This window comes from Notechis scutatus, chromosome 1, assembly GCF_049901735.1.
Source record: "Notechis scutatus isolate UNSWTSFEM ecotype Mainland chromosome 1, rNotScu1.2, whole genome shotgun sequence".
Lineage (NCBI taxonomy): Eukaryota > Metazoa > Chordata > Lepidosauria > Squamata > Elapidae > Notechis > Notechis scutatus.
Window position 1 is genome coordinate 242143046 of NC_142009.1, and position 144179 is coordinate 242287224.

At 38.1% G+C, this 144179-nt stretch overlaps 5 protein-coding genes across 14 annotated transcripts in view; 4 read left to right on the plus strand and 1 right to left on the minus strand.

The window, feature by feature from the left end:
• Window positions 1-258: 258 nt before the first annotated feature.
• GTF2H1 (general transcription factor IIH subunit 1) lies at window positions 259-25162 on the minus strand. 4 transcript variants are annotated; one of them, XM_087951119.1, is made up of 15 exons: window positions 24726-25162; window positions 19691-19849; window positions 18146-18338; window positions 16994-17156; window positions 15408-15501; window positions 14091-14240; window positions 12826-12905; window positions 10564-10694; window positions 8191-8278; window positions 8007-8095; window positions 6493-6610; window positions 5786-5876; window positions 2311-2426; window positions 1271-1363; window positions 259-679 (listed from the first exon to the last, which is right to left on the minus strand). In XM_087951119.1, exons 2-15 carry the CDS (start codon window positions 19842-19844, stop codon window positions 593-595), a joined length of 1647 nt encoding a protein of 548 aa, XP_087807245.1. In that variant the 5' UTR covers window positions 19845-19849; window positions 24726-25162; the 3' UTR covers window positions 259-592. The 4 variants fall into 4 exon arrangements, with proteins under 4 accessions (XP_087807245.1, XP_087807230.1, XP_087807235.1 ...); XM_087951104.1 differs by having other exon boundaries at window positions 24929-25115; XM_087951109.1 differs by having other exon boundaries at window positions 24400-24735.
• A 72-nt stretch (window positions 25163-25234) lies between these two features.
• HPS5 (HPS5 biogenesis of lysosomal organelles complex 2 subunit 2) lies at window positions 25235-63244 on the plus strand. The gene is made up of 23 exons (XM_087951092.1): window positions 25235-25542; window positions 27543-27687; window positions 29526-29636; window positions 30773-30837; window positions 31529-31721; window positions 32426-32559; window positions 34346-34561; window positions 35533-35604; window positions 36740-36828; window positions 38527-38705; window positions 39844-40002; window positions 40522-40681; window positions 42590-42713; window positions 48150-48299; window positions 48924-48995; window positions 50276-50916; window positions 52678-52798; window positions 53064-53219; window positions 53614-53733; window positions 54690-54803; window positions 59098-59204; window positions 60371-60647; window positions 62169-63244. Exons 2-23 carry the CDS (start codon window positions 27589-27591, stop codon window positions 62245-62247), a joined length of 3438 nt encoding a protein of 1145 aa, XP_087807218.1. The 5' UTR covers window positions 25235-25542; window positions 27543-27588; the 3' UTR covers window positions 62248-63244.
• Window positions 63245-77018: 13774 nt separating this feature from the next.
• Window positions 77019-96288, plus strand: SAAL1 (serum amyloid A like 1). Of its 6 annotated transcripts, none has more exons than XM_087951163.1 (13): window positions 77019-77144; window positions 79240-79404; window positions 80957-81052; window positions 81992-82075; window positions 83532-83611; window positions 85627-85686; window positions 87051-87166; window positions 88541-88724; window positions 89033-89115; window positions 89213-89401; window positions 90910-91106; window positions 92484-92576; window positions 95649-96288. In XM_087951163.1, the coding sequence occupies exons 2-13, from the start codon at window positions 79279-79281 to the stop codon at window positions 95739-95741; spliced, it is 1401 nt and encodes a 466-aa protein (XP_087807289.1). In that variant the 5' UTR covers window positions 77019-77144; window positions 79240-79278; the 3' UTR covers window positions 95742-96288. The 6 variants fall into 6 exon arrangements, with proteins under 6 accessions (XP_087807289.1, XP_087807268.1, XP_087807281.1 ...); XM_087951142.1 differs by having other exon boundaries at window positions 77134-77459; XM_087951155.1 differs by lacking the exon at window positions 77019-77144 and adding an exon at window positions 77252-77334.
• A 25265-nt stretch (window positions 96289-121553) lies between these two features.
• On the plus strand, window positions 121554-140197 carry TPH1 (tryptophan hydroxylase 1). The gene is made up of 11 exons (XM_026668145.2): window positions 121554-122962; window positions 128230-128367; window positions 129616-129793; window positions 130425-130525; window positions 131421-131488; window positions 132335-132531; window positions 134313-134448; window positions 134967-135093; window positions 137442-137537; window positions 138643-138776; window positions 139653-140197. Exons 1-11 carry the CDS (start codon window positions 122849-122851, stop codon window positions 139813-139815), a joined length of 1452 nt encoding a protein of 483 aa, XP_026523930.2. The 5' UTR covers window positions 121554-122848; the 3' UTR covers window positions 139816-140197.
• Window positions 140198-140348: 151 nt separating this feature from the next.
• SERGEF (secretion regulating guanine nucleotide exchange factor) overlaps window positions 140349-144179 on the plus strand; it is a 76510-nt gene continuing 72679 nt past the window's right edge. For both annotated transcript variants that reach the window (XM_026668315.2, XM_087951234.1), the window contains exon 1: window positions 140349-142227. In XM_026668315.2, coding sequence (XP_026524100.1) covers window positions 142159-142227 — 69 coding nt within the window. In that variant the 5' untranslated portion in view covers window positions 140349-142158. The remainder of the gene's footprint in view (window positions 142228-144179) is intronic.

Genomic DNA, 144179 nt, shown 5'->3' on the forward strand with positions numbered 1-144179 from the left:
ACTGCCTGCAAGTATGTCTCCTTCAAATATTAAGTATTTCTGTGCATTGACTGATTTTATAAGGAAACCATGACAAAAACTTGTCCTCTTGCATCTAGGTTCCTTAAGAACTTGAAATAGTTTATCTGCGTAAAAATTTAAACTTATCTCTAGAAGTACAAACAGAAACCAATAAAATGCTAGGAGACAGCATTAACAGAAATATTAAGTTCTACCCTGTGCCATACATTTAAAAAAATTAAATGAACAACCTTGGAGTTTATTAATACACATCTGTTAAAGTTTTTATTTCTGAAAGCAGCTCTTATGAAAATCAAAAGCAGTTCCTGAGTAACTGCAGTAAACAGTGTCTTTGTGTGTGTATGTGTGTGTGTGTGTTTGCCACTTTGCTTTTCTGATTTGGTTCCTTTAAACTCCTTTGTTTTCAAGTTTAACCTCTGTTCTTCCCAAAAGGTGCAAGCTCAGTCAGCATCATTTTAAAGAGTCCTTATGATGCTGACATCCCCTGCAATTTCTGTAAGATCTACACAGTTAGTAGTTGTGGTTCCTACAGCTATTGCAAATTTGTCCCCTGTTGGAAACACTGTGGTCTTCACGTTTTTTTCAACATACGTCGGGACTGCCATGTATGGAATTTATTGTAGGCTGTTTGGAGCATCTCTTCTATGTGATTTACCAACTGAAAAAAAAAATAGAAACTTTATTGCAAAAAGAAATGCTACTACTACAAAACAATGTGCCACAATGAATAAACAACATTAAAAAATATATAAAGGTAGAATGGAAGACTTTTTCCCACCAACTTATGATCTTACTATTTTAGTCATTTTAAGGTCAGATATTTTCACTGCCTAACAATTGCATATAAGGTGAAGATACTTCTTAAACTAGTAGGAAAGGGAACCATATTTATTTTCAACTTATATCAAACAACTCTCTCTTGAGAGACAACGGATAGATCAAAATCGCCCCCAGAGAATCTGCAGAAAACTACCCAATAAGTGGATACCAATTCGCTAAATTTAAGGATTTTACAAATGAAAGATAATTATTATATCAAATTATAATAATTATAGAAACGTTCCTATGACTCTGTAGAGATTATTCACTCCAGAAACATTTATTCAATTTTAAAAGCTTCCAAACCTATAAAGTCTAATTTAACTATTTTATTTTCTAATAACCAGTAAGATTGGCTGACTTATTTATGAACAAAGCAATTTACAAACTTATACATTTTAAGGAGGATAAAAGAATGGCCTTTTCTTACATTTGTGCTTAAATACTGCTTTCGAATTTTTTCTTGGAATGGGCAGAGTTTTGTAACTTGAAATCTTTCCAAATTACTCTGCATTTTTACAACCTGAAAGGAAATAGAAAATATTAACCATATGGTCTCTTTGGCTTAATCATACAATTCCTTCAAAAATAATATCTATGAATTGAACAGATACATAATATCTATAATATCTATGAATTGAACAGATACAAAAATAATATCTATGAATTGAACAGATACTTTAGTTAACTACCAAACAAAAACGGTGTTGTTCTATATACAGAATAAAAATGTCATGGTCTGAAAATTCCAGGTTGGTGAGTTGTGGTTCAGCCAAGTCAAAGCCTAGAAATCTTGGTGGTTCCATGTTTGGGGTGAGCGAAATCTGGAGAGGTCTTATATGGGGAATAGGGGAAGGCTGCTTCACCCTGTTCCCTTCTCTCTTTCCTGAATGGTCTAAGTACGCAATGCTACTTGAGCTTCCTGTTCTTCCCTTCCCATGTCTGCTTCCCCACCTTGTATGCTCAGTCAGCTTCCTCAACCTGTTTCCACACATTCTGCTTTCTCTAACATCCCTTCAATTGCTGTCTCTTTCAGTGATCTTTTTTTTCTTCTGCTCACCCTAGGACACCACTGCCTGCTTCAGGTCCATGTTGGGATGAAACATAACCCATGCATGTAATGTTTTGCCATACCTAATATTGCATTTGGCCTACATTGTATACACAGTCCAGGCTTTGTGCCCAATTAAGATATAGTAACTTCTATAACATATTGTATTCCAATTTCAAAATCTTTGCAATGTAAGCAGCGATAATAATAGCAACTAGAAAATGTGACCAAAAAGCTAAAAAATCAGTATTAAATTTATCCCAATACAAAGTTTCTCTTCAGCGCAAATAGTCATACATATCAATGTCCATGTACCCTGTAATTTTTTAAAAATATAATCATTATAAGGAGCATGTTTACTTTTAATTAATTGCTCCCGCTATGAAACACTAATTAATCTTAATGGAGATTCTTCTTACTTTTTCTTCCAGGAATGGTGTATTAACAGGAAAACAGGACCAGAAGTGTCGTAATAACTCTCCCACTGCAACATATAAGTGCTTCAGTTCAGACTGGACATCATTTGGCAACATCTCTATAATTAACATAAAGAAAGAAAGTACATAATCATAAAAGGTTTTTCATACGTAGTAACAAGATTTCAACAATTTTAGCTCTTAGGCCAACAGTGCCATTTACCATATATACTCGAGTATAAGTCGACCCAAATATAAGCCGAGGCAACCAATTTTACCACAAAAAAACTGGGAAAACTTATTGACTCGAGTATAAGCCGAGGGTGGGAAATGCAGCAGCTACTGGTAAATTTCAAAAATAAAAATAGATACCAATCAAAACTTTCACTAGGACAGTTGAGAATAAGTTTGATGTTCACAATTTCCTCTTTGAAAGAGACCAGTAAATAGGGAACAAGAAGATGAAGAAAAAGAAGTGTGTTTTTTCACACTTTTCACACTGCAGTGAACAAAAATGGTATCGTAGGAACAGGCTTATTCTCAGTCCAAAGGTTTTTTTGTGATTTCTTCCCTGATTTAAGGGAAATTTGGGAAACGATATCACTATCATGAAAGGTTTAATTGATTCACTAACCCAAAAGAAGATGATGATGACAGTGGGAGGCAGGAGTCACTCTCTCCCTTGCAAGAAAAAAGCAAGAGCCGTTCTTATGATCTCTCTCTCTCTCTCTCCCCGTAATACAGTCAAGCCCTTTCCAGCACGCGCGATCTGCCGCCGCAGCTTTGTACCTTGCAAATGCAAAATCCCGGGGTTTTTGCATTTGCAAGGTGCAAAGCGACGTGGGCGGATCGCGCATGCTGGAAAGGGCTTCACTGTATCTACGGGAGAGAGAGAGATCATAAGAACGGCTCTTGCTTTTTTTCGTGCAAGGGAGAGTGACCCCTGCCTCCCACTGTCATCAACATCTTCTTCTTTTGGGTTAGTGAATCAATTAATTTGGGAAATGATCTCACTATCATGAAAGTCAGTGTTCTCTGCCCGTGGGGCGTTTGGAAGGAAACGCCCCGCGGCATATCCACGAGCGTGTAAGGGGAATCAGAAATCCCCGCGTTCAATGCCTAGCACGCAGCTGTGAGCAAATACTGGGAAAACCTGATTGATCAGAAGGAAGGAGGCAAAAGAAGGAGGGGTGGTGGTGGACGGAGGTCCCACTGGTATTTGTGAAACACTTGGTCGGCAGCGCTTAAAGTCAACGTCCTGGCTCCCACCCACCCACCCACCCAAAGCCACGAAGTCCCCCCAATTGCGCAGCCCAGAATCGCCCTCCCCTCGGGGCAGCAACGACACCCAGTGTTTCCCGAGACAAGAAGCTCTGCCGTGCAATGAAAGCACCCTGGCTCTAGGCTCGCGGGCTCAGAAAACAACGCGAGCCGAGGTTGCTTCGGCTCCGCTCAGCTTGTTTCCTCAGCCCCAGCTGCTTTCAGTCCGCTCCGGAGGAGGAGGAAGAAACGAAGCTGAGCGGAGCCGAAGCAAGCTCGGCTCGCGTTGTTTTCTGAGCCTAGAGCTCAGAAAACAACGCGAGCCGCCGCCACCACCTCCCCCCTCCTCCGGAGCGGACTGAAAGCAGCTGGGGCTGAGGAAACGAAGCTGAGCGGAGCTGAAGCGACCTCGGCTCGCGTTGTTTTCTGAGCCTAGAGCTCAGAAAACAACGCGAGCCGCCGCCACCACCTCCTCCCCCTCCTCCCGAGCGGACTGAAAGTAGCTGGGGCTGAGGAACGAAGCTGAGCGGAGCCGAAGCGACCTCGGCTCGCGTTGTTTTCTGAGCCTAGAGCTCAGAAAACAACGCGAGCCGCCGCCACCACCTCCCCCCCCTCCTCCGGAGCGGACTGAAAGCAGCTGGGGCTGAGGAAACGAAGCTGAGCGGAGCCGAAGCGACCTCGGCTCGCGTTGTTTTCTGAGCCTAGAGCTCAGAAAACAACGCGAGCCGCCGCCACCACCTCCTCCCCCTCCTCCCGAGCGGACTGAAAGCAGCTGGGGCTGAGGAAACGAAGCTGAGCGGAGCCGAAGCGACCTCGGCTCGCGTTGTTTTCTGAGCCCGCGAGCCTAGAGCCAGGGCGCTTTCATTGCACAGCGGAGCTTCTTGTCTCGGGAAACAACGGGCGTCCTTGCTGCCCCCTGAGGGGAGGGCGATTCTGGGCTGCGCGATTGGGGGACTTCGTGGCTTTGAGTGGGTGGGTGGGTGCGAGGACGGAGTCCGTGAAGTGGGGCTTGCCTGCCCTTGCTGGCTGCCTCTGCTTCCTTAGGGGCGGGGAAGGGGGCTCATCTGGACCAAGGGTGAGTCTCCCCCTCAGTTTCCCCTGAAGGATCTTCCGTCGCTTTTGCCTTCTCCCTACATCTTCCCTCTGTTAAAATCCCCCCACACACACACTTATTTTTGGGCGGATAGATTTCGTGTCTGAGCATTCTCACATGGCGGTGGGTCTTTCCCCCCCCCTAAAAACAGTTAAAAAAAGAAAAAATATATCCTCATGCAAGAACTTTTCTGCTTCTGATTACCCCCATGCTTAAAAGTTGCAAAGGAAACACGGAAGCAGGGAAGCGGCTGCCCAGCTCCGGAGCTCCACATCATTTTTTTTCCAGAGTGGAATCTGACTCGAGTATAAGCCGAGGGGGGGGGGGGTTCAGCACAAAAAATGGGCTGAAAAACTCGGCTTATACTCGAGTATATACGGTAAGATCTTTGTTCCATAGACACTGAGATTCTTTCAGGTTACAAAAGCTTTTGATTCAAGCAAATGGTTTCCAATGGACGAAAGGGAAAGAAGGTGACCACCAGTTACTCTCAAATCTACTCTGTGGGATACATAGCAAGAATTGCAAGACAAAGAAAGGACTGGGCAAAACCCCCCACCAACCCCATCACCTAGAGGGGACCTTTCCGTGAGCAGAAAAAAAATTGTTGGATTTAAGTCCATATTGTGAACATCTTGATTGGTTATATGCCATATGAAGAGAAACTAGTCATGAAGTGGCTCTGAAATCATTTTGGGTATGCTGAAGTAAGTATGGAAGATTATGTGATAAGGAATGCTTGAAAATTTGAATTTGCTCTTAGTGCTGCAGATGAGAAACTGGAGGGATAACAAATTGTTTTAAATTCTGTCAACACTTAGACTAATGTTAGACTGTATAACGATGCATTTTAATTCTTATTTTACTCTTTCCAACCCAAGAAAATGTTTAAAGATACCACTTTAACAAATTTGGTATTCTGTTCATCACTCTGAGAGTGGAGCTACTTTTAAGAAGTTGGAAACACATTTCAGAAGTCCAGTTATGCATATTTTCCCAACCTTGCTTGAAGAGGCTGATTTATCAACTGCACTGACATGACCATCCAAGTTGATTTTGCAAACTGATTCTACAGGGTACACAGAGAGGAAGGGAGCCAAATAAGCCAAAACATCAAGTTCTTACGATTTATGGCTTGCTGTGTTCCACCCTGCATAAGTGCTCCTCCAGGTGACAGGGCTGTGATAGTACTACTGGCAGCACCACTTGAGAGAACCTGGAAGGATAATTTTTCCCCCAGTTAGTTTTGTAGTACAGCAAAACCAAAAAGGTTGACAATGGAGCTTGAATCATAAGGACTTAGCTGTAATCGCTATTATACCACTAAAGTGACAGCATTTTTTGTACCTATATATGCTAGAGTTAGAATACCTCATCTCTTAATTATTGCCAAGTTATTTTTCAATATAATCAATTAAAACATAAGGCACAGCTAAAATCCATCAAATTAAAGGCAAAAAATAATCAGTCTGATATCAGAACCTAGCCTGGTGCCTTAACCACTAGACCAAGCTGGCTTTCTGTAGTGAAACTTAGACTGTTATCAATAAAATATGTGCACTAATGGTGAGTAAATAAATAAGTAAAAATAGGTTATACATGTAACTACAGAAATCTCAACAGTAACAGTTCCTCTAGTTTGCAAGCCAAGTATACCATGCTTGTTGAAAATAATTCTGAAACTATTCCATTCCCTCCAGTCATGTATATAAATAAGCAGCTTCAAAGCAATACCCTATCTGCCAAAGAATAGGCCATTGAAGAATACCCTAAGGATGCTAGATACTCCATTTTGAGTACTTTTCTTTTAAAAGCAGGAACATTTATCCTACCTGAGTTAATTTGGGTACATAGCCTTCCATTTCTTCTCTAATACTACAGAAAGAATTAATAATATCATGGCTCGTTGCATATTGCTGTGACTGAATTGGTGTTGGACCATGGTAATACCTGTTGAATAGAAAATATTTTATAATTAACATTCTGGAAATATGAAAGTAATTTTCAGTTTTTTCAGTTTATTTTTTAAAACTTTAGTACCCTAAAAATGGGACAGATGATTCAGAAAACTATGGATATATTAGTTCATGATTGCCTGGCTCACAGAGGGTCGATTCATTGTTGACTGGTTCCTAGTGCTTTAGCATTGAGAAATAGTTTACTTCTGCAGGGTTTCTGTATACAGTACTGATAGATTCCACCTCTCAAGCCAATTTATGGGGAAAAATGGAAGCCTCTTCAATCTTCCTCTCTCTCATACCCTGCATGATGGTAGTTTCTTGAAAATGTGATGCAGGTCATTTGTGTCTCAACTCAGACAGGGTAGCAAAACTGCACTGATAATGATGAAACATCTATCATAAATCCCCTAATGGGCTGCTTAGAACTTGGATTTTCACCTGTCTTCACTAAATTGGTAGAGAAAATTATCTCCTTAAATTCATCTTTATACAGACAATGTAGTACAGGTAGTCCTCAACTTACAAGACTCCATTTAGTGATTGTTCGAAATTTACAATGGCACTGAAAAGAAGTGACTCATAATTGTTTTTCACACTCATGACTGTTGCAGCATCTTCATGGTCATATGATAAAAATTCAGATGCTTGGGAACTGACTCATATTTATGACAGTTGCAGTGTCTCAGGGTCGTGTGATCACCTTTTACGACCTTCTGACAATCAAACTCAATGGGGAAGCAACCGTGTTAACAACCATGTTACTAACTTAACAACTTAATAATTCACTTAATAACTGTGGCAAGAAAGATCGTAAAATGAGGGCAACCAAGAGATTGTGAGTTCTAATACCACTTTAACCTGGCTCAAAATTATGGAAACCTTTTCTGAAGGATCATTGCAATCGATAATAGTATGCTGTATTTAATTTCCATTCTTCTTCTGATACACAAATAGATAAATACACATAAGAAATTGGCTCCTCCACTGCAAGGTATCAAAGGTTATATAAAACTTTTATCATGAAAATTACTCAGATGTCAATCCTGTTTTTAGTGGGATATACTGCCCATTTTTATATAGGCAAGAAGATTTTTTACATATTTCTTTTTTCTTATGTGTTTCCTCCACTGCAAGCTATCAAAGGTTATATCAATTTTCACAAACAATATTTAGTGTAACATTATCATGACTCTTTTACATCCTATTTTGTTTGTTAAATTATAAATGTAAATACATGATCTTATTATTTTAAGGGTAGCAATTATAAGATAAAAATATGGTTTTCTTGTCACTGTTTCCTTTGAGATGCTCAAGACACCAATAAACACAACAAATTTTGCAAATAATATTTTATTAAAAATAACATAACAATGAACACAACATACCTATCTGATTTTTTTAGATTTAGTGCAATAGTTTTAATGCTGTTGTTGTGTTCTAAATCTTCATATTCAATAGATTCTTGCAGCTTTGCCTACAAAAGACGACATAATCAGGGCTCTGTAAAACCTAGCACAAGAAACAAGATTTGCATTATTAAAATAGGATAAATCTTTATAATATTCGTACCTTTTTTACTGGTGGCAGGAAGATATCTGAATCCCTCGAGTTTCCATCCATACTGCTGGTCTCATTATAGTGATCATTTTGTGCTTCTCTGAAAACAAAGAATTTACAATTGCTTTGTCTCTAAATACGTGAGACATGTTTAAGTAAACCTGCACAATGAATGAATAAAACCCATTCATTTCTGCATGAAGGCAGAAAAAAGCCTCTAAATGTATAATGGGAAAGTCTGGGTAAATGAAGAATTTCTTTTGCTCTAGTACTTTTTAAGCTTCATAGAATGCCATTCCAGAATATTCACTGACCCTGGGAAGAAGGGAGTGTGTCTGAAATGCCTCTATGCACATGCAAAACTGAACTATAACCCACTTAAAATGTTTTATATCCACAGGAGGAGATGGAAAATTAAAGCAGAAGAAAAATGTGTGGAAAGAACAAGAGCTATAAATTATCCTCCAACATTTACTCTAAAATTAACTCCGTAGCTCTCTTGGCCAAACATTGTGTTTCCTTTAAAGCAGGGGTCCTCAACCACCGGGCCGCGGACCGGTACCGGGTCGTGGAGCACTCTGTACCGGGCCACAAAGAATTTTTTTTTTAAAAAAATGGCAGCTTTCTTCGCCTTTGGTGAATGCTGCTGGGATCGGGGATCAAGGACACAAATGAAAGAAGGGGAGGGAGGAAGCAACCGAAGCCTGTCCTGCTCTCTGGCTCAGCGGCTTCGGTTTCCTCCCGCCTCGTTCCTCTCTCAGTCGCTCTCTGCTGCTCCACCAGCCCAGGAAGAAACTGCTTCAAAGAAGCCGGGGGTGGTGGTGGTGGTGGCTTTTCCTGTCGCCGCAGCTCCTCCGAGCGCCCGGTCACCCCCACCCAGCCCGCCGCGCCGTTCAATTCAGTGCCCGTTCTGCCTGCCTGCCTGCCTGCCTTCGTTAATGGTTGATTCGGAACAGCTTCGGCTGAGTAAAAGAGGCGAATAGTTATTATTCTCAGCCGAAGCTGCTCCCAAACAACCAGAAACTAAGGCAGGCAGGCAGGCAGAACGGAGCACTGGGTTGAACCGCGCGCGGGCGGGCGGGGTGGGGGTGAAACGGGCGCTTCGGAGGAGCTGCGGCGACAGGAAAAGCCACCCCCCCCGGCTTCTTTGAAGCAGTTTCTTCCTGGGCTGGTGGAGCAGCGAGAGAGCGACTGAGAGAGGAACGAGGCGGGAGGAAACCGAAGCCTCCCCCCCCCCGGTCCTTGAAAAAGTGTTTCTGCTTGAAACCGGTCCCTGGTACAAAAAAGGTTGGGGACCACTGCTTTAAAGAACATAACACACTTCACAGAGTTTTAATCAGTTTTGTATAATGCTTTAAAGAGTTACATTTCAAAGATCAAACAAAAATGATTTCCACTCTCGGATTCATATTTTAGCCAAAGTCATCGTTCAACTTATGCATAAGCATCTGTCTTATACATACTTAATTTGTACTTACATGCGTGCTACATTTCTGTCCCTAGCAAAATGTCAAATGAAAATACCAAGAAATCCAGAGCTAAACAATACTTGTCTGACAGCATGTGACATAGTTATCTTAGATATGATTAAGCAGATTTAGATCTACTTGGTGCCTGGATCAGCAAATGATTGGTCTGATTCGAATTAGACAAAGCAAAGAAAGACGGGGTTATGAATGCAATACTCTTTGTTTATAGTCTGTAAGTCATCAGGAATCATTTGATTGCAATGGGGTAAAATTGTTATATTTTCTGAGATATTTCCTATGTGATAGAATTGATATATGGAGGAATATTTATTAGAGAAAAATGATGCAGTTACACAAACCTCACACTGCAAATTGAAATGCTAAAGTTGAGCAATAGTTTTACTTTTATGATTTTCTGAATACTTTCCTAGGTTTAAAAAGTTTAAGCTTAGATAAAATCATTTTAATTAAAATATTATTTTAGTTATATTAGCAACATTGTAATAATCATATGGCAGGTTTTGAAAAAGGATGTCTTAGATGCTTATTCAATAAAAATAATTTTGCCAGTATATATACATGACTAAATACTAGGATTTTTTTTCCTCATTCCTTTCCTAGCACAGGATTCATCCTTTTGTTTGTGCTTTCAAATTTGCTCTGGAGAGTGTCCCTAATCTTCCATATTTGAGGGGTGTATATTTGAGAGGTGTTTGAAGAAGAGTCAATCAACAGAGATTTTCAAATGATAATGTAAGGTGTGAGCTGTTTTCCCCCAATTATATCATAATAAGTATGCCACAGCTTAAAACTACATTATTTGGTCATTGCTGCAGAGGATTCATGACAGTACAAAGGCAGAAAATTTCCAGCCTCCAAATTCTCATATCTAGATGTGTTCTGTGTTGAGACTTACGGTTTTCTGAGCCCAGCTGCAAGGACCATGGCACTATGATGATTAAAGCGCTTTATAATAGCTGCGTTGCTACTTTCCTTTATTGATTTTGTAGAGTTGGATGTGGATGGTGCCAAGGACACACCGTAACCCTGCCACGATGAAATAAGCAAACCCCAAAAGACATGTTGATTCATGATGGATGAAACAAATTAAAATATGGGCTGTACCCAAGTATACTTGGCAGTTTTCATAGGAATTCATTTTTTCTGCCTTCGAACAAAAATCAAGTTGAAACAATTTAAGTCTAACAATGTGAGCAGCACTATGTAAAAGGATGATTATGAAAACAAATCCAGTTGAAGGTTCCTATCCACACCTTTTCTATTTATTTGCAATTAAGCCGTTTTCTTAAGTGATATGTTATTATTATTATTCAAAATTGCTCAGTGGGAAATGTTTTTCTGAAGCTATCAAACTACTTTTAAACTAGCAAGATTAATTTAGATTTTGCAATAAAGTTAATGAGAAATGGGAAGATCAGTTCTTATAAAAATGAAATTTAAACCAATTTTGGTTTCACTTACAACTATGTATAACATTTTCTTTAGATCAGCAGTATGTTATAAATTTACCTAATCAGGGCCTTCTAACAACCAGTATCTTTTAAAGATCCATGCCTGAATAAGATGATGCACATTCAGATCAAAATCTAGCATATGTTGGAAAAGCCCAGAGAATTTCACTGCAAATTCTCCAATAAGCAACTGAGGCAATATCACCATCGAATGTAAATATAATTTGCATTTATTTTTGAGGATCCAAATAGATAAGGAAGGCTATCATTATGAAAGAAGAAGAAGGAGAAGCACCCAGCCGCCATCCCTGCCTGGCACCGGGCAGAGCATGAAGAGCTTCACCTGGGGCGCCCAGTGCAGCTGACAGGCAGGCCCTCCTGCCCGGCGGCAGAGCTCTCACCAAGGCAGCGAGCACCTCCCCGCTGGACCCTCCGCTCATCCCGCCAGGGCCGCGCCAGAGCCGTGCGGGCTGGGCAGAGCCGGGAAAGCAAGCCACGGGTGCGCGCCCGCCTGCCAAGCAAAAGAGCCGGGTCGACCTGAGCTTGGCTTCCTTCCCAAGTCCCTCCAGCGCGAACCCGAAGGGGCCACTGAGAGAGGCCGCCCGAGGCAGTGATAGCGGCCACCCATCCATGGACAGGAATGCAAAGTGACGGCCTGCACCGTGTCCTCCTCCGAGCTGAGCCCTGCCGAGTCAGCGCCTCTGCCTGATGCCCGTTCCGTTGCAGCGTTTGGAGCTGCCGGCGCATTTGGAGATGCACGGGGACAGGCTGGGTAAGGGGTTGAAAGGACGGGTGGCTCGGGCTCTCTCTGACGGCCAGGGAACCAGCGCTGCCATCACCTCGCCTCCCTGTCCGTGAACGGGTGGGCGCTATCACTGCCTCGGCAGCCTCTCCCGGTGGCCCCTTCGGGTTTGCGCTGGAGGGACTTGGGAAGGAAGCCAAGCTCAGGTCGGCCTGGCTCTTTTGCTTGGCAGGCGGGCGCGCACTCGCGGCTCGCTTTCCTGGCTCTGGCCAGCCCATACGGCTCTGGCGCGGCCCTGGCGGGATGAGCGGAGGGTCCAGCAGGGAGGCGCTCGCTGCCTTGGTAAGAGCTCTGCTGCCGGGAAGGAGGGCCCACCTGTCAGCTGCGCTGGGCACCCCAGGCGAAGCTCTTCATGCTCTGCCCGGCGCCAGGCAGGGGTGGTGGCTGGGCACTTCTCCCGAGGTGGACCGATCCTGCGATGTGGCCCCAGGAGATTCGCCTCCCCACATGGGGTTGGGCTGCCCTCTAGGGCAGGGGAGGCTTTGTTGTAGTAGGGCGTCGTTTTTAAAATAACTGGCTTTACCTTCGAAGGCAAAGGGAAGGCGGCGACAGGAGCGTCTGAAGCTGAGTGTCTCCGCCGGGCTCCGGTTGCAGGGAGGAGCCCTTGCTGGCCACACATGGCTGCGCCAAACGCCGCGGCATTGCTCTAAACGCCGTGGCAGCAAGGGAGAAGGGAAAGCAACGGTGGCGGAAGGTCTCCCGATACAAAGTGCCCCATCAACGCCGAGGTCAACATCCAAGCTGTCGCTGCCCACCCACCCAAGGTTGCAAGGGGGGAGAATTAAGTCACCCCCGAAAAGACGGCCTAGCCATTTTTTCGGGGGTCAAAAAAAAATAAGGCCCGGCCTTATTTTGTGAGAAACACGGTAGAATTTATTTATATTTTCAAATCTCTTCTACTTACTTCATCCAATGATTTATCTTCCAAGGCAGTTAAATCTAATAAAGGATTTTTCACTCCTTGACAGACCATTGCTTTTAACCCTACAAAAGAATGAACCAAATTTAAGTTGGGTCAAATATGTAAGGATAAACTATTCCAAAGCCTTAAGAACCACAGGACATTACCTTATTCCAACATATATTTTTCACCATCTAGCTTAATAATAGTTAGGAAATGGTTCTGTCATAGTATTAGTATTCATGGAATGCTATTATTCATGGAATACTATTTCATAATGACTGATTATATTATACTGTAGTTAACATTAAATACTGAAGAGAATCCACTGGTGGTTTACTGTGTGATGGAAATGGTTCTGTTCATGGCAACACCAGTGATTTTTCCTCACGCCTGCATCCCAGCTCTCACATGAAACAATCAACTGCGAATAACCAAGAATAGAAGATTCTAATATTCTCCACCCAGATCTGTGAGAGAGTGGAAGCAGCAATATGCTATTCTCACCATGACAGACTATAGTCCATCATACATGCAAACTGGACCAGAGTCTTTTGTAGAGAAGTCTAGTAATTAGTGCATTAGGTTAGAAACCAAGAGATTGTGAGTTCTAATGCCACCTTAACCATAACAGCTATCTGGGTTACTTTGGGCCAATCGCTCTCTTTGATTCCAACCTACCTCTCAGGGTTATTGTGGGAAAATAAGAGCAATAAGGGGCATTAGGTATGTTTGCCATTTTGAGTTATTTATGAAATAAAGAAGATGGGGAATAAATATATACTTGCATACATTTTAGAGTTTCTCTCCTTTTAGACTAATTTGTAAGTCGGCCAAGTTTACTTTATTACACATAACACAGTTAAGACACTCCAAAATGACTTTATATTCCTGACTGATCCATTGTTTTCCTACAGATTAGCACTTTCTGACTCAAAATTATTGAAACCTTTTCTGAAGGAGGTTGCAATGATTATTGTATGCTGTCCTTAATTTCCATTCTTATGACACACAAATAGATAAACACACATAAGACAAAAGAAATATCCTTGCCTATATAAAAATGGGCAGGGAATCCCACTAAAAACAGGATTTACATCTGAGTAATTTTCATTATAACACCAAACTCCTGATGACTTCATAGGACTTACTCACTTTCTTCCAAAGAAGCTATGCATAAGTATTTCTAAAGTCTCATACTACATATAGTTTAGTTCTTTTAAAATTAATACAGTTGGCTATAAATAGCACAATGCTCGTATACATACCCTTTTCATCCATTTTGGCACATTCTGCAAAAAGGTCCTTTGATCCTGCATTCAATCTATCTCTATGGAAATAGTGAGACTGGAAGAAACGTGTCCAGAATTCTTTTTCTGTCATATTGTGTGGAACGTTTTCTGCATATTTAAGTTTTACTATAATAAACATAAAAAATAAGATAATAGTTATCATATAATCACAAACTCATTATCAATTTAAGATATTGAATTTCAGATGAATAAGTACATCGAATAAAAGAGCATTCAGCATGCAATAAAAAGGATTTTAGATTGTTCCCTGACACAATTATGGTACTTTATCCCACATAAAGACACTGAGTATTTCAGCACTGAAAATCAAGAGTCTTCAGTTTAAGGGGTAGACAGGTTCTTTTTTTCTAACATTTACTACTACCCTCTGCTCAAAATGCAGAATGACATCATCATCCCTGTACATCATACCAGCAACATTCATTATCTTACACATCTACAGTGCCTGTTGAGCATATGGCTTGGGTAGGTTGCTTCTTGGCCTGATCATTCCAGGATCTTTCCCAATGAGGTTGTCTGTGATATGGTGGGAGTTTATCAAACATGGCAAAAAAATCCCACAACAGGCAAGCAATGAATAAACTGTGTTGCCAGGAAGTCTCTATCCAGGATAGAGAATTTCCACTACTGAACCCTTCTTCCAAACTTCAACCGTTTGTGGTGCTTCTACATTCTGCCTAATAATGGTGTGGCAATACAACTCAAAAAGACTCCATCTATGTCTTTGAAAGCATTGACCAGGAAGCCCCACAACGAAACAGAATAAAATTACTCTGGATTAATTGTTGGTCTCCATTTCCATATACACCTGCACACTTGCCAAATGAATGATTCAGCTGATATAAAAGATCAAGTGGGAGGTATTTCCTTGTAAAAAGATCATATTACTCATTAGGTATGCATCGATCTGTATTTCAAGTGGGGAAAGCGAGCTTAAGACTAGACAGCTTTTAAAGGATTTGTTGATAAAGGCAGAGAGGGCATACTCATACTTTCAATTAATTTTCTCTCTTTGAATTCACATCTCTATACAGCCTCGTTTTTATTATGGGAATTTTAAAGTATTATTAAGCATACCTTTAGCACAAATTTACATGGTATAGTAGTTTAGAGGGATCCATATATATCCTAGTGATATAAAGAACATGGCATAATTGGCATATTTAATTGAAGGGATAATACTTTCAAATAACATTTAAAGTTCAGAAGAAAAGTGGAGTATATGTGTAACAGGAATATTACAAATGTGTATATTACATTATATAAGTTTACCTGCTGGATAAGTCCGAAATATTGATTCAATGATATCTGAAGTCAAATTATACCTTAGTCCATTGCATCCATCTGTTTGAGGTCTAACATCAGCCTACAACATAAAAATATCTTCAAAATGGTTGCCCAAACCTTTTTTTTAGTTTTCGAATATTTTAACAAAAAAGGAGAAAATACAAGAAAAAAATAAAGTGAGATTTATAAAAAAACCCAGTTCAACCCAATTTTTAAATGAGCACAAAGAATCATATTGTCCAGTCTTTCCATCGCATTACTGAAGGGTAAATTCAAAAGTTAACAATACATATATTTTGTCAAGCCACATTTTGATACTGATACACAATTGTCTTTCCAAGAATATGTATATATATTTTTTAACATTCTAACCACTAAGACCCAAAGTTCTTTACAAACAAAGTATGTATGTTTGGAATATGGTTTAATAATACATTAACACAATTAAGTCTTAACTTTTTTCCTTAAAACCTGGCTCGCCATATTAAGAATGTTCAATCAATATAGAGAAACTATAAGACCTGACTGAATCATGCAGATAAATATGCTTCCAAATCTACTGGATCAACAGCATAGGAACACAAACAACCGTTTTTTAAATATCTGTTAAGAGTCTAATCAACTCCAATAAATATATTTGTTTGAGGTGAATGAGTGAGACTCTCTTGTTGCTACCTTAAGGAGCCTTGGTTTGTCTACTGCCTTCATCTTGCTCTACAGACTTTTTTTGTCAGATGGTTTTGGAAGGTGTGACATTGTATGGCAGTTGCTTGGATGGTTTTTAATTATCTATCCCATCCCTTTCTGCTGTTGCTTCCTACTTCCTACTTAGTGGGGATGACTGAGACTCTGCTTCTATTTACTTCAATTGTTGATCAAGTGGAATTGTTAGTATACAGGTTATCCTTGAGCTATAACCAAAATTGGATCTGGAATTTTGGTTGTTAATCGATGTGGTTGTTAAGCAAGTCACCATGTGACTTGATGATATTAAAATTATTTCTACTATGGCCACTAAGCAAATCAAAGTTTTCCCAATTGATTTTGCTTGTCAGAAGATGGTTTGGGAAAGTTGCAAATCATAATCACATGACCACAAGATGCTGCAACCTTTGTAAATGTGAACTGGTTCCTAAGCTCACAAATTACAATCACATGACCACAGGATGGTAGTAGGGCAACAACTGTAACTTTGAGGAAGTATTGTCAGTTTTTCATCACTTTTGTTATTTCAAACCATCATTAAATGGTTATAAATCAAGGACTATCTGCATTACCATTTAAAAACTGTATACGATATTCAACATGCTAGGGGGTTCCAATTAAAAAAAAAGAATTCGCATTTTTAAGTAAAACATTCATTCAGCAGGTATTATGCTAGATATATTCTTCCTGTAAACTCCCAGAGGTTTTCAAGTATTACTAACAAGGTGATCTAAGATGGAAATCCCATTTTCAACTCATACTTACCAAAAGGTACAAGTTGAATTAAAAATAAAATCAATGATTGAAGAGATATAGGAATCTGCATTTCTCCTATTAAAAAAACCAAACAAATCAAATGAACATACCAGAAAAGCAGCAGAAATGCCAACATCTTGCTTGTTAGGTGCTGCAGAATTATCCGAAGCATTCAGATTTAAACGGTTGGCCCAGAATTCCTCAGCACTAATCACCTGACTTACAACAAGGTCTTTATAAAGCTGAAACAAAACAGGGTCTTCTTGCAACATTCTGTGAAGAAGATATTTAAATCTTATTGTTAAGCTTATTAGGCATTAAGTAGTAGAGTTTATCAAAGAAAGAATCAAATGGTCATACCTAATGTACATTAAGAAAGCTTCTGTTGTACAATGAGATTTTCCAGGCCTTTCATTTACTTTGTACACCTGAGCACTGTTCTTCTCATACTAAGATGACTGAAGCAAAAGGGACAATAAAAACTTGGGGCAACTAACTTTAACTGTCAGCTCTGATATATATACAATGTAGATGGAAAAAATGAAGACTTCCATCCAAGTCTCTAAAAATAAAAGCATTTTACATTACTCAGGTTTCCTATACATGTAGAAAAATCCTAAAGATACCAGCTAAGAAAGAAATGAATGGAAGAATCAAAACAAGTAATAGGATTATATAAGCCATCCTAGGTCCAAAAATATGTCTTGATTAGGAAGTCATTAAGTTACAGATAAAAGGATAAGAAACAAGCACATATTTCAAGGAAGTATCATATGGTATCTAAATAAATTCATAATTTTCCCATATAAGAAGTATTTTTGTGCAATTCTACAAAAATACGTTGCAATAAATTTAAGGGTGTTTGCTACTCTACTTTATTATATTGCTACCAACCAACCAGAAAGTTTATTTTATCAATTCTTCAGAATGATAAATTCAGGAAAAATAGTTTGAGCCATAGAAAAAATGGACCTCAGTGTAGTATTGATGCCCTCATACGCACTATAATATTTTATTTTGCAAACTCATTCAGGTTTACAACTGATTGTACGACTTTCAGGTTTTTACTAAGATAGTGGAAAAATACATTCTATCTTTAACAAAAGACGATATAAATACTTCCAATAGCAAAAAATGTAGATACATTGAAAAAAATTAGGGTTGTATTTTAGCTGGCACAGCAGCTCCAACCAGTCTTTATTACTATTGCTTAATATTAACAGATTACCCCAAATAGTTTATTTTTAATTGAAGGCTCTTACCGGTTTTTTTCCTCTAGTTCCTTATTGGCTTTCCTCTTGAACTTTGGTAGCAGCTGTTGAAGAAGATCTTTAACTGCATCACGTTCTTTTACTGCTGTACTTTCATTAGAAAAATGGAAGTTAGTTGTGTCTCCTGCATGCAATACCAACTGAAGCTGAATCTTAGCTTTTCCTTCAGGACTGATTTTCTGACCTATATTAAAAAGAACACGTATTATGTAACATCAAATAGTTTATTAATCTGCCTTAAAGAAACCGCCTTACAAATTGCTCCCATTTTTACTGTAAAATTAGTTTTTATGAAAACAGCACTTAATTTCCTGAATGTCATCCTAAACACTTATTAAACTACAACATAAATCATATTACGTATTTCAATTAATATAACCCATAATCAAGCCTGGCCAACTCTTCTATGAAACCGCTACTCTTTAAAGAGCAGCATATCAATCCTTGTTTTTAATGCACATACACATTAGGCTTATATATTACTAAGTTACAGCCTTTCTCTAGAATATACAGCATTTTCCTAACCAGAGGTGAGCAGCTTAGAGGTCGCATAAGTCCCAAATTTCTATATATTTATTTGATTTTGATCCCACTCTTATTTTTTTGCAGTCATTAGAGCTCCTAGAAAATGGCATTGCTTCTGGAATAAGCAAGCCATACATAAATTGAACAATGGCACCATTCACTGATGTGTCATTATAACGCCATTGCTCGATCCACTGAGGCTCAACTATTTTGAAATGGTAACTTTCAGAAGTGCAGCTCGCAGTCTTTCTTCTAGAGCCCTAATGACTGAGTTTTTTAGTTAGTCATCCAGTTACAAATCAAAAAGGCATTTTTTTTTTGCTATAGAAGAATGATAAACAGCAATGAAAAAAAAAAAATAGAATTTAACTTTAAAAAACAGTAACCATGAATAGTACATGTCACTGACATAACAAAAAATTATAGCAAAAATAACCAATGTAATGAACAATGTACGCGGAATGGTATTTTTTTTACAAAGGATGTCCTGGAGAATGAAACGTCAACAAAATTATATACATTTTAATTTAGTGCTACATATTAATAAAATGAAAAGTAAGCATGAAAAGGAGTCTGTTCTGTTCTTATTTAGAAAAAGCAAGTGTATATTCATCTCTTCCTGAATTTCTTAAAATACTATTGGGGTTGACAAAATACAAATGGGGTTGGCTTTGTTTTATGGCAATGTATGATGCAGAAAGCTTGTTATGTATACCAGGAATCCCCAACCCCCAGGCTGGGGACCACTACCGGCTGTGGTCTGTTTGGAACTGGGCTTGCACTCACAAAGTTCCATTCTGTGCCATTCTCATAGAACCATCCCACTTCCCCCCCGTACTGAGCCACCAAGTCAGAAAAGTTGGAGACCATTGATGTATACCATCTTGAGCCGTAGAAAGACAGAATATAAATCTTACTAAATAAAAACAAACTTGCTCCCCAATTAATGTAACTGAAAATCTCAATATTTAGAAAATAAAGACAAAGAAACCCCCAGATGTTTTCACTTACATTTTATATCTGCATACATATGGCTGATAGTGAACCGGTCTTTGCCCTCAGGTGCCCAAGCTATTCTTTCAGCCATGAGATAAAGAGCACCGTCCTGTTTCTTTTGACGCACTTTCTTCACTATTAATAACACTTCTTCAGATGATGTTGTCATGATGACTATAAGATATTGAATTAAAATAATCTTGTTATTTGATTTTCATAGCTAAGTATTCAAATATATACTGTGAATTTATACTACTGGTTGCTATTAGTGCATATCATTAAAAAATTAAGAGTACAGTAAATATTCCCTCATTTCCATAATTGGAAACATTACAAACAGGCATGATATTCCGCTCTGAAAAAAAATCGGGGCCGGCCAAAGAGACCCCCCGCCACGCGCCCGGGAGCGCCCGCTGCTTTCCCTCGCCAGGGCTGGGCGGCGTGTTGCACGGAGGCTGGTCTGTGGCTGGCCCAGCTCCCTTTTCCTGCCGCTCAGCGGCCTCCGCCGCACCGCCCGGGCTCCGCTCAGGTATCCGGCTGGGGCTGTCAGGAGTTGCTACCGCCGGCGCAGCTCACGCGGCTCCAGTCCCGCATTGCCTCGGGAAGGAAAGGCAAAACCAGGAGCCGCTGCTGCCGTTGCAAAGCGCCACCGCGGCTCTTCCTTTTTGCCTTTCCCTTCCTGAGGCAACGTGGGACTGGAGCCGCGCAGAGCCGTGCCAGCAACTCCTGACTCGGGGCCTCCGAGGGGAGGGGAAGGAGGAGATGAAGTGGTGGGGGAAAGGAGGGGCGATTCCCAAAAAATCGAATTCGATTTTAATTGGAAGAATATCATGCCTGATTACAAATCACACTAAGTTATAAGGAGGTTTGTTTGCTTTTGGCTTAAGAAGCCATGACTTTGTATTAGGTGTAAATCTAGCTACCAATGTCAGAAACCACTAACAGTGATATTTTATATTTAATTTGATTTGCATGACTTTGTAAATATTTGGATTATACAGGATCTCATAAGAATGTTTAAAGTACCACAGCATAATTTATTGAGCTTTTCTATTGGATATATACAATTATTACAGGAGTTCCAATCTTCTCTTAATTTTAGATATTACTCTGACACATTGTATTGTTAGAGGATTTAAGAGAACAGATACTGCATCTGTTGTGATGAAACTGCAGATGTCAAGTACCACATTTGCATAAATGCTGAAAATATTACATTTAGAATAAAGATCTAAAGGCATAGATTCCCCTACTTTCCCCCACATCATCATATATATATGTTTTAAAGAAACCACAATTTTTTTATGATAGTAAATGCTTCCATTCATAGAAGAGATAATAGTCTCTTTCCACGTGCGGTTGATTCTCAAAATCTGTTCTCAAAAGTGTATTTCAGAGCAGAACACAATGGGGGCACATGGAGATAGTAGTCGCAAGAACAGCATGAAATATGTATGCATCTGGGTATTATTAATTTAACATATTGGACTACATCCAACAATACATGGGTCACTAAGACAATGGGAGATTATCATTAGATTTAAACCAAAGCAATGTGCTTTTAGTACCTAACTTTTTAAATACATCAAAATACACACATTCAAAAAATATTATGACCTATAATTAAGACAAAGAAAGTCTAACATGTAATTGATTCATAAATAAACATAGTCTTAAACATAACATAGGCCCAAACATTTCTAAATATTTCAAAAAATAATTTTTTGCTACCAGGTAGATTGTTCCAAAACCTTTATCTGACAAATGTAAAACCTAGAAGTGAGATTATATGAATACATATTTATGTAAGAAATGCAATTCTCCTTTCCCACTATAACTCCTACTCAAAATATTCCACACAAGGCCATCAACTATGTGGAGCACACTGGAAGCTGAACAAAAATTAGGAAAGCCAAATCTATTGAATGTTACAATTGGCTTGTACGTATATTTGGCCGTATTTAACAGTTGTAAAAGGAGAAGAAAACATAGAGCTAATTGTTCCTTCCCCTTTATCTTTCCAGGATTCTCAAAACAAAAACAAAAAAAGCACATACACACACACACTAAACCTCACCACCTGGCTGTTGTGGGAGGGAGAGTGCACAAAATTGGGTGGCACACTGTGTATCAGGGGTGTCAAACTTGCATCCCAGATGGATCACATGCTGGGCCCGCCCAGTTTAGCAAAGGGGAAAAAGTCCCAATATGTCACATGATGCCGCAAGTTTGACACCCCTGCTTTATATGAACTTCAATGGATATATTCAGCTTAATTTCATTAGCTTTATCATTCCCCATTTGAAAAACAGACCAGCAACTTTCTCATTTGAACCTGACCATTATATGCAAAGAACTAGATTGCTAATTACAGATTAAAATCTGTCTGTACAAACTGAGTTGAAGAGAATTTATAAAGCTGTTTCTGAAACTGGTACTTTCATGTTAAGTTCTAATCACTATTGTATACACAATGAAATCTACCCATGTCCATTATAGCCTGCAAACTACATGAAGAACAGTTGGTTTTAGGAAAGGTATCAAATTAATTCCACTTACTTGCAGGAAACTACTTTTTAGTGTGGAACAAGGACATAATTTTTTACTATGAGTTCCCTCAAATTCTGCTAAGTAATTCTGAACATTTTGAAGTTGTAGAACAATCTTCTTCAATCTTTTTTGAAGTTCAACTTTAGGTTCCACAAAAAGTTATTGGGGATTCTACAAGAAACTGTGATCAAAGCAACAAAAATCATAGCTTTGAGTACTTCATGCCTCATTTATTCTATTTCACAGCTATTCAATATTGGGGCACAGAAGCCTACACTATTATATAGAATGATGAGAATTTTTTATATGCCATTCTCAAGTGCCAGCCTGCCACTGTGCTATTGATATGAACACTGTAAATCCTGTGTAGGCCAGAAATGAATTTTAGTGTGATGTTTCACTTTTTTTGCTACTTTTATTTGGTATCTAAAAATTTAAGGATTTGTGCAAAGAAAAAAGATAGAAAACGGCTACTCTAAAGGGAGATATAGATATATAATACATTTTGTGCAGATTTTCTCAAAGGAGACCCCAATACCAGAAAAATACATGCTCTTGCTGTCATTGTCATGTGAGAAACTCTTCATGCATAGACAGTCCAAACAATTTATGCTTACCTTCTGAAACAATCATATATATCCATGTTGTTTTAAATGTATTTATACAAGACTATTTTTAAGTGGGAATATTCATACAAGGCATTCTTCCAGTACTCATTTACAACAGCATATGCTGTCTCTGAGTCAGAATAGTGGAAGTAGAATTTTGTATGCCACTAAAATATGCAGAGTTGTATTTTCTTTCTGATACCAGATGAAGAAACATTTATCCAAAGAAGGGGCTAATGCAGGAGTAATGTTTCAAACATCTTTATAATTGCTTTTACTTTCTATATTGTTTTATTGTATCTTGTATAATTTGTATCAAATGTTTCACTGTTTGAATTTTACTATAATTTGCTTTGAGATTTTAAATGAGAAGAGGCATTTAAATGGAAGTGGCATTTAAAGATAGATTTAAGTAAATGAATAGTACATAACTTCTAATTGTAATAATATATTCATTTTTGGATCTATATTAACTACACAACCACAAAATTTGCAAAGATGAATTAATGCAATATATTTTATTTCATAGCAATTTATCAGGGAGCAAAAATTACTGCAGATATTTTCTGCTATAAGTAAATGATTTACAAATTCTTGAGAAAAAAATTGATGTTCTATCATCTCCATAATATATCCAAGAAAATTCCTTCCCAGTCCAGTAAAAGCACACATCCTATTTACTTTGTAGCATTTTTCTTCTCCAGTAATCCTTTACTCAAACTTTACAGCTAAACAGACTCCTCATACACTAAACAAAATCTGGAGATCCTTAACTGCTCTGAATTAAACAATCCTGTAACACAGCAGCCAAACATATTTTTAAACCAAGTATAGATAGAATTGTCATTTTAAAAGAATGTATTACTAGCAAGGAGAGTCAGTGCTCTAAGTTCATAAAGTGTATTAGTTAATCACAGTTTATAAAGCAATAGTTATAAAATGCATTGTTATAAACAGTCTTAGCGTGATTATGTTTCTGTTTACATTTTTCTCCATGGTGCAAACCCTATTATCTAATTCGAGATCCATTTTAAGTCAGCGGGAAAAAAAAACAAAAAACCCCACTCCTATTTCTTACAATCGCGCCAGCAAAATTACTAAGCAAATTCTTTCCTTGCTCTTACCGAAGCAATTCCGGACAACAAAGACTTGATTATACCTCTTCCTCAAGGATCAGATAAAGAAAGAGAATCCAGGACAAAAAAAAAAAAAGGAATAAACTTGTATTTCATGAAGACCTCATTTCCCATTAAAGGGGAGGAAAATAAATGTACTCCACTTAGAAACATTCGGCGAGGTAATGAAAATGAAAATATTTTTCGTTAAGAGCAGGGTGAATTTGACAAACACGCTCCCTCCTACATTAACCGCATCGCCACCTGCCTGTAACGTTCACAGTGCCCGATCACGCAAAAGAAGAACCAGGAAGGAAGAGTAACTCTAACATGAAAGGCCAACTTACTTCACTCCCTCGCCCCCCCCCCCCCCCTCCTTAACCTTCAATGCTGGGAGAAAGCGAGGTGGGCCCCAAACCAGGAACCGTTCAAAGAAGTCCTATCAACCTACCGTTAGGGCGACAATAACCGTGTTTGCGGTCTCGCCCCCCACCCGCCCGGCTCTTCCTTTTCGGCTCGCCTCACCGACCCCCTCCCCAAGCTTCAAAAAAAAAAGGAAAAAAAGGGAGTCTAAGCCTTCACGCCGTTCCCTTCACGGCTTGTTGGAAAAGTCAGCGGCCGCCGCCGCCGCCACCGCCTCCTCCTCCACCACCACCACCACCGGGGCCATGGGGCGGCCAGGAGCACGGCGAAGGAGCACGTGACCGGAAGCCGCCCCGCTCACGCACGACAGGAAGGGCACATCACGTGAGGGGCCGGCGCCGCCATGATACTCACCCTGTCACGTGACAGCACCTGTCGCTCCCCAGGCCTCTTTTCTGGTCACGTAACGGTCTCTTCGCATCTCCGCCGCCATGACAGCCTTCCGGAAAAAAAACAAAAAACAAAACACACACACACACACAAACACAAAAAAAACCACGGGTTGGGACGGGTGACCATAGAGTTAACGCCGCGGTCGCTCCCGCCTCATTCCTTACGAGCCTTTTTGTGGGGGGAGGGCGAGGGCGGCGAGTCCCGTAAAATGGATGCCTTTCCTTGCTTTTCTTCCCAAACCTCTTCCTCCTCCGGGTACATCGGATGGGTCCGTTCTCGGTTGCCGGCGCCTCACTGAGTGGGGGAGGGGGATCCTGCCCGAGCCAGGGTTCGAAGAGGGGGGGAAGGAAAGCAGCGAGGGGAGGGGCAAACGTGCGGCGATCACGTGACGCGAGAAGGGGGGGGCGCCGCGAAATGACGCGGTTCAAGGCGAGGGGCGTGGTTTGGAGGAGGAGGAGGCTCTTGGGCGGGAGGAAAGAGAGAGAGAGAAAAAAGAGAGGAGAGAGAGAGCTCGTGCTGTCACGCGCCGGGGTTTCTCTCGAGAGGCGGGGCTGTGGAGCGGCCAGTTGCTGCGGCTGCCTCTGTGCGAGCTTCAGCGGTTGTCCCGTAAGGCTCCGTGTTGCGGAATGCCTGGTCTTTTTCTATAGCGAAGAGCGTTTTAAAAGGAAACGACGCCTTGGTCTTAAGTTGTGACGAATCCTTTTTTGAAAACCGGACTGTCCCTTTCAAAAGCTCTTCGGCTCGGACTCGGTGCAAATCTGTAGACTGTCACAGACAGGTATTAGGGGTGGGGTAAGGGTTGAGATGCGTGTAGCTGAAGCCGTTTCTCGCTCACTTGCTGTTTTCTTTTGTATTAATCTTTTCGGGGGAGGAAAGACCGATTGGGACCTCCTAAGCCCCGCTTTTAAGGATACCGTAGCAATCAGAGTTGGAAGGGACCTTGTAGGTCATCTAGTCCAACCCCCCGCCCAAGCGGGAGACCCCTACACCATTTCTGACAAATGGCAGTCCAATTAATGGCTTTTAATTTTCCCCCATTCTACGTCTTTCGTTTTGCTCTCTTGATTTTGCACGAAAGGAGGTGTTGGGAAACAACAGAGCCGCGTCTTCGATTCACAAGGGATTGTCAGGTCTACGTCTCTCTCTGCACGAATATATCGGAGAGTTATCTCGGGCTGCCCAGGCTAAGAAAGCGCCCACCACCACCAATCTCCTCCCAGGAAGGGAAGAGTTACTTAAATTACAGGGGCGTCGTTATATATTCTTAAAGCCACTATTTACTCAGCTGTGCTTTTAGATAATTTTCGGTTAAAAAAAAAAAAATGACAGTGCGGGTTTCTGATATTCTTGTGTGAATTGTGTTTGATTCGTCTAATGATAAAACTTCGCAAGGTTAAATGATCATCTGTTCCGGAACCACACAGGTGGAGAAAGAAAGACTGGGGAAGTGGAGTGAGGTGTAACTTTGTTTCACACAATGGAATGGAAGAAAAAAAAATGAATGCATAGAAAAAGCATTCTCAAGGTATATTAGCCATGATGAAGACAGATTGCAGATTAAGATGAGAGTTTTAATCACATGTTGAAACCATGGCTGGTAATATTTATCTCAACCCTGACTCTGGTCGTTTCTCTGAAAATGCTGGAGTGATTTAACTTGTACTTTCAGTTCCTGAATACAGAATGATAGAGCAATAGCAAAGCCACTCCTCTGTAGTTCCTAAGTCATTCTGCACCTCCTAAATTTTCTCCCTGCTCCTCCATTCAAACAAGTGCCAAGAGAAGAGTTAATTGTGTCCCCTGATTAGGTTGCCCTATGACTGAAGGGCTTTATATAAAAACTAAACAGTTGGGAAAGATTCAAACACTATGAAAAAATGTTGGTACATTGGAAACAGACTGAGCAGGAGAGACTGTTGGGTGCCTCAAGTGCAAGTCTCTTGTATGCATTTTTTCTAAACCAAACGTAGGGATTTATATGAATACCAGATGTCCTTGACTTACTATCACAATTGAGCCCAACATTTCTGTTGCTAAGCAAAGCAGTTAAGTGACTTTTTATGATCCTTTTTGTCATAGTGAATAATTACAGTTAAGTGAATCTTGCTGTAGTTAAGCGAATGTGGCTTCCCCCATTGATTTTGGCTTGTCAGAAGCCAGCTGGGAAGGTTACAAATAGTGATCATTATGACTTCAGGACAGTGCCACTATTATAAATACTGTATGTCAGCTACCAAGCACCCAGATGACTGTGATCAGATGACTCTGGAGATGCTGCGGTGGTTCTAAGTGTGAAAACTAGTCATAAGTCACTTTTTTCAGTGCCATTGTAACTTTAAACAGTCACAAAATGAACATCTGTAAGTTGACTACCTGTAGTCTCTCTCTCCATATAATTTGCTAACAAGTAAAAATGATATACTTGACTCAGAGAATAAAATACAACTCCCCAATGGAACAAGGAAAATAGGCTTTCAAGAGGCAACTGGTCTTGCCATAATCTGACAAGTTTATATCCTCTTCCTGAAGAAGTTGGTTAGTTCTGGATTAGGACAATGTACAAGTTTAACAGCTTGTTTTAAAAATAGGTTTTATCTTAACTCACTACATTACAGTAAATTATTGTGGTTTATGGAGCAAAATATAGGTTAGCACAGATGAACTAGGTTAAAATAGCTGCTATCTGGATGTTGGGCATTTTATACCTTGAGTATCAACATTGTAAGTTTAGGAAGCCAAATTAACAATATGAAATCATACTTCATGTTTCCCTTACAGAAGGAATAGAAGAATGAAGCAATAACATTTGTAAGAGGCAATTGTCATGGCAGCGATACCTGAATCTTACAGCCATGTGTTGGCAGAGTTTGAATGTCTTAGTCCCCTGCTTTCTGCTCTCAGGCTGGATTCCAGTCGTCTGAAGGTGTGTTTGAGTCACAACTATTTTTCTGCTTTTTCTCCCTTTTTGATTGTATCTTGACAACCCATATATTAATAGTATATAATACATTATAAAGCAACATTTATAGTTGCTTGTCACTTGTAGGTAATCATGGTAGTTGGTGTGCAACTGAAACAGTTTTGGACAAATAAAAGTAAAAAGCAAATTATAAAAATAAAAGATAACACCGGAATTAAAGAATTTAATTGCAGACTGCCTGAGGAACTGAAAGGGTAATATTTTGCTGAGATATAACATCTGTAGTTTAGCCAGATTAAATTTTGTTTCCTGTTCCATTTTTCAGCTATGTACTTGAGTAATAGCCAGCCAAAATATTTTGAATGCTAGTTTCACTTTTTATTAGGAATACCAAAACATCAAAATGCCTGTTCATGTTAGCTCTTCACTTTTCAGCTAGAGCTATCAGCAAAGAATTATTTGGCAATTCTTGTAAATCTGCTGTAATTTTGTAAGTTAAATTCTGGCTACATTATAAATAATTCTCCACAGTTTTTCCCCAGTGCATCTTGGATTCAGAAATTTGATAAACATCAAAATTGGTTACAGATAGTCCTCAACTTATGACCAAAATAGACTGTTGAGTCCCCAATGTGTAAGCCTTTTGTATGTAGCTATTCTAAACTAGTCCTTGATTTACGACCACAATTGAGTCCAAAATTACCATTCCATTGCTAAGCAGGGCAGTTTTTAAATAAATTTTACCCCATTTTATGACTGCTTTTGCCACAGTTGTTAAATGAATCACTGCAATTGTTAAGCGAATCATGCACTCGTTAAGTGAATCTGACTTCTCTCATTGATTGCTTGTTATAAGCTGGTTGGGAAGGTTACAAATGGTGACCACACGACCCTGGGACAGTGCAACTGTCATAAATACATGCCAGTTGCCAAGCACCCAAATTTTGATCTTGAGATAATGGGGATGCTGCAACAGTCATATGTAAAAATGACCCTGTCACCTTTTTCAGTTCCATTGTGACTTTAAACGATTACTAAACAAATGGTGTAAGCCAAGAACTACCTGTACTTAGGACAATTTCAGTCAATTGTCTCTGAGCCTTGTTTGTTTTAACAGTGCATGTTCAACAAACCTGTTTAATGTTTGGAAGATACAGTAGCTTATTTCATGTAAGATCTTTTGTCTGTAGTAGATTTACAACCACAAACACTGTCTTTATTAATCTAAAAATGAAAGCAGAAGTATCTGAAATTCTGCAGGCAGTGAAGAGGCATGCGCAATACAAGTTCTTTACTAAGGGTTATTCTTTAACATTAAAACATAGTAAGTTGGTGTTTGTGAACCGGACTAGTATACCCTCTTTTTGATCAAGGGCAGCATATAGTCATTGTGGTATGTATCAGGATACACCTGGTGAGATGCAAAAGGAAGGAAATGTCTCAAAGTAATGTGGCTCTCTGCCCAGAGGGAAATAATTTCGTCTTCAAACTCTCCATTTTTCATGTTGGTTACCTCCGTACCCTAGCTCTTCTACTTTACCCAGTCTATTACAGTGTTTTTAAATGTTAACTGATAAAAAAAAATGTCAGATCCGTGAAGGGGAATTGGAGCTACATAAAAAGCCTCAAGAAGCCACTAGTTTATGGGCAATGTGTTTTGTGCTAAACAGCTGCTGAGAAGACTTGTGGGTTCTAGAATTCAAAATTAACATGGTAGAACTAGCAAACATCAAATCTTTCCTGCCTGTTTCTTGGAAGTGAAAATATGATTAATTACCATATATGAATCAGACACAAAGTGAGGCCTTTTAATAACAACTTTCCTTTTTCCCCCCCTTAAGTGTACATGTATAGGAATTTCTCGAAAATGGTTAGCACTGGGGAGTTCAGGTGGAGGCCTGAATCTCATCCAGAAAGATTGTTGGAAACAGAGGCTTTTCCTTACTCATAAGGTAAGACTGAATTAAACTTGCAGCAACCTTAGTGTAAGAATGTATTGTAATGGGCAGGAACTGGAAAGGATGATGCAGAAAAATAACAATGAAAGAAAACAAAATTAATTTTAAAGGTCAAATCCAGTAGTTGTTGCTTAATGACTTGTTGCTTAACAACTGTTCCTATTATGATGAAACACCCCCTCCCCCAAATTTATTTTATTTATTTGATTTGTCAATCACTTACAAGGTACAGGTATAAGAATAAACATAGTTTTGAATACATGAGATGGATACTTACAAGAAAAATAAAAAGAAACAATAGAACAGGGACGGTGGGCACGATTGGTGCGCTTACGCACGCCTATGATTATTACCTGTGATTACCTATGATTGGTCAGGAATGAAGAAGTGCGCAGACGGTTCAACGTCGTGCCCATCCCCACGGGTCATGAGGCAGTCCCGGCTACGATGGTTCGGCCATGTGAGTCGTGCCAAGGAAGAATCCATCATCAAATCTGTGATGAAGGTGATTGTCGGAGGAGCGAGACCGCGTGGTAGACCTAAGCAACGCTGGATGGACACGATCAAGGCTGATCTAGAGATCGCGAAGGCAGACCCGACATACGTGGCAGACAGAGAGGCGTGGAAGCAGTACTCAAGGACATTAGCGGACCTCGCCAGAGCGCGAGACAAACGCTGAAGAAAAAGAAGAAGAAGAAGACCTATGATTGGACTTGAAGTTATAACTGCTGCACCCCTCTCCCCCAATCACATTTCATGTGCTTGGTAACCAGCTCCCATTTACCATACTGCATATTTGGTTGCAGTTTATCATGGTCGTGTGACCACTATTTATGTTGTTTTTGCTAGTTTTCAGCAAAAAAAAAAAAAAGTCCATTTGGGGGAATGGATTTGCTACCAGTATTACTTCTTCATTGATACTCTATTTGTATAGCTCATGTCTGAGTTTTTTGAGGATTAAGAGGTTGAAAAAATCCATTTAAACTTTTAGACCTTAGAGTACAAATAAGTAATACCAGCTATTACGATTGGAGTAGATAATTTAAGAAATGTATGTGATGTGGTGGGGGTGTCAGACATTGTAGAAACAGTATGCTACCTGGGATAAGTCTGATTTTATCTCTTTGTAGGAAGGTGCCATTTCCTGTGTTGCCTTTTGTTTACATGATGAGGATTATGTTGCTGTGGCTACCAGGTAATGAAATATTAATTGAATGAGTTATGTACTGTTCATCATGACATTTTGGCAAGGGAAGATTTATTTCAGTGATGCAGGCAAGATGTTCATATATGTGTTAAGAAAAATGAAAGTGAAATGAATGTTAAAATTAGAGGTGTCCACTCTTTTTTCCAGGCTGCTCATCCATTTAACTAATAGCCTTTTCACTTAATAGTATATTTAGAACTTCAGATGCTCCACTGTCCTACCACTCATTTGTGTGCATGGGATGAAGAATAAATATGTACACCATCAGCTTGTCTTGATATTCAAAAACATTGAATGCTGTGATCAGGTCTGACTTGTGAAATATCACAGGTGGAATATTATGACAAATAAGGGGAAAGAGATGAAATACTTAAATTCAAGTGTCAAACCATGATTTGTCAGCACAAGGTTAATATTATTTGTCCTTCAAAGTATTCTATCTGTAAATAACATTTTGTTTGTTTAGTGGGATCCATTGGAGGAGAATTGCTAAGAGAAGAGGCATACAGCCTTTTTTTTTGCAAGGGCTAACTTTCAGCTGGCAGTGGAAGGGTTTGAAATGACTTCATTTTACAATTAACATTTGACCTCAATTGTGTCTTTTAATATTTATTGAATATAATGAATGTAATATAATGAATAAATGGTAGCTTAAAAATAATAAACTTTATTTTTACAGTCAAGGCCTTGTTGTTGTATGGGAATTAAATCAAGAGCGTCGTGGGAAGCCAGAGAGGATTTATATCTCTTCTGAGCACAAAGGCAGAAAAGTAACAGCTCTTTGTTGGGATACTAATGCACTCCGTGTTTTTGTTGGTGATCATGTGGGGAAAGTGTCTGTGATCAAGATTAATTCCTCCAAACAAGGAAAGGTATATTTTCTTACTGAATTTGGAACATAAGAGCTAAGCATTAGTAAGTCTTAACAAACATTAGCAAATCTTAACAATCAGGATTTCTGATCTCCAAGATACCAATGTCTTTAAAGAAAGCACATTGCAAGGTTAATAGGTTAATTTTTTTGACGGATCTCCCCTTTATTCTCAGTTTCAAACCCAGGTCTGATGATAACTGCCAGGGTGAAATAGATTGCTTCCATGATGAGCAAAGGAGGTCATTTGTGAATTGGGATATAATGGGAAACTCTGGTTTATGGTAGACTTTTTGGTTCAAATTCATTGGAGCTAAATTTGACAGTTTGGATTAAAAACACACACATAAAAATACATTTTGGGTTATTGTGGCATTCTTGTGGAGGATCTGTTTGTATTCTGAATTGTTTAAGAAGATAATGTCAAATGATGACATCAATCAATCAAGTGCAAAGAAGCACTGCATACTCTTGCACTGCATACTCTTTTTCCCCAGTTCATATTCATTAGATATTAATGACATGCAGTTCCAGATATTTGAAGTGTAACATGAAATGTATCTAAAAAGATTAATTATATGTAAGTTTTCTTTTGCTTTTGTTTTCTTGAACAATTTAAGTAATTTAATTTTGAAACTCCTGTTCTCTATGAATGGATTTCTCAGGCATGAAAAATATGAGTGCATTTTCATTTTTTTCCTACAGGCTGCTACTGCATTTGTGATGTTTCCCATTCATATTATAACCACGGTTGATTCTCGTGTGGTTCAGCTTGATTATCTGGATGGCAGATTGCTTATCTCTTCTCTTACACGCTCTTACTTATGTGACACAGAGAGGTAATTAAAATATTATTGATTACTGTCTGAAAATTTGATGCCATACAGGTAATCTGCAAGGCAGCTTTGAAAATAATATCTTGAACTTAGAAATAAGGGCATATATTTTTGTCACACATCTGAACGTAACATGAAATTACATGCGTTAGATCAAAGATCTCAAACTCAAATTGTCATGAGTTCTAGACGAGGACTAGTTAATTAGCATGAAAGCTACAACATGAAAGTCTTGCATACATTGAGGTAATAGTTATAACTGTATTGAAAATAAGGAATATCATAACGATATAAAACATAAATATTTTAAATTGCAGAATAGAGCTGAAACATATTGTTTACTGTGATTACTTAGTTGGCAGCAATCTAGTTAATTAAAAATGAACTAGAACACATATATAAATCTTCTTTTACTTTTCTTCTTGTTGAGCAGAGATCTTTCTTTATTCCCTCTCTCTTTGTTAGGGAGAATCCTCCCTCCCTCCACTGAGAGTTTTTGCTTGCTTGTTTTCCTGCTTCCTGCTCACATTCTCAGTTTGGGTGGCTAGATTCACAATTGGTTTATAATTTCCTAGAGAATTTAAAAACAATAGTGCAAAAATAAAATGGTTTCAAAATTAGATAGATAAATATAATTTCAATTAGTGGGCTACCCCTTTTGTTTCTAGCCATCTCTGGTGAGGATAATTGTTTTAATATAAGAACCTTTCCTTCATTAGATTAGTTAGCAGCTTTCAATTAATACTTGCAAAACTCTACAAAGAGGGAGCTGCAAGTAGTCCTTGACTTACAACTGTACATTTAGTGACCATTTGAAGTTACAGAGGCATTGAGAAAAGTGACTTATGACCATTTTTCACACTGCGCAACTGTTGCAGCACCTCCAAAATTTGGACGTTTAGTGACTGGCATTTATTTATGACAGTTACAGTGTCCTGGGGCCACTGATCACCTTTTGCGATCTTCTGACAAGCAAAGCAGTGATTCACTTAACAACTGTGGCAAGAGACATCATAAAAATGGGGCAAAACCACTTTCTTGTTTAGAAAAAGAAATTTAGGGCTCGATTGTGGTTGTAAATTGAGAATTAGCTTTTTTACTTTAAAAGCATAGTTGAAATTGAAAATTTGCTCTTTATAATATTCCCAAAATACTATCTATTTTAGATAGTAAATTTTATAGCCTTCTGATTTGTTTATGTTCAGTTGTAATCTTCAGAGTGTCAAAGCTTGTACATTTTATAACCCTGAAGTATGCTGATTCAATATGTTACTAACTTTATTTCCAAGGGTTTCAGATAATTTACGAGGCTTTTTATTTCTTTTACTCTGGCCTCACTCTGTGCAATCCAAGATAAAATTTCATAAACAATTTGCTTTACAGATTGTGCTCCAAAAGAGAGTAAATATAATAAAATTTGCGTAAGCTCTGGCTGCCTCATCCTTGACATTCCCCAGAAGTCAAGCCAAGATAGCACAGGCAAGTTCTGATATTGTTCCTGCAAGCCAAGATAGCACAGGCAAGTTCTGATATTGTTCCTGCAAGTTCTTCAATTTTCAGGAGTGCCTTTTGGTACTATAGCAAAATGAAGGTTAGGGAAGGAGACAGCCCTATTAACCTAAAGGACTTTCATTTTCTGCTGTTGGGTATAATTCCTTGAATTTTATAAGATAAAAAATAATCTACTATATATACATCTTAAAAATATGTGAATGCCTTCAAATCTTTGGGGATTTTTAATAGTGTTCAGTAAATTTTCTTCTACATTCTCTTGTTTTTGGTTAAATAGGGAAAAATTTTGGAAGATTGGAAATAAGGAAAGAGATGGTGAATATGGAGCTTGTTTTTTTCCTGTTGGAAAGAGTGGGGCAAATCAACAATCATTGATATATTGTGCACGACCTGGTTCACGGATATGGGAAGTGAACTTTGAAGGGGAAGTGCTGAGTACACATCAGTTCAAACAGTTGTTGTCATCACCACCTCTTCCTGTTATTACTATCAGGTATTGATTCTAATGCAACCATGGGATGTGAAGGCTTGAAATCTAGGGGGTGTGCCAGGTTTGTTTAATACTTGGAGAGGATTTCGTCAGCGTTCCAACATGTAAGTTAAAGTGAAGCTGAAACAAAAATCTAAAGTGATCAGTACAAATTCTGTCTGACTTTGATATAGTCATTCCAGTGACATATATACAAGATCATGAAGATTGTGTAGAGGTGCCTTTAAAGTGATGCCACTTTGAATTACTTCTGAAATTTATCTGCTGATTCACATAGGAAGAGATCCACAACAAGTACCTTTTCAGACCAATACATTTCATTAAAAGGCAGAAGCTTTGGTGAGTATGGCTCACATCAACCATCTGGTGAAGTGAGGTGTAGCTTACAGAAGCTTACACCTTTTAATAAAATGTGTTTGAAAAAACTGCTGTACTCCTCTTCCTTCCTTGTGGTATCTGTCCAGAGAATCATTTAAGAAAAGTGGTATGAATAGGCAGGCAAAGATACCCTGTCTGAGCTAATTTTAGTGATATATCTTTTTATACACAAATTATTATATAGAAAATCCTGACAATATCCAATTGTAGAAACATTGCCAGAAATAGATTTATGTTGGGTTGACATAGTGCCAAACTTTCAGATATTTGTCTGAAACTGTCTACAAAGTATTACTTGTAATATTTTTACGGGTAACATTTGTACATAATATTCTTTCTATTGTTATAGACAAATACTTTAAAATAGGAAAAGTATGTTTAGGTGTTTGGGCACATTCTAAAAAATAAGGTAAAGTTTGGAGTAACGTAAATGAATAGGTTCAAGAAAAGAATTTAAAATAAAGTTATTCAAAACTATAAGCAGTACCGAATCTTCAGCTTGTTGTGATTTAACAAATTAATTCTGAAGCATGAAATAAAACTGATGCAATTAGTAGAACTAAACCCTAATATACATAAATGTGTTTTTTTTAAAGGGAGGATCCAGAGTATAATGTTTCTGCATGCTCTCCTCAGTCTTTGGCATTCCCCAAGCTGCTTTATTTAAGGTAAATGTAAAGCAACATTTTTATTTTTATAAATTGAGATTTCTTAAATTTTTATTTGATTTATCTCTTTTGCATATGTAAGAATTGTATTTATATGTCATTCATCTCCAAATAAATTTTGTATTATCCCCAAAACAATACTGTGATGTTAAAAGGTAGTGACATTTCACATATTGGTTTAATCCAGGGGTGTCAAACTCACATCACGGCAGCATTATGTGATGTATTGGGACTTCTCCCCGCTTTGCTAAACCGGGTGTGGGTGTGGGCAGCAGATGATGCATCCGGCCCATGGGCTGGGAGTTTGATAGCCCTGGTTTAATCTATGGTTTTCCTCCAGTGTTTATCAAATAAAGGAAAATTGGCTGGGTTTGCAAACATGCAAGCTGTTAAATCATGGCTTATTTATTGGCTCTTGTAATCCTGTATTTACAAAACATAATAAATAAATCCTTGTACACAGCCAAAAGCCAAATAAAATAATCTTATGGACTTGCAAGATGTATGAACAGAGATGGTAATTGTTTAAAAGTCATACTGTTTTCTTATCAGAATCAGGATTTAATGGACTAATGTACTGTTCTATTTAAGTGTCACATAATAAAGATTTAGAACTGAGCTGTCATAGGAGCAATTTCTATGAATTTTTATGACGCACAGAAACTTCTGCTCCTTTAAATGCAGTAAAACATTCCTTGCCCTAACAAGTATGATGAGTGCAGTGTTGTTTCTCTGCTGCAATCTTAAACAAGCGGCTTATCACATTATATTTTCATCATCTATGCTTCTTTATGTGGAAACAAGTTTTTATTTATTTTATTTTCTAATTGAGAGAGCCTCATGAGAATGTGACTCTGGGCTGCCTACAACAATTATTTGAGTTCAGTGGGGGGATTTGCAGATTAGAGGGCAGGTGAGAACAAATTTTAGGCTTTTGGATAAGCCAACCTTACTGTTTGAGAAAAAAAGAGTCTCTTTCCCTCTATCTGTTTCTAAGGAAGGGAATGCTTCCCATCATGCAGTGGCAATGTTCCTATTTTGAATAGTCAAAAATTATGAATAGTATCGGTGAACAACAAACACAAAACATTTTGGCCGCGTACATTTTCTTTACAAGCATTCTGTTTCCTTACAGTGAGCACTGTATAATGACGTGGACAGAAAGAGGCATTTATATTTTCATTCCTCAGAATGTCCAAGTTCTCCTCTGGAGTGAAGTGAAAGGTAAATGCAGAGAAAAATGCTTTTATGCACACTTGAAACAATGTCAGTGAAGTTTCACTGTGCCCAAATATCCCCCTACAAAAGTTTTAAGAATTTATCGCATGACAAATCACAATTTAATACAACTCTGTTTGCTGTTGTGACGGGGAAAAGCAACTTTGTGGCCTTTATAGCATTTCTCTCAGTCATGTGTTTGCCATTAAGTCAGTCAGTATGCATTGTCCTGTACCTGACCCATTTTTTTTGTCCCTCCTCCAGATTGCCTAAACATTACAGATAGTTCTTGACTTACGACCACAATCGAGCCCCAAATTTCTGTAGTTAAGTGAGACATTTGTTAAGTGAGTTTTGACCCACTTTACAACCTTTCCTGCCTCAGTTGTTAAGTGAATCACTGCAGTCAATAAATTAGTAACATGATTGTTAAGTCAATCTGGCTTCCCCATTGATTTTGCTTGTCAGAAGATTCCAAAAGGGGATCACATGACCTTGGGACACGGTCATAAGTATGAACAACGGCTGTAAGTATCAGCAACCGATCATAAGTATGAAGAGGCTGCCAAGTATCAGAATTTTGATCATGGGACTGCTACAAAGGTTTTAAATGTGAAAAGAGTTGTAAGTCACTGCTTTCAGTGCCATTGCAACTTTGAATGGTCACTAAATGAACTGTTGTAAGTCGAGAACTATCTGTATGTCTTCCTGAACTGCTTTTCTCTTGTGCACTGGAGTCTCTAAAATTTGCTAATTACAGAACACCTTAATTGATTAGAACACTGACTGGCTCCCAGCTGTTTTCTGAAACTGAGACCCTGATCAGTTTCACACCTTTTTCTTTGCCTCCTAAACATTGAGCTACTAGGCAAACAGCCTTAGTAGCACATTCTTTTCTATTTGTGATTTCTCTCTGCTTACTCTCTTTAATCCCTTCCTCTCCAATGAACGTAAATACAAACATCATTTTTTTTCTTGCTAATTATCCCAGGCCAGGAATGAGCATTCCGTAGGGTGAGGTTTGTCCTTTTACCTGGTTTCCTCATGACTCAAATTCTAGGAATCTTCTCCACTGTTTGGGCCCACCCTCCTGCTGTTTGGGTTTGTATCCTTCTGATGCTGTCAAGCAAAGGAAAGCTGAAGTAAAATCATAAGATGGTTACAGTCACATGACTTTTCACTTAGAGGCTCCTTCGCTAAACGGCTGACTTGCCGATCTTAGTTGTTATCGCTAAAGAAGGAGTACTATACCTATATTGTGTCTTGTAAACCTGTATCCTAACAAATGTATGCAGACATATATGGCAGGACTCTGTGATTTGCAGTTCTTATTTGAACAGAGTAATAGTGATTGACTTATTGCTGGTGATCTTCCCTTTCCTTTTGCTTTCTCTTTTATTTATATTTCCTTAAATTATAATTAATTATTGAATTATATAAAGGAAGTCTTCCCTTTAAGAAAAGAAAAAATAATCCAAATTCTGTATTGAATAACTGGAATAATTTAGATATCTCCATAGAAAATTGTCTCTTTCTGACGCAGGACAGATATGCTATCATCTTATCCTTCACATGCCTGTTAACAGAACATTTTAAAGAGAAGAGTAAATTTATTCTTAATTATGATGTATGTGCAGTATTTGAAGCTTTGAACTAAAGTTTTGAACTAAAGTTTTGTCTAAAGTTGTAATATTTTCTTTCTAGACATCTATGATATTGCAATATATAAAAATGAACTCTTCTGCTTACATACCAATGGAAAAGTCTCTCATCTCTCCCTTCTGACAATTGAAAAATGTGTGGAACGATTGCTTAGAAGAAGCTTTTGGACTCTTTCAGCCAAAATGTGCTGTCTTTTCCAGAATTCTATTCTTTTGTGTCGGGTAATAAATGTTTTTATTTAATATTGTTTTTATTCACTGTTTAATATATTCATTTTATTTAAAACAATTCTAATATCTTTTTTTACAATACAAATCTCTTGCTATGCTTTTTAAATTAACTCATCTTAAGGTTTACAACTGGCATGGTGGCTCAGCGATTAAAGACACTGAACTTGTCAGCTGGAAAGCTGCCAGCCCAATTTTGAGACCTGAGTGCTGAGTAATGGTGAGAACTCCCATTACTCACTTCCATTCTTGCCCACCTAGCAGTTTCAAAGCATGCAAATGCAACTAGATAAATAGGTACCACTTTGGTGGAAAGATAACAGCATACCCCCCGACTAAGAAATGCAGGTGAACACCACCCTCTAGAGCCATACATGACAGGCTTGTTTCCCCTGTGTCTCCTTCAGACTCTCTAGGGCAGGAATTTCAAACTGGCGGCCTGCAGGACAGATACGTCATGATCAGGCCACACCCATCCTGGCTCCGCAAAGGCAAAAAACATCATGAAACGTCACGATACGTGATGCAATCGAGTTTGAAACCCATGCTCTAGGGATTGCAAGATCCTTTTGAAATGGGATGGGTATTTCCCAAGCATATAGTGGGTTATTTTTTGTAATACTTAGAATTTTCATCTTCATAAATTAAGATGATTTAAAGTGGCTTGTGTTTGTTCAGTTCATTACTTGATCTTTCTCATTTCAATTTTTAGTAATGCAATTTTATTGTTTCTTTAATATCTTCAGTATCAGATACATATCATTTTAATCCATTTGTTTCCTGTATGTTAACTTCCAGTAAATCTATATTTTATGCTGGACAAGAACTCACTTGTCTCTCTTGTGAGGAGATTGTGAGTCCTAGTGCTACCTTAAGCAATAAACCACATTGGCTCTTGGAATTAAATTGGAATTATTAAACTATAATGTAATAATAAATATACCAGTATTAAATAATTAAGTCATAAGTAATAATTTATTAATAATGATTATATAAAGAATAATCTATAAATTGGAATAATTTATAATTAATGAATGTGTAATATGTTTCCCCAAGCAAATTTAAAACTCTGCTATAATTTTATAAAGCCTTGATGATTTTTTCCTCAGACGTTCATTTTGTGCATTGTTAGGCAAGAAAGCTTCTTCCTGTAGATAAGCTGGAACATTTGAAGTCACAGTTGGATCTGTCAACAGAAACTGATCTCATTACTCAGCTTGAAGAACTGATCTCAAAACTTGAGCCTTTAGATTCTGCATGCAGCAGCAGAAGAAGCAGTATTTCTTCACACGTAAATATCTTCCTATACATTTTTTCATTATATGTGTTACATTGTATGTGTTAGGAAGTTGTCATACAGTATGTATTGCAATTTTTTAAAAATTGAAACTACCATTTGGCTTGTATGTTTTATCCCAAGAGTGTCTTAATTTGACAGAAAATTAGAGCATAGTATGATTTGCAAAAAATCAATATGTATTTTGCCTTTAATAAAAGTTCTCTGGGAAGTCAACAATTTTTCCTTCTGCAAATAACCTTTGCCATAATAACAATAACAATGCACTTACTATATTTACTTGTGATGTAATATATGTGTTTGAGACAGTGCTATAATTTTGGGCTGTAGAAATGAATACTAGCCCCATCTATATATTTCATTTACTTGGAAAGTTAATCATGTAATTTTTCTTGTTAAAATCTATAGGCCTTTAAAGTAAGTTGGCTTTGTTTTATCATAAAATAAATGTTTTGATCTACGTTTAATTCTGTAAGAGGCAATACATAGTTTATATTGTGGTTTTCTTAACAGGAGAGTTTCAACATATTAGATTCTGGAATTTATCGTGTTATTAGTAGAAGAAACAGCCAGTCTGATGAAGATTCTTGTTCCTTACATAGCCAAACATTATCAGAAGATGAAAGGCTGAAAGAATTTCACATACAACAAGAAGAAGAACAGCTTGAACATGGTAATTTAAATGTTTGTTGGGTACTTTTATAAACATGCATTTGGACATGTTTTGATTACTTGGAGAACATGGTTGTTCTAATTCCAATAATTTGGCATTATTTGGGCTGTATATAAATGACATTGAATTGACCTCAAGATAGGATTGCATTGATTTTGAATACTAATTTCATATTAAAACTAAATAAAAATGACAGCATTTTATGCTATTTTCATAAGTGTTCACCCATATGTTTTGTCTCCTTTTCTTACTTAGCTATAAGTAATTCTGAATTTTAATGATCTGTTAGAAGTTAGCTGATTAGCTAATTAAGTGATCAGCTTTGCTCCATTGTACCAAAGTAGAATATGCTTTCTTTCATTTTGGCTTAGTGTGCTATGTGAGTCTAGCCATTGTGGTTTGTAAATCAGGTATATGTGAATCTGGCCATTATGGCTTATGAAAACATCATGGTTTAAAAATTAGACATGATAATCTGATACATGGTACGTTACAATATATCAGAGAATCTACATTTGGAACTGCTTCCCTTTCTTATTAATATTCTATTAATAATTCTACTTATTAATAATCTATTGCTTTCATAAACAGGTCTATTATTTATTTCATGTGGTGTAACAGAATATACTATTATTGCGTCTTAAAAGAGCCTTTATTTTTATATTTGTGCTGCTGCTTCTTGCTGGGAAATCCTTGTGAGGTCCAGCAGCCAGAATGTGTAGCCATGACAAAGTTACGTTGCCCAGGGATGTCCCATGAGGAGACTAGTCTGCATTGCACCCCAGTAGGTCTATGCAAGATTCATAAATTGGCAAAGAACTCATTGATTCTGAAGAACCTTGGAATGTAATGTTTTTTTATGGACCATGCTGAATGAGATTAATATACTGTAGAATTGTATACATTGTAGGAAGAGAATTGTGTTACTTTATCATGGCCAAAAGGAATCTAGTAGCATCTTGTTAGTTTAACAAACTTTATTAAGAGATATAAGCTTTCATGAGCTGCAGCACCCAGATATTATATAGTGAATGTCAGTTCACAAAAGCTGTTTTTTTAAATAACATTTGTTGGTCAGCTATCTTCTGCAGTGTTGTATATATTTGAGTTATTTATCATATGGCAATCTTAAGTTGCTGAATAGAGTAAGACCACATTTAATTTATATGTTGTGTTTTATGAGCACTTCATAGTAATGTTGAGAATATGTGGCTGCTTATATAATAAGTCAAGGAATTCTGTAGCTTTCTCATCCAAGTAATAATTAGATTTGACTCTTGACTAATTTTCAAACCAAGATAAGGCCAGATATGTGCTATTACCTTGTAAGCTATTATCTATTATAATTAATGTGAAAACTCACTGATAACCAAGTTGTGCATGTTTCTATATAAAATTATAGAAATTGAATTTATACAAATTCATTTCCTTATAAAAAGGGTAATGGAAATATTTTCTATTTTTGTTTCAGTTAAACCTATTCCTTCTATAATAAAAAAAAGTATTTTAATAATTGGTGTGCAAATGGCATAAATTATAACACGAAGAAATTACATTCCTGACATTTTTCATTGTGAGACTTTTAAAACTGAATGAATTCTAGCAGAAAATCCTATTGATTTTTTCCTATTGTGGTTTGTCATATTCTAATCATACCTTCCTGGGTGAAAGAAGTTTCTCAGATCTCTATATTCTTTGGAGATTCAAAATGAATGACCTGTTTCCATAGTAATTTTAAAAGGTGACAGTTGTGGCTGGGGAATTTTTTAAAAAATCTATTTCAATCTGAAAAAAACTAATGGGGAATGTCACGTAGCCCTTCCTAAACATTATAGGCAAATCACTTGACAAAATTCCTAAATGTTGTTGTTTTATGTTATGACTTTACATTTTAATTTTATTCATTAGACAGCATATCTCATGCTTCTCTGGTGGTGGACAATGTTCGGAATGAGACATTTCTTCCATTCAGTATTCCATTGTCATTCCGTTCCCCATCTCCTCTCGTCTCCCTTCAAGCTGTTAAGGACAGGTAAAATTGTGTGTAAATTAAATTTATCCATTACATCATTTGTTTTTGTTTAATTTAAACATACCATATTAATCCATACCTTTTTTTTTCCAACCTAGCTTTCAACTTTCCCAAAGCTAGTTAACAGAGACTTAAATATTTCTTTTAAAAATGTCACAGTAGTGGAATGAGCAGTGGACTTCTCCAGGATGTATTTTGCTTATGAGTTTCAAGATATCACTAAGTAGTTTAAAAGAGCCGTGATGGCGTGGTGGTTAGAATGCAGCATTGCAGGCTACTTCTGCTGATCATGGCTGCCAGCAGTTTGGCAGTTCGGGCCTCACTGGCTCAAGGTTGACTCAGCCTTCCATTCTTCCGAGTTTGGTAAAATGAGGACCCAGATTGTTGGAGGCAATAGGCTGACTCTGTAAACTGCTTAGAATAGGCTATAAAGCACTGTGAAATGGTATGTAAGTCTATGTGCTATTGCTATTGCTATCTTGTACCTTTGGGAAATATAGGGTTTAGAATCAATAATTGGCCACTTCCTTCATGAGAAGGTGCCTGTACTTTGCATCAGTTTTTCTTTCTTCTGGCTTGGTTGTGACAAATTTCAATGGCTCAACCCTGTCTTGAAACTCCATACAATTTAGCTGGTTTTCTTTGGGGCAACTTGTTTAGTTGGCGACAAGGGGATTTCCCCACTCACACTATGTGCTTGCCTAAGTATAGACTTTCCACAATCACCAACATTGTGATTGCATGCTTCCTACGCATGCATATGCACTCCCTACCCTTCCACGCCACTCCCTTACCTGCACTGTGCCTCACAGCTGATTTTCGGCTGATTTGAGACCTTTTTCGGCCTCCCAGAGGCTTGAGGAAGGCATCTGCAGGCTTTTCAGGATGAAAACTAGCCCCATTTTGTGACTTCCGGTATTTTCGGAAATACAGGAAGTGACAAACAGGGCTAGTTTTTGACTTGCAAGGCCTGCAGAAACCTTCCTCAAGCCTCTGGGAGGCCGAAAAAGGCCTCAAACCTGCTGAAAATCAGTTGTGAGGCATGTGCATGCGCAGTGAGGTAAGTTTGCCTGCAACTCGTGTGCCGGGACAAATGGCTCTGCGTGCCATCTGTGGCACGCGTGCCATAGGTTTGCCATCACAGGATTAGACTGACTCAGGAAGATCTGCCACTCTTGATGGAGGAGGAAGAGCAGAAGGTACTTTATGCCTACCAAAAGCCCACCTGCCATTTTATGAAATTGTAAAGTAACAAAGAGGACCAAAAGCATTAACTCTGAAAACCTTGAAGTGAGATTTGATCAGTGACAACTCCAGATATGTGAACTGCAGATAACAAGGTTGCAAGTAATATGTGTGCCCCTTTTCTTGGGTATAATATTTTTGGCATGGGAAGTAGTCTGTCTCTGTCTTTACCTAGATGGTTCATTTTATGAACAAAATTATTTAACAAGAACGTTTTCTTGAAAATAGAAGTTGTTTTAGAGGTAAAAAACCCTTATTTATGGAATAATAATTTTCTTTTTTACTGATATGTCTCTTAAGATACGCTTTTGTTTCTACTCTTTATTCTCTACTGCTCATCTTTCCTTTTTTACAGTGATTTTACTAAACATTAAAATTAAAAAGATAAAAACTAATACAAACTAAAAGTGCAGAAAACAAAAAAGAAAAGAAAAATATAGTAAAGGAAAAGAAAAATGTATAAAGAAATGGCTTCCCACTTCATCACAATTATAAACAATTATATAGTAAGTTATTACCTTCTCTTAAAATACAACAAATGATCTTTTCTTCCCATATCTCATGTCTTATCTATAAACAATTGCTTAAAGCCTCATTGTTCAATCCTGATCAGTAAAAGTCCATTCAGGGTTACCAGAGATAGCTTATCTGCTTTATTTGGTTATACTTTATAATCAACTCTATATTCCTTTCTTTTACTATTAACAGTAATCTTTCATCTTTAATCTCTTCAAATAAGGTCCTAGAATTTGAGCGTTCATTTTTTCTTTGTCCCTTCTCATAAAATAATTGAACAAGTCTCTTTTGTAAATCCAGTTCAGGAAACGTATCCAGTTCACCCTTTTGGTCTGTTATTTGAATATCCTTTTTAATTATTGACATCAACCAGTTTCATTTGTATATCTAGTGTAGCATCTTTTTCCATATCATTCTTGTAGCCTGTCATTTTTCAGTCCACCTTCAGATCAATTTCAGTCTTGTCCAGTAAAATTTGTTCCACTCATAACATCTTTTAAACATAGTCTGTCTTTAATGGCAGGCACTCTTAAAATTAAGTTCTGGGTCACAGTTATCCTGTAATGTCCAATGTTAAATTGTCCTATTCTGTATTAGTAAGTCAAATTTAAGTGTTCTCCTTTAATTGTAATTTTTAGTTTCTTCTTGGCCCCATCTAATATTCAGCCTTCAAGATCCCGCTCTATTGTTCTTTTTTTTTTTTTTTAAAGAATTCAGAAGCTTTCCATGGTAAGGATTCTTATAATTAATTTCAAAATCTTATTTCAAATCCACTTGGACCTTTAGCCTTTTTATAACTTTCCAAAATCAATGTTCTAATAACCCTTTTGCTGTTTATTCTGAAAAAAAAAAAGAATGTTTTAAAGTTCTTAAATTGTATTTAAAACTTCTTTCACTACGGATTGAAAGAAACTCATCTGGTGCTGTAAAACGGGCTGATCTAAAACAATTAACAAGCAATTTCCAAAAGTGATTGGAAAAGGAAATATGCAAAACCAATGTCCATAAAGATTGTAAGTGTGGTTTGTGCAAGGTTGGCTATTTCCTCATCTCCCAGAGCTCTAGATCAGCTGGAGACTGCCTCCTTGCAGTTTTCTTGTGAGGACCAACTGTCTGTAGCACTTAGGGGCAATCTCAATTCTCTTCTTGTCTTATTCTCAAGTAAGAATCAATTCTTGGCCAATGATCCAAAAGAATATACCATAATATAAATATCAATGTTAAAGGTAGAGGAAGCAGACCAAAGCAATTAAATGCTTTTTGATTGATATTACATACAAACCACTTGGGAGCATGGAATCTAATCAGAAGAGCAAGTTGTACCATTTCCAGAGAAAAATGTTCCAGGAACAAATTCCATTACAGTATACGCAAAGCCTGACTATAAGAGAGGAAAAGATAGTCTTAATAGGAGAAGATGGCTATAAGAAAAAGCAAACTTAAAGAGGTAAAAAGATTCATCTGTGACCAAATGATGTCAGTGGGAAACCCACAAACAGGTTATCAATATTGTAGTACTTTATTATTTGGTATGAAGCATAGCTCATGACTATTTAACAGAATTATCTTCCATACAGTAAGACTCAAAGCTGGCTGAATTGGTAGCCACTGATTGTGTAGAGCACATGGTTCCTGTTATCTCTTCTGAACTTCCTATCATTTAGTTTCGTAGAGTAATGCCCCATAGACTTTCAAGACATTTCAGTTCAGTGATGGAAAGAGAAAATGAGATCTTCCCCATGCACTGAAGCTTGCCAGAAGTTGACCTTGAAGGTTAAAGGGACCCCAATATGTCAGAATTGCAGCAAGGGAGGAACTAGAAGAATATGGTGATATTTCCTAATAGATCATGGATGCTATCTTTTTGATCTATTCAGTTACAAAAAACAGTTGAAACCACATAGGAAATGAATGTGACTTACAATTAAAATGAAAGTAACATTTTACTATTATTTTTTTCCTCAGTGATATGCTGTTTTAAGGATGGTAACAAATTACTTTCAGGTTTTGCTGGGTTTTATTATTTATGCTGTTATTTGAAAAAAAAATGCTTTTTTAGTGATAAAAGTGATATCTAATTACCTGTCAGACTGTGCTCTCTCTAAATCCCAAGAAAGAAATACTCAGACTCCATGGTGTAGAGCAGGATTATTCTTTTACTGGAAAATAAAGTGGAAACGACAGAGCCAATTCCGAAACTGAGAAATTGGCGGGTAGAATACATATACAAAGGAATAGAATTACTCCCCCCCCCCTCCATAGATCAAGTGATTCTTCCAATTAAAACTTCTGAATATGATCATGTGGTCATCTCCAGGTGATGATGAGGCTACTGTCAATTGACCTTGACATATTTTGATAAAAGTTCGCAGTTGCGCAGAAAGGGACAGAAGCTAGCGAAGAAATGGAAAGTTAAAGAAAAGAATCCCCCCTCCCCTTGCTAACCCAGCAAAAGAATGCAAAACACCTCCTGCCTTCTTCCCCTCCAAGATTCCCCCCTCCCACCATGACAGCCGAAAGAGTAAAAATGGCATAGCAGCAGAGGAGCAATAGTTAGAGGATAGAATATAATCAGTATGAAGATTACCTATGTGTGCCTAAAATTACAGAATTTATTTTTTGACTTGCATACGGTTGTATGTTCTTGAGCTCAGGCAATTATGGTTAATTATTTTATTTCTGAAAGCAGCAATAAATGCACCCAGCTGCTTTTTCTTTGAAAAGATAATCACCGATAATTACTTAGATCTGTCTCTACTATATATGCATGAAACTGCTGGTGACTTCTTTTCCAAAAATGAACAGCAGTTTTTTCCCTCTCCTTTCAAGTAATCCTTGCTGGATATTTTAAACTCAGCATCCAGTCAATGAAGACTTTATGTTCTTCTATAAGTCTAGTTGAGTATACAGTTCAGGCTTTGAAATAGTCCTGTTGGGTCCAATATTCATTCTCTCTAACCTCTCCCCTCCAATCACGTAGCTTTAAAATGTAGCTAATAATAGTTCTGAAAACACTGAAATATTAATCACCACTATTTCATTTATAGATGGTAATACTACCAGTAGTGTATGTTTACTTTTTTAGATCAATACAGTGGACATCTATACGTACTGGCAACTTTTGTGCATTTTAGAAAATCTATATGTTTAACAAATCTATCTACATGAGCGGTAGAGAAGTAGTGCACTTAATTCTGACAGTTGTTGCCTGCAATATTCCATTAAATTTTGTTTGGATCAGACCCCCAAAATGGTAAAATGTGAAATTAGAATCAAATTGCAATTAGATTTAATAGACTAGATTTTAAGCAAGTTACACAGAAATGAAATCATGAAAAGACTTAGTGGCTTTTATATCATAAAAATGTTGGCCAGTATTTTAATTTTCCATAGTGGGGTTTTGACATTTTGTTAAATATTTAGATGGAACATAGCAGTCATTTATCAAGCAATGCTAAATATCTTAATTGTAGAACCAGCACTTTTTTCTGTATTTTGCTTTAATAATTGAACAGTGGATGGTTCTTAGTGATTCAGAATCTATGCTAATGCGTAATAAACTCTTTTCATATTTGCTTAATGGCCTGTGAAAGCAAATGTGGTGTTAAAGATACCCACTTTCATTTATCATTCTGCTCTTTCTGAGAATCATACCATTTTTACTTTGATTTCTAGTGTTTCTAGTTTTGTACGGAAAACCACAGGAAAGATTGAGAAAATCGGTACTCTCCATCTGAATCCTGATAGAATCAGACAAGATGTGAAAGATGAAGAGCCACTCTCAGAAGTGCCTGCCAGATTAGAAGCTCAGCCTCTGGAGAAAGAGTGAGTCCGATTACATTTCATCCTGTGCCCAAACTTCTTTTTCTTTTGGTATGATAATGAATTAGGCGGAAGTTGTGAGAGCGCCATCACTTGAGACTTTCAAGAAGAGATTGGACTCCCATCTATCAGAAATGGTGTAAGGTCTCCTGCTTGGGCAGGAGGTTGGACTAGATGACCTACAAGGTCCCTCCCAACTCTGATTATCTGTTATCTGTCAGGGAAACTACTCCTATGTCAGTTAGCTATTGAGCACCTTGCTAGACTTCTCATATTGCAGATACGTGCCTAACAGGTCTTGTTTTGATCCATTTTAAAATGCCATTTAAAATTACTATGGGAATTGAACTGGGATAAAAAAAATACGTTGTAATATAAGTGTAGAGCATTAAGCATACAAAATAGATATTTGATAACAAATGTAGTTAAATCTCTACTCAGAACACTTCTAAGAATGCATGTTTAAATGTAGATTTTAAAATCTGTACTTTTACTGTTGAAATATGAGACTGAATGTAGAAGTAATCACAAAACTAGATTGATCTTCTAAATACTACAGAACTGTACAGAAATGAAACAAAAGAGAGGATTTTTTAACATGCTCCTATTATTTATTAAAATGTCAAGAATTGAGCTACAGAGCCAGTCTCCAGAAGAGGATTACCTTAAAGACCTCAAAGCAGTAACTACAGAAACTCTGTAAGTAAATCAAGGTCTTTTAAAATGTATTGTGTAGTGCTATGTATTCCTTTGAGTAATGACAGATTAAATATAATAAACTCATTTGTAGGGTATATTGGGTGGGATCCAGGGGTGGGATTCACATTTTTTAACAACTGGTTCTGTGGGCATGGCTTGGTGGTCATGTTATTGGCTGGGCATGGCCAACTCAATATCACTCACATTGAGGCATGCATCTCCTCGCCTGGCCTCTCATGACTGTGGGGATGCTGCAACAGTCATAAGTGTGAAAAATGGTCATAAATCACTTTTTTCAGTGCCATTGTAACTTTGAATGGTCACTCCACACAAGAAAGTACCAGCAAAGGAGGGGAAAAAAAACTCCAGAGAAGTTCCTGAGACAGGAAGTCTAGTCCTGCCAAGGATGTAATAAGGGTTAACGGAGAGGCAGTTTCTGTAAGCAACACCAGAATGTTTCCTTCCTGCCTTCCTTACAGGATTAGGCCAGTAATTTCTTCTAACAACCGGTTCTCCGAACTGCTTAGAATGTTAACAACCGGTTCTAGCGAATAGGTGCGAACTGGTAGAATCCCAACCCTGGTGCGATCAGACATATGTTCTGCATGTACTGTAGATGAACTACAATTTACTATGGAAGGAATTCCAATCCAGCAGAGATGTTTGCTAGAAGAAAAGGGGGGAAAGATAATTTTCCAAAATTCTCTTCGTTCAAGCGGATTGCAGATGGCTGGTATGTTATAGGAAGAAAGTGGAATTGACAAAAAGCATTTTTTTCCTTCTGTACAGAAGTAGGGAATTTTGATGTAATCCAACTTCAATATTCAGCTTGAATATTAAGATTATTTTCAGTTAAATTTCTTCTGGAAGTTTCAGGAAGTATGGAAGTTCATAATTTTGCTAGACTAGAATATGGAAGTTGCACAGATAGTTCAATGCTGTAGGAAGAAGGAAAACTAAGTTTCTATATCTTACAGAGGCTTTAAGAATTCATCCTTTGAAATTTTACATGTAGTAGCCAGATTTTGCTGAAACAATCATTGCAACTGCAATCATTAAAATATAAGTAAAATGTCAATGAAAAAAACGTGGCAGGCTTCATAATTGTATTTATTTGAATAATTATAAATTATGATCAACAAAACAAAATGTTGTATGAATGTTATAGTCCATTGGAAGAGTCTGAAATAGAATTGCAGTATTAGCTCAACAGAATTCTTTGCCAACAATTTCTGTATTCACTAAACTACAAGTTGAATATTCTTTCTTTTTTTTTAAAGGTCCAAACTCCAGGATCCACTTGTTTTGTTACAACCACAAAGTTTGAAGGCAATTTTGCTGGATTGGATTCCATTTCTTGAAGAAACCTGTGGATTAAAATCAACTGTTATTTTAAATAATGAGATAACTGAGGGAAACAAAGAAATGCCTTTTCAAGCTGAAGACAAAACTTTTCAAGAAAATGCGCTAAAACACAATGAGCCCAAAAATATAGAAGTAAACACAGTATTGGGAATAAATGGTGAAAGTGAAAATCCAAATACAGTACAGGATGAAACTTGGGAAGAAAATACTAATTCAGTTATAAATTATTATGCTGATAATGTACCACATGAACAGTCTTTGAGGACAGAGACCATTTTCAACCAGCATTACCAGATTAATCCCCCATTTTTAATAGCACAGAACATTAAAAAAGATCTGACAGAGCTGACAACTTTATGTTTTGAATTAAATGTATATGAAAGTTCACAAGTAAATAATGAGCCAGGTGTGCTACCCGATGGTTCATGTGCTCTGGCTTCTAAATTCATTAGAGACTATTTTTTCCTCCTTGATTTAGAAAGGTTGAAGAGATGTATTATTACCTGTCATAACAATCATTCTGAAGTCTGGGATGTCTATATGGAAGGTCTGAAAGGCAAGAGATTTTCAGGGTCTTGTTGGTAGAGTTGTGTCTCGCAGATAAATATGTAGAAAATGCAGTGGTGGGATTAATTTTTTTTTTTTAACTACCGGTTCTGTGAGTGTGACAGGGAAAGGATCCTGTAAAATCTTCAGTCGGGTGGTATTTGCCAGTTCTCCGAACTATTCAAAATTTCTGCTACCGGTTCTCCAGAACTAGTCAGAACCTGCTGAATACCACCTCTGAGAAAATCTTTCGAATTAGATCTGTGGACTGGCGGTTTCCCACACTAGCCTTGGAATTTCTTCTGATTTGAATTATAACATTCAGAATTATTTGGAGAAACCTATTATTATCCAGTGCATATAAATGCACACTATGATTGTGAGTGCAGGAAACCCACATCTAAACTTTTTCATGTCTTTTTTTCCGTATGAAACTCATTAAAAGGGGTTAAATATAATCATATTAAGTTTTTTTATATTTAGTTTATTTAAATATTATTTAAGTAATTTCAATTCAGTTTTAATTCTGATCCTACACATTTGTTTTGAATCTAGGAATACCATTCAAGAGCCAAGTACAGTCTTTAGCCCAAAGAAGATGCTGTACATAGTCCTTGACTTACAACCATTTGTTCAATGACCATTCAAAGTTATAATGGTACTGAAAAGAGTGAATTATGGCCATTTTTCACATTTATGATGATTGCAGCATCCCCATGGTCACATGGTCAAAGTTCAGCTGCTTGGCAAATGTTTCATATTTATGATAGCTGAAGTGTCCCAGGGTCATGTGATGACTTTTTGTGACCTTTTGACAAGCAAAATCAATGAGGAAGCCAAATTCATTTAACAACCAGGTGACTAATTTAGATGATTCCCTTAACATCTGTGGCAAGAAAAGACATAAAATGGGGCAAAATCCATTTAACAACTGTCTCATTTAGCAACAGAAAGTTTGGACTCATTTGTGGTTGTAAGTCAAGGACTACCTCTACTTTTAATACATTAATTTTCCCTTGTTCCACCATGTTCCTTTATACTGTGGTTAGGAATAATTTAAAATAGATTTTATAGATGTGGAGGTGAATGAATAAAATTCCATTATGAATGGGAATCATCTCAAATAATACTGTCTGTTGCCAGTACATTTCGATTAATAATACTAGGACTCAAGAAGTCCTAGAATGTAGCTGAGTATGTATGACCGTAATTTACCGTATTTATCGGGCGTATAACACGCACTTTTTCCCCTGAAAATAGGGGGCAAATGATGTATGCGTGTTATACGCCGATATAATGTTAAGAAGCCAGCGGAGGCCGGGCGGTGCGAGCAGAGGGCAAGCGGAGGCCGGGCGGTGCGAGCGGAGGGCAAGCGGAGGCCGGGCGGTGCGAGCGGAGGCCGGGCGGTGCGAGCGGAGGGCAAGCGGAGGCCGGGCGGTGCGAGCGGAGGCCGGGCGGTGCGGCGGAGGCCGGGCGGTGCGAGCGGAGGGCAAGCGGAGGCCGGGCGGTGCTTCAAAGTTTTATTTAGAAATTTAAATTTTTTACTGAAATTTCCCTCTTAAAATGAAGATGCGTGTTATACGCCTGTGCGTGTTATACGCCGATAAATACGGTAGTTATCGTAGCTACAATAATTTGGATTTGCAATGAAACATATGTACTTTGAAAATACAAAAAGTCTTACCTTTTCATCAAAGTTGCTTTAAGATTGGTACTATGAAAATGTCTTGCCTAATGTTGCTGTTAAGTAACATATAATTATTGATTTCAGAACTGACTTTGACTAGCCCTGTGACAATGGCCCTTGAAAACGGAGATATGTTTAAAACACTGAAGTTGCTAGTTGATTTAGGGCCTTGGGATGCTCCTGTCTTGCTGGCACATGCTGAAAGGTATAAAGCATTAGAGTTGTTTGAATGCATATAGTTTACGGTAATTCTTAGGTATTTACACAGAAAAAAATCATATTCTTTTCAAGAGCCATGTGTAGTTTTTGAAGAAATCTTGTAATATTCCTTATTTTTGTAAATTAAATTTAAGCAAACTTTATTTTCATCATTTTTTCCGTAACTAGTGCAAGAAATTTATTAAAGCTATTCCTTCTAAGAAGAATTGTGTTTTAAATAAATTTTATTTTCTGTGTCTTATTTAATGTAGGCTTTATAAAAAATTCAGAGAAACTTCTCTAAGGCCTTTGACCCGGTTCTACCCTTTGATTGGACCTTCAGATATCAAGCAAATTTGTAAAAATAATCCTGAACATTTTCTAGCATATTTAGACAGCCTTATAAAATCAAAGGCTGAGGATGAACGGTATGTATTATGTTTCCTTAATTTGGAGAAGGGATGCAAGGGATGGGATACAAGGACATGATAAAAATATTAATCCCATCTTAGTGACATTTGAGGAAAGAGAGTCAAATGAAGTTGGTATTAGTAATTGATAGGAAAAAATTTATTCATTAGTTTTATGATCTAGCTATTTTGTCAGCTCAAAAAGATATGCTAAACTAATACTACTGGTATACAATGCATTTTCTTTGTTTTTATAAATTCTAGAATTCTTAAAACTAAATAAACTTAGTGTGGTAACATTTGCTTCTTTTTGCTATTTAAATATATAAATACATTATATTGAATCCAGATTTTAAAAATGTTTGGCTTAATTAGACAGTATAAAGCAGACTAATTATATTTTTTTTTCTAGTTTGTCATTCCTTAGATCTCTTCTCCATCCTGATTCATTACAATTGGAGTGGCTGTGTTTGGCAATGTCACATGATGCCCCGCATAAAACAAGCACAATGGATGCTCATGGAAATCCACGGTTGTAATTTATTAGCTTTTCTGATTAACTATATAGCTCCAAAAGTCTTTTTTCCTAGATTTCATCTACACATTTTTCCTAAGGCCCAATTTAGATAATCAAATCCTAGTGTTAGGAAACAAAATATGTACAAGTTATATTTTGCTCATTTTTAATTCCTCCTCAATGATAAATGAATATCATAAATGTACGATAAACCATTGCTTTTAACCATTGCATTTAAACTATGCCACTATTTGAAGTAAAAGCTCCCCTATTTTATTCCAAATATTTTCTATAGTGCTAGTCCAAGTAACTGCACATCCTAAATGGCCTGAATCAGAAACCACTTTTATCTTCAAACAGAAAAAGCTGTTTGAAACTAGTTCCCTAAAAGTTATAATTTTCTCTAAATTATAACTTTCCCTAAAAGTTATAATTAAAAGAAAAGTTCCAACAGAATATTTCCTGCCTATAATTTGTCCTAGATCGTGTGTAATGAGAAGCTGTTAAAAACAAGGCTTGCTTTCCAAGGTTTATCAGTAAATATCTTTTTATTTTCTCCTTAAGCATGCTCCTTCTTTCTGTTCCCCTTCGTAGTAGTTTATCTGATTAATGGTAGTATAAAATATTTCCTCTATTAATATTGAATTGAATTCTTTGTTGTCATTGCACGTATATACACAGTATACATACAATGAAATTCACAATTACGTATTGATATTATATATTAATAGTATTTATACCTCTTGGTGATGTAGATAGCAGGAGCCAGGAAAATGTGGTAGAGCTTCCTCTTGGCATTTCAAAAACAGCCAACATGTCCCTATTCCACTGTAATCCACCCTGTCTTCTGATTATTAAAACTATAAAGACACATATATTGTCATTGTAGATTGTGATTAGAACTATTTATTGAACCTTCTTTACCAAAAAAAAAAAAAAAACCTAATGTAATTTTCAATTGTTGTTTTCAGGCCACATTCACATTTGTTTACTTGGGGGTATAATCAACTGATTGTACTTTTGCTTAATCTTCCGACTGATGTTGTCCGGAAGGAGAAAATGACTGATATATGTCAAAGCAATGGGTAATAGTTTATTTATTTATTTATTTATTTATTTGATTTGTCAATTGTTTACAAGATAATAAGTACAAGTGTATACATAGTTGTGAATATATGAAATGGGTACATATAAGAAAAATAAAAGAATAAGAGAAACAATAGGACAGGGACGGTAGGCACGTTGGTGCGCTTATGCACGCCCCTACAGACCTCTTAGGAAAGGGGTGAGGTCAATAGTAGACAGTCTAAGGTTAAAGTTTTTGGGGTTTGGGGAAGAGACTAAAGAGTCGGGTAGAGTATTCCAGACATTGACCACTCTATTGCTGAAGTCGTATTTCCTGCAATCAAGTTTGGTGCGGTTTACTTTGAGTTTGTATCTGTTGTGTGCTCTTGTGTTGTTATGGTTAAAGCTGAAGTATTCATTGACAGGTAGGACATTGCAATGTATGATTTTATATACCATGCTTAAGTCGGACCGAAGACGGCGTAATTCGAGGTTTTCTAGTTTTAGAATTTCGAGTCTGGTGGCGTAAGGTATTCTATAACGGGTAGAAGAGTGGAGAACTCTTCTTGTGAAATACTTCTGGACTTTCTCAATTGTGTTAATATCACATACGTGATAAGGATTCCAGACTGATGAACTGTATTCGAGTATTGGTCTAGCAAATGTTTTGTATGCTCTGGTTAGTAGTGAGATATTACCAGAGAAAAAGCAACGTAGGATTAGGTTAACAACTCTTAATGCCTTTTTGGCTATGTAGTTGCAGTGAGCTCTAGCACTTAGATCATTAGAGGTGAGTATTCCCAGGTCCTTTACAGAGCTTGGGTTATCAACAAGATCTTGACTATTCAGTTTGTATTTTATTTTCTGATTTTTTTACCAATATGTAAGACAGAGCATTTGTTTGTTGAGATTTGGAGTTGCCATATGTTAGACCATTCAGATACATAGTCTAGATCTTTTTGAAGGGTAGTAGTATTGTCTGTGGTATTGAACAGCTTTACATCATCAGCGAAGAGAACGCAATTGCTCTTGATATGATCACAAAGGTCGTTTATGTAGATTATGAAGAGAGTTGGTCCTAGAACACTGCCTTGGGGAACACCACTATTGACAGGTACTGGATTTGATAGGGCGTTCCCAATTTTGACCATTTGTTGTCTGTTTGACAGGAATGCTTCTATCCAGTTATTCAGTTGTCCAGAGATACCATAAGATTTTATTTTTAGGAGTAGTTTGTCGTGTACCACTGAATCAAAGGCTTTGCAGAAGTCTATGTAGATTGCGTCTATTGCTTTGCCCTGGTCGAGTTGAGTAGTCCATATGTTTTTGCAGTGTAAGAGTTGCAGATTACAGGATAGTTTTTTTCTGAAACCAAATTGTTTATTGGAGAGTAGGTTGTTTGTCTCTAAATGGAGGATGATGGATTGGTTAATAATTGATTCCATGACTTTACAGGTGACGCAGCATAAGGAGATTGGTCTGTAATTTTCAACTAGGCTTGGGTCTCCTTTTTGAAGATGGGAATGACTGTGGCTTGTAACCATAGGTTGGGCAAGGAGCTGGTTCTGAAAGATCTTTCAAAGATTATGCTTAGAGGTTTGGCTATGGCAGCGGATAGTTTTCTTAAGAAGTAGGCACATATTCCATCCGGTCCAATAGATAGAGATGGTTTTAGGTTGCGTAGTGCTTTTTCAACGTTGTCTACTGTAAAATCGATATGTATTAGATCATTATTGTTGTCTGTGGTACGGCTAGGAAACATTGGGCATGATCCATTACTGTTTACAAACACTGAGCCGAAGAATGTGTTAAAGATGTTGGCTTTAATGGTGTCGTCGCTGCAGTCTTTACCATCAGGTCCTATCAAGGGAGGGATGGACCTTGAGTCTTTTAGTTTGTTGTTTACAAAATTGTAAAAAGCACGGGTGGAATTGGTGCTTAGAAGGTTTTCCTCTTGTTTAATGTGGTAATTGGTGCATTCGGTCTTTATCTGGTGGCATAAATTTTTATATCGGTTTTTGAAATTAGCAACGTGACCAGATTTGTTTTTCCGCCAGAGTGATCTCTTTTTGGATTGAAGTTTCCTTATTGATATGGGTAATCTGCTTTTTGTTTTTTTATTGGAGTTGTTGTTGGAACATATAGTTTGATGACTCTTTTGACTTCAAGTAAAAATATGTTGTAATGATCTTCAACAGTATTGCATCCAGTGAATAGAGATTGCCAATCGAGGGATGAGAGATCGTTATCTATAAGATCATAATTGCCTTTTTTGAAGTTACAACTAGGGATGACATCGTTGTGGTGATTTTTGTGGTGATTTTTTTTTCTTAAAGCATTTTTGAAAAAAACTTCATTTTAATCATATAACATATGTATTTTTGTTTTGTCCTTTTTCCTAATTTTTCCCTTCAGCTTCAGTGTATGATATGCATTATTATTGAGCACAACCATTCTCCCTATATATTTGTATTCTAATTTGCTTCTATGTATTCTGTATTCTTAATAACGTTCCAATACATTATCTGTCTGCTTTACCTATCACAATTTATTAAATCAGTTAAAACAAACCTGTCTTTCTTCCTCTCTCCTCCATCCTTCTTGGTAGATTTTTAAAAATCAGTTTATTAGTTCAGCCCATAATTGCCATTGCTAGAATTTCATTTGTGGGTGGTGATATATGGAAATCATTATTATGGTTGCTGAGTAGATTTTGTGCAACCATGTGTCAACTTTTAATGACCACATACTTTTTCTCAGGATGGATCTGAATAGAAGAATAAGGAAGGGAATATTATTGAATTATATATGGTAATTTGCTACTTTAGTTTGACTAATTGAATTAAATTTACCTGTAAAAAATACAACCCTGAAAAATGTAAACATGAATGGTTCTTAGCTCCTTTGTTTTCTTTCAGTTGGGTCTAATATTTGGACTACACCAAATACCCCAATTTCTTAAACCGATAATGAACTTTGAGATATTTTTTCTCTACTGAATCACTCAAAAATGTATAATTAATAGGAATATGTTTTTGGAAGAGAGCATCTAGTTCGGCCTGTCCTTTTTATAAAGATAGTTATAGTTTACTTATAAAGTGTACATGCTTTAAGTCATTTCCTGTTATAGCTAGTCAGTTTATTCCTTACATAAAAAGGGGGATTTTCACTCTTTTGGATTTCCTTCTTTGTTTTTTCTTTAAAGGAACTGTCCCTGACCCCACCTGTACTATAACATTCAGCTTGCCTCAGGAAGGCCATGAGTTATGAACAATACAGCAAAAAAAAAAAAAAACAAAAAGGAAATTTTCCAAGGCTGCAAGATTAAATACAGTCAAATTATTTGCAGCAACATGGATAAAACTCAAATAGTACTCTTCAGGAAATTACAAAATACATCTGATCTAAAACATTCCTTAACATATGATCATCGGCATCATCAATATTTAAAATGATACCTATTTACAAAGGATTCAGTCAGCACTTGTGCAATGCTCAGCCTCCCGAGTTGCCATCTTGGAGATCAAAAGCTAGCACCCATTTCCCCCCAGGCTCATCCCAATTTCTTATTTAGTCTTTTTGACCAAATTTCCATGGTTTCTATCCTTTACTTATATGCCCCTCCTTCCATTTCCAGAGGTGTCTCTTTTTCTTTACAATGTTTTAGAAGCCTATTATTGTATCCATACTTGTTTCTTTAGATTTTTCCTGATTTCCTTTCTAGTGGGAATTGTTTTCATTTACACTTTTAGTAACACATCCTTTCTGGACACTTCCCCTTCAAGATTTCAAGCAACTAGATTTTACCTACCTTCTAATTTCATCAAACTGCAGTCTTCTGAAATCCAATATGCAAATCTGACTCTCTTCTATTTTTCCCCTTGATATTATGAACATGGTCATTTTCATCATCATTATTTATTCAACCAATTTGTCTGTTGGTAAGGATTTCATTCAAGATAACAGACATTTATTCCTTTTTCTATCTTCTGAAAAATGTTGAGACCTCTGCTTTGTGGCAGAATAGATTTCTAGATGTCAGTAAAAATGGAATACTGCAATGGAATACTGCATATTTGAAAGCTTGATCATTTGGCACAGTCTTCATCCATATCTTCTGCCTGTCCAATTTGTAATAAACTCCCATGATGATATTGTTGTCCCACCCATCTTTTTATCGTTATGTAAATGTTCTCGATGATTTCCATAAATTACCGTAGATAAATTCAATAAATTAGAAATAAATTATTTCAACTAGTTATTTAAGTTGAGAATGTCAATTTAGAAGTTTAATATTTCATTTTATTGTTATAGCTTCTGGCCTGGATATCTTTCTCTCTGTTTGGAGTTGGATAGAAGATCAGACGTATTTATAAAAATTGTTCATTTGGATGACATGGAGTTGTTGAACACTAAAGACGGTTAGTTTAAGAATCAATCATGAATATTAAGTATCTAAGGCATGCTCTTTAATTAACTTTGAAATAAAACAATTTCATGTAACAAAAAACTCTTTGTTTTGGAATTCTATATAAGGAGACATTAGAATATAAATTTTGTACATGTGTTTTAAAAAATATATAGTTCAGCTATAAAGTAATTAAAAAGTACTTTGTGGGTTTTGAAAACCTATTATATTTAATGTTGTTTTGGATTTGTTGTATCCATATAATTAGAGTAGAGTCAAAGTATTAGGATTTCCTAAAAACTTGCCCAAAGGCACTTGTTGAAATGGGCAGCTATAGAAATCAAATCAGATAATCTGCTGGCTCCAGAAGTTGAATAGTGGTAATTGGTGATGATGTCCCTTTCTGCCATTCAGTATTCTCCTTTTATTTAGTCAACATTCATTCCATTCTGTTTATGATGTAAGTTGAGGAAATATCAGAATGTAGGATTTAATGTATTCATGACAATCTAATATGACCTGAAATTACTGAGAAAAGCCCAAACATCTCCAGACTTCTCACTGTGGAATTCTTTCTTTGTTAGTGGAAAGGATTCTACAGCAACCAATAGCCACTAGAGATATCAAAATATTATTCTCTTAATCGGACTTTTTATCTTCCCTTATGGATACAGGTAGTCCTGAGAAGGTTGTAGATTATGTTACTAACTACAGTGATTCACTTAACATCTGTGGCAAGAGGTTTTGTAGAATGAGGACAAAACTCACTTAACAACAGAAATGTTGGGCTTAATTGTGATAATAAGTCAAAGACTACTTGCATAACTTCCATGTTACTTGGAAATTGTGAACAAATTCATTTTAATCTCATTTTCCAATTTTCAACAAGTAAAAGCAATCACTATGGTTTGAATTTATTCATTTGAATAAATGCAAAATGAAATTGAACATATTCCATCTTATCCTATACATTGGATAAGATGTATAGGATAACATGTTGCTAGTATAGCTTTGTATCTTCCACTGATGTGTGTTGAACTTTATAAATCCATTGACTACTATCTAGATCAGATGTAGCGAAAGAAATGCATTGCTGTACTAAGGTATTTGCTGCATATCAAGTAAAATCAAAGTGATTTGCTGTAAATAACTTTTTCCATAAATCAAATCTGTATTTAGGAACCGTTCCAAAGACAATAGAAGAATGGAAGTTCCTTCTTTGCCTCGTGAAGAGTCATCACAACATCCATGTTTCACAAAGGGATATAGCTGTTACTAATGGTACTCCTGAATGGTCAAATTCTGTTACTGTTGAAAATGTTGCACTCCTTGCAGCCAGAATAATTGGTCCAGATCACTCTTTGCAGATGTTACAGGAATGTGATTTGGTAGCTGAATTATCAGAAAGATTTGCCAAGATTTGTGAGATACTAAGAATTGCTGAAAAACGGCAAAGGTAAGTGTTATGAAAATTGCTTCTTACAGACTGTATCCAGAATGCTATATTACGATTTAGAAATGTGAACAGAGTTACAGTGCTTCACAATCAATTTTCTTAAATACTATGATTTCAGTGGTTTTGATACTACGATTTTTTCCTGACAAATAGAATATCAACATGAAATAATAATAAAATACAAAAGCAAAACTTGGTTGCATGAACATTTTTCTTTTTAAAAAAATATACAACTATTACATTTTCATATTCAACATTTCTATCCAAAAATGCAAAAATAGTGCATTAGACTGAATAATTTAAAATGGAAAACAAATTTGAATAAACAATACATAATTAAATAATTCAAGTCTCTTTACTTTTGTGCTTTTTTTCTATTGTGGCAATTTTTTTTCCATTAGAATTTTTCCTATACTTTAAGAGCATTGATCAAAAGAAAGTTTTCCAGGACTTCAGTAAAATAAATTTGCCAATCAAAATAACTCAACCCTCAACAACTTTAAACAGTTTATAAATTTATGATTTATGTTTTGGGAAATTTTGTATAATCCCTCCCCCCCCAAATTTTCTGAAAAATATTTGACCAAAGTTAATATTTAAACGGGTATTGTCACCAGAGGTGTAATACAGTGATCCCCAACCTTTTTGACGCCGCGGCCCGGTACCGGCATCAGCTGGGCGCCGCGGCCGGTCCGGCATCAGCTGGGCGCCGCCATCTTTTTGATGAAAAAGTGCTTCGGTGACCTCACGGAAGCATGCGTTTCATAAAAAGATGGCGGCGCTAGCTCGTGAGCTTTTCTGGGTAGAAATGGCTTTCTACCCGGAAAAGCTCACGAAGCGCTGGCGCCGCCATCTTTTTGATGAAAATGTGCTTCCGGTGAGCTTTCACCCGGAAAAGCTCTCACCGGAAGCACTTTTTCATGAAAAAGATGGTGGCACCAGCAAGCCAGCGGCCCGGTGGTCCGCGGACCGGTGGTTGGGGACCCCTGGTGTAATAGGTAGCAGCTCCTCCATCGGTCTTGAAAGATTTTGACTGATATATCATTTTTAAAGGTTATGTTATATTTAACTATTACTATTATAATTGTAATAATAATTGTAATAATTATAGACCGCGTCTGATGACTCACTATAAAAATTCTCAAATCCAATGCCCATACTTTGTAAAGACTTCCAAGATACTCTACTGTATTTGATGTAATACTGAGTTTCTTCCTTTGATATTAAACAAAATATGGAAACTTCCTTTTCCTGGCTATAGTTTCTTAAAACTAGATTAAATAAATACATCTCTCTTGAAGAAAATTAAAATAGTTTTGTTTTGTGCATTTTCTTTGAGAGTTTTTAAAAAGGGAATTTGGATTTTTATTTATTTTATGAAAGATGATAATAGGTCTTATGAGCTCATAAAAAGTTGTAGCTGTGGTTATGACAAGTATGTTATATTTCTGGGTCAATTAACTTGACAAAATAACTTATTTCTTTACCATTTTTTTCTTTATTCTTTACTTCTGTTGGCAGAGCCCTGATCCAGTCCATGCTAGAAAGATGTGACCGATTTCTGTGGTCTCAACAAGCATTAAATCACCCTGGATTGTAAAGATAATAAAAAGCACAATTTTCTTACATTGCATCGTTTTAAAGAAAAACCTTCCTGTATAGAAAAGGTGCAGTAATTAACATAATAAAGCTTTGGGGTTTTTTTTAGATATCTGTTCAATATTAGAGTATATTCCCAATTATTTATGATAACTGTTGTGTTGCATGACATTATCACCAAAAAGATGGAAAATCATTTAATGCAAAATATTTTTTCAAATAATGGGACAGCCATGAAGATGAAATTCTTTATTCTTCTTATTATATATGTACTAAGTGTTAAATTTGGTTATACTAAAAAGAATGAAATATTTAACAACTTTTCTGTCAAAATTTTTGGATTTTTTAATAAAACAGCTTGCAAATTAATATAATTACAAATACATTATCATTAAAAATCAAGATGTACTTTCTGAATTAAACTGAAATCTTTGGCATGGTGCATTGTTCAGTTAAGCATTGTATGATTGTATCTAACATTCCACATATGTAAAAATATTGTGGAACTTGACTAGTTATATTAAAAAATGAAAGAATAGAATTAAGCAGCAATACTAATATATAATTCCAAATAGACATTCATGTCACTTACATGTATTTAAAACTTGCCAATTTCAGCATTTAGTGAGTTGGTACAATTCACTATGGAATAGAGTGAGGAAAAAAATACCGATATTTTTCTAAAAACATGCCTGAAAGAGGTAGAAAGGGGGACTATCTTACTTTGATTTTCAAGAAACTGAAGACATTGCTGGTAGATAAATGAAACTTTCTTACCTTGCATCTGATTGTGTTTTTCATGTATGCACTTACAATGGTTTGAATAAGCGTCTAAATTATGCTTATGTATGATCCATGGCATGGACCATGTTCTACTATACTAATTTTTGTTGGTCTTGGTAGCTGGGGAAGGGAAAGAGTAATCATAAATTTATAATGATTAGTCTTGCATTTTGTTAAATCGAATTAGAATTGCACCATCTGTATTGTCTATAGCAGTGATCCCCAACCTTTTTTACGCCGCGGCCCGGTACCGGCATCAGCTGGGCGCCGCGGCCCGGTAACAGCATCAGCTGGGCGCCGCCATCTTTTTGATGAAAAAGTGCTTCCGTGACCTCACCGGAAGCACTTTTCATCAAAAGATGGCGGCGCTAGCGTTTAGTGAGCTTTTCCGGATAGAAATGGCTTTCACCCGGAAAAGCTCACGAGCGCTGGCGCCACCATCTTTTTGATGAAAGCGTGCTTCCGGTGAGCTTTCTACCGGAAAAGCTCACCGAAGCACTTTTTCATCAAAAAGATGGCGGCGCCCAGCAAGCCAGCGGCCCGGTAGGACCTGTTCCGCGGACCGGTACCGGTCCACGGACCGGTGGTTGGGGACCCCTGGTCTATAGCATTTCAAGGACATACCATATTTTTCAGAGTATAAGACGCTCTAAAGTATGAGACACACATAGCTTTTGGGAGGAAAACAAGAAAAAAAATCTGCCTCTGCCTCCCAGCAATTTGCCTCCTTGCAGCAAACAACAAACAGCCTGTTTCAGTTTCAACACAGCCTGATTAGCACAAGCAGCTGATTGTCAGTAGGATCTGCAGGGATTTCCATAGCCTATTGCCACCTCCGCGCGCCCCATTTTTGGCCTCTGCATCCCATTTTTAGCCACATGCCCCATTTTTGGCCTCCATGTGCCCCATTTTCTGCCTGCTTCAGGAAGTGGAATTCGGAACAGGCAGAAAATGGGGCGCGCAGAGGCTGAAAATGGGGTGCGATAGGCTATGGCAATCCCTGCACCCTATCAGGAGGCAGATTCTACTGACGATCAGCTGCTTGTGCTAATCAGGCTGTGCTGAAACTGAAACTGAAGCAGGCCGTTTGTTGCAAGGAGGCAAATTGCTGGGAGGCACAGGTCAAACGGTGGAGGCGGCGGGTGGGTGGGGCTTCGGCAACATTTATTGTATAAGACACTGTATAACATTTATTGTATAAGACCCCAACCACTTTTGGGGGTGGAAAAAGTGTGTCTTATACTCCAAAAAATACGGTTCATTTCATGCTCCTACTTATTCATGTGTTTCAGGGTAGAAAGCGTGCAGAAATGTCTTTTTTTCTCTTAGGTTGAATACAGCAAAAGAAAAGAAATTTGTCAGAGTGTTAAATAAAGGGCTGATAACTGTAGGGCACAAGCCAAAGAATCCCATTCTCACATGCAGAAGCTGATTTATGTTTCATCTCCATAGATGCATAGCAGCTTATTATTTTATTTTGGGAACGTTTTCGATGTAACCAGGGGGTAGGCTCGAGCCACACTGTTTAACCCTTGAAATCTGGGCTCACCCTATTGTATAAATGAGTACTTCTTCAAGTTTGTTTTAAAACTGATTTAGATGCACAAGGAGTTCATGAAATAGTACTTATATTTTGCACTGCATTCTATTTTCAAAATTATTTTTAGAGTATGTCTTCTGTCTTCTATTTTTACAAGAAATGATTAACAAGCACTCAGTATTACTTTGTAAGCATTTTGATATTAATACAAATCTGGAATCATGTTCTGTTTTTTATCTAACCTGATATTTAATAAAGTTAATATAATTTCCTTGTTGTTTCTTTATTTTCTAGGACTTTCAGTGATAAAATTTTACCACTGAATGTTAGATTTAGCTTCTTTTTATAATGTCCGTAAGTGTTTCATTGAAAAACATTTCACTTTTCTTAAATATGACTAATAAATTTAATCACATAGAAAGCTTAGAATTGAAACTGAAACTCCCGTGCTTTTCAGCTAAGATTCCTCAAAAGAAATATAAAGCACAGAGAGCAGAGAGAGAAAGCTTTGTCTTGGGACTTGGACTTAAATCTTCCAAATAGATGTGCAATGCCAAAGTTGGTCTTTGTTTTGCTGGGGCAGCTAAATCAAAAAGAGACTTTCCTGTGATTATCTATTAAGGAATAAAGAGAATTTAAGAAACGAAGCAAGGATTGCAATCCTTAAAAGCATTTTCTTCTTGTGAGATATGAACATTTCTTTTTAACATATTCTATTATTTTAAAGCAGTATTTCCCAACCTTGGCAAGTTTAAAATATGGCATGGCTCACTATGGAATTAGTCCACACATTTTAAAGTTGCTAACGTTCTAAAACACTGTTCTTTTTTTTTTTAAGCAAATTTTATTAATTTCAAAGACAAACAAATCATCATCAACCATTACATATTTGAACCTTTTTCCATTATAAATTTTACAAGTCAGATAAAACCTTATTTTATACAATACAATTCTATTTTAAGCCATTTCCATATGAGCATAAAAATACCTCTTATCCAATTTCTCTTTACTTCTCTTTACTCTTATTCAATTTCACTATTATTATTTCATCTATTTCTTTCTGACTTGATTACCATTATTCTCATTCTGTATTTCTACAAGGTTTTATTAATACTCTCAAAAACATAAACACACAACAAACAAACATATAAAAAATCTTTTAGGAAAGTAACTTGGCCCCAGGTACCTCTCTTTATATGGGCTTCAATTATATTCATGCTCATCTTACATATCATTACCTATTTTATTTACCATTCTATATCTTCTATATAAACTTCTCCACACATTTCACTCTTCATAATTCTATCTTATTTAATCCATCTTAATTTAAATCATTATATTTGTATCTTTTGCCCATTCTTTATTATCCCTCTATCTCATTCCTTATAAGAAATTTAAAAAAAAAGAATTTCTCCTGAAATCACTAATCAGAGTATGATGCCTTTCTATCCTCCCCCTAAATTAATTAGATTAACATTTAAAATAACACCTAATACCCAATCTGATTCTGCTTGGTACATTCTATCTACTAATTTTTTCCTTTTAATAACAATAAAAACAGAGTAATAAATCCAAAATGATTAAATAGTTAAATAATAAATCTAAATATTAAATCTTATAACATTCCCATTGCCTTTCCCTTTAATATTTTTATTACATTTTAAAATAAATCATTATTAAACATTTCAACATTTTAATTTCTTATTAACTCTTAAGCCATTCTAATTTTCTATTTCTAATACAGATGTTACAATACCATCTTATGTACCTTGCAAAATCTTTTTTAAGGAAATTGTACTTTACCCTTTGTCCCTAAAAAAAATTCCTCTTTTCCCATCTAATTTCAAAACTTTGTCCTCTCCCTTCCGACTTATCCCATAAAGCTAGTTTTACCTGAAAAAAACAGGTTTCTCAATATCCACTTATTAATTCCGTCGGGAGGGAGAATAAACTTTCCTTTCAGCACCTCAAAATTGCCGCTTACTTTCTCTTGTGGAAAGAATCATCCAAAAAGCCATCATTTCCAGGAATTATATTAAATGTATCTTAGAGTCCTGGATCAACCAAGAAAACTTTCACTCTCAAAAGCTTTCTCCTCTTCCTCCTGCGCATACTTGCCCAGCTGCCGGCTTCTTTGTGGCGGCCATTGCGGACCGCCGCTGCACCGTCTTGGGAAAAGGGGTTCTGCCGGCCGGGGAGGGGGTCTGCAACACCCCCAAGACCCTCTCCGGATCCCCCCTATCTTCAGCTACCCCTGCAGGGTAGCCTAGCTCGGACCCGTCCGGATCGAGCACACAAAGCAGGCTAGCGGCAGGGATCGCTCAGAGTCGCAAATCCCTGCCGCTCGCGAAGCCGACAAACCGGAAGTCCATCTAAAACACTGTTCTAAAGCCAAGAACATCTGTTAGTCTGACAGTTTTGGGTTGTTTTTTTTCAGATGAATGACAGTCATTTCTCCAATATTTTAATTGTTAAGCATTTTCTTGGATTTGATTCAGTAACGTATTTCTAGATTTTATTTATTAAATTACACATATATATTTACTCTTATTGAGGCAATTTGAGTGTTCCATTTTGGAGCTGAAGGGGCTTTAACATCAGTTCTTTCACATCTCTCCGATTTAGTATATACTTAATATATTTATGAGTGGGTAACCTGAATCATAAAATTCATGTAGATAAAATAGATAAAATTACAAATATTACATAAATAAAATACTACTACTACTATCTGTTTAGTGTTATCTGGATTTATTTGGATATTCCTCATCTTTCATTTCCTTGCTTGAAGTGTGTATGTGGACGTGGAAAATAATTGAGATGCTGACCCTATAGTTAGGGATAAAATTGATGGCATGTGAAAAATGCAAGAATTTATATAGATCAAAATATATGTTCAGAATAGAATTTCCTTATGCTTTGAAATCACATTTTATGTGGAATTCTAGTTCTGGTTTGGACTGATATTTCAGAGGTCAACTCTTCCATCAGTTAAGTTTAATACAAGTAGTCCTTGACTTGCAATAGTTCATTTAGTGACCATTCAAAGTTACGCCACTGAAAAAAGTGAGTTATGACTGCTTTTGACACGACCATTGCAGGATCCCCATGGTCACATGATCAAAATTCAGATGCTTGGCAAGTGGTTCATATTTATTATGTGTCCTGGGGTCGTGTGATCACCTTTTGTAGCCTTCTGACAAGTATACCCAGACACTCAATCAGAGACCGCCCTCTAGAGAGAGAGAGAAAAAAATGAAGGATTGTGGAAAAGGAATTTCACGAAGGCAGTAGTGTCACAAAAAAACAGGAAAAGCCCAAGGGGAACATCAGGTCAGCCAGAAAACAAACTTACATAGGAAAAGGAATCAAATAAAAAGCATTAAAGAATCCCTATAGACAAAAGCCTAAAGCTGCAGTAACCACCTCTGAGAGATGCTTTAATGTCACTGGGTGCAGCACACCTAGGGTCACAGAATGCACCAGCCTCAGCAACACAGAACTAAAATGCAACTACACAGAGACCATATCGTTCTCATATAGTTACCTGAAGCTCCCACCAGGGTGGTTTTTTTCCTTTGTGGCTTAAAAGCCTATTCATACCTTCCTGCAAATGTCACCAACGGCCCTTGCACCTTGGGAAGGTTAACCATGCTTATGCCATCCTTACAGAGACGGCACAGGAGAGCCTTCCAAACCCTAGACTCAGACTGTGACTCCAAAGTCTCCCTTCTCACCAAAGCAGAATATGTCTCATTGGCAATATCCCTAGTGGGGGTACCTGGATTGGCAGTGCGAAATTCTAGAAATTTGAATAGCCTAGCATGTACCCTAGCAAAAGGCTTGAATTCGACCCCCCACACCCTGGATGCCCTTAACAGAGAACTGAGGGAGGTCAGAGAAGCCACCCTGGAGAATAGGGCAGCAATAGACTTCCTCCTCTTGAAGCATAATTATGGCTGTGAAACATTCCATGGGATGTGTTGCTTCAACCTAGATGAAACCTCAGGACTCGTAGAGAGGGGCATCCACCACCTGAAAGAGCTAGCTCAAAATATTGGTCATGAGCAATCATTCCTAGACTTTTCATGGCTCTTCTCGTGGATACCAGATCTCCATTGGCTCAAAATCCTTATAACAACCATAGTCACTGTTTGTGTCTCTGGAGCCCTCATGTGTTGCCTCTGTCGATGCATACCACCCTGCCTTAGTTGCCTAAAGGCCTGTATCCCCTCTCAGAAGAGAAAATCGAAGGAGAGACAGGCAGCCATGATGATGATCCATGTTGATCACGAATACCAAGTATACCCAGACACTCAATCAAAGTCAGTGGGGAATCCAGAATCACTTAACAACCAGGTTATTAATTTAATAAATGAAATGATTCACTTAACAACTGTGGCAAGAAAAGTTGTTAAATGGGGCAAACTCATTGAACAAATGTTTCATTTAGCAACATAAATTTTGAGCTCAATTGTGGTCGTAAGTCAAGAACTACCCGTACTTGGGTTGATTACATAAACATACCTGTGCTGGTTTCTTGAAAAATGTATGGAAATAGTTTGCTATTGCCTTAGTCTAAAGTAGGTTTTTTTAAAATTCCCAATATAAGTGATTCTTGGGTATGCAACTGTAGAAAGTAGTACCCACCCCTCTCCTAGAAGAATGAAATATTCTAGGAAATATTAAAAAGGCAGAATATTATACCTTCCTGGATGAGAAAAGGAGAAACATGCTCTTGAAAAGCAGCCTTTGCTAATAGCCCCAGAAAGACTGGGCCATCTTATCTACAAGACAAAAGGCCTTCAACTCCAGGGGGATAGGATTAGTCCTCACTCAAGATCCAAACCAGGACAAAGCCATAATAGGAATTGCCCAACACCCTTTCAGAACACAACCCTCTTCATTACATCATCACCCAGCAAGACTCAACCAAGCCTGGGACACAGACAGCCTACAACTGTGATGGTGAACCTATGACACACATACCGGAAGTAGCACACAGAGCCAATTCTGCCGGAGAGCCCCACTGCACATGCGAACCTGCCGCCTGCCCGCTGATTGTCAGGTATCTGGCGCACATGTGCTGGGGGCAGGGGGGGCGTGGGAGACATGTGCGCATGCGCAGACACACGTGCAGGGGGTTGTGCACGCATGCGCAGGGGTTGTAGGGTTCCCCCGCACACATTGCCTTCTGGGTGCTGGCATGCGCGCGCGCAAGTGGGCATGCAATTTTCAGCACGGGAGCCCAAAAAGGTTAGCCACTACTGGCCTACAAGGTTAGCTGGACTCCAGTGTAGCCCCCTGGGAGTCTGACAACCAATAGGATACATTTATTGCAAGGCCCAGGAGAGGGTATAAATATATCTCACTCTCCACTCCATGTGATCATCTACCCAAGATCACACAGGCTTGGTGGTTCTGCTTCACCATTAAACCATCCTTCCAAGCAGCCTCCATGTTTCCAGTGTCTTTCTTCCCACTTGGAACTGAACCCAGATGGACATTAAAAACACAATAAAGAAAACAACATCTTCCAAGAGTCACATTTCAATTGTTCTCCCAAGCCAGCTGGGGGAGGCAGGATGGATCAAGTTTGAAAATGGGCTAAATCCAGATAGGGGTTGCAGAGAAAGAAAACCACCAAAACCAAATCCTGAGAGAAAAGGCAGTTGAATAGAGACTCAACAATGTTATCAGCTCCTTCATTGGAAGTCTACCTTTCTTATCTTTCCTGATCATCTGACGCAGATAACAGTTGAGGAGCTGAGAAACATTTTTAAAAGCCACACTAAGGCAGCCATGATGATGTTCCAGATTGATCACGAATACCAAGTATACCCAGACACTCAATCAGAGACCGCCCTCTAGAGAGAGAGAGAAAAAATGAAGGATTGTGGAAAGGGAATTTCACGAAGGCAGTAGTGTCACACAAAACAGGAAAAGCCCAAGGGGAACATCAGGTCAGCCAGAAAACAAACTTACATAGGAAAAGGAATCAAATAAAAAGTATTAAAGAATCCCTATAGACAAAAGCCTAAGTAATTAAGAAAACTAGACAAATGGGAAAAGGAAACAAAAGATAATTTAGAAAACCCTTACAAACACAGGACATACCAAATAAGCAAAACAAACAGACAAAAGACACAAAATATAAATTACAAAAGGGACAGACAAGAGATTGCCACAGAACAAATATGAAAAACTACCTTAAAGCTAAAAGAGATTACAGAAAACCAATAATACAATCTGGCCACCCCACGGAGTTTGCCTTCCACACCCCGTGGAGTTTGCCCTCCAACGGAAATAAAAACAAACTCAAACAGGATTTGAAACATTAGGCACAAATACAAACACTCACACAAAATCAACTTACAAAGGGAGAAAAGGGTATAAAAAACCAGGGGCTTACCATAAGAAGCTAGCTAGCCCAGGAACGCAGACTTCTCGCTTTTCTCCGCCTTCCTGAAAAATAAAAAGATCCAGCTTTCAAGCAGTTGTCCGTATCCTTGCGCCGGAGCTCTCCCAGTGGGAAAATCAAATCCTCGAAAGAAAGGCACCTTTCAACATACCTTTGACACCTTTCAACATACCTTTGTACTTTTTTAACAAAAGATAGTTTACTTTATTGTCATTGCACCTCGTAGAAGGAAATTAAATACCATCTTCAGTGTACATTATGACTATGAAAATAAGCACAAACATATCCTTCACATTCTATACATTGAATTGAAAACCCCCGATATTACATTAATATTGCACTATACAGTAGAATTCAATAGTTACTGCCCTGGGATAGAAACTGTTTTTCAGCCTATTTGTCTTTGTTTTTATTATCCTGTACCATCTGCTAGATCAGTGATGGCTAACCTATGACACGCGTGTCACTCGTGACACGCCGAGGCACTTTGACTGACACGCCTGTTGGTGTGGGGAAAACCTGCACATTTAGAGGCTGCCTGTGCTCTGCTCCAATCCCTGCTCCCTGCTTGTTGCGTGGAGGCGTGGTGTCACCGCTGCTGCAAGATCTTTGCAGCAGAGAACCAGTTTTAACCGCCATAAACTGAGGTTTGTCAGTTTCATTACCTCAGGAACGCTACAGGAGGAAAGGAGATCCATGAGGTTCACAGCCCTGTAAGGTGGCCTTCCGATCCCCACATCCTGCACCTGCAGCCCTGACACCAGGGAGACGTGTTTCACAGCCCTGTGTGATCACCCCAGCCCAGTCCGTCATAAACCAAATTATTGATATTTCTTGAAGTGACACATGACCCGAGGAAGGCTACACTTTTTCCCGATTTTCGACACACCAAGCTGAAAAGGTTAGCCATCACTGTGCTAGATGGTAATAGTTCAAAAAAGGAAAAGCCTGTTGAGTTAGTGTGGCTTTTAAAAATGTTTCTCAGCTCCTCAACTGTTATCTGCGTCAGATGATCAGGAAAGATAAGAAAGGTAGACTTCCAATGAAGGAGCTGATAACATTGTTGAGTCTCTATTCAACTGCCTTTTCTCTCAGGATTTGGTTTTGGTGGTTTTTCTTTCTCTGCAACCCCTATCTGGATTTAGCCCATTTTCAAACTTGATCCATCCTGCCTCCCCCAGCTGGCTTGGGAGAACAATTGAAATGTGACTCTTGGAAGATGTTGTTTTCTTTATTGTGTTTTTAATGTCCATCTGGGTTCAGTTCCAAGTGGGAAGAAAGACACTGGAAACATGGAGGCTGCTTGGAAGGATGGTTTAATGGTGAAGCAGAACCACCAAGCCTGTGTGATCTTGGGTAGATGATCACATGGAGTGGAGAGTGAGATATATTTATACCCTCTCCTGGGCCTTGCAATAAATGTATCCTATTGGTTGTCAGACTCCCAGGGGGCTACACCGGAGTCCAGCTAACCTTGTAGGCCAGTAGTGGCTAACCTTTTTGGGCTCCCGTGCTGAAAATTGCATGCCCACTTGCGCGTGCGCATGCCAGCACCCAGAAGGCAATGTGTGCGGGGGAACCCTACAACCCCTGCGCATGCGTGCGCAACCCCCTGCACGTGTGTCTGTGCATGCACATGTGTCTCCCACGCCCCCCTGTGCGCCAGATACCTGACAATCAGCGGGCAGGCGGCAGGTTCGCATGTGCAGTGGGGCTCTCCGGCAGAATTGGCTCTGTGTGCTACTTCCGGTATCTGTGTCATAGGTTCACCATCACAGTTGTAGGCTGTCTGTGTCCTAGGCTTGGTTGAGTCTTGCTGGGTGATGATGTAATGAAGAGGGTTGTGTTCTGAAAGGGTGTTGGGCAATTCCTATTATGGCTTTGTCCTGGTTTGGATCTTGAGTGAGGACTAATCCTATCCCCCTGGAGTTGAAGGCCTTTTGTCTTGTAGATAAGATGGCCCAGTCTTTCTGGGGCTATTAGCAAAGGCTGCTTTTCAAGAGCATGTTTCTCCTTTTCTCATCCAGGAAGGTATAATATTCTGCCTTTTTAATATTTCCTAGAATGTTTCATTCTTCTAGGAGAGGGGTGGGTACTACTTTCTACAGTTGCATACCCAAGAATCACTTATATTGGGAATTTAAAAAAAAACCTACTTTAGACTAAGGCAATAGCAAACTATTTCCATACATTTTTCAAGAAACCAGCACAGGTATGTTTATGTAATCAACCCAAGTACGGGTAGTTCTTGACTTACGACCACAATTGAGCTCAAAATTTATGTTGCTAAATGAAACATTTGTTCAATGAGTTTGCCCCATTTAACAACTTTTCTTGCCACAGTTGTTAAGTGAATCATTTCATTTATTAAATTAATAACCTGGTTGTTAAGTGATTCTGGATTCCCCACTGACTTTGATTGAGTGTCTGGGTATACTTGGTATTCGTGATCAACATGGATCATCATCATGGCTGCCTGTCTCTCCTTCGATTTTCTCTTCTGAGAGGGGATACAGGCCTTTAGGCAACTAAGGCAGGGTGGTATGCATCGACAGAGGCAACACATGAGGGCTCCAGAGACACAAACAGTGACTATGGTTGTTATAAGGATTTTTGAGCCAATGGAGATCTGGTATCCACGAGAAGAGCCATGAAAAAGTCTAGGAATGATTGCTCATGACCAATATTTTGAGCTAGCTCTTTCAGGTGGTGGATGCCCCTCTCTACGAGTCCTGAGGTTTCATCTAGGTTGAAGCAACACATCCCATGGAATGTTTCGCAGCCATAATTATGCTTCAAGAGGAGGAAGTCTATTGCTGCCCTATTCTCCAGGGTGGCTTCTCTGACCTCCCTCAGTTCTCTGTTAAGGGCATCCAGGGTATGGGAGGTCGAATTCAAGCCTTTTGCTAGGGTACATGCTAGGCTATTCAAATTTCTAGAATTTCGCACTGCCAATCCAGGTACCCCCACTAGGGATATTGCCAATGAGACGTATTCTGCTTTGGTGAGAAGGGAGACTTTGGAGTGACAGTCTGAGTCTAGGGTTTGGAAGGCTCTCCTGTGCCGTCTCTGTAAGGATGGCATAAGCATGGTTAATCTTCCCAAGGTGCAAGGGCCATTGGTGACATTTGCAGGAAGGTATGAATAGGCTTTTAAGCCACAAAGGAAAAAAACCACCCTGGTGGGAGCTTCAGGTAACTATATGAGAATGATATGGTCTCTGTGTAGTTGCATTTTAGTTCTGCGTTGCTGAGGCTGGTGCATTCTGTGACCCTAGGTGTACTGCACCCAGTGACATTAAAGCATCTCCCAGAGGTGGTTACTGCAGAAATGTGTAGGGTGTACATGGTGTGGTCTTTGGTTTTTTGTAGAGTGGCCCCAGCTAAAAATGCTTTCGTAGGAATCAGGAAGGTTTGTAAATGTGGTGTAGTTAATGATGTTATGTGGTCTAGTTGCCACTCCCAGTAGGCATGTGGTTAAGATGTCCTTGACTGATTTCCTTCCTGCTAAGCAAAAGTTAGTGGTGTTGAGTATTTCCCTTGCTAAATATTCCCATACGTTTCCTTTCTCTGGGATAAGCTTTGGTTCCAGGAACGCAGTTGCTTGTGTTACAAGTGTTACTATTATTACAGATAATAATACATAGTATATATTGCATTTCATGTTTCCCATTGCTAGATTCCTTTTCTTCCCCCCCTTTTTTTGTACAATGTAAAAAAAAAAGGTAACAATAAAATGTAAAAAAAAAAGGTATAGGTCAAGTCTCAAAAATTACTAAAAGGTATGGCTCAAGTCTCTTCCTTGTTAAAAAAAATACGAAGAAAAAAGGGAAAAAGAAAAAAATGGAGAAGGTGAGAGAAAAATAAAAATAAAAATAGAGTTTTATAACTCAGCACCTGGGAGTCCAGTTTTGTGTAATTCAGCGTTTGCACTTGGTTCCTCACAGTTGTGTGGTTCAATGGTGTTGAAGAATGCTGCAAGCGTCCATTGATCTGTGTCCACATTTTTCTTGAGTTTGATGGGTGGGATTGATTGTGGTGGAGTTTGGCTATGGTCTATGACTGCTGGCTTTGCATGTGTCCAATGTATCCTAGAGTCTCGTTCTGCAACCTTTATGGCGATGTGTGTAGTTAGTAAGACTTGGTAGGGTCCTTTCCACCTGGGTTGTAAAGGTGAGGTTCTGGTGAAGAACTTGATCCACACCCAATCTCCTGGCTAATATGGATGCAGGGCTTCTTTCAGGGGTAAGGTCTGTGTCAGTGCACTCTGGGTCCAGAGGGTCTGTAGTCTCTTTTGCAGGGCTGTAAGATGAGAGAACCCTATCCCCCCTATCTAAGCAAAGGGAATGAGGATCACCCCCGCTCCGTGATCACCCCTTGCGTTCCCAAATCCAGCCGGTCATGGCTCGTGTTTGAGCTAGCAGCTGGCTGGGGTGCGGCTGGCAATCACGGAGGTGAGGTCCCACTGTTTCTGCAGAGAAAACCCACAATCACACACCTGGTCCACTCACGCTTCCACTCCCCTCACTAGTAAGATTATAAATTTGAAGCAGTACTCACCTGCTTTCAAGCAGCTGTTGAGCAGAAAAGCCCAAGGACTCCCTTTACTACCCTATACCTTCCGGGCTGGGTCCGTGGATGTTGTCCCTGGACAAAGAAGGTCCATGCCGGCTGGATTTGGATCCGCGGGCCTGGTCCGGTGGCAGGGTTGGCTGGGAAACCTTCGTGGTCGCCAATTGTTGAAAGGTGTCAAAATGCCTTTCTTTCGAGGATTCGATTTTCCCACTGGGAGAGCTCCGGCACAAGGATATGGACAACTGCTTGAAAGCTGGATCTTTTTATTTTTCAGGAAGGCAGAGAACAGTGAGAAGTCAGCGTTCCTGGGCTAGCTAGCTTCTTATGGTAAGCCCCTGGTTTTTTATACCCCTTTTTCCCTTTGTAAGTTGATTTTGTGTGAGTGTTTGTATTTGTGCCTAATGTTTCAAATCCTGTTTGAGTTTGTTTTTATTTCCATTGGAGGACAAACTCCACGGGGTGCAGAAGGCAAACTCCGCATGGGGCCCAGATTGTATTATTGGTTTTCTGTAATCTCTTTTAGCTTTAAGATAGTTTTTCGTATTTGTTCTGTGGCAATCTCCTGTCTGTCCCTTTTGTAATTTATATTTTGTGTCTTTTGTCTGTTTGTTTTGCTTATTTGGTATGTCCTGTGTTTGTAAGGGTTTTCTAAATTATCTTTTGTTTCCTTTTCCCATTTGTCTAGTTTTCTTAATTACTTAGGCTTTTGTCTATAGGGATTCTTTAATACTCTTTGATTCCTTTTCCTGGGCTTTTCCTGTTTTTTGTGACACTACTGCTTTCATGAAATTCCCTTTCCACAGATAAAAAAAACAACCCTTGACTGACCCAAAGATGAGTTAAGCAGCTGAGAAGAATTTTTAAAAGCCACATTACTCTTTTCCTACCTTATTTGATGTTAAAAAAATACAAGTATTTTTAAAAAGCCTTGAATTGACCTAGATTCCAGGGGTTTGCAACCATATAGTTTTGCTTGGCAGCTTTACAGCTTACAATTGCCTTTTTTCCTCCCGGAAGACACCCCCCCCCCCATATTAAGGAGGCCAAGCAACCTTGCATGCCTTGGAAGGTAGTCAAGGTCGGCCGGGCACCATCACTTCCTCAAGCAGGGGTCTCCAAGCTTGGTAGCTTTAAGACTTGTGGACTTCAAATCCCAGAATTCCTCAGCCAGCAAAGCTCAGTCGATGTCGTAAGTCGAGACTACCTGTATTGGGAAAGTTGTATATATTCCTTTGTGCAATGACAATCTAGTTCAGGGGTCTCCTGCCTTGACAACTTTAAGACATGTGGACTTCAATTCCCAGAATTCCTCCTCCAGTCATGTTAGCTCAGGAATTCTGGGAGTTGAAGTCCACAAGTTGCCAAGGTTGGAGATCCCTGTCCTAAAGCAACCAAGACACGGCATTTGAACGGGGAGAACGTGTGAGTCGCGCGTCCGGCCTGCCATCCGTCCTCCAGCGTCTCGGCGCTTCGCTCGCACAACCCGAGGAAGAAGTTGCACCGAGAAGCCGGCGGAGGGCGCTTTAAACGTTTGGCGGCGCCCGCCTTCGCCTCCGCGTCAGAAGAGCCGAAAGGCTGGGGTGCGTTAACGAGGACGGACCTATCTTCTCCGAGACGGGGACCCAATTTCCTGGCCTATTGCGAGAGGAAGCCGCTTCCCGCTGGGAGAGCGGAACCGCTCCAGATTCAACGCGGGCTCTTTGCCAACTGCGGGAGCGAAACGAGGTTTGTCGCGCCGCCCGAGCGGCCCAGGCCCGAGGCCGCTAATGGGTTGGTTCAACCCAGGGGAGGCGGGAACAGAAGGAAAGCTGGAAAGGAGGCGGAGTCATCTAGGAACAAAACAAAAACTCGGGCCAATCGGAATCGGCCACCGGAACGGCGGGAAGCTAAACTTTGTATGTGTGCGTGCGCGCGCATTAGCGCCGTGCGCGCGGGTAGCATGGGGGGTGGGGGCGGGGTGGTAGAAGCCTGAAGTTGGAAGGCGCGCTGCGGCGCTGGGATTTCAGCGGAGGTTGGCATGGATGGCGGGAGAAGCGGGGTCCCCGGATCCCGTGGCTTGTGGAAAATTGGTTTTCTGTGAATGGGGCTTTCCTGAGGACGAGGGCGAGGAGGAACAAACTCCCTTTAAAACTCGATAGTTTTAGCTCGACCCCGACTTGTTTTCGGTTCTAGGGCTCTGAATTGGCCCCAGAGCTTTAAGAAGAAGAAAAGGATTGTCTTTCCCTTCGCAACTGAATTCCTCTGACTTTGTTTTCCCTTTTTTGGTTTTATATTAGTTTGTACAGGTAGCCCTTGACTACACTACACCTGATCTTAGCGTGTGTCTACCCTACGCGTGTGTCTACCTTACAGGTGCGGGTAACCTGTTGAACCCCATTCGTGATGGGGATTGCAATTATTCCCCATGAACGAGTAGTTATGTGACCCCTGAGCAGTTATGTGACCCCTGAGCAGTTATGTGACCCCTGAGTAGTTATGTGACCCCTGTCCAACTTCTTAGAGGGACAAGTGGTGTTCAGCCACCCAAGATTGAACAATAACAGGACTGTGATGCCCTTAGATGTCCGGAGCTGCATGTGTGCTGCACTGACTTAAAACAGTTTGTTTAGGGACTGTCCAAAGTGGCACTGAAAAAAGTGACCTGTGACTGTTTTCACACTTAGCATCCCCGTGATCAAATAATCAAAATTCAGATGCTTGGCAACTGACTCTTACTTATGGCCGTTGCTATGTTCCAAGGTCATGTGATTGCCTTTTGGCAACCTTTTGACAAGCAAAATCAATGGGGAAGCCCGATTCACTTAACGACCTGTTACTAATTCATCAACTGTGGTTATTCACTTAAGAACTGTGGCAAGAAAGGTCATAAAATGGGGCATAATTCACTTAACATGTCTCAGTTAACCATAGAAATGTTGGGCTTGATTGTGGTGGTAAGTCGAGGACTACCTGTAATTAGTTATATTGAACAGCCCTCTTTTTTTCCTAGGAAATTACTTAGAAATCATTCTTGGGAATTTTAAATCCAAGAGGACACATCTGAATAGCTTTGAACTTCCAGTTATAGAAAACATCAGTGCGTTTCCTCCTAACTTAAACAAGTCAATAGACATGTATACATCTTCAGCTGTTTTTTTAAAAAATGATTTCTTAGGTGCAATGTGAGAATGCTTGTTCTGAAACAAGGTCTTCAAAATTGGCAAGTTTAAGACTTGTGGACTTCAAGTCCCAGAATTCTCGAGGTAACCATGACTGGAGGAAGAATTCTGGGAGTTGAAGTCCACAAGTCTTAAAGCTGTCAAGTTTGAAGACCCCTCTTCCAAAGCCATGTACTGTAAGTTTTAACAGGCTTCTCAACAATTAGTTCTGGATATATTTATTTTTAAACCTAGGAGATTATTGTTTTTAGTAACACACATTGTTTACTATTTGGCAGGCAAGTATTGCAAGGCATTGATGCAGGAATGAACAGAGAAACAAATGATGAGTATTTGCAAAGCATTGAAATGTTAAAATTGGGAGGGACCATGGATATGTTCAACCAGTTGCAAGAATTTTACTGCTGTGGCCTTCCGCGTCTCTTGCTAACAAGATTAATGCTTTTTGGCCTTATCCTTAAGACAGTTTTCTTTTAAAATAAAATGTTTGAACTTTTGTTTTCTACCCTTTTTTTAGGAACTTTTCAATCTATTAGTAGGATAGCATTGCATAAATATGGACAGAAATCCTTCACCCCCCTCAAGTGATTCAGAGGAAGAAGAAGTGGCTGCTGGGGATTCCATTGGAAATACAGTTTACAGCAAACACTGGCTGATAGGTGTGCTTGAGAAATTAATTGAGGTACTCTGTATTGATTATCTTCTTTGTGTGTACTTGTTATATGCTGAATGTGAAACATTTTTTCATAGAAGTGTGGCAAACATAAGGCAGGTTATTTGTCAGAGTCAGTACCTTGGGAACAGGTATTTAATAGTTCATTGGGAAATAGCTTAAATTATAACTCAAGTTTGCAGATGCAGAAGATGTAATCAGAGTGTTAAAAAGGGATACCCAAGGATCTTCTGTTAAAATTTTAACAAAGTCAGTCAAAAACAGGAACAATTTTCTAATGGGAGAAGCTGAATGGGAGTTAAATAATTACTAAAAATATTCAGTTACTCTATAATTAATTTAGGATGCATCGGAACAAAGAAAAACCCATAGAGCGGAATCTAAATGAATTCATTGTATTGACAAAACACAGATGCCATAGATGAAAGACAATCATATGCAATTACTGTCTATGCTGACATAGACAGGTTGACTTGTTAGGTGATTTCCTATCATGGCACTAATATTAATGTATATGTAAATTTCAAACATTTACAGTCCAAAGATAGGGTAGAGTTTGGGACTTTCCAGAGAAATGCCTTTTAATTTAATTAACTGAACCAATAGAAGTAAAAAACAAACGTTCTTATTTCAAACAGTACCTAGCTTTGAACAAAGAGAAGAGTAGCAGAATATGTAAAATCAGACATGATATTTTTCTGATTAAAATCGGAATTCCGATTTTTGGGAATCGCCGGGCGGGCGGGCAGGCGGGTGGGCGGTGTGAGTGGCGGGCGGGCGGCGCGGCGGCGGGCGGGCGGCGCGAGGGGCAGGCGGGCGGTGTGAGCGGGCGGGCGGGCGGCGGCGGGCGGGCAGGTGGAGCGGGCGGGCGGGCGGGCGATTTCTTGGCGCGCAGTGGGGGTCTCTTTGGCCGGCCCAATTTTTTTTTCAGAGGGGAATATCATGCCTGAAAATACACATTAACAAAGTGTCAGCATATCTGTGATTATTTGTAATCCTCAATTAGATTAATTTGGGTGGCACAGGACCACGAAAGCTAATCTATCATCTTAAAGTTGATAAATATCATTTGATTATCATCGTTGGCCAATAGCTTGCCTACCCTCGTGTCAGAAACTTAGCTGGTGATATCACCGTTCCCTGGGGGACACCCAGCTGGAGTGAAGGATAGGAGCTCAACTCTGCCCTACAGCAGCACTCTGGTCTTGAACATGGGCGTGCTAACCTCCATCTAGCATCCTAACCATGGCCACAGTGTCCATATGCTCCTGGCCAATAGCTAAGAGTTATAGATGCATATGTAAGGTAGATATATAGTTTTATATGTAAAATGTAAAACAAAAGATCACATTGAAATTTAAAAATCCTTTAATAACCTGAGTGGACTCTGGTTGCAAACTGCTACAGTAGTTTAATTGCAACATAAATGTATTTGTTATGCTTTATGTAACTAGCAATAATTGTTACAATCACTACTTAAGTCTACTGGTAGGTTTTCACAGTTACTTTGTACTTTTATATCTGTTTTTATTTACTTTACAACTTTGTTAACTCTTCAAAGGATACTTCAAAACTGAACAATGAAGAAGAACAAATGGAACTAGATGAAGAGATGGAGAATGATATTTGCAAAGTATGGGACATGTCAATGGATAAGGTATGAGTTAAAACGACCTTCTGTAGAGTATTAAAATTATTTGGGAATAGAATTGAGTGTATATATAGTATTAACTAGAAACTATTAAAACCATGGGAATGGTAATTTGATAAGCTGCTAGTCATAAATTAAAGATTTCTGAAAGATTTTTTTTTTGCAGAGAAGGGGGGCTATCTTTTTCTAGCAAAAACATATCTTTATTTTTATATACATCTATATGTCTACATCCATACATCTATCCATTTTTCTTTTATGCCTGATCAGTTTTGTATAGGCAGAGTTGGAACATAATCAGATCTTTTTCTGTGCTTTGTTTACTCATTTTACTTGTACAAGTTGATAAATTTAAGAATCTCTGTGATGTACATATTAAAATTTAATTATTATAAGTAAGTGGTATTTTTAAGTTGTATATTTATTACTTCTTCGACCTGACCCCTGTGAAACGTATTAATATTTTTCTACCCAGATTTATTGTTATATGGGGTAGCAGTGTCATATTGATTCCTAAGAACATTTGGCATAGATTAAGTTTATTAAATCTATGTAAAGTTCCTCACATTGATCTTATATACTTTAGATCATATCTTCAGTTAAGCACTGTTGAGTTTTGTTGATATACCTCTTCCAAAAGAAACAGCCTATCTTGTACTATCTATTCATTAATGTTTACATCATTTGTTTATGATCAACTGGTTTTTGGAATAAATTACAGAAAGAAAGTATGTAATGTAAACCACATTTCTGTCTAAATTCCTGTGTTGCCAAGAACCATTCAGAAGAGATAACATAAATATAAATTCAAACTTTAAATAAAAAAAAATTGTGATGGTGCTAGCAGAAAAAGTTTTGTAACTAGTATATGTAACTCCAAAATGAACTTTTAAAAATTATGCTACTCCTCACCAAATAAGCTTTGTCCAACTTTCTTTCTTTCAGGATGTTGCTTTATTTTTACAAGAATTTAAAGCCCCTGACATATTTATGGTTTTTCTTGCAAAGTCCAAGTGTCCTCGACTTACTGTAAGTTCTATTATGAATATGTTTATTACTTATGTAGTTGAGTTTTGGACCATAGGAATTATGCAGTTAAATAAACTACAAACAGCAAATAAAGATACAATCTCATAAAGTAGGAGAAAGCCATTAAATACAAGTAGTCTTTGACTTACAATGACAACTGAGTCCAAAATTTGTGTTACTGAGCAAAATAATTGTTAAGTGAGTTTTGTAACACTTTATGACCTTTCTGGCCACAGTTGTTAAGGGAATCACTGCAGTTGTTAAGTTAGTAGCACGGCTGTTAAACAAATTTGGCTTATCAATAGGGTGCAAGGGGTGATCACATGACACTGGGACGCTGCAACCATCACAAATATAAGTTGGTTGCCAAGCATGTACTGAATTCTGAATTTTGATCATGTGACCATGGGGGTGGTGCAACTGTTGTAAATGTGAAAAACTCCTAAGTCACTTTTTTCCTGTGCCATTGCAACTTTGAACAGCCACTAAACGAACTGTTGTAAGTTGAAGACTATACAACTGACTAAATATTTCTGAGTTGTTACTAACTCTTTGTTATTAATCCATTACTTATAGTATACTTCTATGGTTCACTAATATTTTATCATTGGTTATAGCGGTATTTTTCAACGTCAGCAGCTTTAAGACCTGAGGACTTAGCAACAGCATGAGAGTTCTAGGACATTCATAGATTTTAAATGTTACTAATCTTGAGAAACAGTACAGTTACAGAATCACAGGATTGTGTACTTCTGTGCTTCTATTTAACAAATATTAACTGACATATCCTGATTGGCCATGACTTGGCATAACTAAGATTTTGAATGACCTGGATATGACTTCCAAAATTGCTGTTGTTTTTAACCATTTAGTCATGTCCGACTCTTGGTGACTTTATAGGCAAGTGCTCTCCATGATACTCTGACCAATGCAGTTTCTTTCAATTGTATGTTCAACTTTGCATCAGATTTGATATTATTGAGCCAGTGTGTTCTTTGCTTGCCCCTTCTTCTTTGTCATATAATAAAAATTTACACAATGGGATAGTTAAAATAAGTATCTTGATAGAGGTGGAACCATGTCACATTGTTAGCAAGAGACTGATTGTTAGATTTATTGCACCTTTCCTTTAGGAGCTCAAGGAAATATATGCAGCACTTCCTCGTCTGCCTATAAGATAATACAGCTTGTAGAAAATGACAATATATATACCAAAATGTTGTTTTGCGCAAAGGATATCAGTACAAGAAATCTAATACTTAATAAATATGTTATTAAACCTTATTAAAGGATTTGGTTATTCACTGAGGAAAAAAAATAAGACCATAGAGAACTAGTTTCCTGCTTCAATTGATTCTGCATATATTGAGAACACACCTAAGCATATATATCCTTGATAATGTTTACCTTCATGTGTATATAACTTTACGTTAACTTACTACATTTTTCATTGCAGGAAATCTGTGTGGGTATTCTGGGAAATATGGCCTGCTGTCAAGATACGTGTCTATCTATTAGTAAAGATGAGAACCTGGGGTAAGGTTTTTTTCCATGATTTTCAGACTCCAGTTTTAGCTCCTGTTGCTACTAAAACACCATTCTTAATATAGAATGAAAAAAAATATTCTTGATGTTAACATTTGTAAGGCTTGGCAGGTGGATATAAATGTTTCTCGAGGAAGATACAGAAAACTCTGTTGTTGTCCAAACATAAGAATAAAAGGAATATTTGGGGGGGGGGGATGACTTTATACATGTGTATTAGCAAACAATATCAAGGACAATTTTTGGGGAAGGGCTTGGCTACATCAGCAGGATCTATATCTTTATTACAATCTAATTTGTGTAGTTGTTTAACTTTCATCTTCCTTCCCCCACCCCAAAGCAACCCTATCTCTTTTCTCACTTCCATTAATTCTTTGTTTATCCGGCCGGCTGGTTGGGGGAGGCTTTCTGCGCCAAGGGAGGCGGCTGCTGGTCTCCGGCTTTGCTCCGCTTCTCCGATGGTCCGGCGCCGCCCTGTTCTTTACTTGGGCAGCCAGGCGCCACGGCGGCAACAGGCAGTTCGCCCGGGCTCCGCTCAGGTGTCCGGCTGGGGCTGTCAGGAGTTGCTGCCGCCGGTGCGGCCCCAGTCCCGTCATCGCCGGGAAGGAAAGGCAAAAGGAAGAGCGCGCAGCGCTTTGCAACGGCAGGTTCCTTTTGCAAAGCGCTGCCGCGGCTCTTCCGTTTGCCTTCCCTTCCCGAGGTGACGCGGGACTGGGGCGCACCGGCGGAGCAACTCCCGACAGCCCCAGCCGGACACCTGAGCGGAGCCCGGGCGGAACTGCCTGTTGCCGCCGTGGGCGCCGCTGCGGCGCCCGGCTGCCCAAGTAGAGAACAGGGCGGCGCGGACCATTGGAGAAGCGGAGCAAAGCCGGAGACCAGCAGCCGCTCCTTGGCGCAGAAAGCCTCCAACCAGCCGCGGTCTCCTCCTCGGCCACACAGAACAAACAGGCAGAGAAGGAGGAGAGCAGCTGGCCAGCCGGGGAGGCCTCCTGTGCTGCGAAAGAGGCAGCCAACGATCTCCGGCGCCGCCCTGCTCCACGCGCTGGCTGCTCGGACTTGCCGGTCCCGGCACATAGAACAGGGCGGCGCCGGATGTTGGAGAAGCCGAGCGGAGCCGAAGTGACCTCGGCTCGCGTTGTTTTCTGAGCCTAGAGCCAGGGCGCTTTCATTGCACGGCGGAGCTTCTTGTCTCGGGAAAAACCGGGCGTCGTTGCTGCCCCCTGAGGGAGGGCGATTCTGGGCTGCGCGATTGGGGGACTTCGTGGCTTTGGGTGGGTGGGTGGGTGGGAGCGAGGACGGACGGAGTCCGTGAAGTGGGGCTTGCCTGCCCTTGCTGGATGCCTCTGCTTCCTTAGGGGCGGGAAGGGGGCTCATCTGGACCAAGGGTGAGTCTCCCCCTCAGTTTCCCCTGAAGGATCTTCCGTCGCTTTTGCCTTCTCCCTACATCTTCCCTCTGTTAAAATCCCCCCCACACACACACTTATTTTCGGGCGGATAGATTTCGTGTCTGAGCATTCTCACATGACGGTGGGTCTTTCCCCCCCCCTAAAAACAGTTAAAAAAAGAAAAAATATATCCTCATGCAAGAACTTTTCTGCTTCCGATTACCCCCATCCTTAAAAGTTGCAAAGGAAACACGGAAGCAGGGAAGCGCCTGCCCAGCTCCGGAGCTCCACACCATTTTTTTTTCAGAGGGGAATCTGACTCGAGTATAAGCCAAGGGGATTTTTTCAGCACAAAAAATGGGCTGAAAAACTCGGCTTATACTCGAGTATATACGGTAGCTTTTTTTGGGGGGGGGTCTGTCACAACTTTGAACGGTCGCTAAGCGAGGACTACCTGTAGTAAAACATCCTCCAAAATTGCACTTGCACTTTATTTTGGCAACTCTAAATGTTAAAGATGGGGGGAGGCTCAGGAAACATTGACAGATGTCTGAGTAAAGGCATAGAAAATAATGTTTGTCACACGTTGTATGCTGCTTAACCGATACGTGATTTTTCCAGACAAATAGTGCTTCATCGTTTATGTGATTCTGATTCCCCAACTCTGCTTGAAACAAGCAGGTAAGCTTGTTTTTGTTAAATACCTTTAGCATAAGAGACAATGGTAAGCTAGAATGATAGAATTCTGGTTTACCTGGGAATAGTCGTAATGTTTGTGTACACTGTAGACAGATTTGTAGCTTGTAGTTTGTAAATGCTAAATGCTTGTAGCTTCTCTTGCAGTGAAATGCAATTCGTTGATCTGGTCAACTCTCTGTATGGTTGTTTTTATACAAACCAAGATTTCTGTTTAACTCATTCAATTTTTCCTCAAAATCAGAAGCCAGACATGCCTACTTTGCTTGTACAGATAAACCACTGATGGAATTGTTGTTGCTTGATAATAAATTAACCATAATTCTGGTTTAGTGTTAAGTGTAAATGAGGCCATTTTCTAATGCTCTAAAGTTCAAATGTCTGAGTAAAATAAAGTACCAATATGTTTACTCAGTACATTTTTATCTTCCTTTTCTGTTGTCTCCAAAAGCTGCTCATATCAGTTTTAAAACTGATTTAAGCTGACAGTCCAAATAAATCAGGGGTGTCAAACTCGTGTCATCATGACGGTGTCTCATGACGTATTGGGACTTTTTCCCCCTTCACTAAACCAGGCGGGGGTGGGGCCAGCACATGATGTATCCAGCCCACGGGGTGCGAGTTTTATATATATTCTTAAGTTTTCGCGGGTACTTACATGTATGGCCTTCAGCTTTGTTCGGGTATTTTCCCACGTCATAGTAGTGGTGCTTTTGAAGTTGTAGCAACGTTTCAGCAGAATCTCATCTGCCATACAGAAGCCTGATGATGGCAGATGAGATTCTGCTGAAACGTTGCTACAACTTTAAAAGCACCACTGCTATGACGTGGGAAAATACCCGAACAAAGCTGAAGGCCATACATACATACATACATACATACATATATATATGTGTTTTCTGAGGTTCTCGCGGGTATTTGTATGTGGATCTTTGGTTATTCGGGTTTTCTCCCGCGTAAGATTGGAAGTATCTAGGCAACGTTTCGATGAAGTCTCATTCATCATCTTCAGGCTTCTGTCTTCGGCTCTGTGCTTCTCAGAGTGATGTGAGCTTGCAGCTTCTTCTTCCTTTTAACTGCTAGTGGGGGTGTCACTTGATTGGGTGGGGGCTTGGCTGTGTTCTGATATGTGTTCTATATATGCTAATTGACTTCACATACCATTTATTTGATTTTAATTTTAATTGTATATCTAATCAACATAAACCATGATAAAAACTAAAAAGTGCAACCCTATACAAGTTAACTTAGATTTAATGAGCTTATCTTTAGATGCTTATAGAACTGATAAATAAATTTGGGCTTTTCAAAAAAAATCTCACATTGTTACATTTCCATTTGTATTTTAGGTTACTGTTGACTTGCCTCTGTCAATCTGAAGTGGCTAATATTTGGGTAGAGAGAATCAAACAAAGTCCGTCTGTCTATAACTGTTTCTGTTTTATCATGTCTAGTTCTACAAATGGTAAGCTAATATATGAAGACTGTATTTTATTGCATCAAAGAGCATTTTTTAAAATAAGGAAAAATGCACAACTACTAATGTACTTTAATTATGGGAATCAGACATTTTAAATTACTTATAAGGAAAACTGCTCAAAGCATTTCTAGTTAAACAAAGAATCCGTGATACAGTGAAACCATGTGAATCATGGAGTAGCTTTGGTGGCTTCTTTTCCTATGGTTATAATATCTTTGGGTTGTCGATATACTATATTTATATTAATATAAAATTGGAATGTGATATTCATAAAGCACTGTTGGCACTTACATCCACAAACTGAAAGAACAATGGAAACATCTTTCTTGAGTCTCTAGCAGTCCAAGTCTTGGGTAAAACGACCATAGGTGCCATAAGTGGCACTGATTTTCTGAATTGTCTTAAATATATTTACAAAGGCAAACAGGCTAAAAGGGGAAGAGTACAAGATATGAAAGGAAAAGGTATAACATTTCCAATTAAAAAGTTGTAGGCAGGTGGTACATGATGCATGCCCTTTCATACTACAAAGCACAGTTTGGCCTTAAAATCTAAAGTGCTGCTCTGATAATTAGTAATGGCTAGTAGCATAAGATTAAACTGCTGTTTGGAAATTCACATCCTAATTCTTCGTGCTATGCTCTATTGGATTACTCCTACAGAGTGAATTGAAAAAAGAAGTATAAAACTTAGGAAAAAAGGAAAAGAAAAAATATTCCACAAACGTTACTTGGGGGGAGGAGGGTACTGTCAAGGTTCCAAGTAACATATCCGTAGCAAACAAAACTCTGAGGCAGGTAGATTCCTCAAAGAATAAGTTTATTGGATATGTCATATTGGCATAGGCCGGTGAAAACCATCTCTGAGTATTCCAGCAATTTTCACCTAATTAAAAGTAAAAGTTATGCACTTTCTCAAAAGAGTCACATGGTCCAATCAGGACACTGTCCAGTTGCTAGGTGACTCCAGTCCTCTCCTTCCAAGCACCTGCAGGAACGTCCTTGGTTCCCAAGAGAAAATATTTTGTTTTGACTACAACACCCCAACTATCTCTATTCCCCCTTCCATGTCCCTCTTCTCCTGTGTGTGAGTGCTGAAGTTTCAAAAGGGCCTCAGTCAGGCCAGCTTCAGGGTTGACAGGTACTTTTCTGATTAATTTGTATTTATTTAATTGAAAATAAATTTATATTTGATTTACCAATACTATGTAAAGATTCTCAAAGCAGCATACATCCAAATTAATTAATTACTATTAGCTATATAGTAGTACACTAGAGAATACTAAAATGTTTTATTTTCTGAATGTTGTTTTGCATTTTATGTGGTCTTAATTTAACTGTACTTTAATTTTTGTTTTAGTGGACTTGCTGGTAAAAGTTGGTGAAGTGGTTGATAAGTTGTTTGATTTGGATGAAGAATTAATGATAAACTGGATTAAAAAAGATTCTTGTCCATCAGCGGAACAGCCCACAGATGATTCTCCAGATGATGTTCCTGATTTTAAAATTCTACCTTGTCTGCTTGAAGCTGCAAAACAAGTTTGGTAAACATCTATCAATATGCATGCAAGCATAGAAATATAAGGCACTTTTTCATATTGGACAAGTAATGTTCAAGTTCATTTTACCTACTTTTGTAGCAAAGAACATCAAATCATATCAATTTTAAAATGTAAATGTTGGGGTTTAACTCTCTTGAATATCACTGAATGGGGTAGAAACTTTTCAATGAATGTTTGCTTTTTTCAGCAATATGTCCCCTTTCAACTCTGAATTTTCTCATAAACACAGACACAAATACAGTATTTCTTAATGAATAATTGTAACTGAAATTCATAATGCTTTACTGCAGCTCAGATAATTCTGAAGGACTTGAAGTTTATATGCATATTCTACAGCTGCTCACTACAGTGGATGAAGGCATTCAAACAATTGGTATGTTTTCTGAAGCATTTAATGACAAAGTATTTGTAGAAAGTCCTTTAATAAAGAATTTTTTTAGAGATTGACTAAATTTGTTCTAATTTTTCAGTCAAATCTTCTGATAGAGGAAAGGAAACATGGAGCCTGCTCTATAATCTCTTTTGCAATGAACTCTGCCAGCCAGATGATCCACCAATTATTGTTCAAGAACAGAAAACCCTGTTGGCTTCTATTTTATCTGTGCTGACAGCCATTTTTGCTTCACAGACAAATCAGGACTACGTAAAAATGGGAAGGAGTAAGTGTTATACCTTATATATTACACAAGTCAATACGGGGTGGGGTGGGGTGTGGAATATAATCACAGAATTTCAAAATGGAGTATTTGAAGGATAGCATAGGTCAGAAGTAGGCATGAGCTTAAATGGACTCCAGAAGATGGTAGAGGACAGGAAGGCCTGGTGGAACGTTGTCTATGGGGTTGCGATGGGTTGGACATGACTTCGCAACTAACAACAATAGGTTAGAATGGAGTTTGGGTAAGGAAAAATTTGCAGGAATATGTTCAATTCAATTTACATGTGAACCATTACTATTGCTGTTCACAAGTGATAAATTTGCCATAGCTCGAGTTCTTCCTTTTTTAATGGCGTTAATTTCCTAATATTTCTGTTTAGAAAAAAATCATCTTCTTATAAGTATAATTTGTTTCCTTTATGTCCAGTTGATTTTGATTCACTTTGTTCTAAATCCAAGACTGGATTCTGTTTATATTTTGATTATAATTGCTTCACTTTATTCATCAATATGCTCTTTTGTTCCTGCATGGTTTTCTTTTTCCTTCATGCCAAAGAAATAAGCAGGTCTCTCATGAATGCTTTACTGCAATCCCACACTGTTGATTATGAAATCTCAAGAAGTAAATTTATTTGTAAGAATCTCAAATTCACGTTGGCGCTTCAGTTTACTTGAATTGCAATAATAATAGGCCATTCAGCTTCCACTCTCATTGGTCTGGAAGTTCCTCTAGGCACTCAGTTATTGGATTGTGATCTGCATTAATGAAACTAGCACTTCCACATCTATAAAATTGATTAATGAATTAGAGATACAACCCACTATTGTGTACTTGAGTAAGTTTGGTGAAATAAATATTTCTGAAGGACATTTGTTATTCAATACTTCTAAAAGAGGAAAGAGTGACATAAAAGCATCTCATGTTTATCTCCCAATATCTAAAATTTCTCTCTGCAATTTCAAGAAATAAAAATAGTTTCATTATATTTTATGTATTGTCATTTGGACATAAATTGAAGCTGTTGTTAATTTTCCTACATTCAATTTGAAATCATAATAGCATAAATTTTCTTCATTTTTATGATTTTATGGTTTTATGATAAGTATTATATATGACTATTTTTTCCAGTTTGTCTGAGGCCATAGATTTTTGACTGAAATGATAACGTTCTAACAAATTGGCATTGTCCTTTTTAATATAGAATATTATAAGAGATATGTGCATTTCCTCTAATATATTTTTTTCTTTTAAATGGACTGTTTTGTCTGTAAATTATTTTTGGAAAATATTTTCATTTGATCTATAATCAAATATAATTATTAGGTTAATTTGTGAAGAAAGAGTTGCTGCTCTTTGTTTATCTTTTGTCTGTTCTGGGTCTTTTTTAGATTGTACTGATACTGTCAATGACTCCAGAGTCTTACCTATTTTAAAACTTAGTTCGTTACTAGGAATTCCTCTTTGCCCTGACATACTTTCATTCATATTTTTTTTTTTTTGCATTTCAGATCTGGCTCTGATTGATAGCGTGATTAGAGTGTTACAAAATATGGATGAATGTGAGAAGAGATCTGTAGACAGCTCAAAGAAATCCCAGACAGAAGAGTGTGAGAAATTGGAAATAGTTGAGGAAGATTTCCATTTAAAAATCTTGAAGGACATCTGTTGTGAATTACTCTCCAATATGCTCCAGAAATTAACAGTGGTAAAAAAATAATAATAATATAAACTTGACAGTTAAGGAATGCTTTCAACCCAGGTTTTATCACTAGATAATTTTGAGATGGAAGAATCTCATTTTTAGGGTCCATTTTCAATTTAGACAAAAATTTAGAAATTATTCAGAGGGATGTTTTGGAATATGTTGGAATCGCAAGTATCCAGGTATGCATTAAAGGAATTGTATCTTTAATGTTTTATTTATTTATATCCCACCTTTATTATTGTTACAAATACATCAATAAACATATCCAACACATCTTCCTTCTCCTATTCCCCACTACAACAAAAGAGAGTAACCAGCCCAAAATAGGAAATGACTAGGCTAAACTAAGGGTGGGGTAAAACACATCATCAGTTTGGACTCACTACATTCCTGTAAGAGAGCTAAGTCCAGTCCTCCTTGAAGTACATTGACAGTTATCTACCACCAATTTGGCTTCACTGATAGTAGATGAGATTCTTTTGTATAGGCAGCATGGAATAAACTCATAATGCTTTTGAAGTATATCCTGGCTTCTTATTTCTTGAGCCTGACACCAGCTGGCTTTCATGGCTAAGATGGGACTCGAACTCATGCGCTTTCTAGCTATAAACCTGCTATAAATATAAAAATATTTATTAAAGCAGCTTTCTCCCCCAAGGGCCATACAGATGCTTAAAAAAAGAACTGGGTGATTATATTGGAGCTGTACCTGCACTGTCATATCTTCTGAAGTTCTGAATAATTTTTTAAGCATTTGCTCTCTTACTAATTATAAAATTGTCTTCTATAATGGAAAGGAATGAAACCTATATTTTTATGTGTATGAGCATATACATGTAAGGAGGGTAGAACACTTTCACCATGTTAAAAATGATGGAAAACTCTGGCTGGCTTGCATTTTATAATTTGTGCAAGAATTTCACTAGAAAATTGTTACTGTGTAGACAGGGATGAGTATTTTTTTATGAAATAAATTGGTTTAGTTTGATTAAGATAGAATATGTATATATCTTTTGTTTTAAGTGCTTATTTTTCAACTATTGTATAAAAATACCCTACAGAACCCTTCTAGCAATTATGGAGTATTACATTTTTAACACCTTTTCTACAGCCAAATTGATTCAAAGATTAATTTATGCACATGAAACACAGTGGAATATTAAATACTTCAGTGTTTAATATTTACCGTTTAGTATTCTTCATATGCAGAATTGTTATTAATATTAAAATGTTTTCTTTGATCACTGGGTTGCCATGACTCACATTTTTTATTGGAACATACTGTTTATGTTTGTCTTTCACAGTTGAGTTACCAACCTTAATAAGCTTTATTAATCTTTATTCAAACAGCATCTAACTCTTTGCTGGTATTTTTAGGAAAACATATTGGAGGGGCTCAAGCAAGGTCATATAAATGAACAGAAATGCTCCTGTGCATTTCAAAATCTCCTTCCATTTTATTCATCTTCGGTATGTATGACTTCTGAAATAAGCAAAAACTATGAGATATTGTCAAGGATAAATACCTCTGATATACTGGCTTCATCTAAATTTTGTTTTAGAGATTTATGTTCAAAAACATGGCTGGTAAAATTTCATTAATAGAATAAAAAATTGGCTTTCTTCTCTTTTCTTTCTTCCTTCCCCTCCCAGCTTCAAGTTATATAACCTATGCCTTAAAAATTGTTAATGTTTTGGGCTGGCATTGGGAAAACCCAGATTTGAGTCCACCCTCAGCCATGGGCGCTCACCAAGTGATTTGGAGCTGTTGTAATTCTCTCTGCTCAAATTACCTCACAAGGTTGTTGCACTGAGGGAAAAATAGGAGGGAGTCCTGCGATTTTGAGCTCCTGAACCAGAGGCAAGATATTTATCAATAAATAAATTCCCTGAATATATTTTTGTGCCAATATTTTGAGGTTCCCACTGGTAAAATAAGGGAACATGTTAGTGCCAGAAAAAGCATTGGTGATTAAGCTGCCAGATCACAGAGGGATTTCTTGTAGTCCTGGGAGGTAAATTCTAGTATAATTTCTACAGTGATACATAGCCTTCAAAGCTTTCTACAGGTGAAACTCAAAAAATTAGAATATTGTGCAAAAGTTCATTTATTTAAGTAATGCAACTTAAAAGGTGAACCTAATATGTGAGATAGACTCATCACATGCAAAGCAAGATAGTTCAAGCCGTGATTTGTCATAATTGTGATGATGATGGCTTACAGCTCATGAAAACCCCAAATCTACAATCTCAGAAAATTAGAATATTACATGCAATCAATAAAACAAGGATTGTACATAGAACAATATCGGACCTCTGAAAAATATAATAGTGCAGATGTACTCAGTACTTGGTTTGGGCCCCTTTTACAGCAATTACTGCCTCAATGCGGCGTGACATGGAAGCTATCAGCCTGTGACACTGCTGAGGAGTTATGGAAGACCAAGATGCTTCAATAGCGGCCTTCAGTTCTTCTGCATTGTTAGGTCTCATGTCTCTCATCTTTCTCTTGGCAATGTCCCATAGATTTTCTATGGCAATGTCCCATAGATCTTGGCAATGTCCCATAGATTTTCTATGGGGTTCAGGTCAGGTGAGTTTGCTGGCCAATCAAGCACAGTAATCCCACGGTCATTGAACCAGGTTTTGGTGGTTTTGGCAGTGTGGACAGGTGCCAAGTCCTGCTGGAAAGTCAGCATCCCCATAAAGCTCGTCTGCAGAAGGAAGCATGAAGTGCTCCAAAATCTGGTAGACGGATGCGTTGACCCTGGACGTAATGAAGTACAGTGGACCAACACCAGCAGATGACATGGCTCCCCAAATCAACAGACTGTGGAAACTTCACACTGGACTTCAAGCATCTTGCAGTGTGTGCCTCTCCATTCTTCCTTCAGACTCTGGGTCCTTGGTTTCCAAATGAGATGCAAAAGTTGCTCTCATCAGAAAAGAGGACTTTGGATCACTGAGCAACAGACCAGTTCTGTTTTTCTTTAGCCCAGGTAAGACGCTTCTGGCGTTGTTTGTGGTTCAGGAGCGGCTTGAGAAGAGGAATACGACATTTGAAGCCCATGTCCAGGATCCGTCTGTGTGTGGTGGCTCTTGATGCACTGACTCCAGCCTCAGTCCACTCCTTGTGAAAGTCCCCAACACTTTTGAATGGCCTTTTCCTGACAATCCTCTCCAGGCTGCAGTCATCCCTGCTGCTTGTGCACCTTTTTCTTCCACACTTTTCCCTTCCACATAACTTTCTATTAATGTGCTTTGATACAGCACTTTGGGAACATCCAACTTCTTTTGCAATTACCTTTTGAGGCTTTCCCTCCTTATGGAGGGTGTCAGTGATGGTTTTCTGCACAACTGCCAGGTCAGTGGTCTTTCCCATGATTGTAATTCCTACTGAACCAGACTGAGAGACCATTTTAAGGCTCAGGAACCCTTTGCAGGTGTTATGGCTTAATTAGCTGATTAGATGTGGGACACTTTGAGCCTAGAATATTGAACCTTTTCACAATATTCTAATTTTCTGAGATTGTGGATTTGGGGTTTTCATGAGCTGTAAGCCATAATCATCTCAATTATGACAAATCACAGCTTGAAGTATCTTGCTTTGCATGTAATGAGTCTATCTCATATATTAGTTTCACCTTTTAAGTTGCATTACTGAAATAAATGAACTTTTGCACGATATTCTAATTTTTTGAGTTTCACCTGTACGTTTTGAATTTCACCAATTCCTTTGACTGACAGCATTGATCCTAGTTATTCAGATTAGAGGGTTTTTGTTGTCTGTTGGTGTTGTAATTTTGTTCTTTTTTGTACATTGCCTATAGTTCTTCAGAAATGGGGTTATAAATTTGGTGAAATAAATACAGGTCTTTGACTAACAACCATTTGTTTAGTGACCATCCAATGTTACAATGGCATTGAAAAAAAGTGACTTATGACTGTTTTTCACACTTGCAAACATTGCAGCATCCCCACAGACATGAAATCAAAATTTGGACGCTTGGCAACTGGCTCATATTTACTTTTTGATAAGCAATAATCAGAGTCACTTAATAACCATGTTACTAATTTAACAATTGCAATGATTCACTTAACAACTGTGGTGGGAAAGGTCTACTCATTTAGCAACCAATATTTTGGGCTCAATTTTGGTTGAAAGACAAAGATAAAGACTACCTATATTATAACCTTGTTTGTTTTGTTTTCTAAACCAAGAAACACCTTACACAGTGTTTTCCCCATATCTTTAATATATGTAAAAGAGCATTAATGAATAAATTGCAAAGGAAGTTTTCCCATTGTCACCGAAGTGATATTGACTGATATTTGGGAAGTTCAAAACGTAGAAAGCTTTGAAGGCATTTGTGTACTTAACTCTGTAGAAATTATTATTTGATGTCCCGTAAACTAGTGAAGAGTCAGCATGAAATTTGGAAATGATCTATATCCTGGTCAAGGTGCTTGACAAAATAAGTTCATCCTGCTTAGCATTTCCCATATTTTACTTTATTCAACTTGCTTTTTTTTCCCCCCCAGGTGGAGAGTTTTCTTGAAGTGCTGCATGGAGCAGATCAGACTCTTGCTGACAACTTAAGCAAAAGCTTCCCAAGTTTGAAACTCGAGGCATAGGTCCATGTGTCTATTTTGCTGCAACGAGACTGTATAAAATGTGTTTCTCTTTGAAGAAAGAATTCCAAGCCAATTGAAACCTATATGAGAATACTTTTAAAATGGAAGCGATAGAGCAAATGGTCTGGAAAAACAAGCTCCCTGAAGACTGTTTAGCATCTGCAGCTCTCTGCATTTTTAAAGTGTTGTAGGTGGTGACAAAATGCAACATAATTTTATATCTTAGTAGCTATTGAGGTTGTAAATTTCAGCTAAAAATGAACAACCCTTCATCTAAGTCTGAAAAAGGTGCTCCTTTTCCTGTATTAATGATAAAATTAGTTAAGTGTTTTTTTTCCTACAGAGAATAGTTGGGTTAATTTGGTTTGTTTGTCTTACAGAGTTTTTAAAAAAATGATTCAAAACGTTGTACCAACGTGAAGCTTAGTTATAGTAACATCCCAAACTAGAGCGTTTTGTAACTAATAAACAAGTATTCAGACCTATGTGACAGATGTCTGCTTGTGCATTATTTTTGTTACATGAAATAAACTATAATTCAACTATACTTCAGAAGTGTCACAGGTCTTCTCGTGCCATGCAACAACCTGCAGTAGCTACTCTCTGCCACTGCCACTGGTATAGAAATTGCAGTATTGGAGGAAGGTTCCTATGAATTTCATATAGTACACAACATACAACGTATATGACAGGTAACAAAGAGACAGATGTAGTGATGAAGGTGCTGGCCTAGAGATACGAGTTGAGTTCTAGATATGAAAATATACTGAGAAGTTTTGACCAGTCACTCCGTCTCAGCCCAGAAAACTTTACAAGGTTGTTCTTGTATGGAAAATAGGCATGAATAATTGTGTATATTACCACCTTGAATTTGTGTGTGTGTGTCTATGGTGTGATAAAAATATAATAAAAATAGTAACAGAAAGATGTAAATTTTGTAGGCAAGAATAAGGAATTTTAATTCATTCTGGTTTAACCTTACAATTTATGTCGTCTGCCAAAGAAAGTAACAATCACACATTTTTAATAAGGGGTTTCCTTATTTTGAGTGAAACTAGAGGTCCCATGTATTTTAAGTGAAACCAGCAGTCGCACTTAGCCTAGTATTCCTGGATTGGCTACACTCGAAACTTTGGAGAAAGATGGATGTTCCATCATGTATATACACTGAAGACAAGCCACAGGAATTGGGTTAGTCATTGTAGTCTTCAGCAGACAATTGAGTTGTACTACAGTCTGAAAAATAATGAGAAATTCAAATGGGAATATGCGAAACCTTTCACAATGGCTGAGAAAAATGGAGGTGGTGGAGCCTGAACCTAAAATGTTACAAATGAAAACCTTCATAATATTGAGCAGGCTGTAGCAGGCCTTCATGTTTAGTCCATTGTGATTAATGGCAACCAGCTCTTGGGCATTGCAGTGAAGTAAACTGCCTTTTAAATTAAAAGGCAACCTCCTGTTAATATTAATTGGACAAAATGACAGCATTCATAATGTCTTCAAACAGCTTCAGAATTCCATACTTTCTAGTCTATTTGGTGATGAGTTAAAAAATAATCATATCATATGAAAAGCAACCCTTAGCCAAGAGGGAAATTTGCTTCCTTTACTTCAGCCAGACTCATTTGTCCATGACGTGATGCAATTTCCCAAATACCTCTGAGGTACTACAAAGAAGCTAAAGGAAGATAAGGGGAGAAAAAGCCTGAGAATTTTTGAATATTGTTATGCAGCTATGTGCACCGATCCTGTCAAATAGAATTTCCAGTGATCCTAAGCTAATGGAGTGTAGGTTAAATAAACCTGACGTATAATTTTGTATGCAATATTTGTGGGATGCTGCTAAGAGAAATAGAGTCGGTATATTGCCCCCAACAATCTGGGTCCTCATTTTACTGACCTCGAAAGGATGGAAGGCTGAGTCAACCTTGAGCCGATGAGAATCGATGTTCCATCATGTATATACATTCTGAAATGCTGGCAGCCGGCAGTCAGCAGAAGTAGTCTGCAATACTTACATTCTAACCACAGCACCACCACAACTCATTGTTACAAATTGTCACTTTGTTATGGTATTAGTAGTTGTTATGGAACCTCTTGTCATATTAGAATCAATGTGACAATACAGGTAGTCCTCAACTTACAACCACAATTGAGCCCAAAATTTCTGTTGCTAAGTGAAACATTTGTTAAGTGAGTTTTGTCCCATTTTACAACCTTTCTTGCCAAAGTTAAGTAAATCATTGCAGTTGGTAAGTTAGTAACACAGTTGTTAAGTGAAATGCAAAACATGACCTCAGGACACTGTAACCGTCATAAATATGAGTCAATTGCCAAGTGTCTGAATTTTGATTATATGACAATGGGGATGCTGCAATGGTCATAAGTGTGAAAAATAGTCATAAGTCACTTTTTTCAGTAATGTAACTTACTTTGTAAGTAAGTCGAGGACTACCTGTAGTCTGATTTCTATTTCTGTGAGAAACAATTTAAATCTACAAATATCAGATTAACAAGAAAGCTTTATGATCAGCTTGCATCCAAGTTTCCCATATATATAAAATATTAATAGTGAAGCTACCTTTGCAGAATGTGTCTGCTTTGAACACATGGAAATTTAAAACACTTCACTGGTGCTAACTTTATTTTAATTTAAATTTTTTAAATGTATTTTTTACTGCTTTTTAGCTTTCCCCAGTGCTATTTTATATATGGTTTGTATGAATGCTTTAGAAAGATTGCTTTGAATATAAAGCTAAGTTGATTTTTCTTATGAGTATCTATCTCATGTATTCAAACTATATTTAATCTTATTTCTTAGAAAAGAGGAGAAAACTTAGCACTTTTTGCCTAATATAATGGATTTTAAAACTGTTTTGTGTCAAGCAATAAAAAAATGTCGCTGTTAAGAGGAAAAATGGAAGGAGAGAATGATACATAGAAGTTGGAAGGGACCTTGGAGATCATCTAATCCAACCCCCTGTTCGATCAGGAGAGTCTATTCCAAATATTAGTCTCTACCTAGGATCGAACTCACAGCCTCCTGATTGTGAGGCAAGAGCTCCATCTCTAGGCCACCACTATCACCATCCTCAATTCTTGAAAGAACATCAGGATGAAAAATCCCTTTTGCTACTTGGGGAAGGAGAGAATGCGTATTAGGCAAGGATCAAAATAGGTTATGGTCTCTTGGCACCAAAAGACGATTCATTTCTCCAAGTTGCATCTAGAAAGGGAGAAAAGGTATGCTACACTAGGAGTGTGTATATTTCCTTTCCTTTCTATCGGCACTTCACTCAAAGAGCAGGAATACATTTAATACAGAAAAAGACTGCTTAATGTTGCCCCAGAGAGGAGGAAACTTACAGAGAATACACAGACATTATCAGGCTGTTTTGAGTGGTGTTTTTCCTTCTGGTTCTCCTCAGCATTGGTGTTATTATTTTCCATGTTGAAATACATAAAAATCCACAAGTGATCAAACATATTTTTTGTTGCAATGAAACTAAGACCCAGCTGAGACTCAACAGTCCACCCTTTAATACAACCCCACACTTGCATCAATATTATTCTTATCATACAACAAGGGTCTTCAAACTTGGCAAGTTTAAGACTTGTGGACTTCAACTCCCAGAATTCCTGAACTAACATGACTGGAGGAGGAATTCTGGGAGTTGAAGTCCACAAGTCTTAAAGCTGTCAAGTTTGAAGACCCCTGCATACAACACGTGCATGGGGCTGGTTGTACGTTTAATGGGCCATCTGTTATTCCTCCTTGAAAGGGAAGTGTTTTGTATCAGTTGCTTCACCTGATATTTCCTGGTCTGCTTTCCATAACTCAATTTCCGTAACTACTGTCAATAGGGTGGTAATGAGATGTACGTACAAGGAAGTCCAGCCTGTTCTACATTGTAGATGCAGTCTTGTGTGAAATCTTCAATAGCTAATGACGTCAAACGGTAAAGTATCAATCTCACTAGACAGCTTAATCTTTTTGTTTGTCCTTGAAACTCAAGTGTCAATTCTGACTTCTAGTGGATTGAGAATATATGAAAGTCTATACACACACACACCTACCTACCTACCTACCTACCTACCTACCTACCTACCTATCTATCATCTAAAATGTTATTATGAACTTCTGTCAACTTACCTCCAATTCACCTTTTTTGTATATGTAGAAGTCCCAGCTGCTGTGAATTTAGAAGGGAACAACTGTAATCCTTTGATAATTTTGGCATCCTTTTCTGCATTTTTCCCAGGTTCACAATACTTTATCCGAGGTGTGACCAGATCTGGGTTTAGTATTTTAGCTGAGGTTTGTAAATTTGAACTCCATTTTTAAAACTTCTTTTGTATTTAATAAATAAATAAATACAGGACATGTCCCTCCTAACACAGAATGATTGTTTTCCACAGCAGTAAGCTGAACAATATCAACTCAAAAATACCAGCACAAGTTTTTTTTTAAAAAAAATATTTTATCTCCATCATTCAGATGCACCACCAGTCCTCTAAATATTTTAGTACCTTTTGTGGTTATTAATATGATGCTATATAAGAATAACGCTATTAGTCTAGCATCTATATCATATTGTAACTACTCGCATTTCATCAGTGCAGGCAAGAAAGAGATTGGCCTCCTCCAATGTTGGTTCCTATCAGGTATGCTGTTGATTCTGGATATGGCAAATGGTGAAGAAGTCCAGTAATCACCAAAGGTCGTCTCCAGAATCAGAATCAGATCTTCCATAACGTTGTCCATCTTCCTTTTAAAACCATCTAAATTGGTCACCATTACATCACATCACTATAGTTCTGTCACTTGAAAAAAAATATTTCTATTATGTGTACTACAAGTCTAATAACTAAATCCATTACTATTAATTCCCTCTATCTTTCCACATGAATATATGTCACTTCTGCTCATTGGAAACAGTATTCCTATTGATGTGAGTTAGTATGAAAGAGCTATGGTCCATTCATACATAGAAAGTGTTAATTTAAATAAGACAGCAAGTGGTGAAATTAAACCGCATGTGCCCTGTTGAAAAAAATAAGAGGGTTGTTTTTGGTGGTACACTTTAAAAATTTAAAATATAAATTGCTAGTTGGGCAGACACACAGTGTATACATATGTGGATATTCCATTATAGAAAGCAAAGGCTAGCAGTGAGATAGGGTGGTGATGATGAAATATTTAACTTCAGAGTTTTAATTTTTAATATAGTATTCTTGGAATGAATCAATGCTGAAGCTAGCAAGGAGGGAAACAAAAACCCCCAATTCAGACAAACCCTATGTCAATGTGGGGCAGGTTCCTTCCACATTCCATTCTAGAAAAAGCAGTAAAAATATTACAAAAGGAGAAAGAGACAAAGGATTTAAAATCAGGCCTGGCATATGCACTCATACATAGATGACTGGATTCTGATAATTTGTAACGTTAATCTGTGTGAATATGACAGATTCTTGTTTGTAATGAAACTTTCTTCTCTATTTACTGAGTGAACAGTTCTGCTATTAGTTAATTACAGTACTGAGAATGCAGAATCTAAAAAAATCACAAATCAGGCTGTAACTGTGGGTCTTAACTGGATCAGCAACATGCATGATTTATGTTACCAGCTTCTGCTTTGGAAAATGGCCCTGCAGAATTGGGGGATGGAATATTTGTTTAGACTCAAAACAATTCGAGTTCACCATTGGAGGAACGTGTCAATTGTGGTATAGCCCCATGTTACCTTTTTTAAGATGGGGGAAAGAATAGAATACTTTATTGGCCAAGTGTGATTGGACACACAAGGAATTTGTCTTGGTGTAAATATTCTCAATATACATAAAGAAAAGGTACATTCATTAAGAATCAAGAATCATAACGTACAACACTTAATGATAGTCATAGGGTACAATCAACAATCAAATCATACTAAGAAACATTCAAGTGGGAGGAGATGGGTGATAAGGAGTGATGAGAAGATTAACAGTAATAGTAGTGTACACTTTGTAAATAGTTGAACAGGGTTGAGGGAATTATTTGTTTATCGAGTGATGGCTTTCGGGAAAAAACTGTTCTTGTGTCTAGTTGTTCTGGTGTGCAGAGAACTTTCACAATATAATTAGCTTGGTTGCTCTGGTTCTGGGGTTTACCCAGATCTGAAAGAAGTTGAATTAATTAAAATTAAACAAAGCCTTCCTGCCTTTACGTGGTTGAGTCCCTTTCTTGTTTCAGGGAGATGACAAAGAAGCTATAAATAATGGGAGCCCTGCTTTTTGTTTTCCTGTCAGGCAAGAGTAATGAAGGAAATATGACGTCCAGGTGCAACATGCGTAAAGGATGGGGTGAAGAGGAACGGGACACAGGAACATGTTAAAACGAGCTCTGTAAATCTATGAGCATGTGTGATATAGCAGCTGGCAATAAATATCAGTGAGGTGCTGTTCCTTTGGTAAATATGTACCCAGTTAACTTTGGGATAGCATCATAAAGAAGGACAACTGGTAATTGGCTGACAGGAAAGCTCTAGTCTGTTTTGTTTTTAAACAGAATTTGGGGTGAAATTGCACTTTTTTGGAGGGAGGTACACTTCCAAAAACTAAAATATAGTTACTAGTTTGGCAGACTTGTCATTGTTGGGTTGATGGCAGTTTTGTATTTGGTAAATTAATCTTCTTATATTAGATTCATTTTTTATAGAAAGAATGCTTTTATCTAAGGACTGTGAAATACTCCTGACACAGAGAAGCAGTCTCATTTTGAGAGAGCAAAGTGGCTATTTGTATTGTAACTGCCTCATCTCTACATTGTGTCTGCCACTGATGGAAATACAGACTCAGACCTGCATAGGATTCCTGTATTAAGTACCTCAAGGAGCTTTTCTTTATGATCAAGATTGTATGTATTTAGGCTACCCACTCTAGATGGCAAAAATCCAAGATGACAATTCAATTATTTTTAAAAATAGTTTGTTGTATCTCTGTGTCACCACCTAGTGGTTGGCTGGACTTTTGCAGCTCAGATCTAGTAGTCTTAGTACGTACATATAGACCAGGGGTGTCAAACTCAAGGCCCTCAGGCCAGATCTGGCCCATGGGGTGCTTAGATCTGGCCTGCAGGGCTTCCCTGGAAACCACAAACTGCCAGAGAAAATGGAGCTCTGGAAGGCCCTGTGCGACACTCCCAGGCCCCATTTTTGGCCTGGACAGCCTCCTGCAGCCCTCTGCCAGCCAAACAGAGCTCGGGAAGGCCACGTGCGATACCCCCAGGCCCTGTTTTCACTGGCAGAGGGCTGCAGGAGGCCATCCAGGCCAAAAATGGGGCCCAGAGGGCCCACATGCGGCCCCTGGGTTCTGTTTTCACTAGTAGAGGGTTAGTAAAACAAACTAAAAGGAAAAAAAAGGAGAATTTCCCCCCCTTTTGCATTTGAGCCTCCAAGAAGAGAAAGGGAAAGCAGAAGGACAAAGACAAAAAAGGGAAGATGGTAAGAGAGCAAGGAAAGAAAAGAAGGAAAGAGGAGAAGGAATAAGAAAGGAGAATGAAGAGGGAAGGAAAAAGAAAAGAAAAGAAAAGAAAAGAAAAAGGAAGGAAGGAAGGAAGGAAGGAAGGAAGGAAGGAAGGAAGGAAGGAAGGAAGGAAGGAAGGAAGGAAGGAAAGTCTTGCCTTAGCACTTGGTCACCAGCAGACGGCAAGGCTCCTCTGGAGGACAAGGATTTGTCACTCTCCCTGGTCACGCCTTCCTCCACTGGAGACAATGGATTCCATCAGCAGCCCCACTTGGGCCACTAACAGGTGCCTCCAACATGAGTGATATCGAGCTGGCTATGCCCACCCTGGCCACCCCCCTGAGGTCAAATACAACCCTGATGTGGCAATGAAATCGAGTTTGACACCTCTGGTATAGACAGTACAGCTCAAATGACCTTTTTGTTTCACAAAGAAACTCGATCCAGAAGGAATTCAGTCATCTTATGGATCAGCCGATCCAGCAATTCCGATGTGCCCTATTCTTGAACTGTTCAGAACTGGCCAAGGATTTTACGAAGATAAATTACAGCTATGTATACACCACTCATACGTGCATTCAATCACTTAGAAGGCTAATTCAATTCTTTAAAGCATTCCCAGGTTCAATAAGTGGTTTTAAGACCAAGGCTGTTGCGCTATCATTGAATGTTAGACTGGTCCCATTTCTGTCATTTGAAAACAAGAAGTAGGGTTTCTCTGAGGTGAGTTTTTGCCCGTGCTGAAAGGAAATGAGCGAATCCTTCTAATCAGCTCTGTGAACTATATTCTGCATCACATTTTGAGAAAGCTTTGCTTTGACGCTAATTGTTTGTCCCATTAAAGAACTTGTCTAATTCTTATGACAATGTAAATATAAAAATAAGAAATTAACATCTGTTCCTAGGAGGCTCAAATATGGAACAAAAAAAATAATGAATTAGAACTTTTCAAATCATTGAACTTTGTCAGTATCACAACGCATTATCTTCCTTTATAATCATTGTTGCTAAAAAAAAATATTAGTGACAGGGCAATATTCTGATTTCATTTTCAATTGAAATGATTGAAAATGTTTTGATTTTTAATGATTACATGAAACAATTTCAATTTTAATGACTAAATGAACAATTCCTTGATGTTATAAAATCCTGGCTAAGGTAAGAAATTAGATAAAATTTTATAAATATAACTGACTTACAACTAGCATTGGTCTTAATGATTTAATTTTTTTTTTACTGAGAACTAGGAATTGGGTTGGTGCCAATACCTCTATTCCTTATGATGTTTGCTATTGGTTTTGCTTCGTACCATTATTTATTCTAAACAAAGAAATGTTTCATCTGCATACAATGGCATATAGGCTATTTAATTTCTAACATTGACCTCCAAAACCCTATATTGTAAAAGAAAAATTGCCATCATTGCCTCTTTATTTATTTATTTATTTATTTATATTTCAAATTTGGAGATGGTTCATCTCGCTCTTCATTATATATAATAATATCATTCCAATTCAAGAGCTGGAATGCATAAAGCATAACCATTTATATTGCTTTTCATCACATAGCTCTCCAAAACCTTTCTAAAACACAGTGTTAAAAAAATACAAAAATTCATAAAATCAGAATTGCAAGAGAAAACAACAGTAACACAAATGAAAAATGAGCTCATTTCCACATAGGGACATTTCCCAGGTTCTTATTTATGTCCTCCAGGTTCCTTGACGATGCCTTCTCAGGTGCTGGTATGTATCTGTGCGTCCGTGGTGAAATGTAACTACTATATATTTCCAATATCCCTCATGAAGAGGCAAAAGAGGAGAACTGAAAAGTTATGACTTGCCTAAAATGATCCATGTGAGATGCAGACTGAAGCAATTACTCAATCTTTGGGAGTACAAACCTAGCAAGTGTCCAGGATTTTGTTGCACATTACTGTACAATGTATCATTAACATTTCTTGATGGACGATAGACTTGAACACTGGGGCCTATTTAACAAAATGAAATTCAATATACATTAAAAGTAAGATTTTACACTTAGGCAAGAAAAACCAAATGCACAGGCACAGGTTAGGTTAAACTTGGTTTAAGAGGGATCTTGAAATCCTAGTGGACAATCACTTAAATATGAGCCAGCAATGCGCTGCAGTTGCCAAAAAAGCCAATGCAATCCTAGGTTGCATTAACAGATGGTTAGAATCAAGATCACGGGAAGTGATACCATCGCTTTATAAGGCCACACTTGGAATATTGCCAGAAGTGGTTATTCAGCAGATTCTGACCAGTTCTAGAGAACCGGTAGCGGAAATTTTGAGTAGTTCGGAGAACCAGCAAATGCCACCTCTGACTGGAGATTTTACAGTATCCTTCCCCTGCCATGCCTACCAAGCCACGGCCACAGAACCGGTAGTAAAAATTTTTTGAATACCACCCCTGAATATTGCATCCAGTTTTAAAAACGACATTGATAAAGAGTGCAGAGAAGAGCAAAAAAGAAGGTTAGGGGACTAATCTGAAGGCTAAAACATTTGAAGAATGGTTGCAGGAATTGGGGATGACTAAGTTTAATGAAAAAAAGAACTAGAGATAAAATGATAGCAATGTTCCAATATTTAAGCAGCTACCCCCAAAAAAAGAGGGGGTCAGCCTATTTTCCAAAGCACTAGAAAGCAAGGCAAGCAATAGATGGAAACTGAACAAGGAGAGTCTGGAACTAAGGAGAAATTTCCTGACAGTCAGAACAATCAACCAGTGGAATAGCTTGCCTTCAGAAATTATGAGTGGCTCTAACAATGGAAGCTTTTAAGCAGAGACTGGGCAGCCATTTGTCCAAAATGGTATAGGTTGAACAGGGGGTTGGACTAGAATACCTCCAAGATCCCTTCAACTTTGCTATTATGTTATTTGTGGTGTTATTCTGATAGGTATTCTAGTGTTGGCAGTTCATGTTTCCTCAGCTCTGTTCATCTGAAAGTTAGCATGAGAGTGTGCTAATAAACACAGGAAGGAGTTTTTTTTGTGGTGTTTGACCATGATAAGGAAGTCCTATGTGCTTCCAGCAAGATTCTGGAGATACTTATCCAGAGAGACAGTACAGAATTGTTGCTTGAGAGCGTGGTAGGGCAAAGCCACAAAAAAGCCACATGGGGTGGTTAAGTTTAAATGTAAAAGAACTGACACAAACCAGGAGCTGAACATTAAAAAAGAGAAAGCTTATTCTTTGTTCAAAGCCCTCTGCCTAGCCCCAAACTGCTTACTCATATCTTTTAAACTACAAAGGCTGACCAACTGCACAATCCTTGTAATGTCTTTCTCTTGATGTTAATAAGCGGCTTACATTTTCCACTTGGCTATTGCAGCAAAACACTTGGCAGCTGTTATTTTCTGTAATTATGAATTTGATTATTTGCATCTCTGAAAAAGAGCCGCATGAATCAAGGGAGCATTGAGAGTGGGCTGGAAAAAAAAATATCAAGTTGCTTTGGACATGGTTCTCAAGCTACCATTTCATCCTTTTAAATTTTTTCTTTCTTTCTGAAATTAGTCTGTTTTGGTACAGCATCCAAACAGGACAGGTACAGACTTAAATGGGTAGTTAGGACTGCAGAAAAAACAAGTGCAACAAGCATGTTTTCCATTGCAGACCCGTACACTGCATGAACCTCAAAGAGGATTGAGAAAATATGTACCCTCACATCCTGGACATAAAATGTTTCAATTTCTCCCCTCAGGATGCCACTATAGGGAATTGCATGCCCAAACAACTAGACACAAAGTCAGTTTTTCCCCATGCCATCACTCTGCTATACACATAATTCCCATAGAATTTTCTTATGCCTAAGGATATCTAACCATGTAGTAGGGTTGTATTACTATTATCCTTCTCATCTTTACTATTGCCTACTCCTATTTGTATCTTATGACTATCACTTTGTTGGTTGATCTTATCATTTATGATTGCATCTTATGATTTATGTTTTATCACTTTGTTGCTTGTATGTACACTGAGAGCTTATGCACCGGAGACAAATTCCTTGTGTGTCCAATCACACTTGGCCAATAAAGAATAATACTCTGTTCTGTTCTGTTCTGTTTTGTTCTATTCTTTCTAGGTTTTTTCCAATAGTTCATGATCTATTTCATGTATGTGTGCGTGCAGTGGTGGGATTCAAAGATTTTTACTACCAGTTCTTTGGGTGTGGTTTGGTAGACATGGCAGGGGAAGGATACGTAAAATCTCCATTCCCTCCCCACTCCTGGGGGAAGGATACTGCAAAATCCCATTCCCTCCCCATCCTACTAACCTGCTTTCCAGCTCCGTTCTTCTGTGCAGGGACAACAAAAGAAGACCCAGCCAATCAGCTGGGACTCAGGAGGTTCAGAATAGATGGGGGGCCAGTCAGAAGTGGTATTTGCTGGTTCTCTGAACTACTCAAAATTTCCGCTACCAGTTCTCCAGAACTGGTCAGAACCTGCTGAATGCTACCTCTCTCTCTCTCTCTCTCTCTCTCTCTCTCTCTCTCTGTGTGTGTGTGTGTGTGTGTGTGTGTGTGTGTGTGAAGGCAGTTTGAGGCCACCAGTCACAATGTTGCCATTTCTTACTTCCCTGCCTATCTATATGCAAAGGTTACATGTTGATATAATGTTATCATGTTCTGAAGGTGCTCACCTCAAAAGATTTTCATTCATATTTCTCTTGCTTCTTGACATTTCTAGCAAGATACACTGAATCAAAGTGAGAACAGAATGAGGCATGAGGCAAATAAAGCAGCCGGATTCTAGGTCCACCCAAAGGGACTTTTTCTTATCTTTTTCCTCTGCAGATTCCAAACTAACCATACGTATATGTTATGGAGGTGTTGGAGGTGGGGACAAATTACCTCCATTCTTTTTGTGACTGGAAACTGCTTCAGTCAAACAATGTCCATGGCCAAACTAGTGGAATAAAAATTAGGAAAGACTTTTCATAGCATATATGTTTTTGTGAATTACCACGGTCTTGACAAATAAATGGAATTAATGCCAACAAAAGGAGTGCTTTATTGATAGCATAGAATATTTGTAAGGGGGTTGAACTGTGAGACCCATAGTGCTCTCTGAGCTTGCTGGTTTTCTTACAGATGTTTCATTACCAAACTACGTCATCAGTGCAAAAACCTACTTCAGAGAGCATCAAGAACCCAATAGAGTACTTAATATTTATGGATGCTGATTGTTGTAGGAAGTGGCTGGGGAGAAATAATAGAAGTGTGTTAGGTACTAAATTCTATTTACAGTATCTCTTGGGTCACCTTTCACTATTTTTCCCTTTGGAGCAATGGATGTTTTTTTTTAATAAACATAAGTCACATCCAATCCTTTGTTCCACTTTAGAAAACATGCAACTTGGCCAGTGATTAAATAGACTACTTGTTTGTTCTGAGTAGTTCCTTCACTCATCAGTGCCAATGGTATTTGATTTCTGTATAAATGATTGTTTTATTTCATATGAAAAGGTCAGAATTACTTCTTCAAACAGTTGCACAGGCAAATGTGCAAACAATGATTAGGCTATGAGTTGATGTTGGTTTATATGATGTCTCTCTTCTTTGAATGACAAGACCAGTTATTATCAGTCTATACTTATTAACTATGAATAATCTATTTCCTTGCCACAGAATCAGGTTTTATCCTACCAAGAAATCAATGATTTACCTGTTTACCTAATTTATGCATTCTAATCTCTTACTGCCCGCAGCTGATATTTTTTTTTTTTAAATGAAATTACAAAGATGCATATGGGTGACCAGTAATTTCTCTTCCTATACATGCAATTGCTTGGTATATTGCTTTTTAAAAATATGTCTTAGTTACATTTTGGCTACATTCACTTCTACTTCATCTGTTAAATGAACCCTGATGAAGTGATGTCTCTTATCAGACTACAATTTTGTGTCTATTTTGCTCATTTTGAGGAAAAGCAGAACCGTTTTATTTTTGCCTCTGTTCTATTGCATTTCTGCTGTCAGGACTTAAAACCAATTTCTGTTTGTCTTCCCACCTGACTGCTTCATTTAATTTTCCACATTTAATTCTCTTTTTGATCTCTCCTCTTTCTTGACGAAGGGAACTCTATCCTGACTCCTTAGGTGCAATAAACTTTTACACTATTTTGAAAAATCTATCTTATTCATTGTATTCATATCTGATCAGTATACAATTTTACTAGCCAAAGACAAGTGACTATATATGTCAAAATTGGTATGGAATTGGGAAAAAATCATGAACTGGAATTGCAACATTTCTTCTAAGTGTAAAGTCTTTCTCCCCATGTTTTATTTATTTTATTTGTATAACATATAAAAATTCAATTTCAATCAAAAGTGTAATATCTTGTTTTCTCTCTTCATGCCTTCCTTTTGGACTTCAAAATATGTTGATCTTACTTAAAAACTTTAAACTCAAATATGTGTCAATTCCTAAGGAAGAAGGTAGATGGCCTGGTTTTCAGCTTGCCTTCAAGTTGTGTGAGCTTCATCACTGGAAGCTTTCAAGAAGAGTCTGGACTGCCATCTGTCAAAAATGGTGTAGGGTCTGCTTGGGTGGGGGAATTAGATGACCTACAAGGTCCCTTCCAACTCTGTTAATCTGTTTATTTTGCTTGTTGTTTTTAAGTACTGGTACTGCACTGAGGGAAATGTACAACCAAAGAGCAAAATGCACTTCTTTTCATAGAAGAACTTGTAAAGTGGGAAGTAGTACACTCTAGAGCAGGGGTCTCCAACCTCGGCCACTATAAGACTTGTGAACTTCAGCTCTTTGCTGGCTGAGGAATTCTGGGAGTTGAAGTCCACAAGTCTTAAAGTGGCCAAGGTTGGAGACCCCTGCTCGAGAGGAGTGTTAAAAGTACATTACACTTAGATTAACCCTTCCTAAACTCATTGGGACAGATCTGAGGGAAAAGTTCTTAGGGTTGCCCTTTATTCCTTATGTTTGTTTATCTTTAATGTATTGAGTGACTCTCCAGTAATCTGGTCTTAGTGAAAGGATGAATTCAAAGCCAGTTGTGTAAGAGAAAAGGCCTGTTGTGCTTTTTCTCACCTGATTACCAGGGGTGGGATTCAAATTTTTTAACAACCGGTTCTGTGGATGTGGCTTAGTTGGTGGGCATGGATTGGTGGTCATGTTATTGGTTGGATGTGGCCAACTCAATATCACTCACATTGAGGCACGCATCTCCTCTCCTGGCCTCTCATGACTGTAGGGATGCTGCAACAGTCGTAAGTGTGAAAAATGGTCATGTCACTTTTTTCACTTTTTTTACTTTTTTGCCATTGTAACTTTGAATGGTCACTCCACACAGGCAAAGTACCAGCAAAGGAGGGGAAAAAAACTCCAGAGAAATTCCTGAGACAGGATGTCTAGTCCTGCCAAGAATGTAATAAGGGTTAACAGAGAAGCAGTTTCTGTAAGCAACACCAGAATGTTTCCTTCCTGCCTTCCTTACAGGATTAGGCCAGTAATTTCTTCTAACAACCGGTTCTCTGAACTGCTTAGAATGTTAACAACTGGTTCTAGCGGATAGGTGCGAACTGGTAGAATCCCACCTCTGCTGATTACATCTTCAGTTGCCACTCCCCTAAGGTGAAAAAGATGAGTACTGTATGTACAAAGTGAGGGATCAAAACAACCTCCAGAGCCTGCTCTCTTCTGACAAAATGTATTTATGGGTGGAAAAAAACACATTTGGAATAAAGTTTTCCTTAGGCAACATGGAACTTTATAAATGACAATACGTTTTAAACCACAAAAACTATAATAATAAAATGAAGGCTTCCACAAAGCAGCTTCTTTTGAAAGTGAAATAAAGCTTATGCAACGTAAATAACCTTGAGAGGGTTGGGATAATCAGCTGTCTGATTATCTTCCTTTTTTATTATAACTGGCAGGTGATTAATCTTATCTTCCAGTGAATAGATGATTAATTGGGGCAAGGGAAGGAGCAGGGAAAGATAGCACATTTAGTGAACTGCATCTCCACTTTAGCCTTGACAGAACCTCAAGTTAGTTGTATCAAGGGAAAAGCTTCACCAGCTTCAATGTAGCTTGAGAGATAAAGTACCAAAGTGCCTTATTTTTAATTGGAATTAATGGATTAGGATAACCAAAGAATCCAGCCTCAAAATAATTACATGTAGGTCAGCCAAACACGATCACCTTTAGTCTTTAATCCTGGACTCATTTATCTTGAAGTAATTTAACAAGATTCAGAATCAACTGGATTGTTATAATCCAGTATTTACAGCAGGTTCTTAAATTCATACCAAAGAGAACACAAATGAAGTTACTAAAGCGCAGAAAATATTATAAAGGCAAAAGAAATCAGTATTAGTTCAGCTGGCAACATAATAAAAATTATTGTAGAATAATCAGTCAAAATAAATGCTGTTATGAAAGATAAACATATATAAAATGGTTAAATGAAATACAGCGCCCAAATTCCTGGGAGCTAAATTGTCTGTGGCAGTTCATGACTGACATATTGTCTTCTAGTTAAAGTGTGGTCCTGAGGGATGGAGGAAGTGAAAATCAGGTATATTTGAGCATACAACAGTATTTACTCTGATAATTAAATTCAGAAGATTGTTATCTGCTTTATATTCATTGTCCTTCTCTCATTTGATATATTTGGATTTGCATTACGGAAAATACTACGTGTAGAAGTACTAGAAGTAGTAGAACTACTAGAATTAGAAGTACTAGAAGTTACTACAAGTACTTGCAACATTACTTTTTCAATAGTCTGTATTAAATTTTGATTTCAGATACAGGTAGTCCTTCACTTATGACCACAACCGAGCCCAAAATTTCTGTTAAGTGTATGTTTGTTAAGTGAATTCTGCCCCGTTGTATGATCTTTCTTGCCCCAGTTGTTAAGTGAATCAATGCAATTGTTAAGTTAGCGACACAGTTGTTAAGTGAATCTGGCTTCCCCATTGACTTTGCTTGTCGGAAAGTTGCAAAAGGTGATCACATGACCCCAAGACACTGCAGTCATCATAAACATAAACCAGTTGCCAAGCATCCAAATTTTGATCCCATGACCTCAGGGACACTACAATGCTTGTAAGTGTGAAAAACAGTCATAAGTCACTTTTTTTCAGTGCTGTTGTAACTTGGAACTTTGAACATTAAACCAACTGTGGTAAGTCAAGGACTACTCTGTATGTTGGGTGAGGAGCTAACACTTGAAGTCCTTCAGGAAATATTTGAAACTGGCCTTCTTAGAGCTAATTTTCCTTTGGCATTTTGAGTAATAAACAAGGAATCTAATGTTGTTTTCTTAAAGGTTCTTACAAGGTTCTCCATTACCACCCACTGCTTTTAAAACTCAGTTTCTAAAGAATCTCTGGTCTTAGCCCAGTGACAGTTATAGTTATCATCAAATTTGAACTCATAATGAGACAAAACATGAAATGTGTGGGACTGGAGAGTATTATCTGATAGAAACAGCATTTAAATGAAATGTAGTGGATGTGAAATTCAGTGAAATGTATTCTTTCTTCGACTATCCATGAATGTGACACCCAGAATGCTAAATGAGACTCTTAGGTTAGGAAACTCTTAGGTGAACCATAGAAATCTTTGAAAAAAGCTACACCCTGAAAAATATAAAGTTCTATTCTTTATGCCAGCATACTTTTCATTGATTGCAACAATATTTCATTCATTACTTTTATTATACTTATAAGTGCCTTCGATACTCTGCGATCTGTTTAGAGCAGGGGTGCGAAGGGAAAAAAAATAACAATATGTCATGTGATGACAATGTGTCATTGCAAGTTCGACACCCCTGGATTAGAGGGATGTTATAGACATTATTTCTTGGCCAGGCTAAATATGTTGTTTGCACTTGTAACATTATAAATGTATGTATGAAGGAATTACTTGGAAGAGATCCCATCTGTCTAAGGACCAGGGCAAAACAGAAGTTATCGAAGATCTCAAGAATATCTACACAAATCTGTATTTATTGTAACCTGATGTTTTAATTCTGCTTTGATCGGACATAGAAGGCCTGCCAACATGTAGCTCTATTCTATAATTGAGTGAAGCTCGAGAGAATGATATGGAAAATGGAAATTGGAATGAGGATTTGGTTGCTGTACAATGTTCCTAAACCATATAAATTTTTAATAAATTTCAGAGAAATTTCATGAGTTCAGTGGGTCAGAATACATGCTTAGTATGCTAGAGGTATCGGAATCAATCTCTGTCATTGAATGGATCAAAGATTACATTATAGGCGAAACGGCTATCTGAGACTGGCTATCACAGTTAGAAATACTGGGCTAAATTGGCCAAGGCAGTTTCCTAATCCTAATTAAAGTTTATTTTCCAACTTACTAAAAAATTGCTATTGGGTTACTGATACTAAGTGAAGAAGTCTTTCATTGTTCAAATGGCTAAAGTGTTCTGTTGTGTAAATGAGCTTTGCTTAATAAACTCTAGACTAACAAGGTCTTTCAATGGCTCAAGAGCCAGCCATGGTATTCCTACTGCAGCTAAATCATGACATTTTGGATAAGGAGGTAAGAAAGGAGGCTTTTCACACGAGAGTATAAAGGCTAATGTAATTAGAAGCAAAGCTACTGAACCGCCTCAGGAAGGGTGTTAGTTGTGGGTTATGACCAAATCCTCTGTTTCCCAACGGGCACACGTGTAAAAGAAATTTGTTTTCCCTCAGAGGGATCAGGTAGCTGACCCAGATTCTAGAAGGACTGTATTAGGGTGAGGATTCTCAAGGCTGGTGGTTTACAACAGTAGTGGAAGTGGCTTTATAAAAATGCAAGGAATGAAATGAATGTATATAGAGAATAGAAATTACTAGCTGAGGGGAAAGCTCTAACTTTGGGAGATTAATTAGGTAGAGAAGTTCATTGCTCAAGAGACAGTAACTAGCATCTCCTTCCGTTCTTTTCTGATGGATAGTAAAATGATACTTTCCCACTAGGTTTTTGTGTGTGTGTGTGTGTGTGTGTGTGTGTGTGTGTGTCTGTGTCTGTGTCTGTGTGTCTGTGTGTGTGTGTGTGAATTTCATAATTTTTTCCTGCATTCTGTTGATTGTTGCTTCTGGATGCCTCCAGACAAGATGGGAAGTACATAAATTTAATAAACAAATGGTGTCATTGAATTTTATGTAAAACTATCTTTTTAAAAATCAGGTGTAATCTGAATGAGTATTATTATGGTTTTAAAAATATAAGTTCTAACAAGGCCTTGTATGATCTCTCACCACTCTCAAAACTCAATTTCAAAAGCATTTTTCAGTGTTTATGGGATGGTTTCTACTAGCTGAGAGCCAGATCGTGTTTGAAGATATGTCTAGGGATTCTGTTTGATAGCTTTTAATTTTTTTAGCCATATGTAGGTGGATTGCACTCAAGAATGTTTCTATGCTAGAAAACAACCTCCCTATTCTGGCTGAAGATATATATCATATGTGCTAATGGCTTTTTTGTTTTATCTTGAGATAGCAACAATGGGTGAATTATTTGCAGTATTCCAATTTGTAAGCCATGATTTATGGTTTAATATTATTTGTGAACTAGACCTCTTTGACTTATTCAGCAAATCACAGTGAAAGCAAGCTGTGGCTTAGCAATGTGAGAATCTCAATCAAAAGTACCATTTAAGAAACACCTTCCCAATTTTTAATAACATATGATTATTCATAAACCAATATATGGATTAAGTATGCCAAATAATTTTAATTTAAAAGAAAATGTGGCATGAAAGATGGGGCAGGCAAGGCAGAAACAAGGTTTGTTTTGTAGAGATAGGTTACAGAAGGAGGTGTCAAACCTCTTTTTTAAAAACAGCTTGGTGTCATCAATAGTCCAGTGTAAGAAGCAGACAGCAAGTGGAAGGAACAGGAGAACAAAACTCTGGATCGGAAACCCTGAGACATATCTGAACTAGATTCCTCGACCCAGTAGAAATTGATTTTGATTGACATGAGAATTGCTTGGGATCTGCAATAAAGCTACATATTTATCTATCCTTTGTCCTTGAATCTTGTGCTTTATGAGTGAGGGGCTAGATTACTTGAGAGGGATTTACTGGCATGCCTGGGGTGCACTTCCTAAAAGACACTTGCCTGTTTTCTCTTTAAACGATCTTACTTATTATGAAGACTTCTTTTTTTAATAAATAATGATCATAAATCATAACACCTGTCTCATCTAATATGGGGCCAGCCAATTCAATCTGCAGGGTTGACATGTTCTGAATTCCTTCAATCAAGCAATGTCATCTATTAGGGAACCCAGAAGCACACATTTCCATAGCAACTCTGGGGTGAGGTATCTTCCCCAGATGACTCCCACATGAATGGTGTTTCAAAGGGCCTTGAAGACCTGGCTCTTTACATGAGGGAAATGAAGCCTCTCGTGGATTTTTTGTTGTTGTCATCTTTGCCAACTGTTTTTCAATTTGTCTATTATTGTATTTTCCCTTGCTTTTTATGGTTTTACTTGTGAACTGCCCAAGACTCATTTTGAATCAAATGCTATATAAATCTTAACAACAATAATAATATATACACCTTACGTGTTAATGCTTCTGTGCAATTTAAAATTTCAGCAATACACTAAGGGCTTGAAATTCTCTTCCCTTCATAATCTTCCCCCAGGCATGGCTAATATTTATTTAGTGATCTAACATGCTTACATGGACTACCTTTTAGCCATATTAATTTGATTCAAGGACTAAGAGGACTTACCTCATCTCATTTTCTTTACCAGCCTTTTCTCAACCTGGTACTATTCAGGTGTGTTGGATTTCAATTCTAAGATATCATGGCCTCTGGCTGGGGAATATGGGAAATGAAGTCTTAAACATCTGGAAAACAACAGGCTGAAAAAGTCTACTGTTTTGTTCATCCAAGTAGCCAACCCATTAGCTTCAAAGTGAGTGGCAGAAAATTCTACGTAGCAGGATATGCCCTTAGGATTACGGTTGTTTGCTGTAATAGGTAACCAGTTTGCTCTTCATATTAATATCAATGAGCAAACATTGCTTCTGATTGAGCCTTATTTTCTCATTGTTGACATGACCGTATTTAAAGGAAAGGGAAGCAAAATTAATAGTTAAAGAAAACGGAAACAAATCACGCAAAGGGAGAATAGAGCTGGGATGCAAAGTAATGACTTTCATACACACAAAACATTTACTGATATAATAAATTACTTTCCACAGATTCATTACCTTATATTATTAGTACAGTGATCTCATAATATATAAATTGAAGTTTGTTCAGAACACTGATTAGGTTGATTGCAATCAATGACGACTGAGAAACAATTTCAGAACCCAGAAAAAAAGAACAGCTCCTTCTAAACACCGTAAGAGTCGGTGCCTTTCTTTCTGTTTGCACAGGCAATAGCTGTGATGCATTCATCTTCTACAGAAATATCTGTCTCTCTCTTTTCATCTCCACCCCCAATTTCTAATGTGAAACTCTTTTAGATTATTAAAATATATGATCTGTAAGTTGCATGTCTTCTTACAGACTTTCAAATTACCCGATGAATATGATTATGACATGTTCATCGAAACCTGTTCCTGGGCCAGGTTTGTAGGTGATCTATTTACTACCAGTAGTTGCAGGTAGTCTTCAACTTATGGGCACAATTGGGGACTGGAAATCTTGGCCGTTGAGAAAAGTGGTCATTAAGCAAGATGCCCACACGACTGCTTTGTTCTACTGTTACAATTCTGGCACTTCCAGTTGTGGTTGCTAAGGGATCTCTCAGGTCATAAAGCAGATGTGGAGAAAGAACTGCTTGCCAAGCTTATTTCCCCTCCATTTTGTGGAAACAACTGCTTCAACGGGCTTCAGGAATAGAGCTGTGATCTTTGGGATTTTAGCTTTGTTTCTCCTCTATGCTCCTTGGGTGGCTCTTTCAGCCATTCCCCGGAGACAAGAGGGCAAGCAAATACACTGACTTTCTGGGGAAGCCAGCAGAGAAGATTGCAAATGGATGTGGGGCAATTGGAAATCAGACATAAAGGCAGATAAGATGGCTGAAGGGCTTTATGGGCTATAAAGCCCCCTTTTCCAAGGCCATTGTAACTTGGAAGGGTCATTAAATGACCAATCATAAGTTGAGAATTATCTGTAATAACAAAATAGCTCATCATCCTGAGAAAGGGGTTCCTATCTTTCACCCGTACAAACCATTAACATGTTAATGTGATGCTTTATTCTAGATCACATGTGCCGATTTCACTTCTCTCAGAAGTGATTGTAGGTGGTCTTCGACTTATGACCACATTTGAGCCCAAAATTTCTGCTGCTAAGTGAGACAGTTGTTAAGAGAATTTTGCCCCATTTTATGACCTCTCCTGCCACACACCTGTTAAGTGAATGACTGCAGTTGTGATGACCCAGGGTGGGATACAAAAGCAACAAAGTCACAAAAACAGGTGAAGTCCCTTTAATTCCTTCAACTTGGCTTTAAAGGCCCAATTATCATTGACTGGAAAAAAAAAACTTCCCCACAAACAGTTGCGAAAAGAAAAAACTTTCGTTCAAACTCAAAATACACATAAATTATAAATAGAAAAAAAATCAACACAAACCACACTGAAGAATTAAGGAGACCAGGCAGGATAAGGGCTTGAAGACGTCCACAGATATCGAAATACACATACTGGGAAGGACACCAGAACTTAGATGAGAACAGAAAGACTAGAAATATTTTCACACTTTGTTTCCAGCACTGGCCTGTGCACAGTTTGTCCTTTTAAATAGTGCTCACAGCTGCAGCCTATGAAGGGGATCAAGGCCCTTTCCTCCCCTGTAGACCACACCATTCACGTTTCTCCCTTATCTGCTCCTCCCTGCATGCCCTAGGACGAAGAAGGGATGGGCTGGGTCTCCCTCTGAATGCCCAGCCAGCCTGTGCCCTTCCCCAGTTTCCTCCACAATCTCCGGAGCCACGCTCCCACTCCCTGTCAGCTGTTCCTCCTCTCCCTCGAGTCAGATTTTAACAGGGGCATGACAGCTGTTGTTAAGTTAGTAACATGGTTGTTTAAGTGAATCTAGTTTCCCCGTTGACTTTGCTTGTCAGAAAGTCACAAAAGAGGATCCTGTGACCCCCGTGACACTGCAACCATCATAAATGTGAGTCAGTTGCCAAGGGTCTGGATTTTGATCACCTGACCTTGGGGTTGCTGCTGTGGTCGTAAGTGTGAAAAACAGTCGTAAATCACTTTTATCAGTGCTGTTGTAACTTGGAACGGTCACTAAATGAACTGCTGCAAGTTGAGGACTATCTGTGTTCAGTGAAATGCTTGGCTTGATATATGCAAGCAATTCTTTTGTTATGCCGTAGCAGGAAATCTTGCTTCCAAGATCAGGACACAAGACCACGAAAGGTTGAAGAATACAGGTTTTTGTTTGTGCCACAAGGTTCAGAGCATTAGAATGGCAAATTCTGAACCCCTGGCTCTTCCTGAGAAGTCACTTTTATACATGTCATGACCTCAGCTTAGCCCGGGGCGTTACTTTGATTAAACTATACCAACAAAGGAGAATAACATATATACCAAGAAAAGAGAAGTACATATAATTACTCATTTTATCTTGCACCATCTGTTATTTTACATATCCACCCTTGTTCACTGTAATACGGTTAGTTCCTTGGTTCAGTAACCTTGAGGTTTTACACAATATTGTATTAAGCAAAGCTTTGGGGAATTGGGGGACTTCTGCTAAATATAAAAGTGCTTTAGGTGTAATTTTCCTACTGCTTCAATGCTGCTCCAAGTCAGTTTTGGCCTTGGGCAGAGCCTATATCAGGGGTGGGCAACTATGGCCCTTTTATGAATTATGGACTTCAACTCCCAGAATTCCTGAGCAAGCCATGCTTGCTAAGGAATTCTGGGAGTTGAAGTCCATAATTCATAAAAGGGCCATAGTTGCCCACCCCTGGCCTATATGGACAAAAATGGCCAAGACTCCAATTTTTGAATGTATTCTGAGTTGGGCAAGATATGCCAGTGGAATGTCCTCCTTTTTGCCTTATTCCTATCTATTGATTTTCTCTATGTATTTGATTCTAATCGAAGTGCCTTAAAGAAATCTAAACAGCAAATGACTCACTAACTGCTGGTATGGAAAGCTTGATGGAAAGTGCAAATAAGCCTGCAGCGATATTAAAAAGGATGAGAAACGGTGCCAAAAGCTTCTGGGAAAATACAGGTGGTTCTTGACTAATGACCGCAGTTGAGCCCAAAATTGCTATTGCTAAGTGAGACAGTTGTTAAGTGAGTTTTTTTGTCCCGCTGCACCACCTTTCTTGCCACAGATATTACGTGAATCACAGCAGTTGTTAAGTGAGTTATACAATTGTTGAGTGAATCTGGCTTTCCCATTGATTTTGCTGGTCAGAAGGCCCCAAAAGGTAGTTGTCAACTCATAAAACATTCCTATGCCTGTTTTAGTAGTTGCCATAAAAAAAAAGTGGGGGGGGGGGGGAAGAAAATCTGGAAGAGACGTTGAAAGCGAAAGTACATTCCAAATCCTATCTTTAAAAGATTGTAACTAAAATACCAGAGCTTTTGCCTGTGAATATATTTAATTGGAGAACGTGAATGATGACACCCAGCCTGTGAACGTGCTCAATTGGAGAATCTGGTTTTTGAAGTTTGGCTCCAGAATCATGATGTAATTCGAGCGATTGGTGGAATCCTGACATGACCCGGCACACTGTCATAAACACGAGCCAGTTGCCAAATTTTGATCATGTGACCATGAAGAGGCTGCAATGTGTGCAAAAGTGTGCAAAGTGTGAAAAATGGTCAAAAGTCCATTTTTTCGGTGCCGTTGTAACTTCAGTTGCTAAATGAATGGCTATAAGTTGAGGCAACCTGTGTGCATCCCCCGAAGGATTAAAGCTTTCAATGGGTACTCAAGGATGCCTGAATTTTGAACAGGAAGAACACAATTTCAGACTGGGCACATTGCTGTTCTAATTTGGGAGGGAGACCACTTGGCAGGTAATTTCCGGCTCTAGTTTCTCCTTTCGATATCTTAAAATAACAATTGGCCATTTTGGTGGGAAATTGATTTTCATACTAATCTTGCTTCTAAAGAAAGGAGAACTGCAGAAGAGAAAGAGGGAGAAAAACCTTAAAACTGCTGATCGGAGTTTTGTTTTCTTCCTGCCCTATTTCTCCTTTGAGAAATCCTCGTCCTTGTCCATGTGACAAGGCTTCGGTAAGCAGGGGACATATTTATGTTTTCCTGAGGGGAATTGGGGCCATTATGAAGCAGGGCTTCGACACTGAGTGAACATGGGACTGGGACACCTAGAAGCAGTAGAAGCTTCTAATTTTGCTCTGTAGTGGTAAAATTGTCCAGTCACTGGTGGGATGACTGAAAATATGATAATGGTGACCCAACCAAACCACCATGACAAGAGCAACAGTGTGCAAGTGCATTGATCCTACCACAAAAAAATGATATGAGATCCTTCCTTCCTTCCTTCCTTCCTTCCTTCCTTCCTTCCTTCCTTCCTTCCTCCCTCCCTCCCTCCCTCCTTTCCTTCTTTTTTTTCCCATCTGTGAGGAAAAATCATATTTTGTAGAGAAGAGAATACAAATCGATTTCATAAAGCAATTTCTTCATGCCCAGGGAACAATACACACGCATTCCACGATCTATTCCAGGCGATTTCAGTGCATGTAAGCACTTCTGCATCTCTGCATCCTGTCTGTCAGGGAGTTCAGATGTGGTTCAAGGATCAACTGAGTTCTATTTCAGCGAGTGCATTTTCTAATGCAAGATGTGGAGAACATCCTGTTCTCCGAGTAGCTGAGCTGAAATTATATTTTTGACTTTCAGGTTTTGACTCATCCATATGATCACCTTTGCATTATAACAGTTCAGGGGATGGAAGGGATGGAAAGAAGATGGAATCCATTATTATTATTATGGGATGGAGATATAAGAAAAGTTTCTTGTGTTTCATGTCTGGTGTTCAGTGGGTTACTTAGATAAGTCATCATTTGTCAGTTGCTTGGCTGAGTGGTTCCATATAGATTTAAACCTAAATCCATCCAAATGGGCTCCTATGAGAATAACAGTAACTACTAATTTTTCTACAATGTCTTATTGTTAGATGTATGAAGTAGATAGCTTTGGGATAAAGTAGATGCATTAAGTTTGCTATAGTGATTAAGGCATCAGATGCAGTGACTTGCATCACCCTGACTAGAAAGAGGGAGATAGGGAGTTCTAGTCCCACCTCAGGTACAAAGCCAGCTGGGTCACCTTGGGCCAGTTACCCTATTCCAGCCCTCTGGAGGAAGCAAGAACATATCAATTCTAAAAAGTTTGCCAAGAAAACTGTAGGGACCAGTGCAAGCACTTTCTGAGAATCGAGCACAATTGAATTGATTTTTTTTTAAAAAAAGGTCCTACTAAACCATCCTCTAAACTTCCATGGGAGAAATGAATTAGAAACTGGATCCCTCTCCTAATCCAAAATCCATGGCATCATGCTGACTCTCAGTTGTATCCTAAGTGGAAAAACAGGAAGCAAAAGAAGCCTAATGGAATAGGATTGGCCCAGTCAGTAGATGGCAAGAAAGTAATGCTTTTATTTCCACTGCAAATGTGAATTTCTGTGCATTTATTTATCTGTTATGTTTATATCCAATATTTCATTCAGGACCTCCAGATGGCACAGCAAATCTTTGCTTTTCCCCACTGTTCTATAACCACAGCACTGGTGGGGCAGACGGAGTTGAAAGAGAGGAATCACTACAAAATGCCCTTGAGAACTTTTGTGTTGACTATAGTCTAGGGGTCTTCAAACTTGACAGCTTTAAGACTTGCGGACTTCCAACACCCAGAATTCATCCTCCTGTCATGTTTGCTCAGGAATTCTGGGAGTTGAAGTCCACAAGTCTTAAACTTGCCAAGTTTGAAGACCCTTGGACTAGAATGTCAACCTCCTTGCTCCTAGTCCAACATTTAACCCCCCACACCAAGAGTATTCACGATTCACGACAGAACAAACTGGTGTGCATGGGTGTAAGTTTCCTCCCTTTCAAGGCAAAGTTCCTCTGTAGGCCAATCTTGCTGCCACAAGTAAGAAGAAATGCCCGCCTGACACATACTTGCTCAGCCCTTGAGCCTCAACAAGGCGGAAAGTGGAGGGGGGGGATGGCCATTGAAGAAGTTCAATGAAGTTCCAGAAGGGAATTGATCACGCCGTCTTGGATAGGAGTGAAGGATCGAGGGGAAGAGCAGTAAGTAGCCTTAGTCCTAGGCGGGCAGACCTCACTAGGGCAAAGTGTGAAGCGCCAGGATTGCGGGCATGGGACAGCCGCTCTCGTCTTGAGAATGCCTCCTTTCCATCCACGTGAAGATGGAGAGGGGCGTCGGTCTCGCCCCGCCCCCGCCCTGCGCCGGTTCGCTTGGCGAGAGATCGGAGCCTTTCCCCTGCCCATAAATAGCCCAGCAGCAGCGGGAGAAGCAGCAGAAGGCGGACGGCGCGGCCACCGGTTGCTCTTGCCGTCGAGTGAGGTTCGCTCCTCTTCATCATGTCCTCCAACCGAATCGAGCTGCCCCGCAGAGGTCGCTCCTTCGACTCCGTGAGCGCCCACTTGGATGAGAATCAGCTCAGCGATCTTTTCTCTCCCCCGGGTCTGAATGGGGTAGGTCCTTTCTCCTTCTTTCTGGTTTGGAAAGCCAGTTTCCCACTTCTTCTCCTTCTTTCTGGTTCGTTGGTCTTCTTGGACTTCTTGGGTCTTCTTGGGGTCTTTTCTTCCTCTCCTTCTCCTTCCCCAAATAAGGAGTTGCTAGGGTTAAAACAAAACAAAACAAAACAAAAAGACTTCGACGTGCTTTGGAATGCCACACTTTTAAAGAATCTCACACTCTTCCTTTCCTTTGTAAGGGAACATTTTCTGTTTCCTACTGTTTCCCAGAACGTTTTGGTCACCTGATGGCGAGATGCTGTTGCTTGGTGATTTTTCTGAATCTGTGCTTCAGATGAGAAATGCATTGGGGTTAGATGAGCTTTTGGGAGCCTTCAGTTCTCTATCTGACCTGTCCATATGATAGAAGACCAGGGTGCCTCTGTAACAGAGTCAGTTCTTTGCAGGAACTCCTGTTAAAGTTGGTCGTCTGATCGAATCAAACAGGAGATTTGTGGGAAGAGGAAGAGGAGAAGACCCTCCCTTGTGTGAATTGGCAACTCTTATGATGGTTAAAAAAATGTGGTGAGGACTGTTCAAAATTACTCAGATAAAGATCTCTATTGGGTATGGAACCTGGTCTTTATGTTATATAGCTCTGCTGTTCAAAAATGTGCAATGCAATTGAACTGAAATGAAATAACTGAAGAATTGACAGGCTTTTATTTAAGTACGGTTGTCTCCCATTGCCTGTTTCCTAGCATGATTCTTTTATCATACCTTGGGAAAAGTTGCATGAACTTTTTTTGTCTTGCATCCGTCAGTGGGAAATAAACAGTGAGACCGACCCAGTTCTGTCAATTCTGCATGAATTCTAGGTATCAGAATAATTTCCTACTCAAATGTCCTTTGGGAAGGGATTGACTGACCATAAACTATAGGAAGAAGTTGGATACTGCCAACAGGCTATTTAACCCAGCAATCTTTTTGAAGTAGCCACCCAGAAGCCAGCAGCCACCTAGTAAAATTGGCTGTCAACTTGTGTTCTTTGCTTTATGTTTTGGTAGTCATTCTATGCATTAAGATCAAAAACTACATTTGTGTTCGTCCTCTTGTATTTATTGTTTTGTTTATAGCAGTCCAGTAAATCAGAAAGGCTTCTTTGCATAGTGATTCATGAACATGCTCGTGTTGTAGACTGTTAAAAAAAGAAGACTGCGGAGTGTAGTCTTTCATTTAGGTTCCATATACTCCTTGGCTACCTCTCTCTTTTTCTGGCAGTACACATTTCTGTTACTCTTGTTCATGTTTTTGTAATACTAAATGTTAAATAGGACACACATTCCTAAGACCTTTTAGATTGGTTCGCCTACCTCTTTTCTGTCTATCAAATATGAGGCATACTCATGAGCATCAATGTATATTAACTGTCAACAAGTGGGGGCAAGAAGGTCCAGCATGGAAAATGAAGGCTGCATTTTTGGCAGACAAGATTTTGATTCCTAGAACAGTGCCTTTTTCTACAATGATATATGCACCAAAGTTCACTGCTACTGCATTTGCCTGGGGAATTATCTAGCTTTAGCCCATAGGATTTCAATTCCTGATTTATCACCTTTGTTATATTTTTCTACTTTTGTGACTTAAAGATGTACACCATAAAAAACTACAGAAAAATGTTTTCAGCTGCAATTAAAACTTACTCTAAGCATCTTTTTGAAAAATCACATGTAGATATTATAATGCCAGTATTGATCTTAATTAAAGTAAAAAGTAAATAGAATAAAATATGTTTGGCTGAGGAATTCTGGGAGCTGAAGTCCATCCATTGTAAAATTGTAAATGTTAAGAAACACTGCTCTGTGACTTGCATTTCTGAGTAATAAAGTTGAAGAATTGCAGTGTAGCACTGGTAGAATTGGACAAAAGCTTCCGGAGAATATAGTTTTTTCACAATAAACGTATATGGCTGGTTATACTTGATAGGCACCTGTACTTGAAAAATGTCATGAATACTGTGAGAAACTGAAAAGCTCAGCATAACACAGAGATTCATATAAATGAATGTCTAGCCACAAAATATTTTTCCAGTGCAGAAAAATTATAAAATTGAAGTAAACCAAAATCTAATTCCTACATTTTCCTTCCCCTCCCCCAATTTCTCTTTCTGTTGAGACGAATAGTTTAGAATTAAGTTTGACAGAATGCAATCTCTTATAATTTGTGATGGGGGCTTTGTGGTTGAAGGTGAGATAACAATTCTTCAAACAAATACATTCGAATTTTGCATTCATTTTCTTTTTTCTGCACTCATGATCAAATAACGAAATACTTCTAGAAATTTTGGAACTGTTTCTTTCCTTGGGATTGTGAAAGAATTAGGAAACAAATGACATGAGAGAGGCCTGGATGCAGAAAGCAAAGAACGGAAGGGCATCAATAGAAGTGCCTTAGTGCTATAGGACCAATCGCAGTGAATAGAGTGAACGTAATAACATAATACAGTAAGCTTTGATTTAGGCATAAGGAAAGCTCTTCTGGGCTTCCCTCAGGCCTTGTATGTTGTCATTCAGCATCCCCAGCCTGGTATACCATCCAAATGAACCTGACTGATCTTCCTTCAGGTGTCATGGATATTGGTCATGGTGATTGAAAATTATTAGAATATGTACTGGAGGCTCAGATCCAGGGGTGGGATTCAAATTTTTTAACAACCGGTTCTGTGGGCATGGCTTAGTTGGTGGGAATGGCTTGGTGGTCATGTGACTGGCTGGGCGTGGCCAACTCAACATCACTCACATCGAGGCACGCATCTCCTCGCCTGGCCTCTCATAACTGTGGGGATGCTACAACAGTCATGTGAAAAACGGTCATAAGTCACTTTTTTCAGTGCCATTGTAACTTTGAATGGTCACTCCACACAAGCAAAGTACCAGCAAAGGAGGGGAAAAAAACTCCAGAGATGTTCCTGAGACAGGAAGTCTAGTTCTGCCAAGAATGTAATAAGGGTTAACAGAGAGGCAGTTTCTGTAAGCAACACCAGAATGTTTCCTTCCTGCCTTCCTTACAGGATTAGGCCAGTAATTTCTTCGAACGACCAGTTCTCCGAATTGCTTAGAATGTTAACAACCGGTTCTAGCGAATAAGTGTGAACCTGTAGACCCCCACCCCTGCTCAGATCTCAAGTTGGAGTGAATTATTAGAAAGAATTCTAACTCTTTTTTTAAAGCAAATATATAGCTGGGAATTAATGATGATGATGTTGGAAACTTTTCTTGTGAGAACTTAATCTGCTTTCTTAAATACTAGGTTTTATAAACTGTTTTGCATCAAACTGGTTGCTTTTACAGCAATTAAAGGAGTTCTGGATAAAATAGGTGAACAGAAAATCAATACTGATATTTGAGGCAAAATGTTAAAGAGCTCAATTTACAAAGTCAAAAGTCTTGTTGATTTTTTAAGGTGCCTAGATTGCTAGTTTTTTTCTAGTTAGATTCTCCACTTCCTGCTTCCATATATAGCATTTAGAAGAGAGTAAGGTAGAATAACCTTAAAAACTTGGCATCAATGAAGTAAAATATATACCATATATGTATAAATCAGGAGCCTATACAACAGGATACAAAAGAAAACAACCCAAAGCATCCCTCATAGTCTTGGCAATCAGAAAATGAAACAAACCCTTTGATGTTATAATTTTAAGTAATTTTGAAAAAGAAAATCTTAATAGCTAATGAGACTACAGGGGATTCCCTGGAGAAATTTAATTTTCTTAGGAATGGAATGCACTTTCTTCAGACACTTTATTTCATGCTCTATAGGTTTCTTTATCAAACATCATGGAGAATTAACTTATTATTCAAGTTACTGTGTGGTTTAAAGTCTTTTGGCAAGAGATTGTTAATTTTTAATAATTTGGAATTAAAACTTATATACAGACAGCTGGTTTGAAACAAACAGAAATGTTTGGCTTGAATTAAGGAAAAGCTGAGACAACTGTAACCATTATCTTATCCCATAAGCTAATAATATTTACATTTAGCTTTCCTTGTAAATTTTTTTGTATTGAAAAGTGATCTAAATATGTGGAAAATATATTCAAACAATTGTACACAATTCCTAGAGTGAGAAGGAACACCTCTGCCAAAGAGACCTTGCATTGCACCAGGGAAGCAAAGCTAAATTCAAAGAAAGATCAATAGATTTATGCTAATAGAGTGGACTTTTTCATCTATTTATTTTATTAATCAAATTCCTACACTGCCCATCACACTGGTGTACTTCTGGGTGGTACCTGTCTTCTCTGCAACCTCAGTCTTTAATCATTGCTGGAGGCTTCAACGGGTCTTGTTTTCTAGTTTCTCTTTCAGAGTTATTGATGTAAAAAGTAAAATTTCCTTAAACTGAGCTAGGTTCCTGGTGTCCATATAGACACATCCATGGAATTTCCTCAGCAACATTATGGAAGTGGTTTGCTGTTGCCATCTTCTGTGATTTATTCTTTTGACTTCCCAGTTTAGTCTATAGCTTGAGATTTCCTGGAGGTCTCCCTTCCAAGAATTAACCAGATTAGGTTTTCTGAGATCAGCTAAAGTTACCTTAGGAAGTTTTAATCCTGCAGAACTGTATGTGAATTTATGCTTACTGAAATCTAGATTAAGTGCATCTAATGAGTTATGTTTGGATATTCAATTTGAAAAAAATTCTAAAAACAGAATTCTGTATATTTGGTTTTAAATATTAAATAAAATGTGCCAACCTTTTAAAACTGTTTACAACTTTTAAAATTTTATTATATGCAGCTATGATATGCCTTGAAATGAAGCAAGTACAAAAAGCATTTGAGCATTGAAGTGCCAGCTCTGCATCTATTATTGCTTTGGTGTATCTGTGGGATTACTTCAAAATACCATCAGTTCAAAAGCAATGACAAAGCTATGATCATAACTGTCCTTAATTGAATGAGGCCTGCTCCAAGGAAATTAAGAGGGACCATTTATAAATTATTTGCGAGGCTGTTTGAGATCTGTCTAAATCAAAAGTAATTCTTTTCCAAGAAAAATTCTCAGACCTAAACCTTTATTGAAAATAAAGAGATATGAGTACAAGAATTATGGCCATTGGCTTACTTTCCATATTAAAAAAAGACAGATATCATTGGATTCAACCTTTGGGAAATACTTTTCTTTGAAACAATAGAGTATTGCCCAAATTTGATGTCATTCTATGTAATAAAAAATAGACCTGAGTTATTTAACACTGATGGCCACAAAATTTTATTTTAGATCTTCAAACCAAACTATACTTCAAATGAAGACAATAAAGAGAACAAGGCCAATACATCTGAACGGAGTAGAGCTGCTATTATTTTCTCCTTAAAGAATGAAGTTGGAGGACTTGTCAAAGCACTAAAACTCTTTCAGGTAAGCTGTTACTCTTAGCTATAGTTGAACAAATAAATATATTGTGTGGGCATTGCCAGTAGATAGGAACAATTCTGAGAATGCCATAATGCACTCTCCATTTTGCTTTGTTCCTTAAATACTCCAGCAGGTTAAGTACCATTCCATATAATAAACAGCCTGGTTAATGATGAATGAGATACCAGAGTCTTATCGAAAGGGCTAGTCCACAAGAATTTCCTAAAAAGTTGAGCAATGGAGATCAGAATAAAAACTGTGTGTATTTCAATCCTATTGGGAAAATGGCATAGCAGAACAACTCTACCAAAATGTTCTATGGTTTCCTTATATGATGCTTCGTACCACCAGCCGATCACACAAAACAATCAGCACAACAAAGGGTATTGTACCACGAATCCAATCCGACTCCAGGATGGAAAACAGGGAATTAACTTTTGTGAAAATGATCTTAGTCTTTTTTTCTTTGTCACAGTTTGGTTTCCTGTAAAATGGAAAACTGATCAGCTGTAAACATGGATGTTCAGACTTCTGCTACTATAATGAATGCAGCATTGTGCTATAAAGTGATGTCATTAATTAGATCCACAGAGGTACACTTGCACCAGGATAGTGAAATGCTGTTTCATTGGACAGATTGGTTTGATTCCACCCCCATCCATAAATCTTGTCTGACTATAAAACTAAAAATTTGTGTTTTAAACAAATCAGTTGTAAAACTATTTTCTTTTACATGGGTTACTACCTCTTTCCCCATTTCACTTCTACAAGGAGTAGGCTCAAAGTTTATTCTTCTAATTGGAAATAAATCACAATTCCTTGTTGCATAAACATAAAGCAATGACTTTTTAAAAATATATAATTAGTAAATTCAAGCAGATTAAATCTAGTTTGGATCACAGCTTTCCCAAAAAAATAGAAGTGGTATTTCTCTTTCTGAGTTTGATTGTGCTGAAGAGGAAGAGAAAGGAGATAGAAAGGGTACAAGTATGTATTTGTTATGACTTAGTCATATAATGGGAATTATTTTTTTAAAAAAATACATATGAACTAGGAAGAATAGATGACTGAACATGAGTATATTTAATGTAAATAGTATTGACTATACATTTACATGCAGTATGAATTAATTCAAAGTATAAATTTATTTGTGTAAAGCTTGACTAAATGAATGTTAAAGAAATACTGTATACCCTAGATTTTTGTTTTCAGATGATATTCATGATCCCATATAATGGTCTTATTATTCAGGAAAAACATGTGAATTTGGTGCACATTGAATCTCGAAAATCCAGAAGACAAAATTCAGAATTTGAGATCTTTATTGATTGTGATAGCAACAGGGAACAGCTAGATGAAGTCTTCCATCTCCTGAAATCCCATGTGAATTTTTTGACTGTGAACCCAATCAGCAATCTACAGGAAGATGGTAAGAAGGAGGAAAAGAAGAAAGTGATTTATTAAAATTGCATGTGTATTATAAAGATGTCTTGTTATTCCAAGGCTTATTGAATGAAATTTAAAAATACAGTTGATTTTGTCTCTCTTTTTAAGCTTTCACTGATAAATGATAAATAAATTCAACAAAAAATAAGCTTTTCTGCAACTGGAGCTCATTCTTCAGATTTCTGCCTTTTGGGACAATGAAGAACAATTCTTGACTAGCAATTTTGTTAGTAAATAATTATTTTGTTAACTTTGGAATGATATATTTTTATTTAAAGCATTTCTGCCTTCCATTTTATTTCAAGTAAAATTTCAAGAGCATTTTAATATTGGTGTCTCTTTGCACATGCTTGACTTCAGTGAGAACTGCAATGATGATGCTAATTTAATGCAAGCATCTCTCCTTATTTTTAATATAGCTATCTTGTTTCATTGTAAGTACCACAGCAGGAAGCGTTTTGTGCTGTGCATATATATGATAAGAAGAAGTTGCCTTCAATTTTGCCATTTACTTCTTAACAGCTAGATTTCCCTTTGAACTGTCATGAGGCTAGTTTCCTTTTTCCAACCAGCCTAATTTTTATTAATAACTGTGTATCTTCTCCATTCCCTAGACATGGAAAATATACCCTGGTTTCCTAAGAAGATCTCAGATTTGGATAAATGTGCAAACCGTGTTCTGATGTATGGATCTGATTTGGATGCAGACCATCCAGTGAGTAGATTTGTAACAGCCTTTGCCTATGTATATTTTGGGTCTTTTCTGAAGAAAAGGTGCTTGAATCATTGGAGATCTAACTCCCCAGCTTGAATATTTTTATTCTAATCTGCATTCCATTTTCAAAATTTTGTTTTATTTATTAAACACAATAAAATATGTAGAATTTAGATAAAGCTGGGAACTCTGAAGCTCTGTGAGATTCAGGGAAAACTGGGAGGAGGGAGGAAGAGTCATACATTTTTATCTTTTTGATGACATGTATAAGGTTTCACGTGCTTCCATTTCCTCAAATGTGCTCTTGCAAGTTCTAAAAAAATGCTTGCTTGGTGATGGTTGAAATGCCTCAAAAGAAGAAGAAAGATGTTGAATTGAGAAAGAAAAAAGCCAGAAAGTTGTATCACTCATGGCTGAAGTTATAGCTCTGATAGAAGATGATCCACACTATTGGCCCAATTGCTTTCTTTTGGCAATTACTACTTATTTATTTTGAATCATTTGTGTGCATGAGGTTGGGATGTAAGTTCTATATAATATTGTATTGGACAGTTTGTCCCTGCTATTAATTGCAGAAGCGTATGTAAATCACTATTCCCTGTTCTGATGCTCTCAGATGTATAGGACTACAACTTCCATCATATCCAGGCAGCATGTTCAAAGGCTGAGTAGTGGAGGAGAAGTGGAATTGTAGTGTCATATATCTAGAAGGTACCAGATTGAAGACTGAGGTAAATAAGTATATAAAAAAGAGAGAGATAATAGGTTTCTGGTTTGCATATATTTACCTCATAAAATGTTGCCAAATTTTCTTTTGCTGGCTGTCAAACTGATTGATAGAACTAAGCCATTTTAATCTTAATAACGAGGAAATTATTATTTGCTTTTGCAATAGGGTTTCAAAGACAATGTTTATCGCAAGAGACGGAAGTATTTTGCTGACTTGGCTATGAATTACAAACAGTATGTATCAGTGTGTACTAAATGCTATTATTGCTGATGATATTAAAACAACTGACAGATAAAAAGCACTGAAGACATTTAGAAATAACTACTGAAAGGACATTCCACAAAACAGAAAGTACTGCATTCCTTGGTGTTGGAAATCCACACTAGATTTGTACAAAGTAAAATTAAGACGTTGCTCTGAAGTTAATTAGTTGGGCTTCTAGAGCTCACCAAAGTGGTTTTATTCCTGTAGTGGCCATATTTTCTTGGGAAAAATAAAGGTTAAATTAGAAAAAGGGGGAAAATTGAAAAAGGTTCATAAGGAAAAATGTAATTGCTTATATTTAAAACTTTGCATTACAAAGCAGAATCCAAGAAAAATCTTTAAAAAAACACTTATCCTAGTAAAAATATCTAAAATCAAATTATGTACTTAAAACTCTTCTCAGCCTTCACTGAATGTTTTAATGCTTCTGGATAAGTCTTAATTCATTTCCTGCCTTTGCTAACTGATAAAGCAGAGTGGCATTCCATGGGTTTGAAGCAAATGATACAGAGCAGATGGGAACATTGATGTTAGCTTCTTAAGAACATGCTGAAAGCAGCTAGGACAGGTGCTACATGTGTGCTTGTATGCACTCTGATTCCTCCTTTCCTCTTTGAATGTAACTCAATGTCCATCTGTAATAATATATACCAGATCTGTAAAAGCTCAGCTTCCATTTTCCAATTGGCTCAACCCAATTTGTAACCAATGTCCAGTATGCAGAATAATAGAAAATATGCCATTATGCAAAACACCATTGTGGACAAATGGACAAATGTTAATGAAGTGAATTTTTTAAAAACTTCTTTCTGTAGTGGGGAACTGATTCCCAAAGTCAAATTCACGGAGGAGGAAATCAAGACTTGGGGTACTGTATTTCGGGAACTCAATAAGCTGTATCCAACCCACGCGTGTAGAGAGTATCTGAAAAATCTGCCTTTGCTTTCAAAGTGCTGTGGATATCGAGAAGATAATATACCTCAGTTAGAAGATGTGTCCCTTTTTCTTAAAGGTAAGAGTCAGATGCCTGTTCAATGTTGAGCTCTTGCTGAAGCAGAGCTTCCATTACAGAAAGAGAACAGCAAGTTCTTTCTCCTCTAAGGGCCACATTTATTTGGAAAGTAATCTGTCGATCAGCTTTGGCAACAGTTCTTCATGCTCTGTCTAGATTACAGTAGGTTTCTCTTAGATGAGTTGCATTTACCTTGACTGAATTCATGCTGAAGAGGTAATGAGGCTCTTTGTTGAGGTAAAGAGATTGAGGTAAAGTTGAAGCCTTTTGCCCAATAAGGTGCTTCGTATCCCTTAGATACAGTGCCTGTAAAAAAAAACTAACCCAATCCAGGGAAGGTGGCCTGAGGTGTTGCATCTATAAGTTATGGATAGGTGGTGTTAAAGAGCAAAATGGGAGAATCACCCACTGCTTTGGAAACTGATCAACTGGATGTTTCTCTTGAGCTAAGCGCCTTTGCAATCCTGCATACAATAATGATATTAAAAATTCTGAAGAGGATTGCTGTGTGCATTGGGTAAGATGAATGTTGAAAAGAGTCTGGAATCCATTAGCCAAGAGGCAATTATTAGGATAGTAACTGCTATGCAATGTCATTCCACTATCAAATGGCATTGCCTGTCAAGTTGCTTTTAAAAATAAATTGTTAACAGTCTAAATAAATTAAGGCCCTCCTGTTTTATTATGAATCTGTTTGGCGATAAATAACTCTAGCAGAAGTCCATTTGAGAGCACTATTTGATGTGTACAGTGTATGTGTATAAGCTGTTTTCTGTATTACTTCTAGCCTGGGAAATCTACTTTCTGCTATACAGATAGTCTTCAGCTTATGACCACAACTGAGCCCAAAATTTCCATTGCTAAGCAAGACAGTTGTTAAGCAAGTTTTGTCCTATTTTACCACCTTTTTGCCTCAGTTTTAAGTGAAACACTATAGTTGATAAGTTAGTAATCTGGTTAAGTCAACCTGGCTTCCCCATTGACTTTGCTTGTTAGAAAGGTCGTAACTGGGAAAAAAGGTCTTTTAAGTCACTTTTTTCAGTGGTGTTGTGGGGAATCTGTATTGTGTTTGATCCCATGTTTTGGAAAAGGTGTTTATAACTTTTGATCAAATATAGGCTTTTTGGATAATTATTTATTTATAGCAACATTTCTGTACAGTTTAATGTCAAAATAGCTCAAGGTGGCTTATCACCGCTTTAATGTTTTATCATATTATCAAGAGTGCTTTTCTTTTGGGCACACCTCAGTTTCTCCAGCTTCTTGCTCAGACATACATTCTTATAATCCTAATTAGGCCTGTTTATCAAATCTCTTGTAGAAGATTGTTATCACCACTAACCCTGTTTTGAGATTTTGATGCCAACTTCATTTTCAAGATTGTATTGAGAAATAATTTGATCAAAGAAAAAAATGCACATATTTTTATTTCTACTTGGAAATACTTCTGGCCTTTGTGCTTGAGGTGAAAAAAAATGAAATTTTGATTTTAGGTTTTACCAATTAGATAGATTTGTTGTTATAGAAATGGCTACTTTATACTATTATGTAAAAGTAAAAAGTTGAGGTTTGATGTTCATGCCTTATTCTACTGCACCAAAGACAGTTGGAAGTCAATGCCTTTTTTTGCTTTCCCCCCTTTTCTCTCCCTCATTTTTCCCTTCCCTTTTTTCCCTACTATTTACTTTTGTATTTTCTTTGTAAGTGTTATAATAAACTAATAATAACTATTTATGAGAAATATATAAAAGCTATTCCTGAACTATTCCTTGGTTTTGCAGAGCGCACTGGATTTACCATCCGCCCTGTTGCCGGATACCTATCGCCCAGAGATTTCTTGGCAGGTTTAGCATTCAGAGTATTTCACTGCACTCAATATGTTCGGCACAGTTCAGATCCTCTTTATACACCGGAACCGTAAGTGGGGATTGGTAACCCATTGATTCTGTTTATATGTCAGCACTTAATGGCAGACTAGATCAGGAAAGAGGCACTGCCAAAAATACTAGCAACTTGACAGAATTTCTCCCCCCCACATTCTACCAAAGAGAGTCAAGGCGATGCAATCTTGAGTTTCTTTCTCGTGCTAAGAAAGATTATTATGGATTAATCTCTTTACCCCCTATTTTCTTCAAGGCCACCTCTCTACATTATAATAAGCTTCTTTAAGTGTATTCAGTTTGGAGCCTGAGTGTTACCCCATTTTTTTAAAATTATATTGCAAATCCCTGTATTGGATTATGTATAGCTGAGATATCTACTACTGTGACAGATTTCTTCCTTTAGAATAGTTGAGAGAGGGAAGACAGCAAAACTGAGAAGTTAATCTTTTGACAAGCGACTTATTATGCTAACTATGTTAATGTGAGATGGTTTACATCCAGCAATTGCAATATTGCAAGTTTTAGTATCACGTTGTTTTATCTGTTTTCCAGGGATACTTGTCATGAGCTTTTGGGCCATGTCCCTCTTCTGGCTGAGCCCAGTTTTGCTCAGTTCTCACAGGAAATTGGATTGGTATCACTTGGTGCCTCAGACGAAGCTGTTCAAAAGCTGGCCACTGTAAGTAAAAAATCCTGCCCAGTGCAACATGTTCCAGTTGTATGTCAGTTTTTTTGGCCACATATCCCTCTTACAGTAGCTATCTGAGACATTTAAAAAGGGGGTATCTTTTGAAGAGAACAAAGTTGGAATATGGCCACTCCTGGTTATCTGGGCACTGCTGGTCAGATCAATGGAGTGTTTATTCCAGAGTAGTGGCAGGATTATGTGAACAGCCTGAGCTTGAGTCTGAGTCAGCCAAATTAATCTTCTAAAAGTACCACTGATTTCAGCAGGCTTAACTCTAGCTTTTCTATACTGCAGGCTTATCTGCGATGCTGTGGAGAGGTGAAAAAGGCTAAGATGGCAGACAGTCCTGTGATTGAAGCCCTGACCCATTCTATGTGAATTAATATTGTATTCATGCGTTAAAGCAGTGATGCTCCGCCATCTTGGCCTTTTGCCCCCAATGGATACCATTGTTTGTTTTCTGTAAAGAGCCTGAAAATGAAGTTGACTTAGAAAATCCTCTTCTGGATTTCATTCCCCTTCTCTTCTTTGCCCACAGGAATGTCCTGATGTTCTGCCAGACCTCTGGCCCCTAATTGTTAGATTCCCTTATTTCTTTATAGCAGGAAGGAAGGAAGGAAAGAAGGAGGGAAGGATTGTAATTTTATAATGGTTCCTATCTCAGTAAATTTGAGATTGAGTGGAAACCTAGCTTTTCAGTGCTCCACTGGGCTCCACTGTGAATGTGAGGGGGGAAAAAAGGCTGGTGGGGAGAGTGGCTAGTGATCATTAGCAGAGGAGAGGTGGCATTCCTGCTACCATGAACAATAGACTATTTGGCTGGAGGTGTTTGCCTATAATAAAATGAAGTGCAACTTGAACAGAATCATTTCAATTGGCATAAATCAATGCACAATACTTTTGACACATAACAGATAAAGATGGATGGTGGTTGCCTTCCCAGTGGGCTGTGTGCAGGTGGAGAACAAATCATGCATTTCTGCCATTGAGCAATGATCAGTTTACTCTACTGATTCTGGAGCTAGCTGTTCTTGTGCATTAAGCCACCCATGTCCTTGGAAGAGAGAGTGTCAGTAAAGCTTAAAGGACTAACAGCAATAGCAATAGCACTTAGACTTATATACTGCTTCTCAGTGCTTTACAGACTTCTCTAAGCAGTTTACAGAGTCAGCATATTGCCCCCAACAAATGGATCCTTATTTTATCTACCTCAATAAACTGCCCCAAATATTTCTCTTTTCATGCAAAACACAAAATGGCTCCTTCCAAAGAGATAGATTTGTTCAACAACACTTTAAAAACACCTAAAGCCTCAAGGTATCATCATGTACCATTTCACTTTCCATTTTACAAAAAACATTTATCAAATGCAGTTCTGCTATATTTATTTCTGACTGTTCATTATAAATTTGCCAGAATGGAATCGGTGTTGTGAGCTGGAGAATGTAAATAAATCTGCCTTTTAAATGAACTGTTTAATTTAAACAGTACTGAAATGATACTCTGCCATTTCCACAGGAGCTCAACGCAGAGTACAAAATGGTCTCTCATTTAATTCCACTCCCTCAAATGAAATTGAAATAAATGGAACTTAAGAAAGTGACTGATCCCAAGTCATTTGGTAACTTTGCGTGGCAGAGAATGACCTTGAACCTGAGTCATCTTGAGCCTCATTCAACATCTTACCATAGTACCATGCCTTTAATGATAGTACATGAACTGGGAAATGAGGCAGCAGTACTTCCCTTCTGTCATGACAGAAATTCCATCCTTTTATTCTCCAAATTGAAAGCTGCATTTTCAAAAAGTTCATGGCAATCTGGAAAGTTTATGCTGTTTGGAAAAAAACAGTTGAGCTGCTGTCCTTTCATGTGGGGCTAAGGAAGATATCTGCCATAGGAAAAATTCTGATGGAATATTCTATTTTTCATTCGTGCAAGGGAACCTAATCCTTTAGTGGTCCACTGCTACTATTTCTGAGTGGTTTCCACATTATTGTAACTCTGAGATCGTTTAATCATCTTGGCCATGTTGACTGAGGCATTATTGTCACTGCAGGCTGGGTCCACAGCACATTCTAGGTCAAAATGTTTTTGGCTAGAATTTGGCTTAGTTAGTTATGCAAACCCAGACAATCTGGGTTTACTATTGTTTAATTAGCCATGAGATGGTGTGTTGCATGGACACAGCTGATATATCTGAAAATATTGGAGAAATGGCGTTTACTTTCCACCAGCAAAAGACCATATGGACACTCAGTGTTTATGCTTTATTCACTGTGCGTATCTCTGTTAGAGAGCTGCTTCTTCTTCTCCTCATTCAACTTTATTCCTTCTCAGTGCTACTTTTTCACAGTGGAGTTTGGCTTATGCAAGCAAGAAGGGCAACTGAGAGTCTATGGAGCTGGTTTGCTCTCTTCTATTAGTGAATTGAAGGTAAGCCCCCAAATCACCTTCAAAATACTGCCTGTAATTTAGTGTAATAGTTTTACAACTGTACGCTCAGGTGGAACTTTTATTTATTTCATTTGGCTTCACTGTTCTTCTGCTTTAGACTTTCACCTGAATTGATGCCTCAAACAGCTTCAAGGAAATCTGTCATTGGTTATTTTCTCAGCAAAGAATATGATAGTGTTTTATTGTGTGCTATCAAATTTGTGTCAACTCTTTGTGACCACAACTCTCATGAAATAGAGCCAAGGGTCATGTTGGAAATGACCAGGCTGAGCCCAAGGGAAGGGTCCATGTCATCAGTTTGGAGTCCCTTTGTGCCCATAACAGAACTAAGTCCAGCCCTCCTTGAGTTCCATTGACCCTTATCTACTGCCAATTTGCTTTAACTATTAGTAGTTATGGTTCTTGTAATGAGCTAGCATGGATTAAACTTTAACTCATTTGAACCTTGGTTTCCTGATTTCTTGCATCTAACAGAACACTGAATACAATATTCATGAGTTCCATCGTTATATGTTCTAGCATGGCACTTTAATCAATAAAATATTGTTAATTTAGAGGAGGTTTAGCAGAAGAAAGCTTGGCATTAACAAGAATCTAAAGTGTTCAGCAATATTGTTCAACTGATAGAATGGCAGCTACTGGTCCAGAAATGTACAACCTAAAGTCCCCTGAGCAACCTGAAGCCCTCAAAATGTTTCAATATGGCCCACAAAAATTCCCAAAATGTGTTACCAAAGAATGTGAATGTGGCAGATAGGGAGAAATTGTGACCATCAGTAGAATTAACTCCATTTAATTGTAATTACATATACCTGAAATGAATTTTAGTTTTCATCTTAGCACCATTTACTAGTTTTGGGTGACTCAAGAGGTCAAGGGTGATTCTTGGTTTGAAAGTTGTGCACTTTATAGAACAAGACATATTCTTAAGAATTACAGTAACAAAAAGTAAAAACAAACAAAAAGCATTAAAAGTTAGAATCCGTGTAGAATGTTACTAGCTATCTCTAAGGGTTCTTCTGTACTGATGTGTCTATAATATGCACATTTCAATCTTTTCTATTTTGGTGTGTCTGATAACCAGCATGCACTTTCCGGAAATGCCAAAGTCAAGTCTTTTGAACCTACTGTCACCTGCAAGCAGGAATGCATGATTACTACCTTCCAGGAAGTTTACTTTATTTCTGAAAGCTTTGAAGATGCAAAAGAAAAGATGAGGTAATTTACTGTTTGCCACTGGGAAACTGAAGAATGAAAGACATCCAAATGTTCCATTCCCGGCCCTTGGAAAAAAATAACACCTTATCCCATTTAGATTAGGTGTTAGGTTACCAAAAGGCCAGATACTCAAAAGCACAATATAAATGTTACTTGTAATATAATGCCAGTGTTGTCTTGAGGTTTGCCTTTTCTGTTCTGTTTTGCATTATAAATAACACAGCTACATTCAAAAATATCAAATATTTATTTTAAATACTTCCCCTTTTTCCAGCAATTGCTCATAGACAAGGGTAATTTACAGTTTTACTATGATTTATGAAATAAACTATGATAGCTGGCTTTACCAAAAGGGCAAACTACAAGTCAAGCAAGCAGATAAAATTATGACTTATTTTGCTGTGTGATCTCAGTTTATCTTCTGCATCCATTTAATTTTCTCATTTATATTTTTGTTCTGGGTTAATTAATTTTGGGGCCTCTCCCTGCTGGAGTATCTTCATTTTTTAGTTATTTCTCTGGCTTTATCTTTTTCTAAGTTAGGGCAAATTTGTGGACTATTTCTTTCCTTTCTTGTCTCTTTCCTGGGACATTATTTCTGCACTGGTCACAATAAAGCAGGAAAATATTGACTATATATCCCATAATCCCTTGCCACTGGATCTATTGATTGGGTTTAAAAACATCTGGAGGCCACTGATTTGTCTATTTCTGATCCACACTATCACATCTGCCACACCTTTTCTTCTTTAATGGCAATCATTCAATAGATTAGAAACAATGGGACAATTATTAAGCTATTTAAATGTTTATAATTGAAACTGGAAACTGCCACTATGTAGACAATTCTCTTTTTTTCTTTCCTTATCTGAACAGAGAGTTTGCAAAGACAATCAAACGCCCATTTGGAGTGAGTTACAATCCATATACCCAAAGCGTTCAGATCCTGAAAGATCCACAAAGTATTGCACATATGGTGAATGAGCTACGGCATGAACTGGACATTGTCAGCGAGGCCCTCATCAAGATGGAGAAGTAACTGGGAGTCTAACCTGTCTAATAACTTTTCTGCATTCAGTAGCTGTGGATCCCACCCACACATACACATTCTACCAAGATAATACTGCTTTTGTGCTTCATGCAGAATGCTTCTTCCCAAAATGATCAATGAAAGGAAAATATATTTGTTTTAATATAGTTTTTTGGAAGATTAATATCAATGTTCACATACCACTCTTCCCTCCTCTCTTCAGTTCCTTTCTATTTATTTGAAAAGAAAGTAGAAATAATTTATCTAGAACAATTGATAGATTATGAAATGCTATATTTAAAGGCTAATGGTCCATATGGTCCACTGTTATGTGCAACCAATGATGGCTAGTATTAGCTGCTATGGAAGGAGCAATAAAACCTTAAAACTATCTCCAAAAGCGTGTGTTCTGGTTTATCTCCCAACATATTTTTTTTAAATTGCAAAACCACAGCTATAATCATATTATACCTGCTTACCTAGCAGAAATATCAGTTAAATACTTATTGCATTCAATAATTAATTATTTCTTGTTTCTGAGTATAAATAAGTACAATATATTTGTTTCTGAGTAAGCACTGCATGTTCCATTTTTCCTATTACATTTCAATATGAATAATATCAAGTAGAATATGGCACTTATAATTTGGGAAGTTGTAATTGATTGAATTTGAACATCATGTTAAGCCATAGTTTACTTAAATAAGACTTGCTGAACCATCCACAATTGGCTGAAGTTACATATCATGCTCTCTCATCGTGGTGCCAATGGGTAGCAGGTACCTAAGTAAAAAATAGGTACCTAAGAACCTATTTTGTATGCCAGAATCTTGATTTTACTTTGTATTTTATAACTGAACAAACCATCATGCCAACTATGAACGGACAGGCCCGACTTTCTGATTGCAGCTCTAGTGCCCGCAACATGCTCTCAAATGTTGAAATGTGCCCACAAGTACTGCATGGCTTACAAACTACACATTAACTTGGTTCACACGGTACCTGAAATAAAAACCAAAGGAATCATACAAGAGCCGTGGTGGCGCAATGGTTAGAATGCAGTACTGGAGGCTATTTCTGCTAAACATTGAAAAATATTTTGTCAGAAAGTTGATTTCTGGAGAACCTTCCTGGTGAGATTTTTTTAGCTAGCCTTGCTCATCATGAATATGTCAGACAACAAATGTATCATGGATGCCATAAAGTTGAACTATTTGATGCATGTTGCATCAGGTGGGAAGCTAGGACAAGATGAAATAAACCAGAGATTACGTCAACATGTGTATTTCTTTCAGCTCCTTCCCTCTTCATAGCGCAGAGGCAAATTAAGACCATATTGTTATGACAGCCTTGCAGCAAGATGGGCAAGCAAACCAATTTTTAAAAAATAAGTAAAAATAAATAAACTAGCTATTATAGTATTTAGTCAGCCCATCTGACCAAAGCAGACTAGATTTATTTAGAACCATATTGACTTCTGATATTTTCAACCAAACCAAGGATTGCCAATACTGTAACAAATAAGCCATACCTTTTCTAAGATGACTCACATGCTGCAATTGTGAAACCATCTGTAATTCAAATGCCCCAGGTCATTTTTATTCAGAATTATTTTCATACCACTAGTGGGCACATTAGAAAATACAGACAGTCCTTGATTAATGACTTGTCAAATTTAGTAGCTGTTCAAATTTATGACAGCTTTACGAGTGGTCCTTGATTTTATCACAGTGCTCTTTGCAAGCTTCACAGGTAACTTCCGAGAAGCAAAATCAAGAAGTCCTGGTAAACTGCTTCCATCCTGCTGCCAAGAAACATGGAAACATGTCCACCAGAAGTCTCGAAGGAAGCTTTGTCTTTCATAGACACACAACACACACAGGGAAGTATTGGTAAACTACTTCCATACGGCTGCCAAGAAGCGTGAACGTGTCCATCAGAAATGGAGCTCCACTTTGTTTTTCATACACACTCACTCACTCAAACACACAGAACAAAGCAACTCCTTTGACATGTCTTGCCCACGTAATCCTGGTTATTCACGCTCAGCACTCCTCTCACGAGTTCGCGTCGCCACATCTTCCACAGCTCCAAGCCACAGCTGCAAAAGCCGAAGGGGAAAAATGAGCCTTGCATTGGCCTTAGTAGTTCTCTCTCTACTTGCCCGACCTGGCTACGTCCACAAACCTCCGGCCTTCGGTTTTTTATTTATATATATATAATATTATATATTACTTCCAATTTTACGCGGGAGAAAACCCGAATAACCAAAGATCCACATAATAAGCTCCTGCAATTGCAGCCAGAAGCTGGGAAAGGCGGACCCATCGGCCGCCGCGAGGGCTTCCGCAAATGGTTCCGCCTTCTTCGGCGACTATGGCCGTCGCCCGCCGGGATGCAACGCCAGCGCTACTCGCTTGGGTAGGTCCCCCGTAGCGGTGCTTTAAGAGGGCGGAAGGAAGTGGCCTCCCTCTGGGCACGGGGTTAAAAAAAAAAAGGGGGGGAAGGGCCTATCGTGGGTCAGGCTACGGCCCGGGAGGAAAGAGGCGGACTTTTGTCTTTGCAAGTGGAATTTTTCCCGCGTTTTGTTTGCCTGCCTGTCTTTGTTTTGTTTGGTAAATGAAGCGTCTGGTGTGCATTTGTCATCGCGCAGCAAGGCGGTGGTGATGATTAGTGTTTTTACCCCTCCTTCCCTCCACTTTCACCCATTAGTGAAAGTGACAGGATCTTATTAAAACTGTATTTTCGGAAGAATTAGCTATTGGTTAAGCTTTGGTTGGGTTGAAACTAAAGGGGAAACACCTGCGGCTATTAAGAATTACACGTCGGGCAGGCAAGCAAGTAAGCAAGCAAAGAAGCTCCTCCGGTCACACGTTAATGCCTTTGTCAGATCCAGAGATCCGTCAATCACATCACAATTCAAGCGAACAAGCCCTTTAATGTCTTCGCTATCGCGCGGTTTCGAAAGACACCGGAGCTCGGTTCACGACACATTCAGCAGCGCTAAATTGTTCGTATAGTATAGTTGCAATGGCAGCAATTTAAAGAGCGTCGCAAAAAAGGTTATTATCCCTTCAAATGCTTTGGAAGACTTTACACTCTTAAGAGAGAAGTGAAAGGTCTCTTTTAAGGCTTTCTCCTCATTTTTGGGGAGAAAGTCTGTATATTCCAGGCTTGCCAGCCGGCTGTGAAAAGAGTTTTGGCATTTGCTGCTCCCTGCTGGCCGATGGGTCTTACTTTATTAGCCCTTTGGTTGGGACTGCTTTGTAAGGTGTACAGGTTGTCTTTGACTTGTAAAATTTGGTGACTGTTCAAAGTTACAACGGCAGTGAAAAAAGTGACTTAAAACCGTTTTTCACACTTACTACCATGGCAGCATCCCCGTGGTGATGTGATCAAAATTCAGATGCTTGGCAGCTGACTCATGTTTATGACGGTTGCAGCAGCACCCTGTGGTCATGTGATCCCCTTTTGTGACCACCTGACCAGCAAAGTCAATGGGGAAGCCAGATTCACTTAACCAGGTCACTAATTTGACAACTGCAGTGATTCACTTAACAACAGTGTCAAGAAAGATTGTAAAACGGGCCAAAATTCACATAACAAATGCTTCACTTAACAACAGAAATTTTAGGCTCAATTGTGGTCGTAAGTCGAGGACTGCCTGTATACAGAAAACAACATTCAATCTCTGGCCCCAGCAAATTAATGAGCACTCAATAGGATAAAAACCTGTAAGTCAAGAGTCACAATTAAACTTGATAAATTTAATTCTGGATTAATGTTATTAGTTTCATGCTGGAACCTGTCTGTTGGAATTTGCTGTCTCCAAGATTAATCACCTATTAGCTGAATATCCTAGCAATTTAAAATACAGGTAGTCCTCAACTTACAACAATATATTTCGTGAACATTTGAAGCACTGAAATAAGTGACTTATGACTGTTTTTCACACTTTGGGCCATTGCAACATTGTCATGGTCACATGATCAAAATTCAAACGCTTGGCAACTGGTTCATATTTATGAGCCTTTGCTGTGTCCCAGAGTCACATTTTGTGACAAGCAAAGTCCTTTTGACCTTTTGACAAGCAAAGTCAATGGGGAAGCCAGATTTATTTCACCATGTTACTAACTTAACAACTGTGGTGATTCACTTAACACTTATTGCAAGAAAGGGGCAAAAGTCACTTGTCAAATGTTTCACTTAATTACAGAAATGTTGGGCTCATTTGATATGTCGTAAGTCGAGACTACCTGTATTAGGAAAATTGTATATATTCCTTTGTGCAATGACAATCTAGTTCAGGGGTCTTCAGCCTTGGCAACTTTAAGAATTGTGGACCAATTACCTCAGAACTGAAGTCCACAGGT

Excerpts from the sequence above, each read along its gene's own strand:
- GTF2H1 (XM_087951104.1), bottom strand. The coding sequence starts at position 25,025 with ATGTACCCGGAGGAGGAAGAGGTTTGGGAAGAAAAGCAAGGAAAGGCA. Across the intron at positions 15,502-16,993 it reads GCATTTCTGCTGCTTTTCTG|GCTGATGTTAGACCTCAAAC; the intron begins GTATGTTCATTT and ends TTTATGTTGTAG. Across the intron at positions 5,877-6,492 it reads ATGTACCCAAATTAACTCAG|GTTCTCTCAAGTGGTGCTGC; the intron begins GTAGGATAAATG and ends TTATCCTTCCAG.
- HPS5 (XM_087951092.1), top strand. The coding sequence starts at position 27,589 with ATGGCAGCGATACCTGAATCTTACAGCCATGTGTTGGCAGAGTTTGAA. Across the intron at positions 34,562-35,532 it reads CTTCCTGTTATTACTATCAG|GGAGGATCCAGAGTATAATG; the intron begins GTATTGATTCTA and ends TTTTTTTTAAAG. Across the intron at positions 48,300-48,923 it reads GCTCAGCCTCTGGAGAAAGA|AATTGAGCTACAGAGCCAGT; the intron begins GTGAGTCCGATT and ends TAAAATGTCAAG.
- SAAL1 (XM_087951163.1), top strand. The coding sequence starts at position 79,279 with ATGGACAGAAATCCTTCACCCCCCTCAAGTGATTCAGAGGAAGAAGAA. Across the intron at positions 82,076-83,531 it reads CCAAGTGTCCTCGACTTACT|GAAATCTGTGTGGGTATTCT; the intron begins GTAAGTTCTATT and ends TTTTCATTGCAG. Across the intron at positions 89,402-90,909 it reads CTACGTAAAAATGGGAAGGA|ATCTGGCTCTGATTGATAGC; the intron begins GTAAGTGTTATA and ends TTTGCATTTCAG.
- TPH1 (XM_026668145.2), top strand. The coding sequence starts at position 122,849 with ATGTCCTCCAACCGAATCGAGCTGCCCCGCAGAGGTCGCTCCTTCGAC. Across the intron at positions 122,963-128,229 it reads CTCCCCCGGGTCTGAATGGG|ATCTTCAAACCAAACTATAC; the intron begins GTAGGTCCTTTC and ends ATTTTATTTTAG. Across the intron at positions 132,532-134,312 it reads TGTGTCCCTTTTTCTTAAAG|AGCGCACTGGATTTACCATC; the intron begins GTAAGAGTCAGA and ends TTGGTTTTGCAG.